The sequence below is a fragment of the Trachemys scripta genome, chromosome 7 (assembly GCF_013100865.1).
Source record: "Trachemys scripta elegans isolate TJP31775 chromosome 7, CAS_Tse_1.0, whole genome shotgun sequence".
Lineage (NCBI taxonomy): Eukaryota > Metazoa > Chordata > Testudines > Emydidae > Trachemys > Trachemys scripta.
Window position 1 is genome coordinate 77276253 of NC_048304.1, and position 121990 is coordinate 77398242.

The 121990-nt window shown below is 42.4% G+C and overlaps 1 protein-coding gene across 3 annotated transcripts; it reads right to left on the reverse strand.

Annotated features, from left to right (window-relative positions):
• Window positions 1-28014: 28014 nt before the first annotated feature.
• On the reverse strand, window positions 28015-117519 carry CCDC6 (coiled-coil domain containing 6). Of its 3 annotated transcripts, none has more exons than XM_034775897.1 (10): window positions 117229-117519; window positions 77263-77412; window positions 59860-59988; window positions 52304-52407; window positions 47400-47560; window positions 41588-41744; window positions 39771-39871; window positions 35451-35575; window positions 35080-35128; window positions 30049-30219 (listed from the first exon to the last, which is right to left on the reverse strand). In XM_034775897.1, exons 1-10 carry the CDS (start codon window positions 117493-117495, stop codon window positions 30197-30199), a joined length of 1266 nt encoding a protein of 421 aa, XP_034631788.1. In that variant the 5' UTR covers window positions 117496-117519; the 3' UTR covers window positions 30049-30196. The 3 variants fall into 3 exon arrangements, with proteins under 3 accessions (XP_034631786.1, XP_034631788.1, XP_034631787.1); XM_034775896.1 differs by having other exon boundaries at window positions 30086-30219; window positions 35039-35128; XM_034775895.1 differs by lacking the exon at window positions 35080-35128 and having other exon boundaries at window positions 28015-30219; window positions 117229-117513.
• Window positions 117520-121990: the final 4471 nt, after the last annotated feature.

Sequence of the window (121990 nt, forward strand, 5' to 3'; positions counted from 1 at the left end):
GCGCCACTCCTCCTATTTGAGTGCTATTTACCAGCTGGAATCAGGCAGGAGAGCCAGCATCATGCAAACGACCCTCTCGCCACGTCACTGAGTGCTCCCTGGACCACGTGACCACAGTATAGAAACTTAGTTAAGCCGTTTCATTAAAGGATGGGTAGAAACTTAAATAGTAAGGACACTCAAAGTAAATTTTGCAAGAATCAGTCTCAGAACATTATTTCAAGGTTGTTTACCAGATAAATACAAATGACTGGCATAAGGCAATTAAAAAGCCCATACACTTGATGCTAGAGGAAAAAAAACAAGAATTAATCTGAAGTTGCAGTTCTGCTCAGTGACAAGAGACTCCTATGAAAGGGACTGAGAGAGCAGTTTAATCCATTCCTGGGGAAAAATGCTATCAAACCCTCACACTACAAATCTATGCTAGCTTGAGAAGGGCAAATTTGAGGCCAAACTCTTCCTGTTCCTTGTGTGATAACCATTCACTGATTAAACAGGATATCCTGGAGGTGTGAATTGAAATAGGATTTTTGAAAGTTGTGTTGTGCCAAGACCACACACTGCACTATTTTCTCAGAATATGAAAGTACTTGCTCAGTCTCCCGAACAGTTCTGGCTGTGACTGCTTACCTTAAATTAATTTAAGGAACATTTTCTTTTTCATTATTGTAATGTCCCCCAAAATAAAAATACACAGGAGTTTATTCAAATCTTGCTTTTTATTCTGTGAACTACTTTAACTGTGCATTTTATAAGAACCTACTGCAGTACTCCTAGTCACTCCTCTTCGCCTTGGCCTTCCATATCCTGCTTAAGCTTCTGAGCTTCTCTGTCACGATATTGCACAGCTTTGCCCCCATTTTCTGTTCTGCTCCAATTTCTTCCTTCACCCCCTTTTGTTCTACCCAAACTCCCCTCCTTGCTGGTACCTTTGTGTTCAATTCTTTAGACAAGTGCTCCGTCCCAAACAAACAAACACTTTCAAACAGATACCACTTAGGTTAGGAAGGCAAATAAACATACTACTCACAAGCTGGTTCTGATCTCCATGTACTAGGGAGGATTATTGCTTGCTAACTTTTTTACACTAAAATTATCAGTGATTTTCTACACCAATAACCCAGTTAGATAAGATGCAATGTCATTTTTCAGTGCAGGAATTAGAGCAGGAAGTAGAGCCAACCCTATAATCACACATTAACCCAGGCATATATTTATCAAAAAACACCCCCAAAAGAGTATGCAATACTAATTAAAACATACACAAATATCAGTGAAATAACCATTTCTAATTTCCTAGTCTCAGCATTTATTACCATTTTATTGCCAGAGGTCATATGCAAAATCCTTACCTCTCTCCAGAACTCTTTCATTGCAACACTGACTATTGCTCTCAGTGTATAAGAACTTTGAACTCAAGTTAACATATTGAGCTGTATTTACATATAACTTGCTGCTAACACACATTATTGGAAAATCCAAAATTTATACTTACTTAAAATGTTTTATGGACAAATAGTAATTTAGCAATTCACAGTCAGCTAATTTATGATGTAGTGTGTCTTCCATTTCATAGAGCCTAAATTATTCAGTCTTATTAGATTGAATGACATTACTTTCAGCTTTATTTGGCATTTAAAGAGCAACTTGATATTGCATATTACTTTCCATTTAAAATTATCATAATTCCCATCCCATTTGGAAACCCCAGGAAAAATAATGGTTCCACACCTAGAACTTTTACATTTTAGCTCTTCTCTTAGAGTAAAAACTGATGCATTAAAAAACCCATCTGGGTGGAATATGCACTCGATGATAAAAATGTGAGGTAGAATCTGTAAAAACTAGAGAACAGCCATGAATTTGAGATATAGGGATATATATATTTGAGTAGGGATATATTAGCGACCACCTAACCAGGATGGTGATAGTGACTGTGAAACGCTCAGGGAGATTAGAGAGGCTATAAAAATAAAAATAACGCAATAATAATGATGGATTTCAACTATCCCCATATTGACTGGGTGTATGTTACCTCAGGACAGGATGTAGACATGAAGTTTGTTGACACCTTAAATGACTGCTTCTTGGAGCAGCTAGTCCTGGAACCCATAAGAGGAGAAGCAATTCTTGATTTAGTCTTAAGTGGAGCACAAGATCTGGTCCAAGAGGTGAATATAGCTAGACCGCTTGGTAATAGTGACCATAATATAATTAAATTTAACATCCCTGTGGTGGGAAAACACCACAGCAGCCCAACACTGAAGCATTTAATTTCAGAAAGGGGGACTACACTAAAGTGAGAAAGTTAGTTAAACACAAATTAAAAGGTACAGTGCCAAAAGTGAAATCCCTGCAAGCTGCATGTAAACTTTTTAAAGACACCATAGTAGAGGCTCAACTTAAAAGTATACCCCAAATTAACAGCAAAATAAAAGAAGCAGTGAGAGTCAAAAAGGCATCCTTTAAAAAGTGGAAGTTAAATCCTAGTGAGGAAAATAGAAAGGAGCATAAACTCTGGCAAATGAAGTGTAAAAATATAAGTCAGAAGGTCAAAAAAGAATTTGAAGAACAGCTAGCCAAAGACTCAAAAAGTAATAGCAATTTTTTTTTAAGTACATCAGAAGCAGGAAGCCTACTAAACAACCCGTGGGGCACTGGATGATCTAGATGCTAAAGGAGCACTCAAGGACAATAAGGCTATTGCAGAGAAACTAAATGAATTCTTTACATCAGTTTTCATGGCTGAGGATGTGAGGGAGATTCCCAAACCTGAGCCATTCTTTTTAGGTGACAAATCTGAGGAACTGTCCCAGATTGAGGTGTCATTAGAGGAAATTTTGGTACAAATTGATAAACTAAACAGTAATACGTCACCAGGACCAGATGGTATTCACCCAAGAGTTCTGAAGGAACTCAAATGTGAAATTGCAGAATTAAAAACTGTAGTTTGTAACTTATCATTTAAATCAGCTTCTGTACCAAATGACTGGAGGATAGCTAATTTTTAAAAAGGGTTCCAGAAGTGATCCCAAAAATTACAGGCTGGTAAACCTGACTTCAGTACCAGGCAAACTGGTTCAAACTATAGTAAAGAACAAAACTGTCTGACACATAGATAAACATAATTTGTTCAGAAAGAGTCAACAAGGTTTTTGTAAAGGGAAATCATGCCACAATCTTTTAGAATTCTTTGAGGGGGGTCAACAAGCATATGGACAAGGGGGATCCAGTGGATACAGTATACTTAGATTTTCAGAACGCCTTTAACAAGGTCCCTCACCAAAGGTTCTTAAGCAAAGTAAGCTGTCATGGGATAAGATGGATTGGTAACTGGTTAAAAGATAGGAAACAAAGGGTAGGAATAAATGGTCAGTTTTCAGAATGGAGAGAGGTAAATAGTGCTGTCCCCCAGGGATCTGTACTGGAAAAAGGGGTAAACAGTGAGGTGGCAAAATTTGCAGATGATACAAAACTACTCAAGATAATTAAGTCCCAAGCAGACTGCAAAGAACTACAAAAGGATCTCTCAAAACTGAGTGACTGGGCAACAAAATGGCAGATGAAATTCAATGCAATGCAAATTCAATGCAAAATAATAATAAATAATAATAATAATAAGACACATTTCATCCAAAGATCAAGGTCTGGGTAAGGAAGGATGTAGTTGCATGAATGACTCCAGTTTTGTCTTATGAAACACAAGAGAGTCCTAGCAGGATGAATAATAGACTCGCTGAGTGAGATTCATCCCTGACATAAACCCACAAAAGTGAATGGGGATGAATTTGGCCAATTAAGAAGTGGTATAATTATGTAGGAGTCAATGATGAACTAATACATATACTATGACAATGGGCCATAATCCCTTTTTGGGCTGCAATAAACTAAATAAACAAAAATCATTATGTGACCTACCATAGCCAACAATCCTTTGAAGTCAGTGCTGGCACTATCCTTTAGTTTGTTCTCTTCTATGTCTTAGGCTTGGTCTACACTACCCCCCCCAATTCGAACTAAGGTACGCAACTTCAGCTACGTGAATAACGTAGCTGAAGTCGAAGTACCTTAGTTCGAACTTACCTTGGTCCACATGCGGCAGGCAGGCTCCCCCGTCGACTCCGCGGTACTCCTCTCGCCGAGCTGGAGTACCGCAGTCGACGGCAAGCACTTCCGGGTTCGACTTATCGCGTCCAGACTAGACGCGATAAGTCGAACCCAGAACTTCGATTTCCAGCCGTCGAACTAGCTGGTAAGTGTAGCCAAGGCCTCTGGTACAAGTCTTACACTCAAACTAAGAATTTACTTACCAGGAGACTTATGTATCTTATTTGGTAAAAATAAAACAAATGAAATAGTCATATAAAAATGGGCAGTATTTCTGGTAAAAGATTAATATTCAGAAACTGGAAGTTGACAAACACAAATAGTGCTGAAACTTGTGTCTAAAATGATCAGCCAAATTAAAAAAGGTTACGTAACCAAATAAATTGTAATAATTAAGTCTGTGTGTGCGTGTGTTGGAGTTAATTTTCTGTACAGGTATAGCTCATTTGTTTCTGTACAGTTTACACTTATATTTGAATTGATATATGATTACCGATTTATTTCTTAATATAGAAATCACTATTAAAAGGCTAAAGCAAAATAATCTGCTCTGCTGATCAATTGATCTAGCCTTCCAAAACTTTGTACATAATTCTGATCCAATGCCCTAAGCCTGATCTACACTACAAAGTTAGGTCAACACTTGCATCAACCTATTTATGGATGCGTCTCCAGCCAGTAGAAACATCCCATTATGGCGATACAATACAGCTACCTCCACAAACAGTATAGATCCCTGTTCATCCTACTTCGGTCAACATAGTGCAAGTGTATACACTGCACACTCTGTGTCAACACTAACAGTCTTCCAGCAACTGTCCCACAATACCTCATTCCCCTCACTGTTCACCATTTTAAATGCCACTGTCCAGGGAGGTCACAGAAACTAGAAGGCCTCCCACTTTGAAAAACCCACATATTTTTTGGCAGTCCTTTCCTAGTTGCCCACCTTGGCAAGTTTACCTTTGTTGTTTGTGTCCAACTGACCATGGCTCCACACGCACAGCTACTCGACATGCTTCTGCCCGGAGTGGAGAGGAGGTATTGGATCTCCTGGGCCTGCAGTGAGAACAGGCTATGCAAGCACAGCTACCGACCAGCTATAGGAGCATTGACATCTATCAGCAGATTGCATGGGGGATGTAGGCAAAGGGGTACAGCCGGGATCAGCAGCAGTGCTGTGTGAAAGTGACAGAACTTCACCAGGAATACCAGAAGGCAATGGACTGCATGCCATACTTAGCAATGGCCCTATGAACACCCCACAGACCATTGTGGATACCTCAGAAGAGACCAAGATGGACACCCTTGCTTTGAACAGCAAGAAGGAGCAGAATGGGGTGAGGGAGAGATGTGTGGCAGGGGACTCCAACCATGCCATGAACCAGGACCTGTTTGAAACTCAGCAAGAGTCTAGCCAGTCCCTCTAGGTGAGCGCAGATGAGTCCGTTGATGAAGGGGACAGGAGCTCGGGTAAGTGAGTGAATGGATTTTTCCTTGCAATGTTTTATTTGCTTCTCTTTCCTCTCTCCTCCCCTGCCTCTATTTAAAGTTGGTGCCTGGCCCATCCCCAAGTGAATAAAGCAAAAGTATTGACTTTTCATTAATTTGCTAGTATATTGTGAGAAAATAAAAACTTAGGAAGTAAATTTAAAATAAATTCTTGAACAGTACTGTGGCAGTCCAGTTACAAGGTCCACATTGATTTGGTGTCCTGTGTGGGGGAAGAGGCCGAACAAACATCGGTAGAGTTGGCATTTGTTTTTCATTTCCCTGTTGGGGTGGGAGTGGGGCTTGTGGAGCACTTTGTTTATGCACATAGGGATGTCTCTTTTGTCCTCCTGAGAGATCTTGATGAAATTTTTATGGAGATATTCTGCAATCCTCTCCTGAAGTTCTCTAGAGAGGGCAGTCTGATTTCTTCCTCCATGATAGGACATTTTCCCATGACACTGTGATGAGTTTGGCTGGCACCATTGCAGCAAACAGGCTAGTGACATATGGGCCTGGGCAGCTCCAGGACATCAATAGCAGCTATGTTCTCTGTGCCTTTGTGATTCTCAGGAGTAAGATAGCCAGTGATGCTTTGGCCAGTATAAAAAAGATTGCCAGTATTCACTGCCATTGCCCTGTACTTGTACCAATGGAATGGGAGCCAGAATTTTAGAGCTTCATGCAACACAGCCAGGTTCAGATTCCCCTTGAGACAACGAGTGAGGCTGTAGTGCGCACACAGCCCCACTGAAGTCGGTGGGGCTACCTGGGGAGGAAGATGTTTCCCAACCTGACTAATAACCTACGGCTGGATTCTGAGACTAATAGTATTTTGTTTGTTTTCATTTATTTTATTGATGGAAGAAGGACAAGTACAACACAAGGCAGAATTATACACTAAGCTGAATTTTCCATGTCTCACTTCATGTTTAAATAATGCAAATAAATGTATTCGTTTTACATTTCCCCTAGTTTGTTTCTGGTCATTATTCTGGTACATTCCAACCATTTTAGTTAATTATTCATAAAAACAAAACAATTTCTTGAATTATTTAAGCCAAAGTGCTGTATAAATGTGGTTTTTGAACATGAAGGGAGAAACTTTAAATCCACTTTCTCCTCCTACTTTGGCTTTGGGACAATAATCACAATTCTGAATGTCAAAGTTCAGAAGGTGAAATGCTGCAGCAGTTTATGCAGGTTCTTGCCTGGGCCTACTTGCTCTCTGCTAACACTGGAGACAACATCAACAGAGATTCGTGCTCTCTTCTTGTTTTTATTTTGTTTTGCTTCTGTACTTTTCTTTTTCCCCAAACAAAGGTAGAAGCAAGTCAAAACCAGTTTGCATATGAAATGTGCCTACTGAGAGCAGCAACCTATATCAGGCTTGTATCCCTATAGCGCTGACATTGGGCCACTGCTAAGTTAGATCTGAGCTGAGCTAATTTTCAAATATCCAGGTGCTCTGTAGTCTTTTTCTGACCCTTTAAAATTGGGTCCAGTGCAGTGGGAGCTTTGCCATTGACTTCAGTAGGCCAGGGTTTCACCTTTGGGTGTCCATGGAACATGTGATGGCAATAAAGACTGCATGACCTCAACCTGCAATCTTTACTCATGCAAGTTTTCATTACTCATGTATTATCCCCCCAGAAATGAATTTGCAGGATGGAGCCTTTAGCTATCAATCCTGCTCTCACTCATGTCAAAGGCAAAACTCCCAGATTTCAGCAAGAGCAGGATTCAGTGCATAGTTTGGAAAACAATATAAGTTATACAAAGCTAATGCACACCTTGGAAGAGTAGACAGAGCACTTTCTAAAGGGAAATTTAAAGAGAAGTGTTTAAAAACAAATTTTCATGTCTTTTCCAAATATGAAACAACGTGAAAATCCTTAATTATCTTTAGGAACAAACACCATTCAAATAGCCCATGATTAAACATTCAGGACAACAGTCGTAATAATCTTTGAGTTGCTTAATAGTTTGAGGAATGCAGTGAGTTTTAACAGATTTAATTCTTTAATATGTTGTCATGGCTAACACTTGTTTTGGAAAGAAAAAGAAAAAATCATTTAAATAAAACTGGTATGACAGTTCTAGCTCATTAAAATCTGCTGGAAAAAAAATCTCTGTACAAAACATAAGTGAATGGATGGTTTTAAAATTACACAGGAATACTTGTTCTGACAAGTAACATGAAAATATAAAACTCACTAAGAAGTTTGAAAACCTTGGTAATTCTAACTACTTGTCCAAGAAAGCTTGGAGTCCTAATTTAGAACAAAGAATACTTTGCATTTATGGTACATAATAATTTCCATCTGAGGATTTAAATGTACCATACACATTATGAACATTTTAATTATGGAAGCATCTCTCTGGCTCCTGAGTTAAGGTTGTGTTGAGTTTAAATACTCATAGAAGGTTTAAATTAATATATGAGGCTTCAGAATATCTCTATGAGGTAGGTATTATCCTTATCTTATAGATGGGGGACCTGAGGCATAGAATTATTTGCCCAAGGATGTAGAAATAAATATGTAGGCCACTCAAGGCTAAAAGAAGTTATGCACATTGTGCAGTAACTGGAGTTCTTGAGAAGTGTGTCCCTATGGGTGCTCCACTTCCGGGGTGCATGAGTGCCTTTGATTGTAGATTTTTGATACCAGTGCCCGTTTGGCCCACACATGCGCTCCAGATATCCTTGGGCCCCACCCAGAGGATATAGAGAGCGGAACAGGAAAACTGCATTTAGCTCCTTCCCTACTGCAAAGTCCCATGAAACTCTGAAACCAAAGGGAAGGTGGATGGGTAGTGGAGCACGCAATTCAAGCGCCCAGAGGGGGACACATCTCAAAGAACTCCAGTTACTGCACAAGTTGAGACTGACTGGAATTCTGAGACAGCAGATGGGAAATGGTCAGAAGCTACAATGCTGAACAGGAATGAAGATTAATCTGGTAAGGATACTAGACCTGCCTTGGCCAAGTTGGTGCAATTAGAATGACATAGGCTTTGTCTTGTTTGATCTTGTTCAATACCCTCAATCAATGGTGTCAAAGTATATGCACAGAGACCACCCCTCATCCAAGGAATGAGAAAGGCCAGTCTCCCAAAGATTGATAATTCAGACCATCGCTCAAACAGAATTTCTTGCACTCTCTGTTGTTGGCAATCAAAGATGTCCACTTTCAGAAACGCCCTGGTCAGCAAAATCTGTTTGAGGATTCAAGGGTCCAACTCCCAAAATCTAGGGAGAAATGTCTACTCACATTGTCGGCCCTGGTGCTCTTCTTGCCTGGAAGATTAGAGACTGAAATGTGAATGGCTATATACCAGTTCCATAGCTTTATTACTTCAACACCAAGAGAGGGGGATTTTACCCATCCCTGATGCTTTATGTAGAATATGTAGGCCATATTGTCTGTCATGACTTTGATTGAGTGGCCCTTAATTAAGGAAAGGAAGTTGATACAGGTGTAATTTTAGGAGGCTGATATGTAGGAGAGACTCTTAAGACAACCATTTGCTTTGAATGGTGTATGTCCCAAGGTGAGCTCCGAATCCCATGAGGGATGTGTCCAAAGTTACAGTAATGGTAGATGAAGTTTGGGTGAAATGAACTCCTACATGGACTTTGGAAGGGTTCTTCCGCCAACTGAGTGAGTCTAGCACCCAATGAAATACAGACATCAATTTGTCTAACCCATGCTTGTTTTGGATATAGACAGTTCTGAACCAACCCTGGAAGCAGCACAGATATAGCCTGGAGTGTTGTGTTACTATAGTACAAGGTGCCATATGACCAACCAGGTGGAGGCAATTTCTTGTCATCTAGGGGGTTATTTGAACCTTGTCAATAAGGCTTGTCAGTGTCATAAATCAGTCCACAGGGAAGTAAGCTCTGGATGTTATGGCATCCAGAGAAGCTCCTATAAAGTCCACCTGTTGAACCGGAGTTAGAATGGACTTTTTGATATTGCATTCAAATCCTAAGTTGCAGGATAGGGACATGGCTGTCTGTACTGCAGAGAGGACTTAGATGCATTACCTGCCCTTGACTAGCCAGTCATTGAGGCAAGGGAAGATGACTATTCCCCACAGATGAAGGTGAGTGGCTACTATGGCCAGGACTTTGGAAAATACTCTCGGTGCAGACAAGAGGCCAAAGGGGAGCACTTGATACTGGAAGTGATGCTGGCCATCTGTGAAATGAAGAAACCTCTTGTGAGAAGGGTGAATTGCAACATGAAAATGTGTCCTGAAAGTTGAGGGCCATAAACCAATCTCTGCCATCTAATGATGGAATTATAGTTGCAAGAATTACCATCCTGAATTTCTGTGATTTTATTAAGGTGTTTAGAAGTCTGAGAATTAATATTGGTCTCCATTCCCCATTCTTTTTTGGAGCCAGAAAACACTTAGAATAAAATCCCTTTCCTGTGCTGAACTGGAACGTGTTCTGTGGCTCCTAAGCATAGAAGGGAGATGTCTCCTGTCTCAGTAAACATTTGTGAGAAGAGTCCCTGAGGAAGGATGGGAAAGAGGGGTGGTGGGGTACAGAGGTAAAATGGATGGAATAACCCCATGATATAACCTCCAAAACCCATTTGTTGGATATAATTTGCTCCCATGCAGGTCAAAAATAGGAAAGGCAGTCTCCACAGGGAGGGAAGGAGGTTAGTTAAAGACTCCCAAGGTGGGGATATTATTGATTCTCAAACAGACCATAAAAATTGATGCTTTGTTGATGAGGAAGGTGGTAATAGTCGCAGCAGGAGGCCTCTTCTGATATCTTGACCTTTTCTTATGTGGATTGGCTGATCTACAAAAGCCAGAGAATTGGACCAGGCAGGACCTCTGTGCCATCTTCATTCTATTAAATTTTCTTTTGTTTGCAGGGATATATATATGCACACCAGGAGATCTGAAAGTGGCCCTTGAATCCTTTCAGGTGTCCAAGGATTCATCAATGGATTCCCTAAAATGTTCTAGTCCATAAAAAGGAATGTCTTCTTATGGTATTTTGGACCTTGGTAGGAAATCCCAACAGCTGCAGCCAAGGTGCTCGTGCATGATGACAGTAGTAGAGACTGAATGAGCTGCACTGTTGGTTGCATCTAGGGAAGCTTGCAATGAGGTGTTTGCTAAGAGCTAACCCTTGGTTCTGATGGCTTGAAACTGTTCCCAATGCTGCAGTGGAAGATGTTCTAAAAAGATGTTTAATTTGCTGTACCTGGTGTGATCATACTTTGCAATCAGAGCTTGATAATTTGCTTTTCTAAACTGCAGCATTGCCGAAGAGTAACTTTTATTACCAAAGAGGTTGAGGAAATCCTGGACTTTATCGTATGGCATAGATTAAGTATAGTGTTGTCTACCATTCACATTTATGGCCTCCACAGCTAAAGAGTTAGAATGAGACTAGAAATAAAAGCTCAGATTTTTTTGCGGGAATGTAGGCTCTCTTTTTTAATTGGCTCATTTACAGGTAAGTGGTGCAGTTGCATCTGCCAGATGGTTTTGGCAGCATCAAGTAAAGCCTCATTTATTAGAAGGCTATTCAACGAGAGGATGTCATGTGGAGTATATCCAAGAGCTTATGTTCTGACTCTTGGACCTCCTCCAATGAAACTGATTGCTGACTTGCTTCAGATTCATCAGGTTCTGAAACTGTTTAAAGTCATCGGCAGAAGAGAAGGGAGGAGGCATCACAGCCTCATCTGGAGATGAGGAGATAGTAGTTTGCAGTGTCATCTCCTGGTCCACACTTGCCTCTTGCTCGTCAAAGGACTCCTCATGAAGTTGGGGTTGTTGAGGAGGGAGAAGTGGAGCAGGAGAGTGCCTTTCACAATGATCCGTACAGGAATAGCTAGGAACCTCGAATATTGCTGATGGTAAGCTGCCCATGGGTCCCAATGTGGTCATTGTGGAGGACCACACGGCAGATGGGGAGGCATCCGGTGCTGCTTTAAACCAGTGAGAAGGAGCATGAGATTGTTTTGCCCTTGGAGCTTCTCTCTCAGTTAAGGTGCCTGGAAAGATGTCTCTCCATTGGTATGTAGGAGATCCCGGTACAGAGATTTGGAAATCTGAAGAAGGTCCTCAACATAGTCTAGTGGAAGAGCAGACACTGGAGACAAAGATAGTTGTCTGCCTGGTGCCAACAGTACTGGAGAACCATGGGATACCACAGAAAGATAAGACCTCAGAGACCTTGCTGATCTCAGTACTGATAGCCATTTAGTGTATCTATTAATATTGGAGATGCTGGCTCATCAAACACCAACAGGTCCTTGGAAAATTTAAACACCTATGATACTGGGTGACTATAGTATGTGGGGCTCCAGAGTAACCCATGTCAGTACCAAGGATGTTGATAGGTGATACTTTTCTAGCTGATGGTGTTGGTACCAAAGTTGCTAGTCAGAGGTACCAGGATTGCAGTCTGGGTCACCTGTTTGGGTACTGAGGTTGGTAATGAAAAGTCTGATAATGTTACAGACTTTTTTGAGGCAGAGTGTTTAGGATCGCTGCTGGAGCAGTCATGTTTGGATGGTACTGCAGACTATTTTGATACTGAGGTATTCACGGTACCATAGACCTTTGAGACGCTCAAGGTCTTTGACAAGCTCCTAGTAGTGGAGATGCCTGGAGCCTCAGTGGTACCTTTCTTGGGACATGAGGTCTCAGAAATGCTTGACCTGGGTAGTGACTGAGGCTTTTTTGAAGTATGCTCTCTCTGAGGAGATCCAGAAGCCTCTTCCTGGAGGCTTCTAACAAGGAGGGATAGCTCAGTGGTTTGAGTATTGGCCTGCTAAACCCAGGGTTGTGAGTTCAATCCTTGAGGGAACCATTTAGGGATCTGGGGCAAAAATCTGTCTGGGGATTGGTCCTGCTTTGAGCAGGGGGTTGGACTAGATGACCTCCTGAGGTCCCTTCCAACCCTGATGTTCTATGATTCTATCCTCTGTGATCTTATCTTGTGAAGACCTACGTACAGAGGTTGATGGGGTACTGTGCTCACTCAGATGCTGATGTCCAGGGGATATCTGGGCCTGGATCCAGGGCCGCCTGGGGTGGGGGGGGCAAGTGGGGCAATTTGCCCCGGGCCCCACAGGGGCCCCCACGAGAGTTTTTCGGGGCCCCTGGAGCGGGGTCTTTCACTCGCTCCGGAGGCCCCGGAGCTTCTTCCGCTCCGGGTCTTCGGCAGCAATTCGGCCGTGGAGGGTCCTTCCGCCGAAGACCCCAGGCCCCCTGAATTCTCTGGGCGGCCCTGCCTGGATCTGAGGTTGGTTGGAGGGAGGACTCCATCACAGGGAGCCTAAATTTAATCTCCCAGTTTTTACAAAATCAGTTTTGCAAATGTTACACTTAGCTGGGATATGGTGTCGCCCAGACAGCACATACACTGGGAACATTCATCATTAACCAGAAAAGCTTCCCAGCAGGTAAAGACAGCGCTTGAATCCTGGGGATCCTGGCGTACCAAGCTGACAATGACCCCCAAAGTGGGGGTCAGTACAGAGGGGAAAGGATGGGGGAGTGATGCAAAAACTAAATGGAACCCTCTGACATATAAATAAAGTAGAATTTTCAAAGAACCCAATAAGCTAAGCTAAAACTATAATTAAAACTTGAGGCTAAGCTCAGCAAAGCTGAAGAGGGCATGCTGGACGTTCCATCTCAAGTCATCGGGTGGTTGAGAAGGAACTGAGGGTGGTTTTCCCATGCAGCTCTATATCTCCTCAGTGTGCAGGATGTCTGGAGTTCATCCGTAGGCCGAACAGGCATTGTGACCAAAGGTCTCTGATCAAAGGTACATGCACACCTAAAGTGGAGCTCCCATAGGGACACCACTCAAAGAATAATCAAAACCTTTTTATGGCCATTCCTGTGCTTAACTCACAAAACAATACCTCCCCCTTTATTTGCATAAGGGTAAATTAAGCTAACTGTAAATTGTAATAATTTTGTTTATCCTTCCTATTGCCTTTCCTTTTATCACTTTCACTATTATGCATACATCTGAGTTTAGGGCCAGATACAGTACCCATTCAAGTTGATGGCAGCTTTTCTATTGACTTCAATAGGGGTTAGATTGAGTTCTTGGATTGTGAACTTTTGGGGGAAGGGAGTAGGGGTGAGATTGTATTCACCCATTAGGGAGTGTCTTCACTCAAATCTAGGTGTGATTGTATCTTGGCAAGGCATACCCATGCTAGTTTTAATCTAGCTGGTATGGTAACAAAAACATTGAAGACCTGGCTGCAAGGGCTTCAGCACAGGCAAGCAACCCAAGTACAAATCCACTGGGGACTCTGTATATTGTACTCGGGTTGCTAGCCCATGCTAGCTCACCATGTGTTCAAGACTACTGTTTCCCTTGCTAGCTAGATTAAAGCGAGATACATATGCCTACCTGTGGTGCAATCACACCTTCTCTTGAAGGGAAGACATTATCAGAGGTACAGCACAGAACTTGCAGCCCATGCGGATAAAGTACTAAGGTGGCTTTAAGGCCCCCAGAGTAATTAAGACAGTTGTGGGAGGAGCCACCCCAGAGCTGCCCTATGGGCCACAGTGATCCCCAGAATGTCTGCAGCACTGCATGCTGCTGACCCTCCCCATTTGAGCATGTCCTATCTGCCCCACTCTTGCCCCTAAGCCAGAGTTTATTAGGGAATCTTCTGAATGCAGCTTTACATGCTGTCTCCCATGGTGCCTGTGCTGGGAAAATCCTCCCACAACTAGATATGGGGCTTTTAGGGTCCCCTTTATGCTGCTCTGGCCCTTTCAACTGGTATAAAGGGACCAGAGTAGGGAGAAGTTCTCCTAGAAAAAACACCTCACATCTCTTCTATATCTGTAAAGAGAATTATATAGCTGAATTGCTATATAAGCAGTAAAGTTATCTCTAGACAATTTGATTTCCATTTAGGATTCTTAAAATGACTTTCCAAAAGCACTGACTGCTATAAACTGGTCAGTAAAGACAACAGTAAGGGTAACAGATTACTGGGAAATCTTTATAATCACAGGCTTTGTCTACACTGGATTTTTAGGTACTGTTGTAGCTGCCTGAATGCAAACTCTACCACTGCACCAATGTCAATCGTGGAATGTCAACTTATCCCAGTTTCAAACCATAGCTCAGCAAGTACACAATATTGTTTAGACATTTCACATAAACTTTTAACTGTTTGACCAAAATTATATGTATTAGCAGACATAGGAACATCACACCAACCTAGCACAAATGAGATAAACTCACAAATAACTTATTCTTTAGGCCCCTTTTATGCAGAAGCTATCAGTTCACTTATCCTGGACAGCTTTCAGTTTATACAACACAATTTGCTTTTGTTTAGTGTCCTTCTCATTCCAAAAGATAGTGAACTGGGTTGAAGTCTTACCTGAGCTGGTATGCCAGTTTTTATTAATACTTGATAGTTCTTATTTCTTCCAGAAATTAAAGCTTTTATAGCAGTTAAATACCATGAGTTCAGTGAAAAATCAACCTGGAATAAGAAAGATTTTTATTGGGAACAGAAACAGTTACTGGTCACAATATTTTTTGTTGCAAGTCTCCATCTCCTGGCAGGAGGATAGAATTGCCACTATTCACCACTGTTTTGCTGATAGCCAAGAGTGAGAATTCTTGAACTTCTGAGAGCTCTTGAACTCGCACTAATTGATCATGAAGTAACAGCCAGAGTAGCATCTGATCTGAAATTCCATCTCAATATCACAAAAGGCCACAGTTGTGGTTCTAGCACAGAAATTAGGTTGAGGGCAGAGGACTAATTTATAGCATTGATGTGGGAGAAAAACCAAAGGTTAAATTTGGGGGTGGAGAGAAAAAGTGGTAATGGTGGTACACTGCAAAGCTCTGTCCTCAAAAGTAAGTTCTGCCCATGTGAGCTGCCAATATAGGACAGCACTCAGTAATACATGCAGATGTTCAAAATATGAATATCATCTCTGAGCTCCACCAGGTCTTTGAGCATGGCTTGCCGTTGGTGGGGCTTAACTATGCCCATAGGCTCGATCAGGCTCCTTCCTAAGAGAAAAATGTGGTGGCATCTTCCAAATGCCTCCCATTGGTGGCACCAAATGGAAACATCACTCACAGTAAGTTGTGCAGATCTGCGATACCCTTCTCTTTTCTTATGTGAGAAATTAAATAGTTCAGAGTGGAAACATTTAAATCATTACCATTGGGCCTCTGAGATAACCCCTCACTAAAGTGAATGGAGCACTTTGTTGCAGGCTCTCTGCAGACTCAGTTCTGCATTGGTTACAGTTGGTTCACATTATTGAGGTTTTCTTCAAAACACATTTTGTTAAAAATGAAAGCTCAGATTTTGGAAAACAAGATAGCAGCTTTAAAAGAGGTACAGGTAGGCTGTATCAGTACATACTTGCTCAATTCAAGCTCTTGAGAAAATACCACAAGAAATACTGTTTTTGTGGTAAGCAACAGAGGGTCCTGTGGCACCTTTGAGACTAACAGAAGTATTGGGAGCATAAGCTTTCGTGGGCAAGAACCTCACTTCCAGAACCTCACTTCCAGAAAGTGAGGTTCTTACCCACGAAAGCTTATGCTCCCAATACTTCTGTTAGTCTCAAAGGTGCCACAGGACCCTCTGTTGCTTTTTACAGATTCAGACTAACATGGCTACAGATTCAGACTAACACGGCTACCCCTCTGTTTTTGTGGTGTTTCCCTTCACATTAGGCAATTAAGCCCCAGCCTTATGTTTCAGGCCCCCTGAATACTATCCACAAATGGCATTTCTTCCTCTTTGCTTCACACAGGAGATGAGGCAGGGACTAGATACACATCCTCACACTGCCCTTAAAAAAACTGGGGACAGTCATCTCCCTAGTTCAACTCATTGCCCATGTCAGGGGAGAGAGGAGTGGTAGTCAGTGCATGGGAAGATGAGGAGCAGTGCAGTTTGAGAGGGCAGCAGGCAGTAGTGCTGAAAAAAATTCCTGCTAAGGGACCCCATTACTCTCATTTCATTCCCAGCCTTGTTTCTCCCCCACCTCATTACTTATTTTTAGCATCTTCTGCACATTTCTTACACTGCTCATTTCCTCCCATCTCCTGCTCCTCTACTGCGACCCTTCTTCAGATGCCTGTTCCTGTTATAAAAAACTTAGGCCACTTAGTATGGGAACAGAAATAATGCCATGTGATTTAGGTAACCAATCACCGCAGCCTGAATATTCAAAGGAGAACACTACAGCAAACAAACAACTCAGTTTCACATATATACTCAATAAAAATGATTTGATAAATAAAGAATAAACTCAAATTGGTAAAAGTCATGTTGCAGAACTGTCCAGTAGAAAGTGAGACACAAAGTGGGTGAGGTAATCTCTTTTATTAGACCAACTTCTGTTGGTGAGAGACAAACTTTTGAGCTACACAGAGCTCTTCTTCGGGTCTGGTAAAGGTACTCAGTGTCACAGCTAAATACAAATTTGAACAGATAGTTTAGCATAAGTAGTTAGCACATATTCTAAGGGAACATTCAAAGTGAAGTGAAATACATGGAATATGGTTGTGAAAAAGGGCTTAATCTGACAAAAATAGTTTACAATCAAGTAGCTCTAGTTAGAATTATGTTGTATTGCACTTCATGCTTGATTGTCGGAGAAAGGATTTGAAAGGTGGATAATAATGGCCAGATACCAGAACCTTTGATGCTACAAAGAAAACAAGGAAACTGCCAAATTTTGAACTGCAGAAAGTGTTGTGACCACTTAAGTAACCATACAAGCAATATTTAGAGAATGGCTAAAAAGAAGCCTGGGCAAAAATATGCCATATGAGGAACTTTTTCATATTGCCTTCTTGTCCTCCAGAATGTAAGCTTTCGTTATTTAAAAGTAAGCCTCCAGCTCTTATGGTTTGTGCGATAAATTTGGTTCAGTTTCAAGGCTCACTGAAGCAGTGACATCTGCCTGTTTGCAAATCCTGAAGCAGCTGAGGGGTACACCCCATTCATTTCAATGAGTTTTAACTCAGATGACAATGAAAGTACTTTAAATGTCAAGATGTTAGAAACGAGAAAGCGAATCATGTCATGAAGATCTTACTCCTGAAGGCATCCTGTGCCAAAAAATTCAAAATTCGGCACACAGTATTTTAAAATTCTGCAAATTTTGTCAAATAAGTGTGGCAGCACCAGCATGACATTGGGGAGCATAGGCCACTGGCTGCACAGAGGTGGGAGATCACTGTGCAGTTTCCCCGGACAGACTCAGCGGTGAGGCTGCACCAACCCTGACACAGCACAAGGACTGGGCCTGCCCCAGAAACATCCCAAGGCCCTGCCCCTCCATGCCAGGTGCACCAGGTGTGGGCAGGCAGGCTCAGCCCAACAGGATCCAAGTGTGGAGGGGCTTAGTGTGGGGTGATCCAGGTGTGGGTTTAGAGGGGTCTGTGTGGGGCAATCTGAGTGGGGAATTGAGGTGCAGGGGTTTGTTGGGGGGGGGGGTGTGATGTTCTGGGTGCAACAGTAATGGGACTCTGCAGGGCGGTCCAGATGAAGATGACTGGAGCTCAGCAGGGGGTCTGGATCTAAAGTGGCTAGAGTTCAGCAGGGGGGTCTGGGTGTAGGAGGGGATAGAGCTCAGCAGAGGAGTCTGGGTGTGAGGGGGCTAGATGCTAGGAGTATTGGGCTTAGTGAGGTTGGGGATCCAGGTGCAGCTGGTTGAGGATCAGTTGGGTGGAGACCCAGGTGACTCATCGGGATGGTCCAGATGCAGGGGGTGTGGGGCTTGGAAGGGGGACTTCTGGGTGTGCGGGGAGCTCGGCTGGAGGGTCGGGGTATGAGGGGGTCTGGCTGCATAAGGGTTTGGCAGATGGGGGAGCAGCTCCCCATACAGTGATGCTCCCCCTGCAGCTGAGGAGCAAGGGGTTGGGGCAGGGAGGGGGAGAGGGAGGAGTTTGCAGAGCTTCCTGCAGCTTGGAGAGAAAGCTGGGGGTGGGTCTGACTCAGCGCTGGATGCTGTACAGGGGAAGAGGAAGTCCCGTCCTCCCCAGCCCAGCCGGACTAGCAGCTGAGCCTGGCACAGGGTAGGAGCCACCAACTGGATCTTCTCCAGTTCTGCCCCCTGCCCCACAGTGATTTATATGTCTGCCAGCTGCCCTGGGCACCCAAAACATACTGCTGGGGTGGGTTACATGACTGCTCTTGTGGCTTCCCTTTGCTTCCCTATCAAAAAGTCATTTTTCTACAGGGAAGCAAAGAAATCTGCGGGGGACATGAATTCTGTGCATGCACAGAATTCCCTCAGAAGTAAGATCTGCAGAGACTACTGTGAATGACCACGTACCCCCACAAGCAAGTAAGGCTTGAGAAAGTATCACCAGTTGCCCCCACCCCCAAACAGAAGCCATCTCAAAAAGGTTAGTACACACCTCTGGAACATAGCTGGACCTACAGGGGGGAGCCAACCCTAAAGTGTTCAAAGAGCATATATGATGAAATTTTCAGCATCTGCACAAAGTACTGCAAGTGGCATCTCATATGTACACAATTTGTTGATGGAACTTAGATTACCACTACCTCCCTCAAATGTGACTTCTGTGTGGAAATATTAGAGACAGCCCCCACTGGAACTGGAAACAGCAAGATGGACAACATTGTAAGCTAGGGTAGTCTCACTCTCTTATTTTTCTAATTCTTGTCTTCCCTTCCCCACTCCCGCATGGACAAAGATTAAGAGGTTGAGGGGACATTTCCAATACCAGGAGGCATAAAAAAAAGGAGTGTTTAGTGCAAGTCTAAATGAAGGCACAGATGAACTTGACTACACACATTACAGCCCAGCCCACCCCCCCCCGAGAATAAAAACACAAATCAATGATGCAGCTAATAATATGGGAAGGAAGAGAAAGTAAACCACTAAAGCCTTTCCCAAAGTGTATGAGATCTTGTACCTTTCCATTCGTGATTAGCAAGTTCCAGTCCATGTCAGGAAAAATAGTACTCAGTCACTGACCTGGTTTTTATCCAGCAAATCTGCGCTTAGTTTAACAAACCTTCATCTATCTAGGGACTTCTAAGCAGGCTAGCCCACAAACAGCCTCCCTCAGCTGGGGTTAGGGAGACACTGGGGTAATTCAACAAAGAGATCCCAGCCACCATGTGGTCTGGAAGCTCCATGTGGAGATGTCCATCTCCTCCAATACAATGGCCAAATCATTCAAGAACTCTTGACATTAGAACACTGAGGTGCAGAAAGGTTCATTGAGGTCTACTCCAATTCTGTCTGGCATTGAGGGAACCTGCAATATTTCTGCAGGGAGGATATGGCTCTAGATCTGCCTGGTGATACTTTCTCTCTCATTAGGAAGCTTGGATTCCATTCTCTGTGGAACAGTTACCATACTGAAGATAGACAGTCACAGACTTGCAGCCTGGATAGTTCAGGTTCCAGTACTAGCATACATAACTTGTCTGTTTAAATAAATGTTTATATAGCAAGAAAGCTTGCTCACTGCTAGATAGGACATGGTTTCCAAAGCTGATGTGGAAAGGCTGGTTAAAAAAAAAGGGGGGGGGTCACAGGGCAGCTTCTTTTATTATCAAAGATCCCAATGTCAGAAACATGAGTTTAAATCTGTCATGTATACGTAAAAAATAGACACGAATCCAAACAGTTTCTGAGAGGAAAGGATTATTTAACAGTAACTCTTACTCTTCGAATGTTTTGCCTCTACAGAGCCATGCTCTAGGAGGCTTGTGCCTATCCACAGAACCTCTCTCAGAGCAATAGGTGTCAGTGAAGGGACATGCATAATTCTCAAACCCAACATTCCACCCTGCCCTCTAAACATTTCCCCCTTCTTTTCTACCTTCAGAAACCCTATTTGGAGTGAGAATCCAAAGCAAAAAGAGAGGATCTTGATGCAGGCAATACATTCAGACCACAAATTACTGTAAGTAGGCCCCCCCCCTCCCCCGACATTGCTTCCATGTAGAGATTAGCTTTAGCAGTGGGCTAAGTACCCCTACTAGTTGAATAGTGACTGAAGTACTGTCTTCCCCCAACCAGCACCAATTCTTGATGCACTTGAAGCCCTCCAAATCTTCTAGGAGGGCACACTGCTGATACAAGACATTCAGGAGCAAGAACATCAGGTATTTCATAATAGGACTGGATGCATACTCTCATAGCCCTTGAGCTGGAGGCAAACACATTTAAATTTAAGGCCACGGTTTGTTCATCTTTCTAAATGACTTTGTTCTGTCCAAATAGTAGTTAATAGCTCTTGACATGTAGGTGTATAACCTCACATTTACACTCAATTTTTAGCCCCATGAACCAAAGCCATCTCCTGTGCCTTGGCAAGATGTGGAAGTAGATAGTTCAAAGGTTGAGAGCCCTGACCCAAATCCTCAAGGGGTTGAGAACAGGAATTATGCTCCATAGAGCAGGCATGCAAAAGTTGTTTATCCTTAGGTCCAAAACAAGACAGAGGCCACCATTTCTTCCCTGGTCAATTGTCCCCAAGACTCAAAGGTTAAAATAAATGGTTTCCCATGTCTCAAAGGGGTGGAGCAGTACAGGAAAAATTAGGAGCTGCAAGTTCCAAGACTCATCACATTCCTCTGATGCATCCTCTAACTTTGTACGGGTGCAGCAGCAATACCTATAGCTGAAGGGGCAGATCTTTGCTTTCTTTAGTAGGTATGGAAATATCTTCCAGGTTATTTCATGCTCTACTGGCAGACAGCTTCTGAAGAAGACTGCTGTAACTTACGTATGAAATCAAAATACAGATTTTCTGCTGACAACAGGTGATTCAAGCCCAAAAGAGCTGGCTGTGAACTTTGTGATTTTCATCCTTCTAACAGACCAGTCTTCCTTGGGTATCTTGGACACTACTTCTGGGGTGCTAGCCATGGCTGAAGCCATGTCGGGACACCATCTTGATTTCCATGAACGAATCCAGATATTTCTTTTTTGTCCTCAAGAATGTACTGAGGACAAGGAGGCAAAAAAGCAAAAACACTTGGAAATGTATAGGTAGCCTGATAATTGGCAGCCGCAAAACTCAGATCAGAGGCGCATAAACCTGTCTTCCTAAGATATCCAGTCATTTGAACTGCCCAGGGGTAAATTACATTTCCAGCTCCATATATCTTATTTGGAAAAAATACTAGAAAAATAATTTGAAGACCTTGTATAAGAAACTGGGTTTCCCTGTGACTGAAATAAGAGTCGGAGTGGATTCAGACCTCTTTAGGGAGCTGAAACATTCTTACCTGACATTAAGAATTATTCTCTCACTCATGGAGCTCTAGGATGTCAAAAAGCTTGTGCAGCTTCCTGGGCAAAGCTGCAAAGAGAAAGGACAGTTACCTGTTCCGTAACTGGCGTTCTTTGAGATGGGTTGCTCAGGTGTATTCCACAGTAGGTGTGCGTGCTCGCCACGTGCACCAGTGCCGGAAGTTTTTCCCTTAGCAGTACCCGTAGGGGGGAGCCCCGCTGTGACCACTGGAATGGCCCCTCTATATTGCGCTATAAGCGGTGCTGCACGCTCCCCCCCACCCTCAGTTCCTTCTTGCCAGTCAACTCCAACAGATGAGAAGGAGGGCAGGATGTGGAGTACACCTGAGCAACACATCTCGAAGAACGCCAGTTACGGAACAGGTAACTGTCCTTTCTTCTTTGAGTGATTGCTCATGTGTATTCCACAGTAGGTGACTCTAAGCTATACCTGATGGAGGTGGGTAGGAGTTTAAAGGTTACCAGGGCGGAGTACCGCCCTACCAAACCCGGCGTCATCCCGCGTTTGGGAGACGATCGCATAGTGCGAGGAGAAGGTGTGGACAGAGGACAAAGTAGCAGCTCTACAGATGTCCTGAATAGGGATATGAGCCACATACGCAGCCAATGAGGCCTGAGATCTCGTCGAATGAGCCTTCACTCTAAGAGGCAGGGAAACACCTGCCAGGTCGTAACACGCGCGTATGCACGAGGTGATCCAGCGGGAGATCCGCTGGGTGGAAACTGGTTGCCCCCTCATGCACTCAGCTGATGCCATGAAAAGGTGAGGGGATTTCCGGAATGGCCTGGTCCAGTCTAGGTAAAAAGCCAGCGCTCTACGCACATCTAGCATGTGTAGGTGTCCTTTCTCATTGGAGGAATGGGGCTTAGGACAGAGAACTGGCAGGAAAATGTCCTGGTCCATGTGAAAAGCCGAGACTACCTTCGGCAGAAAGGCTGGGTGCAGGCAGAGCTGTACCTTGTCCCTATGGAAGACCATATATGGGGGATCAGAGATCAGGGCCTTAAGCTCCAAGACCCAGTGGGCTGAGGTGATAGCCACCAGGAACGCCACTTTCCATGATAAGTGGGACCAGGAACATGTGGCCAAGGGTTCAAAGGGGGGGGGGCCGTGAGGTGGGAGAGCACTAGGTTCAGGTCCCAGAGCGGGACCGGGGATCTGGCGTAAGGGAATGCTCTATCCAGACCTTTCAAAAACCGGGAAGTCATGTGGAGGGCAAATACCGACTGACCAGACACCGGAGGGTGGAAAGCCGAAATTGCTGCTAAGTGTACCCTGACCAAGGCGGGCACCAGCCCTTGGGTTCTAAGGGACAGTAGGTAACTAAGGATGAGCTGGAGCGACACGGATGAGGGGGAAGAGCCCCTCTCCCTTGTCCACGTGGAGAAACGATACCATTTGGACAGGTAGGTTCATCGTGTGGATGGCTTCCTGCTCTCCAGCAGGACTTGCTTTACATCCTCAGAGCACCTCCCTTCCTCCTCGTCTAACCATAGAGCAGCCACGCTGTCAAGTGAAGTGCGCCCAGGTCGTGGTGGAGGAAAGATCCTCCATCCTGGGAGAGGAGATCCGGTCGGAGCGGCAGTCTGCGCGGAGGGGCCACTAGAAGTTGTAGGAGGGTCCCGTACCAATGTTGACGGGCCCAATCCAGCGCTATCAGGATAACCCTTGACCGTCTGTCTTCACTTTCTGTAGGACCTTGCCTATCAGGGTGGGAAGGCATAGAACAGGCAGCCTGACCATGGAATCAGGAACGCGTCCGATATCGCTCCTTCGCCCCCTCCCCCCTTGGAGCAGAACTGAGGGCAGAGGCGATTCTGGTTGGTGGCAAAAAGATCCACCTAGGGAGTGCCCCACTCTAGGAAGAGCTGCCTGGCAACCTCCCAATGGAGTGACCACTCATGCTCTTGGGAGAAAACCCTGCTCAGGCGATCGGCTTGCGTATTGCGCGTGCCGGGTAGGTGAAAGGCCCTCAAGGAGATGTTGTGGGCTATACAGAACTCCCACAGGGCTAGGGCTTCCTGGAACAAGGCTGAGGACCTCGTGCCCCCTTGCCTGTTGATGTAATAGATCGTGGTCGTATTATCCATGAAGACTCTGACCATCTTCCCCCGCAGATACCGGTGGAAGGCTATACAGGCTAGGCGCACCGCCCTGAGTTCCCTGACATTTATGTGCAGGGACAATTCCAAGGCCGACCGTCTGCCCTTGGTCTGAAAGCTCCCCACGTGGGCTCCCCACCCCAGGTCCAAGGTGTCTGACACCAGATGTATCAAGGAGAGGCCTCTTGGAAGGGGATCCCTTGCAACATATTGCTCGGGAGGGACCACCACTCCACTGCGGCCACCACCGCGGGTGGAAGTGTGACGACCTTGTCCAGGCCATCCCTGGCTTGGGAGTAGTGGGAGGCCAACCAAAATTGAAGGGGCCGCATCCCGAACCACCGAGGTGCATGCCACCATATGGCCTCAGAGTTGAAGACCATGACTGAAGCTATGAGACCTTTGAGCATCTCAAACCTGTCTCGGGGGAGAGAGGCCATGGCCACTACCGAGTCTAACAGCGCCCCTATGAAGTGTATGTGCTGAGCCGGGACTAACGTGGACTTGTCCTTGTTTATCACTAGACCTAGACTGTTGCAAGTGACTAGGTGGAATTCCACCTGGGCCTGTACCTGGGATCGAGACTTGCCCTTGAGCAACCAGTCGTCCAGGTAGGGGAAGATTTGCAGCCCGTTCCACCTGAGGTGGGCTGCCACCACTGCCATGCATTTGATAAAAACCCTGGGGGCCGTAGAAAGACCAAAGGGAAGGACTGTAAACTGGTATCAAGTATCAGAGGGATAGCCGTGTTAGTCTGAATCTGTAAAAAGCAACAGAGGGTCCTGTGGCACCTTGGATGTGAAAGTATGCATCCTGGAAGTCCAGGGCCATGAACCAATCCCCCGGGTCTAGGGACGGAACACTAGAGGACAAGGACACCATACAGAACTTGCAACGGACCAGAAACTGGTTGAGATACCGCAGGTCAAGGATGGGCCTGAGCCCACCTTTCGCCTTCAGGATCAGGAAATACCGGGGTTTGTCCCTCATTATTTCTGTAATGAAAAGTATAAATGCTTGCTGTAATTAGTTACCTGGGAGAGATCTGCTTAGCTCTCTCCTCTGCACAATTGTGAGAGTTAATAAAGCATCTGACTTGCTGTACCTAAACAAATAGTAAGAACTCTGTTTTTCTCCGACAGGTTAAAACCCCTTGCCCTGGAATTTCCAAGGTACCCTTTCCACCGCACCCAGGTTTAGAAGGAGGGCATGCTCTGGGTCTTCGGGGACCTCCCGGGACGGAGGATGGTGGGGAGGGGGGCGTCGGGTGGTACCGTTGGCTCAAACCCTGCGTCTGGGACCGGGTGCGGTTCCGGTGGCTCAGTGCCCGAGGACTGATCTTGGTGCCGAGACGTGGATGCCGAGTGGACCTGGAATGCCCCTGCCACGGAACGGGGTCTCACCGGTGCGGGCGCTTGGGGCCACGGTGCCCATTGGCACCACTGTCCTTGCAAGGGCGCCCCTTGCCACTGGCCCATATTGGGTCCTAGCAGAGCCACTTGCTCTTGAGGGGCAATGCGGCCCAGGGAGGGACGGCTGGGAGCCGAGGCTGACGTCACCAATGAACGCACAGTGCCGTACGAGCGGCTGGGCCAGTCCCGGCCATGTCAGCGCCGACCTCAGGATTTGGACCTCGACAACATGTATACGTCGGATGAACTGTCTCTGGCATCCCTCTGGCGACCATGGCTACGACCAATCGGTGACGGTCGGGATGCGCTCCGAGTATGCTGTCTGTCTTGGCGAACATTCAAATATGGGTGGCGGTGCTGGCGGTATTGAGAACTACTCCTATCACTCTGGCTGGAAGAGGAGCGTCGATACCTTCTATCACAGTGCCTGCGGCCCCTCCGGGCAGTGGAGGCCTCCAGAGACTCGCTCTCAGGTAACCCGGCCGGTGGAGTAGAGGTCTGTCGCGGGCTATGGGAAGGCCCCTCGGAACGGGCAGGCATCTCAGGCTCGGATCTGGCTGGAGATGGTTGGTGAGCATCCAGTGGCTGTTTCCCTCGGGACTGGGGGCCCGACTCGGGCGGTGTGCCTGGCACCGGCAGGACGAGGATGTGACGCGCTGCCAATGCTGCCTCCAGTGTCAACGGTATCCTTACCAGAGGAGAGGTATGCACGGACAGGACCAGACTACTCCGCTCAGCGTGAGTTGGAGGTCTAGGTCCCGATGGGGATCGTGGGCTGTCCAACTCGGGTCCAACATCACCCCTTGGCGCCGTTGGGTCTTCCCTTGCTTCTTAGCTGGGGAGCGGTGCCGACTGGTAGATGGGCCCTTGCTCCGCACCGAGGACACAATGCCAGGCACCAGGTCAGGTCAGTGCGCCGGTGCTGGGGCCAATGCCGACTCCATGAGTAGAGCTCGGAGACGGGTATCTCGTTCACACTTCGCCCGAGGCTTGAACGATTTGCAGATTTTGCAACGCTCACTTACGTGAGTCTCACCCAGACAGCGAAGACACTGAGAATGTGGATCACTTCTGGGCATGGAATTGCGACAGGAGTCACACGACTTGAAGCCTGGGGCACGGGGCATACCCCATGCCAGGCTAGAGAAACTATCTACGGTCAAAGAATCGTACCACTAAGGCTAGAGGCGCTACAACAAAGTTGGAGCACAAAGTTCCGACTACCTTCACTGGTGGCAAGAAGGAACTGAGGGTGGGGGGAGCACACAGCGCCCCCTATAGCGCTATATAGAGGCACCACTCCAAGGGTCGCAGCGGGGCTCCCCCACTACGGGTACTGCTAAGGGAAAAACTTCCGGCACCGGTGCACGTGGCAAGCATGCACACCTACTGTGGAATACGCATGAGCAATTACTCAAAGAAGAATCATCCTCTGCCCACCAAGTTTTGAAAGACCATAATGTCATTCAGAGAAGGGGAGGAAGCAGTCAACACAACCTTATCTAAGGATGAGGTGGAGGAGGTGCCCCTGAGAACTGTCCCACCTCCTCCTCCCAAGAGAGAGAATGATTTTATATAATTAAGAACTACTGATCCTGTAAACTCAGATGGAGCCAAAATACCTCCACAGAATAAATCCCCGGTGAGATGAACTCTAGAACTCTCCAAAGGAATATCAGAGTCTACTTAGATATTCCCATGCCTGAACCAGACTCCCCTAAGATTTAGCTGCCAAAGAATGGAATGGCACTTGCTTATCTGGGGGGGGGGGGGGAGAGAGGGGAGGGAAATAAAAAGAAGAGAATGGTTTGGTGATCATTCCTGCAATGGAAAGAGAGCAACTGGGGGATAGTTGAAGGGAGAGGGCTTTTTATACCCTTAACTGCTGAGCTTGAAGGAATTGTGCACACATCCTAAATACCAATTACTACTGAAAAGTGCTTCTGTGGCCTTCTGGTTAGGCATGAGTCCTATGGCAGAGTACTGTCCAAGGAATGTTATGACTAAGGGCTTGTCTACACTGGCACTTTACAGCGCTGCAACGTTCTTGCTCAGAGGTGTGAAAAAACACCCGCTGAGTGCTGCAAGTTTCAGCGCTGTAAAATGCCAGTGTAGACTGTGCACCAGCGCCAGGAGCCGCACTCCTAGTGCAGGCAGCTATTCCCCTTGTGGAGGTGTTCTTTTAATAGTGCTGAGAGAGCTCTCTCCCAGTGCTATGCCGCGACTACACAAGCCATGTTAAAGCGCTGCCGCAGCAGCACTTTAACATGACTAGTGAAGATGTGCCCTTAGAACAATCTATTCCCTCCAAACATGGCAGCATCTTGGGTTGTCTATTTCACCATGCTACACAACTAGTGGACATGCAGTGTGCGACTGGCAAATATCACCATTGTTGAAGATAAAAGCCCACCTGCATGTATACTGGATAAAATAAGAAACCAAGCATGTAAGGGACTCATGTCAAGTTGGCTCTTATTTTTAAGTGAATTTCTCTAGTCCACAGAAGTTTCTGTAGTAGCCTGGTAAATCCATAGCTGCAGAATCATGGAAGACTATAATTCACAAGCAAAACTGAAAATCCATTGATGTTTATTAGAAGGATGTGCACAAGTCTTTACGTTTGTTCAACCTTATTAGCTAAGTAAGGCCACTTCAGTGCCTTGTTACATTTTCAGTGTTTAGTATACATTTGTCAGTTCTTTGCTTTCAATTCGTAACAAATCCCACACTAATAAGGGAGAGTTCGCTATGTGAAATCTTATAACAATGCTCAAACCTTGCATTACAGAATTTCAATTTTAGACCAAGCTTCAAATTTAAAGTTATGCTGGGTTATTTTCATTTTTTTGAAGATATTAAAGCAACACTACCACACACCTCTTACTCTTTAGCCAGCTTTTACACTACCACTAGTACTAGCTTGCACTTATATAGCACCTTTTGCTATAGAGTCTCCAATAATATTGGTAATATTTGCCAGTCGCACACTATTTTAACTTGATATTTTGATTGCTATCATTGATTACCATTTTCACCCTGCAATTCTTACATAGTTGTTGAATGGCAAATATGAAAATGTATGTACAAGTGTTAGTAAATAACCAAATTTCTATATTTCCTTCTTAAGAACATGCTCAATGAAATGTTAGGTGTGTCAAAAAGCTTTTGTAAACAAATAAGGTATGTAATGGTCTGTTCTCATTAGACCAGATACATATTCTCAAATACACATTTTCTAATTATTTTTTCCATGGCCCACATATGCTAATATATGAGGTAAACCACTTAAAAATATCAATATTATATAAACCTAGCCAACAGGAACTTAAAAATAAAACTAGGTAAGATGCTAGTATCAAAGAAAAAAGTGACACTTTGTTCCACTGCAAAGTGAAACCAAACAATTTATTTGTGCTAAATGAATGGAAAGAATGTATTCAGAATACACTTCTTTATACATTGTACCGGCTTAGGCTGCTAAATAAGCATTCATTAGTGCCATGTTGTGCTACTTTCTCTGTACTCTGTTCTGTTTCTACCAAGCAATACAACATTTTTGGCTGTTATGCCAATATATTCCTATAATATTCATCTTATACCATATTCTCTAATAGTCTTTTGAACATTTAAAATAGTTGTTCAAACTTTGTTTTAGGGGAAATCACAATTAATATATTTCAACAAGAAAAAAAATCAGCTGTTCTCTACAATCACATTGCCTTCTGCAGCAGAAATCAAAGAGCACACTTAAATCAGCCACCAGTAACTTGTTGCAGGGCCACACTTATAGAAGTTCATTGTGACAGAACACACAGTATGGACAGCTTACAAGTTAACATAAATGATAAATCAGACAATCAAATTTTAAGGTCATGACTTGTACATTCCATATACTTTGACAAGTTAGATTCCCCACATTTAACTTCAGACCGCACCATACATTTGAGGTTTTTTTTTTGTTTTTTTTTTTTAAAAACAGGAAAAACTATGAATGTGTCATGTGTGCTGAAAACTGAACCTGTATTAAGCGTATTTATTAGGTGATACAATAAGAGTATAGTCTTGGGCACTGATTAACGTGTCTGACTTTCACTTTTGCACTAAAAGCTGTATCTTCAGATTACTGAAATGTAGTGCTGATTTACCGTATGCTTGGTAAACACTGTTAATATTTAGGAATTTATAATATAGCCCATCATGCCTGTAATTTTATGCAAATTGTCATGAAAAGAATATAAAAAGATATCCCTTTAATTTTACAAACCTAAAAGCCAGGAAAATGAAGCTTTGGAGCCAAGCAAAACGACATAATGCCGTGTTACCAAAGAGAGTAGCAAATGTTCCAGCCAGAGAATGGACATACATGTAGTTCAAGTAAACACTGATGGAAAATTTTGTTTAGTGTTGTAGACCCACAACACTGGCTGCATTTTTAGACAAAAGTTTACAACACAATTAACAGTGAAGCCTATATAACCTCAGTGCAAGTAAGTCAAATCCAAATATGCCAGGTAAGCCTTTGGCTTTTAGTAAACTGCTCCATGTTATGAGTCCAACTCTGAATACAGGCTGCTGAGCACATGCACTAAGGCTGAGAGGAGGGATGCACTGAATGCTGAAAAGTGGCTGACTGCGATGCTGTTGATTGGACTGTAGGCTGCACAGGTGGTGGTGGAGGTGGAGGAGGTGGCTGGACTGGGGTCTGCGTGTTTGGAGAAGGAGGAGGAGTGGGACGTTTAAATTTGTCAGGGCTGTTACTTCTTCGTGGTGAAGGCCTCTGCAGAACAAATATTGAAATTATGTTGAACATGTATACATTTCTAAGATGCTTTAGCTGATATCAAGAAGTCCTCTTACAGACACATTAACACATTGTTAAAAGGCAAAATTCAAAATACCAAATTAAATTGAAGGATTAAGTCCAAAATATTAAAAAGGATCACAATACAGATTTAGGTAAATAGTTATCAAGACAAATTCTGAATTTGACCTAACTTTAAAATGCACTAGCATAGCACACTGGAACCATTTTTGAGATCAAGAAAGTGCCCACTCCTCTAAGCCAGTTCAGGAAAAATAAAATAGAAATAGAATGTAGGACTGGAAGGGATCGCAATAGGTCATCTAGTCCAGTTCCCTGCACTGAGGCAGGATCAAGCATTATCTAGATCATCCCTGTCCCATGCCTGTGTAACCTGTTTTTAAAAAACCTCTGATGATGGAGATTCCACAACCTCCCTAGGTAATTTGTTCCAGTGCTTAACTACCCTGAAAGCTAGGAATTTTTTTCCCCAATGTCCAACCTAAGCCTCCCTTGCTGCAATTTAAGCCCATTGCTTCTTATCCTGGCCTCAGTGGTTAAGAACAATTTATCACCCTCCGCTTTGTAACAACCTTTTATGTAACTGAAGACTTATGTTCCCCCCTCAGTCTTCTCCTCTCCAGACTAAAGAAACCCAATTTTTTCTGTTCTTCCTCATAGGTCACATTTTCTAGTCCTTTAATCATTTTTGTTGCTCTGCTCTGGACTTTCTCCAACTTGTCCACATCTTTTCTGAAGTGTGGTTCCCAGAACTGGGTGTATTCTCCAGTTGAAGCCTGAGTGCTGAGTAGAGGGGAAGAATTACTTGCTTACAACACTTTTGCTAATACATCCCAGAATGATATTTGCTTTTTTTGCAACAGCATTACACTGTTGGCCCATGTTTAGCTTGTGATCCACTATAAACCCCTGATCCTTGTCTGCACTACTCCTGTCTAGACAATCTTTTCTCATATTGTATTTGTGCAATTGATTATTCCTTCCTAAGTGTAGCCCTGGAAACACTTAATGGCAAATAGGTACCTAGAAAAAAGAATAGAGGAAGACGCTCAGATACAATAACTATCTATGACTGAACAAAGCATAGCAGCAGGTGCTAATAAGCACAACTTAACATTATCAGCATGTGGAGTTAAAAAGTGCATACCTAAACTGGTATAGGAAAATTCCAAATGACTGTAAAAAGATCATAACTGAAAATGAAGTCATATGGCAGCACAAATCAAGCTGTTCTTTATGAGGCAAGCATTATAAAAATGATGAGTACATCCCTTTGGGCTCTTGCAAATAAACAGTGGCTAACACAACTGTCTCCAAAGAAACTGCAGATTTGTAATAGTCTTCAGCTCGCCCTTTTGCAAGTACAATAAAATGTGAAAATATTCTTCAAAGCAAGATCTGACGTCTACTATACTGATATTTTTTCGGAGTAGAGGAAGCACTATTGTAAAATTAGCAATATAAAAATGTAAGGGTACGTCTTCACTACCCGCCGGATCGCGGGTAGTAATCGATCTATCGGGGATCAATTTATCACGTCTCGTCTAGACACGATAAATCAATTCCCGAACGCGCTCCCTGTCGACTCTGGAACTCCACCAGAGCGAGAGGCGGAAGCGGAGTCGACAGGGGAGCTGCGGCCGTTGATCCCGCGCTGTGAGGACACGTGGTAAATCGATCTAAGACACGTCGACTTCAGCTACGCTATTCTCGTGCCTGAAGTTGCGTATCTTAGATCGACCCCCCCCCCCCCCAGTGTAGACCAGCCCTAAGACAAACCAAAATGTTCAAAATTGCAGCAGCTATGACCCAAATAGTAACAGTAACAATTGTATATTAAGTCAGATCTTTAAGAACTCCAAAACAGCCCTCCCCCTGACATAACCAAGCAAGAAAAGACAGCCACCCTTTGGGAAAGAAACCTGGAAACAATTCTACAACAGATATACAGCTTAACAACTTGATTGTTTATTAAGGAGGTTGCTTTTCCAACTGAAGTGCCTTTTAGGTAGGCATAAAATTCTCCAAATTAGAATTTGGCCAGGACACCAAGGACACCTACTTTGCAGTTTAAATGTATACAACAAATTAGACTGACACTATGTGAAAAAGGCCATAGGATTTCTGATAACTAATTGGTCTGGGCTTCTGCTTTGAAAGCACCTCTAGCATGAGTGAACCTCTAATACCATGGTGGAGCCTTGGTTCAGTACATGCTGAAGGCAAAGAGCTATGTGCCTATTAATCAACACCATTTCCTGCAGCATCCAGCTTTTTGTCTTGGAAGTCTTCCCTCCAAGTACTGACACAGCTTGATCCTGATTAGCTTATGGTATAAAGATAATAGTAATAAAAATTTAATACCTTTTTAAAAATCCATCTCTCTCAAAGTGGGCAGACATTATTATTCCCCATTTTTTCAGAGGCCTGAAGAGGTTATGCAACTAGCTCAGAGTCAGCTGCAGTGCTAGGAACAGAACCCAAGTTGACGCCTACTCTGGTACCCTATCCACTGGACCATGCTGCCTTCCCCTATGAGATCAGAGCTCCGTGTGGTATGGTTGTAGGCCTTAACGATTGTGGAATTAATATTAACAGTTAACCTACGAAAGTCCACATTTTAGCATATTCTACTGTACTCACACTCCAGCTAGATTTCTGTCATGAAAAATTTTTTTTATTAAAGGTTTGACAAATCTAATGCTATATTTGTGCCCTTCTATAAAAATCTACTGAAACAAGGTTTTGTATCAGACGAGCCTGGCATAAAGAAACACTTTACAGGAGATTGTTTGCATACTGTTGTACCGGTATCAAACAGGAAGCTCTATTCAATATATTTTTAATAAGTACATCAGCCACAAAGTATCTTGCCAAAGGTCTAAAGTTTCAGCTTTGTTTGCTTTATAAACTCAATGAGTATTTGGAAAAAAATAGGGCTGTTAAACTACTAAAATAATTAATCGTGATTAATTGCGCGATTAAAAAAGTACTTGTGATTTACCACACTGTTAAACAATAGAATACCATTTATTTAAATATTTTTGGATGTTTTCTACATTTTCAAATATACTGATTTCAATTACAACACAGAATACAAAGTGTACAGTAATCCCTAAATATTTTTATTACAAGTATTTGCACTGTAAAAAACAAAAGAAATAGTATTTTTCAACTCAACTAACATGAGTACTGTAGTGCAATCTCTATCATGAAAGTTGAATTTATAAAAGTAGAATTATGTACAAAAAAATAACTGCATTCAAAAATAAAACAATGTAAAATTTTAGATCCTGCAAGTTCACTGAGTCCTACTTCTTGTTCAGCCATTCGCTCAGACAAAAGTTTGTTTACATTTGCAGAAGATAATGCTACCCGCTTCTTGTTTACGTCACCTGAAAGTGAGAACAGCATGTCACTTTTGTAGCCAGCACTGCAAGGTATTTACGAGCCAGATGCGCTAAATATTCACATGTCCCTTCACGCTTCAACCACCATTCCAGAATACCTGCATCCATGCTGATGGTAGGTTCTGCTCGATAACAATCCAAAGCAGTGCGAACCGATGCATGTTCATTTTCATTATCAGATGTCACCAGCAGAAGGTTGACTTTCTTTTTTGGTGGTTCGGGTTCTGTAGTTTCTACATCAGAGTGTTGCTCTTTTAAGACTTCTGAAAGCAAGCTCCATACGTCGTCCCGCTCAGATTTTGGAAGGCACTTCAGATTCTTAAACCTTGGGTCAAGTGCTGTAGCTATCTTTCAAAATCTCACATTGGTACCTTCTTTGCGTTTTGTGAAATCTGCAGTGAAAATATTCTTAAAATGAACAACATGTGCTGGGTCATAATCCGAGACTTATAACAGGAAATATATGGCAGAATGTGGGTAAAAACGGAGCAGGGGACATACAATTGTCCCCCAAGGTGTTCAGTCATAAATTTAATAAACGCTTATTTTTTTAATGAGCGTCATCAGCATGGAAGCATGTCCTCTGGAATGGTGGCCGAAGCATGAAGGGGCATATGTTTAGCATATATGGCAAGTAAAGACGTTGCAATCCCTTTGTAAATACAAAAGTGCCAAGCAAATGCCTCACTTTCTGGTGACATCGTAAATAAGAAGAGGGCACATTATTTCCTGTAAATGTAAACAAACTTGTTTGTCTTAGCGATTGGCTGAACAAGAAATAGGACTGAGTGGATTTGTAGGCTCTGAAGTTTTACAATGTTTTGTTTCTGAGTGCAATCATGTACCAAAAAAAAAAAAAAAAAAAAAAAAAAACCACCCGCCCCACACACACATTTGTAAGTTGCACTTTCATGACAAAGAGATTGCACTATAGTACTTGTATGAGGTGAATTGAAAAATACCATTTATTTTATCATTTTTACAGTGCAAATATTTGTAAGCAAAAATAATATACACTTTGATTTCAATTACAACACAGAATACAATATATATGAAAAGGTAGAAAACATTCAAAATATTTAATAAATTTCAATTGGTATTCTATTATTTAACAATGCAATTAAAACTGCGATAAATTGCGATTAATTTTTTTATCACGATTAATTTTTTTTATTTAATTGCATGAGTTAACTGCGATTAATCGACAGTCCTAGACAAAACTTGATTAAGTTAAGTACATTAAATTCAATAGAAATAAAAAATGATTCCAGTTGAAAGATGTTGAGTAATGTCCTAACAAATGTTTAATATATTGCTATTCTCACTGGAAAACAAAAAAAAAAAAGTAAATAATAATTAGCTGCCTGTTACAGTGACACGGTGGTAGCATTATCTTGAAGAAAACCTGAGCTTGAAGCAACCTCAGATGACTCATCCATCAGATGTGGTGGAGACTAGGAGAAAAACGAAAGTAATGTATTTACTTCCTGCAACACTGGGTAGGTTAGAACATCACGTCTCACACCTTGCCTGCAGATCCATAGGGCGATACCTATTACTGTCTTTAAGGGGACAACATGTTCCACTCTTTCAGAAAGAAAAGATTTTCCACTAAGAATCAATTTCTCAAGGTAGAGAGGTAATCAGGACTGAAGAAGGCAACAGACATCTTAGAGCAAGGAAACAAAATCAAACATTTGCATTTTTAAAAATGGGTTAAAGACAAATAACTAACATTTTAATTCAAAAGAAAATTTACTAGTTTTTAATACTCACTGTAATTCCATGGGACGGTCCCATATGTTGCACATGAAGGCCTGGGGAGTTGTAATAAGACATTCCGGCTCTAGTCAGTGAAGTTGGTGGTGTAAAACCAACTGTGTGACTTGCATATGACAGACCTACAGTTATTAAAGCCAAAGGGACATTAACATTCCTACTGCAAATAATATTGAGTACTGCAAATAACAGTAAATACAAAGTTTATTTTAAAACAAAGACAAGGTTGAAAAACTGATAATTGTACAGTTAAGCTAGGAACCCAGAAAAAATATCCACTGCTTTGAAAAAAAGAATGTCATTACTTTTAATATTTTTCCTAAGGGTTTGCCTAGATTAGGAAAATATCCTGTGTTTGAAAACATCCAGTAACTCCTCGGTTAACGTTGTTACGTTGCTGATCTATTAGGGAACAAGCTCGTTGGGGAAGGTAGGGGGGCTTGGTAACAACTCCCCCCCCCCCCCCCAATCAGCTCCCCTAAATTTCCTGTTAAGGTACGTGGCTCCGCAGATATCCAGCAGCAGTTCAGCTGTCCCTCCCCCCACTGCCATGCTGCTCCTGCCCTGCGCTCTGCTTTGGAGCTGCTCCTGGGAGCCTCCTGCTTGCTAGGGGAGGGAGGGAGAGGGGTGCTCATATCAGGATGTCCCCTGCTCCTGCCCCCCACCCCCCGTTCTGTACTCCCTCTCCACAAAGCAGATGAGGGGGACAGGGCTCAAGTGACAGAAAGGAGGAAGCTTGCTGGAAGCTGTTGCTTCCTGTCAGAATTGGAGGATCTGCTTAAAAAGGCAACGTCCTTGAAGTGGGGTTAGTGTACTTAAAGGGGCAATGCACGTGTCTCTCTCTCTCACTCATGCATGCACCTGTGAAGCTATGTATGCGGTCAGGAGGAGGGAGTGGTGTGCTCCAGCTGGATAGCGTTGGATCAACATCATGTTCAGTTTTTGCAGGGAAGCGTTTGCAGCTATTGCCCTGCATCTATTGTGATTCCTCCCTCCTGCCTCAGTCCATGCTGCCTTGTAGAGTGTGAGGCTACATTAACAACCGTGTATTAAATCTTGAGGGCTCAGCTGAGTGCTAGTTCATCATTTAGCAGCAAGGCATTCCCTGGGAAATATCCCACCCTCTGACTCCACCACCTCAACCAAGCTTCACCACCATTCATTGCTGTGTACAATATTAAACTCTTTGTTTAAAATTGTTTAAAACTTATACTGTATATGTATATAAGGTCTTTTGTCTGGCAAAAAAAAAATTCCCTGGAACCTAACCCCACCTATTTACATTAATTCTTATGGGGAAATTGGATTTGCCTAACATCGTTTTGCATAAAATGGCATTTTTCAGGAACATAACTACAATGTTAAGTGAGAAGTTACTGTATTAAGTAACATGATTTAAAACCTGACTTTTCACCTAGTACAGATCGGGTAAGTCATGTTAAAGTGATTATCTTATGGTTGACTAACTGCTAATGTACTTTTAAATACGACTTGCCAGGCATACGCTAGATGTCAGTTAAAATACATTGGTTAACATTTCCCAAAGGTCTTGTTTTCCGAGTTTAAATAAACCCCAAGAAAATGGCTTTAAAGAAATTTTACTTCTAGCTAAATATTAGGTGTCTGATTTTCAAGAGCTTTGCACCTACACTAATGGAATTAATGGGAACTGCAGTTGCTCAGTGCTTCTGAAGTTCAGACCTTAAACCTTATGAAAACCGCACTTCTCAAAACAGAGATCTCCTGAAATCTTTAACTCGCCCTATTGCTTCCAGACAGATATATCTGTTGGATATGCAACAACTGTTCTCCTCTGTTTGGTATTAGAAGCCAACCACATTTTTTTTTCCCCCCAACGGGCATCTGACAAAAACTTTCAACTGTCCATTACATTTGTATAACAGCGTGAAGAATCCATTCAAACTGAAACAATTAAGTCTGTCTGAATTTAATAGGCTCCACATATCTTTGCCACTATCAACAGAATCCAGCACTACTGAGTATTACAGACCAGTATCTGGGTTTGTCCTTAGCTGACTATGTTTACTTTTGTACTAGTGTTCGATAAGAAAATTTGAAGAAAAAAAAATATCAAGCTTCAGGTAATCAGTAGAGCTGCACAGGTAAACCAGCATTATAATTATCTTGGCTGTCTTAACTAAGAGTGATTCTGATCTCTTACCAGTTGCACATCAGTGGCAACTCCAATAACTTCAACGGAATTACTCCTGATTAGATTAGTTTAAGTGATTTACAAGTAACAGTTGATTAAACTGTTTATATTTCCTGCTTAATATTCCATTTACTGATTTAACAGAATAAACCATTTGCATCTAACTTTTTTTTTTTTTTGTTAAGTATTCTTGTTGAGTACTAGCACAGTTCAGCTCCATTCTAAAACTAGTCTCCCTGGGTGACATTTCAGGCTGTATGTCCAAGAGGTGAAGTACAGAAGTCAGAAGGACGAGGGGCAAAGTTGGCTTTAAATCACCTCTGTGTCCTCTTGATTTTGGACTGCTTTGGGGACCAAATTTAAATTGCAGTGCGGCGTCCCACAGCCCTGACACAACTCAGCTTGCAAAGAGATCCTCAGAAGTCAGTCTGTGGAGAGAAATTCTCTCTCAGCTGGAGCTGGGGATTTCAAAGCTTCTGTACACCATTCTGGTCCTATTACCAGCATACTCACTCATTAAGTGTGATGGGCTAAGGTGCAAATCCATGAATTTATGGCATTAGATAGTTTCAAACTACTTTTCCGCAAATTCAATTACATCGTTTTCTAAAGGAAACACTCCAAGACATACAGATGTTTTATATGACCAGATATCTTTGGAGTTGGATACACTTGGTTTTGTGTCTTATTACAGTGCCTGTGACATGAAGTTCTCTCAACTGTTTGCTTCATCTCTCATTATATTTTAAGGTATTTCACACACCCTGAGTTGATTATGTCAGATTCCCCACCTCCTTAGTCCATTAAAAAATATGCTGCATATATTTTTCATGTGTGAAGCTTTAGAATATTAGAGTATTTTGAAATATTGGTTTAATATACAAGATGGGAAGGACACTAGGACAAGTGAATTATCAAAATGATAGTCTGGAGCATTTCTACATAAAACACACTTTACTAAACCAGGTAGCTCCACTGGAACTAAACACCAGTTAAAGGATTTTAGTTTTGTTTTATAGTTAACTTTACCATTGTTTTGCAACATTCTCTATTGCTGGGACACTTCCTGGTGGAGGGTAGGGACTCAAGGTCCCTTTGATAGGAGCAGTTAATAGAGTTATCAGTAGTGTCACAGTTCTGATGTGGGAATGATACACCAGGAAAGCAAATCTGCACCATCACTCTAAGGACCCAGCTTAGGTGAGAGAATAGTCAGAGACCTACTGCTGGTGAGAGAGTCTATGACAAGTCTGTCAGGTGCAGCAAGTGCTGCTATAGCCAATATGACTATGGCAGAGCAGTGGAGCTGAGCTATAGGAGCAAAGGGGTTTTGCTGCCAGGTCTTCAGAACAGCACCAAAAGGGACAGGTCAGAATAAGGGAAGTTTTGGTATGAGTAGCCTGGCCACTAGCGTTCCCTGGTGGCAGTAGCACCAGCATCCTCGCCCATCAACAGTCCCTGGGTAGGAACAACACACAACCGTGTCATGTGCAAGAAACATGTCTGATGCAGTCTGTTACACCTAAGAAAGTTCTTTGCTCCCACCCCCAAAACTCAGCCACTACAGAAGATTGTAACTACATTCCACAATGAAAGACATTAGATTATCATGAATGTGTGCACTTGTATGAGCGTGTGAAGCTGGTTGTTCCAGCATAATTATGCTCCTGTAATTGATTTTCAAAATCATAATATATATCAAATTATACACTAAGAAGTGAAACACCTGCAATTTTCTTGGTAATGTGTTTGAAACCACAGAGATGCAAGAAATCTGGACCATTAAGAATCAGAAAACAAGCCCAAAATCACATTGCAGAAGAGAATTTGTGTACTCACACTTTTAGAAAAATACATCTTCAGATGCTAACCACTTAATAATTGACCTTTAATGGACAATTATGATGTAGTCTGGACGTTCTTAAAAACATGCTGCATTATATCAAAATTTTCTCTAATCAAAATATGTAAAAATATTCAAGTACTTGAAAAAGTTTTAAAGCAAAATTACTCTTTCATTTGATTTACTTTTTTCCAGGTAAGCTTTAATAGGCAATTTAAGCAAATATAATACAATGGCACATTTTTATGTGATGCATACAAAAGTTTACCAGAAACTGGTTTATATATGGTTATATATTTACCAGGTGATATAGGTCTGCTAGAACTTGGTGAAGGTGTATACGGGATTGGACTGGACACAGTGCGAGGTCTTAATCCTTGTGCAGACATCTCATTAAAATATCTAACAGAAGAAGGTAAAGAACAATTAGATTAACTTTTTCAAATCCTGATATGTTTTAAATGATTTTCCGCAGCATTAATCTCACATTCTAAAATATACAGATCAGGTTAGCATAGAACCAGCCACTTTTGAATAGTTTGGTGCTGCCTGGGTTAACATTCACTTTTCACTTCTGAAGACTTGAGTTCAAATATGGGCTTAATTTGCAACTGAAAATGGCCTCATCTTAGTCAGCTACTTTGTCTTGTCTATGCAGTATCATCAATGGTGCAATAAAGTGTTTTACAGGAGAATGTAAATTTAGTCAACATTTTTGCATGTACCCTTTTCAGATTTTTGATACTATTAGTACTAAAATTAGTGAGCACTTAATTAAACAAAAGTGTAATTTTGAAATATTATATGTTTTTTGGCCAAACATTGGACAAAGAATTGCTAATATAAATTTGGATTTTGACCAACTAGAAGTGCTACAGTATTTAATATTTTCCATATAAAAATCACATCTAAGATGAACCCGCATGGCATATTTCTATTTAAACTGAGATATTAACCCATAAAACAGGGATAATGGAAAAGCAGATGCAAACAATTACAGACATTACTAGAGCATATGTTTAATTTAGGTTATCTTTTAGAAAAAGCTCATTGAATCACAACGGTGATACACTTTGTGCTACTGCTAGATGTTGCTTGCTGAATCCGTCTGAAAAAAAATGCAAATATTGCCTTTAATCTACTAACCTAGTCTTTGAAACAAAATATCTAATGTTTTGTTTTATTGTAAGTTATGTGGAAGTCATTCAGGTTAGTTATTTTTAATACCAGAATATACAAACTCCCTAAGAAGAACTTCTTTGAGGATTAGGAGAATTCCAATTTATAATGACCCTATTTCAGATGCCCTCATACAGCTAGTATAATGTGCAATAAAACTGTACCAATACTGGCATATGGTTGAGCCCAGTAAGAAACCAAAGTATTAGCCTTTGAAGGAAAGACATTTTAGGGCAAGCTTTAAAGTTCTGCCATGACATTATTATGCAAGACTGCAGTAAGATATCAACTATTTCTACTTAAGACACAAAACCGAGCCATCTGTAATGTCCATGCAAGCGATGCAACTTTTTTTTTTTTTTTTTTTAAATAGGAAAAAAACCCAGGATCTTGTAATTTTGATACCACACCCAGTACAGCAAGAACATCTCAATTAAGAGTTCTTAGGGTGGCTAATCCCACTTTTGGTATCTAATGTTGCATATATGGTCCTTTTAGGATTGGCAAAACACTAGAACTTACAACATTATACACCTTACAAATTACAATTTGCATAGGTTAAGGGTGCTGTAGGCTGTTCAACTCAGGCAAGCCCTTGCTTTTGTGAATTTACGTCCAGAACAAAGTTACCATGTGTCTCTCAAGTTTACATATATATATATTATTTAAATCTATATGCATATGCTGGTTGTAAAAGCCACTTCCAATCTTCAAGTATAACTATTCTCTTGCTCATGGTAAACCTAAACCAGCACTGCAAGAATTAAATCACACTCCTACAAAGGATATGCTTACAATATATTCTTTTGAAATTCTTTGCATTATTGTATATGAGTTCACTTTCAGAGTTGATATGTAGAAATATCAATATAAGACGTTGGGTGTTATTTTAGTATTTATTTATACAGAGGACAGATCTTAATGTTTGAGAACACAAACCTTTCGTCATCCATTTCTAAGCTGGATTCGCTTTCTGACAGTTGTCTGCATAAAGCTTCCCTTCGCTCCATCTCCCTCTGCAGTTTTCTTTGGAGCCTTAAATTCTCTTCTCTCATATGACGTTCCTCCTCTAAATATTGCGCCATCTTCTCTGAATCTGAAATTCCAAATTTGATAGCTCTTAAGCAACTCAGTTTAATGTATATGCAAGTATTTTGAATTTTACTTTCTTTACCCAAACATTTCAAATGCTGAAAGAGAGGCTAGATCAGGGAATTGTTAATTCAATAGTCTTTCATCTCTAAATCACTAGTTCAAAGACTGTTTTAAAGATGGCAGTGATCAAAATTAGTTACTAACCGATCACTACTTGGTGAAGTATGAAATTAAGCTTGCTTGGTCCCCCCCCCCCCCCTTTTTTTCCCTCTTAACTGAACAGATTTGAAAAATACTGCAAGCTTAAAAAAGTCATTAATAAAAATCAGACCTGTAGGAAGAAACAGACATTTGCCCTACTGTAAAATTGAAATTTCATATTTCATATTGACTTATATTCTATAAATGGAAGGATCTAAAATTTTAGAGCAAAGCTTATTTTCTTTTCCAATATTTAATCAATTTTTAAGATTTACTATATTCATTTTAATGTTTAGTTTAAAATGAGGATATTCAAAATTTGTAGAATACATATTTTTTAAAAACAGTGTACACTGATCAATCAAATATAATGACAGAAATAAGTGTAAAGGGTTTACTTCCCTAAAAACCACTACAAATTACTACTTCCCAGGAGGATTTTCCTTAAAATTATAGAGCAGGTGGAAGGGAAAGATCAGTACACAGCCATACTCTGGAGAAAACAAAACATTTGAACAACTTTTATTAAACTGCTGTTTTATGACATTTCCCAGCATGCCTTCAATTAAAGAGATTTTATCCTGGAGATTAACCAGCAGGATGTCTGTCAATATTAAAAGTCACCAAGTGAGTTAGTCTTTACTTCAAATAAATGCCCACTTACGTAAATGCAGCTAAGTTTATGTTTTTAAACTAAGTCAGCTAATATTAGTTAGGTGTGCTAGCATCACTGAATATTTTAAATGATTGAATAAAAATGAATGATCAAAGCTAAGTGCAAGATAGACTATAAACATATTTTTGGATGCTCTATTTTAGTAAGAAGGAACATCTGAGGAAGGCTTCCACTTTGTGGGTATGATACATCATATTTTGCATTGCCCTCTAATTTTAAGAGATGATCATGTTTACGGTGCACATCTTGATTCTTAAAATATCTGGATTTTTCAGCATTCATAATCATTACCTATGTTTAAGGCTCCTGACCAGCTTGGCCAGCTCCTGGGCCAGGAGTACCGGCCGCTGCTTGTGCAGTCTCGTGCCTCCCCACACCCCAGCAGCAGAAGTTTGGGTGTGCAGGCCTCAGGGCTAGGGATTACCGGGGGGAGGGAAGGGTGTCTCCCCGGAAGGGCGACAGGAACTCCCCTCCATCAGCTCCTAGATCCACGTGCTGCCTTCGCCCACAGGCACTGCCCCTGCAGTTCCCATTGGCTGCAGTTCCCAAACAATGGGAGCTGCAGAACTGGGGCATGGAGCGGAGCAGAGGCAGCAAACAGACCTAGGACAGAGGTGGGCAAACTACGGCCCGCGGGACTTCCTGCCTGGCCCCTGAGCTCCTGCTCCGGGGGGCTAGCACCCAGCCCTTCCCCTGCTGTTCCCTCTCCCTGCGGCCTCAGCTCGCTCTGCTGCCGGCACAATGCTCTGGGCGGCAGGGCTGTAAGCTCCTGGGGAAGCACAGCTGCAGGTGCTCTGTGCTGCGCGGTGGCGTGGCTGGCTCCAGCCGGGTGCCGTGGCGGCCTGTCCTGGTGCTTTGGGCAGTGCAGCTGTAGCGCCGCCAGCCACCGGTGGTCCAGGCAGCGTGGTAAGGGGGCAGAGGGGGGGGGGTTAGATAGAGGGCGGAGGGGTTCGGGGGAGTGGTCAGGGGGTGGAGGTGTGGATAGGGGTTGGGGCGGTCAGAAGGCAGGGAACAGGGGGGTTGAATGGGGCAGGAGCCTGGGGGGGGAGGAAGGGGGAGGAGGCTGTCAGGGGGCGAGTAGCAGGGGGGGTCGGATAGGGGACAGGGGCCGGGCCATGCCTGGCTGTTTGGGGAGGCACAGCCTCTGCTAACCGGCCCTCCGTACAATATTGGAAATCCGATGCGGCCCTCAGGCCAAAACAAGTTTGCCCGACCCTGAGCTAGGAGCTGGGGTCGCGGCTTCCCAGGAGCACAGTAGGGAGCCTGCCCCAGCCCCACCAACCCCCGCTCTCCCCAGGCTGCAACTGCCCCCCTCCCCCTGAGCACCCGCAGCACCCCCTCGGGCAGCACCCCCCACTCCCTTCCCAGCATCCGTGGCCTGAGGAGGACTGCAACAGGCGCCTCCTATTATTCCTGCTCCCTCTCCTGGATGAGTCCCAACTTGCGGGCCCAGAGTAGAAGCGGGAAGGGGGCTGAGGCTTGAATGGCTCTCTCTGGGGTGCAGGAGTGTGGATCCTCAAAGATCTCAGATTCACCCGCGAGTTTTTAAGACTGTGTAAGCTGGAGGCTGTATTTTCGGCAAACAAGCCCGCACAGTGAAAGGACAGGTCCTGAATGGTGTTCTGCTGGTATCCCCGACACCTGCAGCCACATGCTACATCTCATTATAATGGCAGTGGCCATAGTCCGAGCCGCTGAGTCTAACGCAGGCTAGAGGGAGGTTCTTCACACCATCCTGCACTCCTCTAGAAGTGCGAGTCAGCCAGGAGCAACTCCGGAAACTTTACCAATGCGCTCCAGGAATTGAAAGCACAGTGGCTGAGTACTGCTTGCTGGTTGGCAACTTGAAACTGGAGCCCTCCCAGTCGAGTAGATCTTCTGGCTGAAAAGGTCCAGCTTCTTAGCATCCCATGACTTTGGAGTGGGACCCAGCTGTCCCTGCCTCGCTTTATGATTTGCTGCACCAACTACTAGAGTCCCCGGCTGGAGGTGGGTGAATAGGTATTCATACCCCTTCTGCAGGACAAAGTACCTCCTCTCCACCCCTTTAGCAATGGGTGGTATCGAGGCCAGGGTCTGCCAGAGTACCTCAGTTGTGTTCTGGATAGTTCTTATCAGGGACAAGGCCATCTCAGATGGACCCTCCGGGGCAAGAATGTCCACCATCGGGTCCGAGTCCTCTGTGACTTTCTCCGCCTGGAGGTTTAGGTTTTGGGACACCCTCCTAAGAAGATTCTGGTGCGCCCTGGTGTCCGTCACCGGGAGGGTGGTGGTGGTGCCCGCCATCGCCTCGTCTGGCAACGAGGAGGAGGTCTGTGAGACCGGGTCTTCCTGACCCTCTGGCTCCCTAGAGGCTGAGTCGAGTGCGTCGGTCTGCCCCAGGACTGGAGGTGGCTCCAGTAGCACTGGTGGTGCTGGCTCGGATGCTGCGCCTGGGTGTGAAGTCCCAGGATCCTTGTCCCGTAGGAGGTCCTCCAGAGCCCTGTGACATCAATGTCACCGAGGGGGGAGCCTGGGTGAGGATGCCACTGATGCGGCCCCGCAGCCCTGTCCCTGAGCCTGATGATAGGCCCAAGAAATCCAAAAGGGCCACTGTACTGGGCCCTGACACTAGGCTGGCCAGGATACCATCTGTGCCAACGAGTCCAAGATTCTGTGGTGCCAGGATCGGTGTTGGGATCGTGAGCAGTACCGGCTGCGTCAGGAGACAGAAGACTCGGCCTCCTATTCGGAAAAGTACTCGGAGCCTGACCATGGGGGGAGCGGAACCCAACGGTGCCGGGGAGTGGTGCCGGGGCGATGGGAACGGTGCCGTAACATCATGGGCTTGCCTCAGTGGTGAACGATGGGTGGTGTCACCATCGGTGCCATGAATGGTGCCAGGGACAGTGTCACATGTTGCGCCGCCGCCGCCAGTGCTGCTGATGATGCCAGATTGTAAGGCGACATCTGGATTGGGGCTGGGGACTGTGCAGTCATGGTAATAAGGTCCCGGGCTGCCTCAAAGGTATCTGGCCTGGAGGGGAGATCAAGTTCTTCCTCCAATTCCTCCCGAATTAGGGAGTCCACCAGCACTGGATTTGATGGACCTCCAGTCGGGGCCCAGAGTCAGTGGTGCCAGCCCATAAGGTGTCCCGATGTGGGACGCACCCCGCTGGAATCCCCACGCGGCTTCTTGACGGGGAATGACCCCTGTCTGCCTTCTTCTTATGCGGCACCGGGGACTGTGAGTGGTGCCGCCTGCTAGAATTGGCTTTACGAGCTGAGGAGTGGCGCCAATGTTCCTTGGAGTAGTTCTTTCTTGGTACCAGGGCGTCCCTCCCTTGAGCGCTGTGCATTGATGCTGCCGGTGCCGTTTCCGGAGCTTCAAAAGATAGTCCCACTCCCTCTCAATCCTGAGTCTAAAGCTCCTGCAAATTGACCACTTGTCTGTATGATGACCTTCTCCCAGGTACTTAAGACAAACAGCATGCAGATCGCCTCTGGGCATAGGTTTCCCATACCTCTTGCACGACAAACCCCTGCGACTGAGGCATGCCCCGGTATCGGGGAAAACTAGCGGGGAGGACCCCACCCCCCAAATAAGCTTAGCTTACTATGAAACTACAAACTACTGTTACTACAACTCTATGAAACTATTTACAACTAAGAAAGGGGGGACCACTAGGTAGGCACTTGTGAATGCAAGAGACTGAGCTGCTCCAACGACCGTCACAGGCAGTCAGAAGGAACTGAGCAAGCGGTGGATCGGCAGGGACCTTTATACACTGCCATGAAGGCGCCACTCCAGGGGGCTCCACTGCCGACCCGACGGCTACTGTTAAGGAAAAAACCTTCCGACGATCATGCACGCGGCACGCGCACACCTATTGGCATGCACATAAACAATCACTTTAAGAAGAAGAACGTAGGTGTTTTTGAAAATTTTACTGTAAATCAAAGATACAATAAGGAAAGAAACAGCAAAATAATGAAGAGTGCTTCAAGTTTAATTAATCACCCTAGCATTTGCACATGAAGTACTCAGTATTAAAGGCCTTGTTTTCATTGTGAAGTTCGGTAAGTGAACTATAAGCTATAAGCTATATTGGAGAGTTTGGCAAGACTAACACTCCTTATCTTCTTTATGTGGCATTCAATACTAATATCCCAAACCTGTACACAAAGCCTCTGTCCAAGAGCACCCATCTGTCTGTAAAGAAGGCCATTATCTCTGCAAAACGTTATTGCTCCAAAAACTGGGTAGCAATATTCCAGTTAGTCTGCCAAGACTAGCACACGGTGGGAGGGAGATGACCGTCAATCCAATTACCAAAAGAAATTATATACCAATGGAGACTGTGCGCCTTACTCTAGCTACTAGAGTCAACATCTTACACAAAGGTACAGGTAACACTTCTCACTCAGAGCTTATGCCACAGCATGGTGTTGGAGCAGCTGTGTTGCTGGAATTCCTATCTTTCAAATGAAATGCAAGGTACAGGACTGACTATTCGTGGTAAAAGATTAAATAACATTTTCCACAACAGTAAAGAATTTAAGCACAATGGCCTAGTCAAACTTCAATCTGAATATTAAGTTTTGTCATCTACCTTTAAATTTTAAATGGATGAGAACAGTAAGTGAAGAGTATCTTCACTGCTCTCAAGGTTGGTGCAGTTTAAACAGCTAATACATTTCAGCACCAATTAAACTAAAAATATGTAGGAATTCCTTTAGGTATACTTTAGTAAATTGTTAGCTACAGATTCCATTTATAGCGAAAGAGAGTTTACTTACGTTGTAACTGTGCAGCTCTTAGTTGTTTCTTTAACCTCTCTACTTCATTCTTTAAAAATCTGATATGTCGCATCATATTTTCTGGGGAATCTATTTCCATTGATATGTCTCGGGGTGATGGTGGAGCAGAAACTGGTTGGTCTAACTTCTCCTGCAAAATTCTGTATTAAAAATAATTTAGATGTTATTGTATTTCTGAAAGATAGATGCATATACTTTGAAGCAGTAACATTTTAATAGGTATACATTGCTCCAATTATGTTTTAACAGTATACTTAAGTTTTATTAATGAAGGTAAAGTTTATTTTGTCAAATGCCAAGTGTTAGATCTTTCGAAATTTAAGTGTTCAGATGCTGATACTGTCAAAGTGTTTCTAACAGTAAATGCACACTATTTTGAAAATGAATAGTTTTTGTACACCTCAGTGAAATAACTTCATGAAAGCCTCAACTATACCCACTATATGCCCAAATTTCAAGAAGTATTTCATTTAAATAACTGTCAAAATAGAGTTAAAAGGGAAACAATTTACAGGGGCAGAAACAAGCTATAAACAAGCTATATTTATAGCCTTGTTCCATTATTCATTTAACTACTGTGGATTTATATTAATCCCTCCTAATTCTCTTAAGTAACTTCTCAGCAAATTCAAGTCCAACTCTTGTGGTACATTTATATTTGTGCTATTTGATAAAGAACTCGTTCCTCAAAGATAGAGATCAGAGCAGAGCAACATTCATAAAGTGTACATTAACACATTTTTCCTGCACTACTGATCTATATATACATATATATATATATATATATATATATATATATATATATATATATATACATATACATATATACATATATACATATACCGTATTTTCCGGCGTATAAGACGACTGGGCGTATAAGACGACCCCCAACTTTTCCAGTTAAAATATAGAGTTTGGGATATACTCGCCGTATAAGACTACCCCTCTTCCAACGCACACCAAAAAAAAAATTAAAAAAACATCAGATTTGATTTCAATATGGTAATTTTAATTCAAATGCTTATGACATGCAGGTACTTAGCAGGAAAACTGTCACTTATAAACATAAGGCTGTTTGTCATCAAACATGTAAACATAAAACAGTGCAAGTGGATTAAACTTTTCCTAATTCACTCTAAAGCTGAAAGGAAGGATAAGACAATAAACCCATGGGAGCTGCCATGCTGTTTGTTTTCTAAGCTGTCAACCAAACTGGAACTGATGATGATAGGAGGAAGATAACAAACAAGAGAGAGAGAGCAAGTGCCGGGCAAGTCCCTGGCGAGTTAGCAACGCCCATCATAACTGCAAGCTACGGTATTTTTACAGGTTTTGCTGGCGTGACAGTTTCCCTTTAAAAGCCTTCAAAATCCTCCTGTTCGTCATCTGATATCATAAGTACATCAATGACATCTTGTGATACATTTGTAAGGCAGTCATCGTATGGATCGAATTCCGTATCAGATGGTGTGGTCTCAGCTTCGGCTTCCTCTTCATCTTGCCACAAGTAGTCGTCCTCCATACCATCTAATGAATTTGGTATGCCACACTTCTTGAAAGACTTGATTACTGTTTCTGCATCAATATCATTCCAGGCTTTTATGACAAACTTGCACAAAACATCCAACTGTGGAGCACGCATGTTTCCTCCTTTTGTGAATGACTTTTCGCCGCTAACCATCCATTCATTCCACTGTTCTTGAATGCGATCTTTAAATGGCTTGTTTAGGCACACATCCAGTGGCTGTACCAACGATGTCAATCCTGCAGGAATAACTGCCGCATCTGTGTTTAGTCTTGCAAGCATTTGCTTGGTGCTGGGAGTTAAATGAGCCCTGAACATATCCCACACCAGTAGACTACATTTTTTAACAAGTGCACCTGGTCGCCTGCTCCATACATTATCAAGCCATAGCTTTACCCCTTCTTCATCCATCCAGCCTTTTTCATTCACATGTACAAAACAACCAACAGGGAACTTGAATTTCGGCATTGTTTTTCTTTTAAAAATAATCATTGGTCTCAGTTTGGTGCCATCAGCTGTGCATCCTAGTACCACTGTAAAACTGGACTTCTCATGTCCTGTTGTTTTAATTAAAATTGTTTTTTCACCTTTTTGATGGACAGTTTTATTTCCAACCATATCAAAATTCATTGGAGTTTCATCCATATTTCCAATACTACTTAACGCATAGCCATGTTTAGTGCGCTGTTGTATTAAGTATCGATGGAAACTATTTACTTTGCTATCAAGATCTGCAGGTAATTTTGGGGCAATTTTCATCTTTTGCCTCAGTACCATATTATGCCTTCCCATGAATCTAGTACACCAGGATACAGTGGCCTTAAATCTGTTGCTGTGATCTGGGTTAGATTTGGCCCACTGAAGTGCAAACAAATGTATTTTATTTCGTGTCACTACGTAACTGTTTTGGCGATGCTCATTCACCATGTCTGCTACATGTTTTTCGAGTTCTGGCCAATGTGGAGTGCCTCTTCTTAATGCACACTTACCCCTTGGCATACTCTTTAATTCTTTTTCATTTGCTTTCCAGTCCCGAACCATCTTTTCTGTTACTCCATATTGTCTTGCAGCAGCGCAGTTATTATGTTCCATGGCAAAGTTTACAACTTTAAGTTTGAAACTGGCTTCATATTTCTTTCTTCTTGCTGGTGGAGCCATGATGGGGTTTTGACTGTTGGACATTTGTATACTGTACTGTATGTACTGGTGCTATACTGTATGAACAGGTACAGATACCGGTGCTGTACTGTATGTGGTACCCAGTATACAACAACCAGCCAGTCACGGCAAGCGATGTACCTTACCGGCGATTGGCTGGTTGTTGTATACAAAGTCTGCTTGGATTGGTCAGCTCTCCCTGCCTGCCCAGCCCTCCCTGTCTCCAAGACTATCAGAGCGGTAGCGCAAACACGCCTCTTTCACCCGTCTGGCCTGCCCTTGTATCCTATTACCTCCTTCTCTGCCTCTCAGATCTCGCACTTGCGCGCCTGTGCCACTTCACTGCAGTCCTCAGGAGCGAGATCTGAGAGGCAGAGAAGGAGGTACGGTAATAGGATACAAGGGCGGGCCAAACGGGTGAAAGAGACGTGTTTTTCTGGGCACAGCGCCGCTCTATCTCTTTTTTCCATACCCCGGGCGTCCCGGACGCCTGCAGCTTGCTCTGCCCTTCACTTACACCTTCCCGGTGAGGCGCCCCCTCACCTCGTCATCGGGCGGGGATGCGGCCGCGGCCGTTTTTAAGCTCCCCCCACCATATGCGGCGACCGCAGATTCTCCAGTCCGGCTCAGAAGTTTCAGCACCCGCCCTATAAGACGACACCCGGCGTATAAGACGACCCCCGACTTTTGAGAAGATTTTCCTGGGTTAAAAAGTAGTCTTATACGCCAGAAAATACAGTATATATATATATACATATACATACACACACATTCACTGTGTTGTTGAATAAAAGTAAACTAGACACAGCTTCCAAAATAGATATTCTATTTAGTATCTCTGCACAGAAAAGTATTTCACATCATATTTCTATAGCTAGGGTTTCAAATTTCAGGAAGCCTAAATTTAAATGCCCAGAATCTGTCTTAATTATTAGGGTTTCAGGCACAATTTGTTTTTCGTATAAAGTGAGCTCTGCAATAGAATGATGTGCTACATAAAGGTTCTTGAAGTGAAGGGAGGGAGGAATCTGTCAGCATGAAAATATGAAATTGTTCTCTATTAGACACATACTGGGCAAAGTCAAACAGGAAACTGTGCAGCTGAAGATGAACGATGAACACAGGTACATGACAGCATGAGCCTTAGGTAGGGGCTCATTCTTCATAGAGCTTTTGACACTGGTATGAGAGAGATGGTTTTTTAAAGCATCACTTCATTTCCCATTAAGCGGGCTACCATTCAACACAGAACTACAAGGACAAATGTAAACTACTTTTAATGGTATTTTTTAAACCCTGGGCTTATTCATTATTACTTGTATTGCAGAACTTCCCAGAGGCCCAATCAGGAGCCTCATTGAGATGGATGCTGTACAGCTGTATAACAGAAGAGACCCTGGCCCAAAGAGCTTATAAACTTACGTCCTTTTTTGATTTTCTATGATGTATTATGATTTTTTTTTTTTAAATCATGAAAATATCAGGAATGTCAAACCTGAATGTCCCTAGTTTTGCTGAAGAACCTCTGGGAGGTTTCAAGGATATTTAATGTGAGCTGTAACACCCTTACAGCATGGAAAGATTGTATAACATTATTTTAAGATAGCCTTAGGTTAAAGATTCGTCACTGAAATTAAAAAGCTGTTAAAAGACAAAAACAAAGTTTAAAAAAATATGATGAAAAATATCTTCTCCCAAATTGCTCAGTTCTCTCTTCATTCTTGTGACGTCACAATTTCACTAGTCCTTAAGTCAGTCCTCCAGGCTACAAAGGGACTCACTTTCTTATGGGATAAACAAGCAGAAAAGAAAAGAAAAGAAAAGAAAAGAAAAGAAAAGAAAAGAAAAGAAAAACACACTTTCAAGACTTCTTTATACACGATAAAGCAGCAAAGAAAGGGTACAAGCCCAATTGTTTTCTTTGCAGGTCACCTTTTAAAATAGCATTAAAACTAGCCTGCCAGCAAATAGTAAATGAGCAAGTTTGCAAGTTTCTCCCTAGTTTCCCAGTTCCCTTGTTTCTTGTACTACTTGGTTTTAGCATATTTAAGCAGCCAAGTATGTAATACATTGTATCACGTAAACAAGTAACTTTTGAAATATTGTAAATTCTGTGCCTTTGGCAGATCAAACAAGCCTCTTGCAATGAATTAAGTATTAAAAGGTGTATCTATAATAATGAACACATGACAAGACAAACCGTTTCTCTGCTTCAAGTTTATCCATCCTCTTCCAGAGACGATTCACTAGTGCTTCTTGTTCTTGTTCCAATGTATTTTCAAGGTCAATCTTCTCTCGTCTTAGCTGAGGAAGAAAATTGTTTGGTGAAAGAGATGGGAATTGACTTTACTGTTTAAGATTTTTATTCTGGAAAGTTTAATGTTCAGCCTATTGCTAAATTTGGGGGGGAAACTGTAGATTCATTAAAACAAATAGTAGAATAGTGTCAAAGTAAATGGAGATCATGGAACCACATGAATACAGGTACATAAACTGCCTTTGGTGTACATTGCCTTTTCTCCCTACACAGACCCCTTCTAAACAGAACCTCTCATTCGCAGGTTTGGGTTGCTGTGATGCCATATCTGGTCATCAAGCTGCAGTGTGGCCAGCAAGTGAAAGGATAGGTCCTAGCAGAGACACCACTCATTGCATGCGTCACAGTAATTTACATTGACAATGTATTCACATGTCTATATATATATAATTATTCTTATGGGTAATTTTAAAAAAAATTTAAAGTGGAGAAATAAACAACAAAATTTGACACTACAGAGGTTTATGTTTGTTTGACATGAGAGGCAAGTTGTGTGCATCACAGGTAAACGCAGCGAGCAATGAAGAAAAGTGGTCTCTCTATTTTTAGATAACCATGTTATAGAACCAAATTCTAAAGCCAGAAGAAACAAGGGTTCATAGAGCTTCTCAGTTATCCAATGGCTATTAAAAGACTAGTAACCATTACTGATTCAAGTATAAACTACCAGAAAATAGGAAAAAAAACGGCACATTAAAATATCCCAAAAGAAGCTGGACAGTAGTCAGTTCTGGGTGAGAATGCTTTGCTAGTTCAAGATGTACAGTTGTAACTGTGAAGACATCAAAGTTCAGAAGCTCTGAAGATAAAAGTAACAATAATTAAATGTACTTAGGCTAAAAGGGTTTAATACTTTGCCCTTCTAGACCACTTTCCATCTGTCGATCTCAAACCAACCAGATACTACCACCACACCTAATGGGGAAATAAATTTTCTCATTTTACAAATGGGAAAACTGAGGAACAGAGATTATGATTTGCTCACAGCCATTCTGCTTATTTATGGCTGAGTCAGAAATTAAATCCAGATCTCCTGAATCTCAGACCTGTGCTTTAGCCCTTACATACAGAGCACCCTTCCTCTAAGACAAGTGAATTGTGACTATTAATAAATTAATCCAGATACCAAAGCAAAATTAGATATTGAAGTGCTTCATGAAACAGTTTACCTTCCAAATATGAGTTTTTGGTTCATGTACAAGTTTTTTCATCAAAACTGAGTAAAAAATTAGTTACTGCAAATGAAAATTGCAGTATTTTGCACTCAAATCATGACTTTTTTTAAAAAATGACAATAAATCTCTATCATCAATTAAAGGAAGTAAAAAAACTGAAGGAAGAACTAATAAGCCTTTCCTTTGCACTTGTGTGACAGAATCTTTAATCCAGACAGTTATTTTTTAATTTAAAAAAAGCGCTTTTGAATTGAGATTCTAGATTAATAGTTAAGGAAATTTATACTTAATACAACCAAAAGTCAAGTCCAGAAGCAGTATGTTGCAGTAAACACTCAAGGCTGACTCTAGCAGAAGCTGGAGAGATATAAAGATAAAGTGTTTAGCACGCTGCTCTTTAGCCAATTCATCTCACCAGTGCTTGGAAGAGTACAGGACATTCTGAGAATTCACTCCTCCCTACCCTCAAAACTACCACCACACACATTTTTACTACACCATGAAGGTACATAGAGGGAAGTTTAGATTGGACATTAGGAAAAACTTCCCAACTGTCAGGGTGGTTAAGCACCGGAATAAATTGCCTAAGGAGATTGCTGAATCTCCATCATGGGAGATTTTTAAGATGAGGTTAGACAAACACCTGTCAGGGATGGTCTAGATAATACTTAATTCTGCCATGCGTACAGGGGAGCGGACCAGATGACCTTTCGAGGTCCCTTCCAATCCTATGATTCTATGATTACCTGATGATAGGGGATGACTACAGATCAGCTGTTGTAGTACAGTGGTCTCTGCATCACTTAATTCATACAATTCAGATTACATTAATCACATCTGAACTCTTCTTTTAATCATTTTTACATTACAGGTACAATCTAGCACAACTCAAAAAAGCTTACGTGAGAAAAACGAAGTAATACAAATTTTCTTCAGTCAATCAACAATTGCCAACAAACTCAGATTCCATCAGACACTAAAAATAAATTAGCATTGCATCATGCCCTGAAGATCAAGAGACGGGCTCTGATGGACTCCCAAGTGGAGTGAACTCCAGAAGCGAGGGTCCTCAACCATGGAAGTCCCACTGCCACTACTGCACGTGCAGCAGCACAAATTTTTCAAATATAGATACGGAAAGCAAATATCTCCTTACAGATCTTAAATGCTGTAATGGGATGTACATAAGAACAGCCATACTGGGTCAGACCAAAGGTCCACCTAGCCCAGTATCCTGTCTTTTGACACTGGCCAACGTCAGGTGCCCCAAAGGGAATGAACAGAACAGGTAATCATCAAGTGGTCCATGCCCTGGCAAACAGAGGTTAGGGACACCATCCCTGCTGATCCTGGCTAATAGCCATTGATGGACCTATCCTCTATGAACTTATCTAGTTCTTTTTTGAACCCTGTTATAGTCTTGGCCAGTCAGTATCTACATAATGAGTTTGGCAGGGACATTTTAAACTAAGGGCAAGGGGCTGTGGCTACCCGGTTAAGATTGTACACTACCCTCAGATTAATAGGAAAATTCCCACTGATGTCAATGGAAATTTGCATAGACACAGATGATAGAATGTGGTCCTTAGGCTCTCAAACTTAGTTATATTCAGCATTCTATAATGGGAAAATGGTATTTTTAGGACCACAATAATTTCTGCATTTTGTTTTTCTTCACCATCCATCCTCCTTTCTTTAGTTTTCAACCTATATCCCCCTCAAAACTCCATATTTGTGCATATTGTTCTTTCTTTTCTATGCTTTTTCCTTTGTCTCAGGACTTGAACTTATTGTTCCCCCAGCATCTCAACTCTACCTCTGGGCTTCATCCATCCCCTTTCTACTTCACACCTTACCATATTGCTGGCCCCAAAGAGTAACCTTCCTTCTTAAGCATCAAAACCTGTTCTCTCTTCTTTCAAGAACTACAGGCTAAAGGGGTGGTTGTAGCACCAGATTCTACTGTTAGCTAAAGTCCTACTTATCTTCCCAACTGCATCTCTTCTAGCTGCCCTCTGCTTTGCTCATTAGGGAAGCAGCTGAAAGAAGAAACAGTAAGAGGTCACAACCAGTACTGCAATCACAACAGCAGACTATAGCACTTGGATGGCAAACTGACAGCCACCTCATCCTGTATCACTGCATCAACAATGGAGAAGCACATTACAGTTCATTTTAGCTAAAATATCCAGCTAATGAAATTGCCAGAGTTTCAAATTGTGCTGTTATGCTTTAGGGTGTGATGTCTGAACCAGAGTTAAAATCTCTCAGATCTATTGTTTCCAGCTATCTGCCTTAAGACAAAGAACTACATCAGGTAAAATTCAGAAACACAAGGGAAAACAAAAATGAACTGCAGAAACAACTGTCAGAGTGGATTATCCCTGGAGTGGGTTGCCCTGGCCTACTGGCTTTGATACCTGTGCCACAAACAGAGCACGCTATAGTACTCAAATCTGGAAGCAATGAAGGCATGAATGATCACTGGAAGTTCTGCACTAGAGAGAATTTAGTCACGTGCAATAGAAGATACTGTGGGTCACTGATACTATCTGAGAATCTATGACAGTGTTGGATCCCGTAGAACCTCAACACTGCAAGCAATGTAGACTCTGATGTTAACACATTGTCTCCACAATAGTTTGAAACCATTCCTTAAAATCATGCTTCCTCCTCCTCAAGCATAACATCAACATCAAGGCAGTCTTATTCAAATATTCAGTCTGCCACACCTATGTAACTCTGGGGAAATCATTCTCTCTCTCTGCCTTAAAATCTCCATTTGTATAATATTTCCCCTTTCTTTCCTTTTGACTGTTTCTTACCACATGCATATACAGGTTGTAGCACAATGGGGTCACAATCTCAATTAGGGTCTCTAGGCATTAACATAATAGTAATAGATGAGTTAAGTATTGTTGCAACTCATCTCCTTAACTTAAAAAAAAAAAAAAAAAAAAAGAGGGAAGAAAGTGAATATGCACTGTAGGGGGTTTAAAGGAACTTGGGATTTATTTTACCATACTGAAAAGAGAAAATTATATAAACAAAACTTTAACACACCAAACTCACAGAAGCAAGGAAATTCAAAGGCAATTGGCCATCTATCTTTGACTCAAAACTTTGCACAGACATAAAATTAGTGCATTATGCCAGGTACCTAAGTAAAGAAAACTGGAGGACAGCACAGTAAGAACACAGCCCTTTTAGCTTTTAACCAAGCTGTCGGCCCAAGATACACAGTAACATCACAAATGCTAATGAATTTACAGAGACAAGGTAAGTGAAGTAATGCCTTTTACTGAACCAACGTCTGTTGGCAAGAGAGACTAGCTTTTAGGTTTACAAAGAGTTCTATTTCAGGACCTGAGGAAGAGTTCTGTGTAAGCTTCAAAGCTTGTCTCTCTCAGCAACAAACATTAGCCCAATACTACACATTACCTCACCCACCTTGTCTCTCCAACATGCTGGGACCAACACAGCTCCAACACACAAGAAATGTACAGACACTATTTTTCAAAGGTTGTAAAACAGCATAATATTTCAAAGGTTGATATTTCAAAGGTCGTAAAACAGCATAATATTTCAGTTCAGTTTGTCTGCACTTTAGTTCTAAGTGGCCGCCACCACCACCTTGTGGCTAAGAGAGTTACTTCAGTTTAAAGTTTGTTTTCAGATTTTGATTGTCGTGATTTTGTCAGTTACTACATCAGCCTAATTTTCTATTTCTCAGATCCTTCAATAAATCCACATTGAAGTATAATCCACATTTAACAGAATAATGTTTAGTATATATAGTATTTGACATGTTCAAAGTGCAAAATAAACTAGGGGGGATAAAATCATGGTTAAAATAATTAAAATCAATGTTTAAATTAAAAAATACTTATTTAAATTCGATTTTTTAATTACATGAGAATTCTTTACTTTCATCCCATTTTATAATGCTCTGTTTCTAAAGTAGATGTGTGATACTTTCGTTAGTTTTCCAGTTACTAGTAGAAAAAAACACATCCATGTAAAATCTGGAATTCTACTAGTCTCGCATTTAAAATGCTCTTCTATGCTGAAAAAGCCAAGTCTAGGGCCTTGTATTGTGAGAAGACCACAAATTCAAACAACTTGATTAGCAAATAGCCTCTAATATATTTTCAGCCAACATTCCCTTCCAATATGCTCAATTTCCATAAATCAAGAAAGCTGAAATCCTCTGGCCAGGCTATGCTTCATCAGGGTTTGCCTTGTGAAGTCAATGGGACATGTGCTTATAAGTCACTAGGTGCTTTTGAAAATCCCACAATTAGGTGCCTAAATATGGGTTGGAAAAGTCTGGCCTATCTTTATAAAAAGTTCACAGTAATTTTGTTAATATACTGAAAGTAGAAATAACTTTTCAGTGTGAAGCTTTTCATTTTAAAGTGACAGCTTTATTCCACAAGAAGTTTAATAAGAACAGTTTAGCTCCCAAATGATGCAATGTCCATGCTTAATTTTAAACAGAGTAGTCCCACTGAAGTACAGTAAATGTGAATCAAGTATACCTGCTTAAGTAGTTGCAAGATCAGGACTTCAATTTCCCGTATTTTAATTTTTGCCTCTAGCAGTGTTGTAAAATTCAAAAGATACCCTATCCGTAAAAGTATTTTTAAAAGTTTATAATTTAATTCATTAAAGTTTTCATCTAAAATTGTGACAGCACACATTTTCCAATTAGTTTTACAGAGCCTCAATTTAAATCAATTACAAAAAATCAAATGATTTAAAAATCACTCCAACCCAACATTACAGAGAACTCCCAAATCATTTGAAATCTTTTCAATAATATATAATAAAATCCCATAAACTTGATTACTAAAAATCAAAGTGATAATTCTCTATTTAGTCTATTTATGTTTTGCATTTTGGGTATAATTTCTCCCACTTTGTTGACAGTTTCATTTCCTAGTATCATGCATGAGGATAATGATATGCCTGCCGTTGCTCTGGGGGTCCTCACGTCCAAGCCACTTTGGGAGTGTAGAGTTTTTCAGTCTACTTCCCTGAATCCTTGCACAAAGCCAGGATGAAGCAGGAGTTTCTCCTACTATACTGAACTATTCCCTATGTGAAGCAGAGACTCCATTTTCCCTATCCATGGGCCATCATGTGTCAAGTGGGGATAGCATATCCATTGTTAGAGACAGTGTCTAATATGTGGTGAAGAGCAGCAGCTCGCACCAGCTCCATTACCAGTCTGCATATGAGCCTAGAGGCTAAATGCTAGACACAGTATTAGCACCTCTAGGTGAGAGTGCTGGCAGAGAGAAGATGATTTTATTGTCATTTATATAGTCTACATTTCAATATTAATTTTGTTATTGCTGTTTTTCTTTTTTCTAAAGTTACTTTTTCTAATGTTTCCTTCTAGGATACAGCGATAGGATCATCCAGGTCTGGAGGGAAGACACTCCTCCTTTCCAATGTGGCCCCTCAGATGTGTATCACTCCTACAGGATGGGAAATAAGCAGGGCCATAAAGTGGATGCTGGAGCATTATGTTGAGGTAAGTGGATTTGGAAATATGGGGGCAACTTTCAAACAAATGATTTTTTGTTCTATGTGGTCTTTCAGTTGCATTAAGTGTGGGAGATACTGCTGAGGCAGTGGACAGACTGATGTGCAAACTTCTCCAATATAAGAACATACACTGAGGGGACAGATGTGGTGTTTGAAATGTGGCTGCTGAACAACAAACATGCATCTGTTTTTAAGGTAAAACCATGTGGGACTAAGCTATGTTTTACTCAATTGTTATTTTATCATTTTGTGCTCTTCCTTGCTTCATTGTAAACACCTGTGTACCGTTTCAAGTACTTGTATGTGGGTACAGGTGAGCTAATATGTTATAATAGTGGTGGCAACACCAGTATTTCTCAATGAACAAAAGGAGAACGTACTTTACAAACCTTGTAACAGCCCTGTGAAGCACTATTATACAAATAGGCAGTCTGAAGCATAAGATTAAATAATTTACCATAATCGTCACAAAATAAACCTACCAGCTATTTCCTTTGAATATTCCTGATAACATTTTTTCCTATCCCAAAACAGTAAAAACCTGAACAATGACCTCGAACTAAATTACAGATTTTAAGAAATGGGTCAAATTTGGAGCCTAAAACATTTATGTATTTTTAAATCACTTTTCCCCCCAGTGAAAAAAATCTGAACAGAAGTTGTTCTCTGGGATAAACACTTTATTTCAAAGAACAGGAAATAGTTTACCTGCTCCAAAGTCAGCTGCTTAGAAATAGTATCGTTTTCCAGTTTTTTAATTTTCTTCATCAGCTTGTTCACTTGAAACTCCTGTTCCTGCTCTAAATGCTGCTCCAGTTCAGCCTTCTCATGCTGTAGCTAAAAATTCAAGATACATATGAAAATATTTCAGTGCATAATTATAAAAGACTACAAAGCAGATTACACAGGACTATAAGCAACACCACACTTATTCTTTCTGGATATTAAAGTCTTCTCTACTGGCTGTATTCAACTCTCATTAGAAGATTTGAAAATACACACCACACTTTTTAAGATCAACATTTTAAATTATGCTTAATATATAAAACAGATGAAAATAGCTTAAATTTCCAAACATTTAGCAAAGACAAAAAACTTCTCTCTTGCATTAATCCCATCAAATGGGGTCAGCTCTTGGAATCCTCTCCATCCAAAGTGCTCTGTTCAGTGCCATGTCCTCTATCTCACCACGTCTTTCTTTATGACATCCCACAAATTCTTGAGTCAGACTCTTTTTCCTTCAATCTTGATCTGTTGGACTCTTACTCACATAGCTGTCAGGACGGTACTTGACATGACCAAACCATTTGAGCCCGCACTCCATTTTTTTTTGTTTATGGATGTTACCGGTACTTTGAACATGTCTAAGGCCTGAGCTACACTAACGGGGGAGTTTGAACTAAGATACACAACTTCAGTTACGCTGTTCACATAGCTGAAGTCGAAGTATCTTAGTTCGACTTACCTGGCCGTCCTCACGGCGGCGAGTCGACCGCTGCGGCTCCCCCATCGACTCCGCTTACTCCTCCTGCCGAGGTGGAGTGCAGGCGCCGATTCGGGGATCAATTTATCGCATCTAGACGAGACGCGATAAATCGATCCCCGATACATCGAATACTACCCGCCAATCCGGTGGGTAGTATAGACGTACCCTAACACACACATTCCTTCTGAGGTCTTTCTTGCTTATCCCATTCATCCACCTCAACATTCACATTTCTCTGGAACAGATCATTCAGTCATGTTTCTTTGTTGCCCACATTAAGCATCATATACTAAAACTGGATGGACTATTCTTTTATAGACTCTCAATCTTACTGGTATCTTCTTGTCACATACTACACCACTTCTCTTTCCATTTGAGCCATGCATTTATTATCCTAGCTCTAATTTCATCCTACATTTCCCCAGATTCTGGAACGCAGATACCTGAAACTTTGCCTTTTCGATACTGTCTGCCCATCTAGTTTCAAGGATAATTCTTCATTGTTCACATTATTAAAATTACATACCACCTACTCTTTTTCCTATACTTATTTTGAGGCCAGGTCTGTCCAACACATCTCCCCTTTTTCCAGATCCTTTTCTAGAGCATCTTTCTCCTCACTGCATAGAACAATATCATCTGCAAACAGCATGCACCAAGATGGCTCTTTCACTATGTTCCTTGTGAGGGTATCCGGATGAGGATCAACAAGAAAAGGCTCAATGCTGATGCCTGAGGTACTCAGACCTTTTCCAATAGTTTGCCTGTTTCACCACTAAAAGTTGTGACTATTGACATCGCACCTACATACATGGCTTGAACAAGCAGCACGAATATTTAATTTTTTCCCTCATTCACCACCAGATCTCTCTTAAAATGCATGCAGTTCAAATATTACAAGTTGTATGAAAACTGAGAAATGCCGTTATGTAGCATAACGTTAAAACAGAGTTAACTTTCTAAGAAAAAAACCAATTTGTAATTTCAGTATTGAAAGTATACCATTCCCTTATACCGTATACCTTTGTAGACCAGAATTTAAATCCTGCCTCTGACGGTCACATCTTCATGCTCACCTTAAATACCCACCCTACATCACTCCCAAAAATATGGTATGACTAGAATTTTCAGAAGAGAGAATTAAGACTGTAACATGAGGGACCAGAGCAATAACAGAAACGCACATAAACCTTGCACAGCAGTGCCTAGCTCAAGGTAATGCAAGTTTTTCACTTTTATCAATTTAAAATTCACTCTAATTAAAAAAAAATGGACTCATTCTCTCATGAAAATTAATACCAAAGCCAGCTGCTGATAATCAGGTTAACTTTTAGTTAGTGAATTAATAACTGTATGAAGAAGTACATGACCAAAAAGTCTTAGGCCAGGTCTACAATGAAATGTTATATTGGCATAATTACTTTAATCAGGATGTGAAAATAAACCCACATCCTTGACCAATGTAGCGCTGCTGACATGGCTGCATCTACACCGTGGGTTATGTCAATGGAAGAGGGCGTCCATGAATATAGCCAACTTCATTTGGGGAGGTGATGTTCCTACACCAACAGAAAACCCTTCTGTTGATATAAAGTGAGTCTACACTACACTGATGCTTAATGTCAAGTATGTGATTAGGGACCGTTAACATCAGCAGCAAATCAGACAAATAAAATCATAAAGGTTGTTCAAAAACTAACCTAATCAATGACATGAACCAGAAACATTTATTATTTAATCAAGTTTAGCTGCAGCTGCATAATCTGGCTCATCACGTCATGGTTGCTTAATGCTTGGGTGTGGAATCTGCATCAGAGGAAATGATGAGGCTCACTCACTTATGCTGTACCTATTGTAGGACCCATTAAATCCGATCTTAGCAGCGTGAGCACACTGCAGCCAAAGCACAAGGTTGTGCTGATCAGAACTCCAATGGCTCCATCTGATTTTCGGCAAAGCCAACAGCGCTCCAGCCACAGGAATGCTTTCTTTTCTACTTGACTCAAATGTATGAAGCACATCAGAAAGCTGAGTACCTGAGAAGCACAGAAGAAAGCATTGCCCATGTGAGAAAAAATGGTAAGGACTTGCCATGCTGGGTTCTGCAGGATTCTGACCTCTTTGGTGGACTCCAAAGCAACTGCCTGGGGCTCTTCTCCTCTTTGTTCTTTTGATTCCACAAGACAAAGTATGGCAGAAAACTAGTGGTGGTACTCTCCCAGACACCAAACTCTCATGAGATGTGAGCTGTCACCCTCAGATTGTGCAGATCATCCCTCTCCTTTCTTACTTGATTTGATTAGCAGTGAAATAGTTAATAATGCTGACATTTCAATCTCACTTTCCCCCAATAACAGCTGTAGGCTGGCATGGCTAAATCTCTCACTGACATAAAGAAAACATCCACTTAAGTAAACAGTGCATTAAGGGAGGGGTGGAGTATTTTCAGACAGACACTGTGCTTTTAATTATATGTGCTGCACTTAGGTTTTAGTGATGGTTGCTTATAAATACATAGACAGCTGTGATTTGAAGAGGAGGGTAAAAAATATGCACTTGGTAACTGGAAATGTCAGCTACATAACATTGTCTCAAAGATGAAAATACTAAGTGGTGTAGGAAATGGGCGTTTTAAAAAGGCAGCAAGGTAAAAAGATGGACAGGCTTGGGATAAATTTAAGACTGCAAACAATTTATACGGCCAGACTGCTAAAAAGAAAGCTGTGCAGTGACAGAAAGCATCAGAAATGCTCCCAAAAGACAGTAGCAAATACAAAATTGATGTACGTGTAAATAAAAAGTAGTCGACTGTTAACGCCTTTGGTTTGTGTATTACCCTTGGCTGATGATTCAGGGCAAAATTAATTTTTGCTCTTTATTGTGATCCTGGTATCTTATGAGTTTCTTGAATTCAAATGCATTTTCCATTCAAATGCATATTTACATTTGACTCTTGTGGAAATAATTAGTCTTATTTCCTACTGATGCAGTTTCAAATAGACTACAAAAATCTAGATTTTATTCAGTTTGTCTAGTGTCTTCAACCACAGATATAATCTATTTGGATTTTAAAAAGATATTTCTGAAACTGAGAAGCTACATAGGCTTTGTTCCCAGATGTCATCAGGTAAATGATACCCATTCTGTATGCAATGAATTATTTCATTTGCATCTTGGAGTTAATATGACTTTTGAATGGGGTCAGCAGCTTGTTTTTACAAGATATATTATTTTCAAAAGGACTGTCAAGAAGAAGAGTCAGATATCAAATCTATTTTTATTCCCCACTTAGTTTGCCCGAATACACAAATTATGCCTATTCACTTGATGGTGTCCCCTTTAACATTATCCACAAGTCTCAGACTCATAGACTCTAAGGTCAGAAGGGACCATTATGATCATCTAGTCTGACCTCCCGCATGATGCGGGCCACAAAAGCTGACCCACCCACTCCTGGAAGAATTCTCTCCCTTGCCTCAGCTGTTGAAGTCCCCAAATCATGATTTAAAGACTTCAAATTGCTGAGAATCCTCCAGCAAGCGCCCCCTACCCCACGCTGCGGAGGAAGGCGAAAAACCTCCAGGGCCTCTGCCAATCTACCCTGGAGGAAAATTCCTTCCCGACCCCAAATATGGTGATCAGCTGAACCCCGAGCATGCGGGCAAGATTCTCTAGCCAGATCCTCTGGAAAAAGTTCTCTGTAGTAACTTAATATCCCATCATTGACCATTGTTACTAATTACCAGCGATGGCACGTTATTGACTAAAATCACTTTATCCCATCAAACCATCCCCTCCATAAACTTATCTAGCTTAATCTTAAAGCCAGAGAGATCTTTCGCCCCCACTGTTTCCCTCGGAAGGCTGTTCCAAAACTTCACCCCTCTGATGGTTAGAAACCTTCGTCTAATTTCAAGCCTAAACTTCCCGATGGCCAGTTTATATCCATTTGTTCTCGTGTCTACATTAGTACTGAGATGAAATAATTCCTCTCCCTCCCTGGTATTTATCCCTCTGATATATTTAAAGAGAGCAATCATATCCCCCCTCAGCCTTCTTTTGGTTAAGGTAAACAAACCGAGCTCCTCGAGTCTCCTTTCATACGACAGATTTTCCATTCCTCGGATCATCCTAGTGGCCCTTCTTTGTACCCATTCCAGTTTGATTTCATCCTTTTTAAACATGGGAGACCAGAACTGCACACAGTACTCCAAATGAGGTCTCACCAGTGCCTTGTATAACAGAACCAGCACCTCCCTATCCCTACTAGAAATACCTCGCCTAATGCAGCCCAAGACCGCATTAGCTTTTTTCACGGCCACGTCACATTGCCGAATCATAGTCATCCTGCAATCAACCAGGACTCCGAGGTCCTTCTCCTCTTCCGTTACTTCCAACTGATGCGTCCCCAGCTAATAACTAAAATTCTTGTTAGTCATCCCTAAATGCATAACCTTACACTTTTCTCACTATTAAATTTCATCCTATTACTATTACTCCAGTTTACAAGGTCATTCAAATCTTCCTGCAGGATATCCCGATCATTCTCCGAATTGGCAATACCTCCCAACTTTGTGTCATCCGCAAACTTTATCAGCCCACTCCTTCATTTGGTTCCGAGGTCAGTAATGAATAGATTAAATAAAATCGGACCCAAAACCGAACCTTGAGAAACTCCACTGGTAACCTCCCTCCAACCTGACAGTTCACCTTTGAGTACGACCCGCTGCAGTCTCCCCTTTAACCAGTTCTTTATCCATCTCTGGATTTTCATATCGATCCCCATCTTTTCCAATTTAACCAATAATTCCTCATGCGATACTGTATCAAATGCTTTACTGAAATCGAGGTATATTAGATCCACCACATTTCCTTTATCTAAAAAAACTGTCACTTTCTCAAAGAAGTAGATCAGGTTGGTTTGACATGATCTACCTTTTGTAAAACCGTGTTGTAATTTGTCCCAATTGGCATTGACCTCAAGGTCCTTAACTGCTTTCTCCTTCAAAAATTTTTCCAAGACCTTGCATATTACAGATGTTAAACTAACAGGCCTGTAGTTATCCGGGTCACTTTTTCCCCCCCTTCTTGAAAATAGGAACCACATTAGCTATTCTCCAGTCAAATGGTACCACCCCCGAGTTTACAGATTCATTAAAAATTATCGCTAACGGGCTTGCAATTTCTCGCGCCAGTTCCTTTAATATTCTCGGATGAAGATCATCCGGTCCGCCTGATTTAGTCCCGTTAAGCTGTTCGAGTTTGGCTTCTACCTCGGATACGGTAATGTTAAAGGAGTGGGGGTTATTCCCATCCGTCTCGCTTCCACTATTCCTCAGCCCTTCATTAGCCTCATTAAATACCGATGCAAAATATTCCTTTAGATATTGTGCCATGCCTAGATTATCCTTAATCTCCACTCCATCTACAGTCTTAAGCGGTCCCACTTCTTCTTTCTTTGTTTTCTTCCTATTTATATGGCTATAAAAGCTATTGGTTTTAATTCCCCTTGCAAGGTCCAACTCTACACGGCTTTTGGCTTCTCTCACTCCATCTCTACATGCTCTGACCTCAATAAGGTAGGTTTCTTTGCTGATCCCTCCCATCTTCCACTCCCTGTACGCCTTCTGTTTTTTCTTAATGACCCCTCTGAGACACTTGCTCATCCAGCTCGGTCTAAATCTCCTGCCTACGAACCGTTTTCCCTTTCTCGGGATACAGGACTCCGACAGCTCCTGCAACTTCAACTTGAAATAATACCAGGCGCCTTCCGCCTTTAAATCCCTAAATACGTTAGTCCAATCCACTTCCCTAACTAGTCCCCTTAATTTATTAAAGTTAACCCTTTTGAAATTGTAAACCTTAGTCTCATCATGTGAGATACACCAAACTTAGAACAACTAGCAAATAGTACAATATTGGTAAAGGATACTGACAAAGCAGAATCTCACTAATTTTTAAATGTAGAGAGTCAAAAGGATAAATGAGTTTGTAAGTAAAAAAAACTAAATTATCCCTTTGGGCAACCTGTTACATGCAAGCTTAATTTTCAAAATTTTCAAAATATATTCCATGAAATCTCAAAAGGTGTAACAAGTGAATGCAAGGAAAAACTTGCAATAACAAATCTTATTCCAAGCATATCTAATGGAATCATCATAATTCTCAAATGAGTAGTTAATTTTAACAGAGTCCTATGACAGGTTTCAAAGTAGCAGCCATGTTAGTCTGTATCCGCAAAAAGAACAGGAGTACTTGTGGCACCTTAGAGACTAACAAATTTCATGGGCTGCAGCTCACTTCTTCAGATGCATAGTGTTCCATCTGAAGAAGTGAGCTGCAGCCCACGAAAGCTTATGCTGAAATAAATTTGTTAGTCTCTAAGGTGCCACAAGTACTCCTGTTCTTTTTCCTGAATCCTATGTTTCCAAACTTTTCAAAGACTTAGCTTGTCAGCAGAACCCGATCAAATAAAAGTCATAAATACAAGACATTTAATTTAAAACAAGGGCTGTAAAAATAGTTATTAGTGAGGTGGGTTGTGTCACTAAAATCCTTTTTTTCAGATAATGGAGGATGTCGTATATACTCGATCATAAGTCAGTTCGTTTATAAGCCGACCCCCCCCCCCAAGATGCATAAGTAAAAATGGAAAATTTTTATGACCCATTCATAAGCTGACCCTATAATTCAGGGATCAGCAAACTTTGGCAGTTTGTTTACCTCGAGCGTCCACAGGCATGGAGGTAAACCTAAGAAAACAAAGTGTCCCGGCCCACCAGCTGCTTACCCTGACGGGCCGGGACAGCAACTGGTGGGGAATTTTTTTTTGGGGGGGGGGGGGGAGAGGGAGGAAAAGAAGGGGGAGAAGCTGGGGGAGTAACCCGTGTGACCACCCCTCACATGACCTCACCCCTAGCCCAGGACCCCCACACTCTCCCCATCCCATTCCTTCCCACCTTAGCTGTGGCGGGCCACGGGAAGATGTCTCTGGCCTGGCTGCAGCCTGCTCTGGCGGGCAGGGCCAAGTGTCATGGCCGCAGCGTGCTCCAGTAGCTGGGCCGGGCGGCCGCAGCGTGCTCCAGCGGGCCGGGCGGCCGCCTCTTCCCTTCTAGCTCTGCTGCCTCTCCTTGCCCCCTCTGTTAGGGGGTGGGAGGGCTGTGTCCCACCTTTCCCAAGCCAACCCCCTTCTCTGATGTTTTCCTTTTTTACTAAAAAAAAAAAATTCAGCTTATGAACCAGTATATACCCCGTACTTCATTCCAAGATGTCTGCTGAGGTGGTATTTTATCTCATTGTGCATATGCAGCATTTTGCCCAGCAGAACCAAATGCTGTGTTGCATAAAGCTAATTGAACACAGTGCTTCTACAAGCCCAATAAATAAGCATACAAGTTTTACTAAAGGCTATCAACCATTTTAAAACATACATTAGCAAACCGTGCTATGCCATACTACAGCAGAAAGCATGGTCTAAGAAGGATAGGCATCCTTGGTAAATTATCTGCTTCTCTTATTACAAGTGCAAGTGTGTATATATTTACAAGCAAGCAAGCAAGCAAGCAATAAAAATGTTTCAAAATCAATTTTATAACAGTTGAAAAATTAATGCAATTTTATTGTGTTTTATAACTGCAATGAATAATAGCAGCTGAACTGGGAAATTCTTATGAAACTACTAATGGGAGAGCCGTAGTTCGTGCTTTGGTAGTCAGCTGTCACATTTAAAAAGTAGTAGAAACATTCTAGGAGCTCTTTCCAGATGCCACTCAATGCAGTGTGTAAGTCCCTTCCAATGTGAAAAACAAAGATTCAACAATGCAACAGTTCAGGTAACATGAAAAAAAAAAAAATCACTCTGCCAACTGTTCGGCAATTGCATAATGTGGCGGCAATTTTTTCTTGGCAGCAGAATGTTGATAGCTTGAAAAAATAAGAGGCCAAGAATTCTACCTGGGTTAGCAGAATATATCACAAGGCCTCCCTGTGACATCTAAAATTCTTTCACGTACATCAGTTTATCTTATATTTCTCAATTAACCAAAACTGCTTGGGAACACCTTAGCTTTAATTTGAGAAAGTTCAACTCCAGGTCAGCTCAATGTTGCGATCAGAGCTCCTATCATTTCAGATTAGGATGGGCGCCCAAGTTCAGGTGTTTATTCCCAAACAGAGAGAGGAGACTCTCTTTATGGACTTAATTGGAAGTCTGACAGCCTCCAATGGAAGTCCCATCCAAAATAGGATCATTGTCTGAGACAGGAAGGATTCTGTCTGAAGCACAGAAGCCCCATATGGAAGAGGAAAGATGCCAGTTCACTATTTAGGGGTCTTTTTTTCCTATTTATATATCTTCTCATGACAACACCTCTCAGCCACGTATGCAGTATCCCTGAACAATTACACGTGACCTTTGCTCCCTTACCTCGCTCTGGAGATTGCAGCAAGCCTAGCCTACTACACTTCATGTAGTAGGAAACTTAAAGATGCTCTCAATCCAGAGATGGTGCAGTGTAGCTTAAAATAACATGTCCTATTTTTAAGTGTAATAGGCAATGAAGTTAATGACAGCTGGAAACCTGCCTATCAAAATTAACTAAACAAAATTCACTGTTTGTGAACATGATTGGTATTAGTTTTTCTTATATGGAAAATAGGTTGGCTTCAGTGGGAGTTGCTTGCTGCCCACCACTTTTGAATATCAGACATTGAGGAACCTAATTATGAATTCTGTAGGTTCCTATTTTTGAAAATCTTGGGCTATGACAATGCAACATTATGGTTGCACAATTCAAATAAAGATGGAAGTTACTTACCATAAAACTGGAGGTTCTTCGAGACGTGTGGTCCCTATCTGCATTCCACACATGGGATACACATGCGCATCATGCTCCTGCATCTGGAATGTTTTGTAAGCAATGTCCATTGGCCCACACATGCGTGTAGCTCTCCTTATACTCCAAACGGAGGGCATAAAAGGTCTCTCCAGTTTCCCATTCTTAGTGCAGTTCAAACAATTCACAGCTGAAGGGACAGAGGATGGGTAGTGGAATACAGATAAGGACTACACATCTTGAAGAACCTCCAGTTACAGCTAAGTAACCTCCATTTCCTCTGAGTGATTATTGTTATGTGTATTCAACACTTGGGAGATTCACAAGCAATAATCAGACAGGAGGTGGGTGCACAGATGCAGAAGTGATAGCTGACTGTAGTACTGCTGTCCTCAGAGCTGTATCCACAGTTGATGACTAGACCAGAGGGTAATGTCTCAAGAAGGTATGCAAAGAGCTCCAAGTACTGTGCTACATATCACTAGGAGTGCTATGTCCCTCAGCAATATAGCTGCAGTAATTTGCCCGCTGGTGGAATGAGCCCTCACTTTCTCCAGAGTGGGAACATGAGCTAATTGGTAACAAAGGGTAATACAACCTGAAATCCATTCTGCATCAATGTAGCTTGACCCCTCAAGACTGCTCTGCTATGGAAACATAGTTAAGGAGTCTTCCTTACATCCTTCATTCTTTACAGATAAAAAGCCAAAGCCCTTTGGATGACTTTAGAATGCAAACATCTCTCTTCATCTGAAGCATGTGGGGTTTTGGAAAAATACTGGTACGTGGATTTTCTGACTCCTATAAAACTAGGAAACTACTTTAGAAACAAATCTAAGATAGGTTTGTACAGACACCCCCCAGGTTATGCAAGACCCGACTTACGCAAAAAGTTCCATAAGACATAAATAAAATTTTTGAGTTGTGGAAAATATTGCATAGCGTACGGAAACGCAAAGTACTGTAGTGCAGTGTGCGGAGGAATACAGCAGTAGCATCTCCTACAAGGGAAGGCTTTGTGCTCTCACAGCCTCTCAGTCTCGTGTTATTTCAGTGATACTGTATTTCTGTTATTTCACCCTATTATTTCATTCAAATCATGCCTGGAAAGTGACCAAGTGATAGCAAGAGTGTAGGACCAGTTTGTAAGCGAAAGAAGATTGATTTAGAACAGAAAATGAAAATAGTGAAAAAGTATGAAAGTGGACAACGCCTGTCTCATTTACTCGTGAACTTGATTTGGCTACCTCAACAGTGAAAAGTATTTTGAATGATAGTGCACGCATAAAAGAGCATGTGAAAGGCTTTGCTCCTTTAAAAATCACAGTTCTTGAAAGTGAACAGAGGCATTGACAAAACGCTAGCCTGTTATAGACAGATATATGAAGAGAAGAAAAAGATCACTATCCAGTCATCTCTCAATAAGTTTGTAAGGAAGGTTGAAAGGTCTGCAACGTCCATATCTCCACAAAAGGCAAGTTCTGACTGATGACCAAGGTCCTATATTGACCTGATATATGAGAACACTCATGGCCTGAAATCTCTTTAGAGGTAGATACACTCTTGCTATAGTTGAGTCCACTGTCACAACTATAAAATTTAGGAATCTTGTGGGAAGCAATGTGGACTTTTCATGAATGATGCAGCCATCCATGGAAGGCAGAAAGCTGAGCAGGGCACTGGTTGCTCACTGGACTTCCTTGTAGGAACTGCCCGTCAGAAGCCAGTCGCTGAGATAAAGGAAGACTAAATCCCTGTCTTCTCATCCAAGCTGCCACTACTGAAAAAACCTTCATAAAGACCCTGGGTGCTATAGCTAGGCCAAAGGAAAGGACTCTGAATTGGTAATACTCGTAATCAAAGAGGAACCTAAGGAAACTGCTGTGGGCTCGGTGGATATCTTAAAATATGCATCTTTCATACTGAGAGCCATGAATTATGTGTCTTCCTCTAACGGGGGAATTATTAATACCAAGGATATCATGTGGAATTTTACTTTTTGAATGAACCTGTTCAGCTGTCTCAGATCAAGAACTGGTTTCCATTTCCCATTCTTCTTTGGGAATCAAGAAGTAAGGGGAACAGAATCTCTTCACTTGATGTTGAGATAGAACCTTCTCTATGGCTTACCTTAGGAGAGCTTGTAGAATCTCCTCATGAAAGTGGTCCCTGAAAAGCAACTGGGAAAGGGGGGATTTGTGGAGAGGAGGTACCAGAAACTCATTCAGATAACTGCCATGAATAATCTCTAATACTCAATTGTCTGTAGTTAGGACCCTCCAGTTTTTGGCAAATAGGGTAAGGGGGGCTCCCAATGTCAGAGGAGGGGAATAAAGGGACATTAATAAAGGATACAGGTCTCAACAGTCCCATAAAAAGAAACTCTTCATCTGAGAGTTAGAGTATGACGTGCGGGTGGATGTTGCAGAGGTTGGGTTCCTATGTCTATAAGCCCTCAGTCTCTTGCATGGTGACTCCTGAGGATGGTGGTGGTAAAACTGCTAAGGAGGGCCCTTTACCCCATCTATGGTGTTTTCTCTTAGGAGAAGTATAAATACCCAGCGAGCTAAGCGTTGGACTTGAGACTTTGAGGGAGTGCAGAGATTCACCTGCCTTCTTATGGAACAGGTTAACAATATCAAAGGTCAGATCTTGGATGGTACTCCCGCACCTTGCTAGGAAAACCTGAGGATTGTGACCACGAGTCTCTCCTTATAACAATGACTATAGCCATCCTCCTTGCCACGTGCCTTATCTACCACATTCACCACAGCTGGGAAGGAAGTTTTGACCACCAATCTGCCCTCTCCACTAAGGCCCTCAAACTGGGTTCTAGCCTCACATTAAAAAAATGTATTATAACTAGTATCAACATATTTGGTCAAGAGGGCCTGATAATTTGAGATTCTGAACTGGAGGCAGGGGAAGAAAAGACCTTTCTTCTGAAAAGGTCAAGTTGCTTCTGTCCCTTATCAGAAGGAGTAGCCTTTGGGTGTTGTTGCTTGCACCACACCAAAGAGTTAGGCAGTGGGAACAGAATGTGGATGGAACAAAATAGCGTGTCTCAGCCCTCTTAGGGGCGGAAGCACAAGAATAAGCATGCCAAGCCATCTTTGCTGGATCCATGATGGCCTTGTTGATGGGGAGGGCCACTCAACTGGGACTGGAAGGCTGCAGAATGTCTAGTAAACTGTGCTTAGGCTCCTGGACTTCCTCAAGCTGAAGCTGTAGCTCTGCAGCCACCCTTTGCATGAGCTCTTGATATTGTTTAAAGTCGTCTGGTGGAGATGGAGAAGACGGGGTAACCACCTCATCCAGTGAAAATGATGAGATCACTCATGGATCCAGCTCACCTTCCCCTTCTGAATATTTCAACAAGTCCAGTTGTGAGTACCTGGGCAATGTCAAACAGGACTCCTACACTGATCCTGGGTGTCTAGGGTTGGGCTTCCATGGTCCTCAATATTGCCAGTAGGATGAATCAATTGGTGGAGGAGGATCCCGTGGCAAAGGGTACCACCCATCTTTTGACCAACTGTATTTGGTTGGAGGCTGGAACTCTGATCTCCTGTCCCGTGCCACCTCTGTCCAATGCTGCAAAGGCTCCTGGGGAGCCTCAAACTCATCTGAAAAGAAAGCCGGATCCCTTATATCCAGTGGAACTGACAGTACCGATGATTGTGCCCCAAGGTTGGCAGGTGGGATGAAAGAACAACTCTGCCACACCAGGTTAGCGTCAGCCATCCCGGAATAGAGACTGTCAACAGGAGGGATGAATACTGATGGGGGGAGCAAATATGTTCTCCGAGACGTTCTAGGAGATTCCAACTCAGACCATGTGGCAGCATGAAGGAACTGGAGAGAACTTTTATGCCTTTGGTTTGCTTCGGTGCACGTGTGGGATAACAGACACTGCTTACAAAAAATTCCAGACACAGGCACATGGCGTGCATGCCTATCCCACGTGTGGTATATCCATAGGGACCATCACTTGAAGAAGCAAGAATTGCAAATGTTAAGTTGCTATAAAAGTGTTCTCTTGATCATATTCCAGATATGCACTTCTATTCCCATTTATTCTATTAAATGGAGTATTTGCTTTACTGTACCATATTCTCTTCTCAGAAACAGCCACTTATACATATGAACGGAAACGTCCCCTTTCAAAAATAGAGATAGATCAGAGCCATCAGTAACTGACATGCTTTCAGCCAAATAATGATCTGCAAACCTCATCAACTTTAAAATTAACCTGAATTCATAACTACCTAAGAAAATTATATACAATCAGTGTATATTTTAGTACCAACTGCCTAAGTCCAAGATCACCATAGAAAAAGGGCAGGGCAAGATATTTCAAAGAGGAGAAATTTATAATTCTGTAGTGTAAGCTCTTCAGGACAGGGACCAGTTTCATGTTGTGCCTTAAACACTGATCAGCATATTACTGGTGGTTGGGGAAATGTGTTCCTGCACTTTTGTTTGCTCATTCCAGGGTATGTCTGGTAGTTTAGTAGTACATCGAGGATATAATCAAGCCATGACCTGTTCTGGTGGATAGGTTTATACTAGACGTACAACTAGACATACAAATAAAGGGTTTTTTTGTTTGTTTGTTTTTTGTTTTTTTGTTTAGGTTAAGCATTAGTGCTTTAAAACAGCAAAAAAGTTTCCAAGAAGTATTGCGGGAGAACAAAAAGTACAAAAACACAATCATTTGTGAAAGTAGGGAGGGAAGAACAAACAAGTGCTTCACATACTTCCTCTATTGAAGCATGTGCTTTTTCAGCATGAAGAATGCAGTGCATCCAGAATTATGTACCACGATACTTATGGCTAGGTACGTTTTTTGTGATACAGCTAGATCTACGTCTTGCACTATACCACGAAAAAGATTATTTTTTCCTCTTTACATTGTGGTTGGTTGGCCAGAAACAATAAATGGGACATCTGGTGGTATTTGTTCTTCATAGGCACAATTTTATCACCATCAACATCAAGGATAGAATAAATTCTCTCTTTCAGGTCAATTGAGTTGGTGCTAGTGGAAGTGGAAGATAACACCCTGACTTTGACTGAAATATTCATGGGAGCTTTAGGACATAGAATCATAGGGCTGGAAGGGACCTCGAGAGGTCATCTAGTCCAGTCTCCCGCACTCATGGCAGGACTAAGTATTATCTAGTCATTAATCTTTTTGGAAAACTACATTACTATTTTTCAGTGAATAAGACAGTAAGCTATAAAATCTTTTGAGCTGACTTTATGGCCATCAGGAATTAATCTAGATTGTCAAAAACTAGAGTGAAACTAATCTCATTGGACTGAATGGGAGTTGGGGAGAGAGGTCTCTGCAAACTAAAATTCAGACTTGAGGCTGAGTACTGGTAAATACATTGTAGTCAGAATTTTACCCTTTGGGACCTAAATTCTATAACCAAATTAGTTACCAAAGGGGGCACATGGTGTCAGGTTATGTTTTTTTATTTTGTTTTTTGTTTTGCTTTTTTAAACAATATTGCCCACCATTTGATTTCAGGGAGCTCCAGCCAGAGAACATTCCCAACACTTTGGCTAGCAGAAAGGCAGTGTAGGCACGGTCTACATCAGCTCTATTCCCTCTTATGACTGACCTACTGGGGGAATCCCTAGCCAAGGTTTGGCCAGTTTCTAGTTCCACTAGTCACCAGAGCAGCACAAAGAAACAAGAGAACTCAGTCCTAAGCATTCTAGCTTAGGTTGTGAAGTTTACATTTGGTTCACCTTTGAAAGGTTAGTCATTGCAGTTTTGTTTTACTGACTCTGCTAGCGATTTGAGCTGCTCCTGCTCTTCCTTTTGCTAAGCAGTAGCAGAAGAAAATGGACAAGAATAGTGTTTTCCCTCTGATGCTGCTAGTCAAAGCTATGAGTAATAGGCAAGGCAGTGGAGCAGTTTCTTTGAATCTCTGGGTAGTCTGTTAGTCCTCTGACTCAGATGCCCAACATGTTTTTCAATATCTGCAGGAGATCAGTCCGTCCCAAGGAAACTGACTAACAATAATGAGGGTATATCTTTAATGGCTTGCTCCTTTTGAATTAAGTTCCCGATTTTGCTAAACTTCACTTTGGGACAGAATCTTTTCCCCCATTCCAGTGTCTTTCAGGACTCCCAGATGAAAGAAACTGAAGGTGCATGACTGCTCTTTTTGTAGTATATTACCAAATCATGGTTTGCTAGAACACTGACTATATTTAGTTAACTCTTCTGACTTTCTGGAGCATGTAAATATGTTCAGTTTCTGACAGTTGTAGACAGGAAGTTTATTTTAATTTCTGTAATATGCACCTGTCACAATCGGTAAGTCTATATAACACATACACTTTTAAAACAGTCCCTGTCCTTCCTGACAGAGGGCCTGGGATACCGATAGAGCAGCTGAACGCTAAGAAACAGAAAGACAAAATTTTTACTTACAAATAAAATAGAGAGATAAATTACATTTGGTGCAGAAATTTGGTTGCTAAGGAAATTATGGAGTCCATGTGCATTAAGAGATTACATGGGTTTGAAGCCACTTCAGCCAATTAAATCAAGTTGCATTTTTCACTTAAGCTATTTTGTATGAGGTTTTATTTTGCTGCAGATGGTGGTGGGTTTGGTTCAAGGCATCTCAGTTTTATATTAGAAATTTAAGTACTCTATTGAGTGAAATAAATGCACTAGCCCATCATGCTGTTTTCCAGAGCTACTGCACTAAAGATGTTCCAGTGTGTTTTACTATAAGGAAAATTACATATTACTCTGACAAGAAGAGACTACTTAATACCCCTCCTTCCATTCCCACTAAAAATGCTACTATATTGTTCATAGAAAACGATAATTCTGAGGGTTTATATTTGTGAATTAGACTAAATTAGTATAAAACAGTGGGAGGAAATAGTATGACCACAAAACATAGAGAACCTTAACTCCTGACATTTATGTTAATCAATGAGGTAAGGTACAACCAATAAGTGGCAGTCACCCATTAATTATCCCATCTCTCAATACCGAAGGTGCCAGAGGAGATTAGCCATAGTATAGTTTACAACAATATATTCCTCACTATCCTATAGAATTAAATATGCCTTAAGGTTACAGTTATAGAATGTTAAAAATGCTTAGAATATGCAGAAATAAGATTCTTTAATAATACACTATTAAACTTCATTTAAAGTTGCGTTAATGAAATACTAGTAAAGTACATGTTATACGTGTTAATAGAAGAAGAGGCCATAAATTACTAAAAATATCAAATTAACATATTTAAAAAAATGTCAAATTAAAATATTTAAAAAAAAAACTCCTGGCCAAGTTTCAAGTGCTGCTACCCATCTTAACATAAGCACTCTATCTGGGTCACATATGCACAGTTAATTTAAAATCAAATACTGTAAATAAGATTCTTCACTTGTCTTAATAACAAAAGCTTAGAGTATTAGAACTCAAAGAATTTTTAAAATCCAATTTACTTTTCTATCTCAGTACGGAGAATGAAAATCAACATAATTGCTTCACTTTCAATCAAGTTTTCAGTCTACAAAACCTGAGTTTCAAATTGTTTTTTTTTTTTTTTAAACACCTTTCTATTGAGATTTTAAAAAAAGAAAGGAGATTTTTTTTTTCCTCTACAAGCGTTAGTTTTGAGCTATAGGTAAGCTAACCACATCCCTTTTACTGAAAATATGGTAACAAGAACAAAGTTTAAACTCGCCTCTTTAAGCTTGTCCTTTGGGTCTGTGAGGAGGAATACAAGCTGAGAAACCAATTACCTGCATCAGTTTCCTTGAGAGTTCATTAGTGAGAAATTCTTCTTCCTTTTCATAGTTTACTGCAAGTGTCTCTTTCTCCTTCTGCAAAGCTTGAATCTTCTTAAATAGAGTATTACTGATGAACTCCTCTTCCTGTTCTGCCCTTGCTTGCTGTGAAAAGAGACATTGCAAAAAATTGGAAGTTTCCATATTGAAAGCTACAACTATTTCTCTTTGCTCTTAGAGTACTGTAAAAAAAATAAATACGGTAATCCTTTTCATCTGTCACCTGGACCTCAAAAGTACTGTATACAGCTAAGTAAACCCCATTACTTTAATTGAAACTCTGCCTGCATAGCGCCATATGTTCCTTTCTTTGTTTCCTTTGTATCAAGTTTGGATCCGAGCATTTTTTCTTGGATCACATTAGGAAATGTCCATCCTACAACTGGCAACAATTAAACTTTAAAAGAAAAAGGAAAAAAAAAAAAGACACCCCTCTTCCCACACACACACTATTGGTTGGGGGTGACTATCACCCCAACCTTTCAGCTTTTCTCCTTCACAGATAGACTTTTTCAACCTTTACTACAGACAAGGTGTTTTTTTTTTTTTAATTCATCAAATCATCCAGCAGTACTCCCTTCTCCATAGAGTTCCAGAGGACAGAGGTTGACTGCCACTTATTTCTCCATTCAAGGAACTCTCTCTCCAGGAGAGCATCCTTAAATTTATCAGAAGGAAAATGAAGCAGCATTCACACTCAGTCTCTCCTTGGAGGTTAGGTACTGTTCCACAGGAGATCAGCCCCTCCAACTCCTCCATCTTCTGGGTCCTTCCTGCAGAGTTTAGATCCTCCTAACTCTTTTTGTATCTCAGAAGTTCTGCAGAAACATTACAACCTGCTTGATGCATACTTTCGAAGCCCACATAGGCTACACAGACTATTACATAGATGCAAACTCAAGCTCATAGCTAAATAGTGCAACAGCAAAGCTCACGCCTCCAAAAATAGATCACGCCTAACTAAAACCAACAGAATAAAACAAATTAAGAATTATAGGCCAACCTTTTTTTAGGAAATGAGTCAATACAGTGTTAAAAAGTTATGAAAAAGTTTAAAATCCTATTTTTTTGAACTCTAATATCCTTGTCCATTTTGCCCCAAACTTATAAAACAAACAAACAAACATCCACCCTGGACTAACATGCAGCATGTAAAGATTTAGGCAGATCAGTTGGCAGGGGTGAAAAGAGATGGTTAAAAATCCAAAAACCAGAATTGTAACAGGGTGTTAGTCTAAAACTTAACTGCACCTCTGTAACAAAAATCCTTCAGGCAAAACTAACAGTACACAACATACATTGTAAGTTCAGTAAACTTGCAACAGAAAGCTTCTCAGAACGCTTAATACAATAATATGTCAGTCCTATCTATATGAAGGAAAGCCATATTCCCCAAAGCAACTATTTTATTAGGAAACAGCTGCTATAGTTACAATCTGCAATGAAATTTGTTCAGAGAATCCTCAAACTTCTTTCAAATGCACAGGACTCTCACCATAGAAAACATAACACCCTGGCAAAGCAGTCTTGTGCAACTGAAATACTCAGGTTTCATCTGCAGTGTCACAGATGTGCTATATTCAAACAAGGTCCAGTGCCCCTATCATTAGTAATAATGTAAGGATGTGTCTGAGTGTCACATCAGGAAATTACAAACCCCATGTATAAAGGTCAGCAAGCTCTTGGACAAATGCTACATTAAGTTGTTAGCTTTCATCCAGAAGATGTCTAACATGAGAGACCTGATATTTGAATAAAATAATAACAATTGTCAAAAGAAGCTTTAAAAGGGAATTTAAATAGGCAGGTATTCACAACCTTAAATCTATTACCGGGACACAATGAAGTTCAGGATAGAGAACAAATACATACATTAAAGTCAAACGGTTAGAGTCTATTGGCTTTGAGTCCTTCACAGCACAAACTAGTTCTTAAACCCATTCCCTTCACTGCCAGTAACACACATCATTACTGTTGGTGTTTGCTTTTCAATGCTGAAAAGACATTAAAAAGGCCATCCTATACTGTCTGCCTTTAAAAGGTCTAAAATTAAACAAAACCTAGTACTTTGTTCTGAATAAGAGACCAGATAATTAAGTGACTGACACACTTAAGTAAAAGTACTAACAGTAAAAGTTTAACTGATATAATAGTTAATCTTAACACAAGGAATGCAGATCTATGTTACTTGAGAATTTGAGTTTAACACATGCCAACTATGAAAACAGGTAAATATGGTATTGTTACTAGAACATGCTACGAAAGGATGCCAGCCCCCCGCTGCCATACTTTCTAACCCCATGCATTCTCTTTCTTATAGAAAACCTCCCTTGTCTGTTGACTTGGCCCAAAGTAATACCTGATTTACTTGGTTGTTTTAAAGTATTCATTTATCTGATGTTGGTTTCCATTAATTGCTTTAATGTTGTCTAAAATACTGGACGAAACCCTGAATGCTACTGTATTTTCACCACCAGCATTCAAGCTTAAACACTCATTCCATAATCAAATTTCTCTTGCAGACTGCAGTAATGAGTCTTAATACTTTGTACACTGGGCCTCAGGTCTAAGCCCGGTCTTTTTGCAGTGTGGACACAGCTCAGGCCTGAGTCCCCAGATTCATGTCTGGATATTCTGCCAACACTGTGAAGAACTTCAAAAAGATCTCACAAAACTAAGTGATAGAGCAACAAAACAGCAAATGAAATTTAATGTGGATAAATGTAAAGTGATGCACATTGCAAAAAATAATCCCAACTATACATACAATGTGATGGGGACTAATTTAGCTACAACTAATCAGGAAAGATCTTGGAGTCATCATGGATAGCTGTCTGAAGATGTCCACGCAGTGTGCAGCGGTAGTCAAAAAAACAAACAGGATGTTAGGAATCATTAAAAATGGGATTGAGAATAAGACAGAGAATATTTTATTGCCCTTATATAAATCCATGGTACGCCCACATCTTGAATACTGCATACAGATGTGGTCTCCTCATCTCAAAAAAGATATACTGGCATTAGAAAAAGTTTAGAAAAGGGCAACTAAAATGATTAGGGGTTTGGAATGGGTCCCATATGAGGAGAGATTAAAGAGGCTAGGACTTTTCAGCTTGGAAAAGAGGAGACTAAGGGGGAATATGATAGAGGTATATAAAATCATGAGTGGTGTGGAGAAAGTGAATAAGGAAAAGTTATTTATTTGTTCCCATAATATAGGAACTAGAGGCCACCAAATGAAATTAATGGGCAGCAGGTTTAAAACAAATAAAAGGAAGTTCTTCTTTACACAGCGCACAGTCAACCCATGGAACTCCTTGCCTGAGGAGGTTGTGAAGGCTAGGACTATAACAGGGTTTAAAAGAGAACTAGATAAATTCATGGAGGTTAAGTCCATTAATGGTTATTAGCCAGGATGGGTAAGGAATGGTATCCCTAGCCTCTGTTTGTCAGAGGGTGGTAATGGACGGCAGAGAGAGATCACTTGATCATTACCTATTAGGTTCACTACCTCTGGGGCACCTGGCATTGGCCACTGTCGGTAGACAGGCTACTGGGCTGGATGGACCTTTGGTCTGACCCAGTATGGCCGTTCTTATGTTCTTACTATCCCACAATCCCCATGCGCCAATGTTTCTCAGCCTTTCTATCCCAAAAGTACCCACTCGATTCCCAGGAACTGGAAACAACATCCTTCTTTCCCACACTTATTGCTAGACTGAAAACACAGTTAAGCAGTTTCTGTATTACTCAAAGCCCTACTCCCAGCACGCTGCTAGCTGGCCACAGGAATAGAGTCATTCTCTCTCTAGATTAATTTTGTATAGGTGCAGGTTTTCTTGATCCAGGTTATCTGGTAGGATAGAAACACCTTGAAAGTCTTTGAGCTGTCATTAAAAAAGTGGAAATGGAGACTAATGAAGCACCAACAGCTCTCTGGCTGACGAAACTAATAATAGGCCAAAATTACCATTTACCAATGCTGCTTCTCTCCTGATCTTTTGTAGCATTCTGGTGCGTAGAGGAAAAGCGAGGGAAGGCATACGAGTCCCTTTGTCCACCTTTGCAACAAGACATCTGTTGCTTGAGCTCTGTGATTCCTCCAGCAAGAGGATAAGACTGAAACCTTGTGATTCAGATAAGAGGCAAACAGATGATGTCTGAGAGACTAAATTTCTTTACCAGGAGATGAAACACCTCCGGGTGTAGGTCCCATTGTGAATGATCTAATTTTTCCCTAATTTTCAGCCAGTCAGCCATACCATTCAGTTTTGCCTTGGTTGTGAAGGGAGAAAATTGACTGTAGATTCTCCTTTGCCCAAGTCTTCAGGAGGCAAGCTTCTCCATGAAGGACTGTAGACCTTGCTCCCTTTGCCTGTGAATGTATGACATTGTTGAGGTGTTGTCTGTCTTGCTAAACACATGAGGTAAATCTAGATATGGAAGCAGAGCCTTGAGATCATACCAAAGTGTCCTGAGCTCTCTGAGAGGTTGACGGTTTGGATATAATTTCTCTGCTTCTCCTGCCTTTCCCACAATAAGCAACTTTATAAAGGACAGTGACTCTTCCCACACAGAGACTTGGAATATGCCAGACTATTAACTGACTTTCACAAAACTGTGGCTCTGCTTCATCCTTATTGTTTTGGTGGTACAGTCCATGACTGACTCTGGATGAGGCTTGGATAAGGAGGTCACCCAAGAAGAGGTAGACTTGCCTAAGAGCTGATATTAACACTACTTTCACTTTTGTAAACACTAGCAGAGCTGTTGCTAAACCAAAGGGTTAGGACCTGCATTGGTAAAAGCGATGAGAGCAAAGCTTAGGAAATATCTGAGACCTTGGCTACACTTGCGAGTTACAGTGTTTAAAGCCGCCCCCCAGCACTGTAACTCACTCCCCGTCAACACTGGCAAGGCATTTGCAGCGCTGTATCTCCATGGTTACAGCGCTGCATGTACTCCACCTCTCCGAGAGGAACAGCAAGTATTGCACTGCCGCTGCAGCGCCAGTGTGGCCACCCAATGTGCTGTGAATGGCCCCCAGAATTACTCGGCAGTATCCCACAATGCCTGTTCTAGCCACTCTGGTCATCAGTTCAAACTCTACTGCCCTGGCCTCAGGTAACTAACCATGTGACCGACCCTTTACATTCCCCGGGAATTTTAAAAATCCCCTTCCTGTTAGCACTCCACGCCATGCCGGGCTGATCAATCAGCGAATCTTTCCAGATGACCATGCCTCCACGCGCCAAGCGAGCCCCAGCATGGAGCAATGGCGAGTTGCTGGACTTCATCAGTGTTTGGGGGGAGGAAGCTGTACAGTCCCAGCTGCGCTCCAGCAGTAGGAATTACAATACCTACGGGAAGGTATCAAAGAACATGATGGAAAGGGGCCATGATCGGGTTGCCCTGCAGTGCAGGACTAAAGTGAAGGAGCTGCGGAGTGCCTACCGCAAAGCCCGTGACGCAAACGGCCGCTCGGGTGCTCCCCCCGCGACCTGCCGATTCTACAAAAAGCTGGATGCAATACTTGGGGTTAACCCCACCTCCACTCAGAGCACCACCATGGACACTTCAGAGCCGGGGGGGGGGGGAAAGAAGAAGAGGAAAACGGGCCGGATGGAGACACCCCGGAATCCCGGGAGCCATGCAGCCAGGAGCTCTTCTCGAGCCAGGAGGAAGGGAAGGTAGCCAGTCGCAGCGGCCAGTACTTGGTGGAGGACAAACAGAAGAGCAGGTTCCCGCTAAGCGTTCTTTGTTTTTTTTCGGGAAGGAATTTTTTTGGTGCGGGCTCTTTGGGAGAGGAGGGTTAGGCATGCATACCTAGATGCGGAATAGTGCATTGATGTGGTTTATCACATCGTGGTAATCAGCCTCGGTAATCTCCTCGAATGTCTCATCCAGAACATGTGCAATGTGCTTGCGCAGGTTTATTGGGAGAGCCACCGTGGTCCTTGTCCCAGCCAGGCTAATGTGTCCGCGCCACTGTGCCGCGAGGGGCGGGACACCATTGCTGCACACAGGCAAGCTGCATATACGCCAGGGCGGAAGCTGCATTGCAGTAGAAGACCCTCCCTTGATTCCCAGGTTACCCTCAGCAGCGAGATATCGTCCAGGACGAACTCCTGTGAAAAATGTTGGGACAGTGTTCAGTGCAGGTGCCCCCTGAAGCTGTTGGCTCTCCCCAAGGCACAGAAACCCAGAGGGCAGTGCAGCCCTGAAACAATCAGTCCCCCTTACTCACCATTTTGAGGCTCCCATGTGATGTGTGTGCTCTGTTTCGGATGGGAAAATTATGCTATTGTGTAGACCCTGTGTGTTTTCTACTCCTTAAGTGCGGGGGGAATCATTACTCTGTCTGGTATAAACAACGCTGCCTCTGTTAAATGTTGCATTTTGCCTATACAGCTGCATCAACCTTGAGACCTCAGCCATCCCTCTTATCGCCTGCTCAGAGACTGCAAAGACTCAGGAAGAGACCGCGAAAAAACAAAGATGACATGCTGCAAGGAGTGATGCAGCAATCTATTAAAGAGAATGAGAAAGCACAGGACTGGAGAGAGAGAGAGAGAGCAGGAACCGCCAGGAAAATGCAGCGCACTGGCGGCAAAGCACCGTGCACCGGCAGCAAAGCACTGATAGGCTCATAAGCATCCTGGAGCGCCAAGCAGACACTATCCAGGAGCTGGCAGCCATGCAGAAAAAGGAACAGTACCGCAAACGCAAACGCCACCCCTCCCTACAGCCCTTGTCCCAAAACTCTTTCCGTTGTACCCCACTGTCACCTCCAACCCATTTTCCCCAACCTCTGTGTTCTTCATGCCACCCTCTGCCTCCAACACCAGTATCTTCACCACCCAGCCCTGAAAACCATGACCCTTACCCTCTGCACTCAACCTCCATCACCATGCAGTATAGCTGTCCTGAAGTGCAGCACTCACGGCACAGCACACCAGACAGGACATACGTGAATCTGTGATTGTACTGTTCCCCACTCCACCCCCTTGTTTCTTTTCAATAAATGGATTCTTTGGCTTTGAAAACATTCTTTATTATTGCATAAAGTAAAAGACTTCTTAGCCCAGGAAATAAACAGGCACTGCAAGTCTGCTAAGCAGACACTGATTCCTAAAGATTGGAACTACTGCACTTCACTCCCGTGCAGGGCACCAGATATCACTGCTGGTTTTCAGCCTCAAATTGCTCCCTCAAGGCATCTCTAATCCTTGCAGCCCCGCACTGGGCCCCTGTAATAACCCTGCTCTCTGGCTGTGCAAATTCAGCCTCCAGGTGTTGAACCTCAGAGGTCCATGCCTGAGTGAAGCTTTCACCCTTCCCTTCACAAATATTATAGAGGGCACAGAACACGGATATAACCGCGGGGATGCTGTTTTCGGCCAAGTCCAGATTCCCATACAGAGATCGCCAGCGGCCCTTTAAATGGCCAAAGGCACACTCCACAGTCATTCGGCACCGGCTCAGCCTGTAGTTGAACCGTTCCTTGCTGCTGTCAAGGCTCCCTGTGTAGGGTTTCATGAGCCACGGCATTAACGGGTAAGCGGGATCTCCAAGGATCACAATGGGCATTTCAACTTCCCCTACCGTGATCTTCCGCTCTGGGAAAAAAGTCCCGGCCTGAATCTTCCTGAACAGCCAAGTGGTCCGAAAGATGCGTGCGTCATGCACCTTTCCGGGCCAGCCTGTGTTAATGTCAATGAAACGCCCACGGTGATCCACAAGCGCCTGGAGAACCATAGAGAAATACCCCTTCCACTTAACGTACTCAGATCCTAGGTGACGTGGTGCCAGAATAGGAATGTGCATCCCATCTATCGCCCAACCACAGTTGGGGAACCCCATTTGTGCAAAGCCATCCACTATTTCTTGCATGTTACCCAGAGTCACGGTTCTTCTGAGTAGGATGCGATTAATGGCCTTGCAAACTTGCATCAACACAATTCCAACAGTCGACTTTCCCACTCCAAACTGGTCTGCGACCGACCGGTAGCTGTCCGGAGTTGCCAGCTTCCAGATTGCAATAGCCACCCGCTTCTCCACTGGCAGGGCAGCTCTCAACCTCGTGTCCTTGCACCGCAGGGTGGGGGCGAGCTCCTCACACAGTCCCATGAAAGTGGCTTTTCTCATCCGAAAGTTCTGCAGCCACTGCTCGTCATCCCAGACTTTCATGACGATGTGATTTCACCACTCGGTGTTTGTTTCCTGAGCCCAAAAGCGGCGTTCCACGGTGCTGAGCATGTCCATGAATGCCACAAGCAATTTCATGTCGTACGCGTTACACGGCTCAATAGCATCGTCAGACTCCTCACCCTCACTTTGGATCTCAAGGAATAGTTCGACAGCCAAATGTGACGTGCTGGCGAGACTCGTCAGCATACGCCTCAGCAGTTCGGACTCCATTTCCCGCAGACAGATCGCGTTGCACAGAAACCGTTGAAAGATGGCGCCAAAGGTGGACGGAAACAAAGGGATTTCTGGGATGCGAAGCAATACATCACGGGGCATTGGGACAGGACCCAGAATCCCCCGCACCCATGCCCCCTTCCCACAACCCATGGCGCCAGAATGGGAAAAGGTGCTCTGTGGGATAGCTGCCCATAATGCACCGCTCCCAATAGCGCTGCAATTGCCGCAAATGTGGCCACGACAGTGCACTGGGCAGCAGTCAGTGTGCACAGACTGCAGCGCTTTCCCTACTCAGCTGCACGAAGTCAGGTTTAACTCACAGTGCTGTATATCTGCAAGTGTAGCCAAGCCCTGAGGCACTGTCCTGAGATAGGCACTCTTCACATCCATTATGGCATGCAGTCCCCTGTGCTGATGGAAGCTAGTGGGCATTTTAAGGTCTCCATCATGAATTTTTTTTTGTAATGGATCTGTTGAGATATTTGATGCTGAGTGTACTTTGTAGCCTTCTGTCACTTCACTTCCTCCCCCTCCCCCCCGAGCATCTGAACAATACAGAATAAGACCTTATTTCCTCTGAAGAGGGACAGCTTCAATGGCTCTCATTTGTAGGAAATCTAGGATGACAGTGTGCCTGCCCTGATTCCTCCTCTTCATCAAGCAGGAGCCCTTAGTCTGTGAGATTTTTTTTTTAAAAATAGGTTGAGAGAGTCTATACTTGCAGTACTGTCCCACCCAATCTGGCACAGCTTGTGGAAACATGTGGGAGATGCTTATGGTGTCGGATGACAGTTTTCTTTTATTTACTCTTGTTGGCCTGATGCTCCCAATAGTTTTCCTGCCCAAAGGAGGAAGCTAAAATTATGCCTGCCTGGACTTGGCTACCTGTGTAGGGCCTATAGTGGAATGTTTCTCTTTCAGATAAAAGTTTTCCCAGTTAGAAACATGTCCTTTACCACCAGGGAAAAAGGCACACTTATTTTTGGTAGTGACACCAGCATAAATTCTGATTGGTCACATCAAGGAACCTTCTGGCCATACAGAATGGAGGCCGGGGACGTGTAGTATGCAAAGAAAGAAATTGTTTGCCAAGAAGCCACGCACTGCCTGCCAGTTCTTCCACATCTGGACTGCTAACCTGGTCCCTCTTATTATTCCACAGCCATCTAGGGGAAGGTGGTGGAAGTGGTAGTGAGGCATGGCAACATGTAACAGAAGCTGGGAACAATAACCAGGACATTAGGACCTGGAAACCCACAGTGACAGGTGGGAATGACAGCCCAATAGTTAAGACATGGCAACCTGCAACGGCATCTGAGGATGACAGCCCGATATTTTCCCAGTCTTTTAGATGTGGCACAAAAATCTCTCTCCTTCTATTACACACTCACAGGGTGCACGAGAAGGGATATATAGCTATAGCTTGTTTAAGGGATCTGGAATCTTCATAACTCTAGTCCACAACATGCAGTATACATCTCCTGAGTATCTATTCTCTGTGGTTTGTTTTTGTTTGCTTGTTGTTGGCCTCCCTCCCCCGAACGGGAAATGTCTTTGGGGGATTCTATGTATGCATGGCTATGGCATGGTCTTTTCTACATTGATTTGCCATGCTGCACTCTGTGAGGGTGGGCAGGGAAAGTACTGATGGATTATTCACTGTGCTGCACTTCATGAAGGTGGGCAGGGAAAAGCTGCTCCTAACTTGACACCAAAGAGTACCACTGCCAGACGTTCGACACCAGATGAATTAGCTTTTTAATTTTGGCTTTTAATTCAGACATGATTTTAGCAGCTGACATTTATGTTTTATGCTATTTGAAAGCATGGTGTCGATCTTCAGACTGTATATGCTTGCAGTATTAGTCTCTAACTCCAATGGGTCTCAAGATCAGTGTTGGCATCAGGTTTGGGAAAGCCTTATATGGCGTAACATGTCAAAACTGAAGTTCCGAAGGAATGCAATAGATGAAGGAAAAGACATGGCAATGTGCAATGGTATCAAAAAATAGGCAATGGACCCAAACAAAACTGACTGTAATAAAAAGGTTGACCAATAAACAAAGTGACAGATTTAGATTATGTATGTAACTAGGGATTAATATTACTGCAGGAATATTAAAAAAAAGTTTACATTGTACTTTGCATTTGTTTGCACAGACTATGAGCTCTCTGGGGCAGGCACTGTTTCCATCATTTGTATGATGCACAGTGGTGCCCTGATCTCCATGAAGAAATAAAAGAGCTAGAACAATGAAAGTTATAAATGCTTTAAGAGATCAAGAGGTACCAATATGAGCAACTGGCTTCATATGAAGTGATGATTTTGTTTGTTTTAAGTCAAGATTACTAGCCCACATCAGACCACAAAATTTCACATGGTGTGATAAATCAGCTTAAGAGTTAAATAAAAAAATCTCAAGTTCAGAGAAGTTCTGTTTTCCCTAAGACAAACATGCTAACTTTAAAAGGTGGTATGACAGAGTATCTGCCAAGGGTATAACACTGATAAATTCTGAGTAGCTCAGAACTAAAGTGAATCTACCTTCTTAGGATTTCTATGCATACCTACAGGTTAGATCCTTCCTAGACAATTACTGAAGGAGAAATTCCATCTATTACTACTCTATAATTCATAGATAGGAATATATCCTAAATTCCACACCCCGAGAGTTTAAAATTGTTCATAAGGATCATCAATGGTAGAAAACACTTGAACACTTCTCTGAAGGCTCTATCTGCAACAATTACTCCTGGGGGAATTCTGTGTCACTGCACATGCACAGAATTCATGGCCCCTGCAGATTTCTTTGCTTCCCCGCAGAAAAATGACTTCTGACAGGGAAGCGGCAAGAGCGGTCATGGCCCCCTCCACAGCAGTGCAGGCAGATCGATTTGGGTACCCAGAGCAGCCAGTACAGAAACAAATCACCATTGGGGGGAAGAAATGAGAGGGAAGAGGGGAAGCTGGGCAGTCGTGCATGTGAGAGAGAGACAGACACACTGTTCCTCTCACTTGCTATTGTGGCACAGAGTGGAGAGGCAAAGCTTTGTGGTGTTTCTGAAGAGGTAGGTGTGGGGCAGGCTCTGTCTCCTCAGGCAGAGTAGAATGTAGCAGCCTGCCTGCTTAGTGAATTGTTCCCATTGTTCTTGGTGAATTCCCCAGGACTATAAAACACGTGTAAAAATTTTAAGACTCCTTCACATTGCCAGAGTTCTGTAAAGGAGCCTTATTGTAAAGGACAGTATGGCCTTATAAATGCTTATGGTGCTTTAGTGATTAGAACTAAATTTTTGGACTGAAAAAATTTCCTATCAAAATGTGCTCCATGAACTGTTTGCTACTGGCCTTTTTGGAGATGATCTGTAGCAAGCATAAATTGTAAGTTTGAGTCCCCAGCCCTCACTTGCTCTTCAGTTGCCTATGATACAACACTGAACATATGGCTGCATATATTTGTTGACTTAGTAACTAAAAGTAAAGGATCAATACTAGCTACATTACCGTTAGAGTGGGTTTGATGACTTCCTCCAATGTTCCCCACTCCTATTCTCCATCCACTGTACTGTAGTATTAACATTTAAAATGCCGTGTGTGTAGGAGGAGGGGTGACAAGAAAAATCATAGGAGAAAAGAAAAAATTGGAGGTGGGAGGAGTAATACAGAGAAAAGTAGCAGAAGTCTGACTGAAAAAATAATTTTTATAAAAATTAAGTGTACTCTTTGATTATTCTTCAAATTTCAGACCACAATCCTGGTGACCAATAAGTCACTATATTCACACTCTGTTCATAACACAAAAATCCTTGACTAGAAATACAGCCATTCGACTCAATCCATCAGAACAGCCTATCTGGCTATTGCAGTTAGATTCAGAAAAACAATTTGTCAACAAAATCCTTCTCCCTTCAGTAATCATCAAACACCTAAACTGGCTATTCCCCAACCTTTCTCATTTTGAAGTTTGACATTGCTCAGGCTGACTATGAAGCAATAAAACTCATATCGAATGAGCATTTTCAGACTCCAGTAACAAATTTACTGTAAAGCAGGTTCTTCACCACATGAGTGAATGAACATCAGCTGCAGAAAAAAATTAAAGGAGCCCACATTCTGAAGTTTATTGTGGGGCTCTTCCCTATCCAATAGGCCTATTATTAATTATGTCAGCCAGGGAGAGCAGTTGATGCTTCATTAGTCTCCATCCCCACTTTTTTTAATTACAACTCAAAGAATTTCAAGGTGTTTCTACCCTACCAGATAACCTGGATCAGAAAACCTGCACCTATACAAAATTAATCTAGAGGGAGAATGTCTATATGGTTTCTTGTACAGCTGCAGGTAAGAACAAGATGACTGCAGCTCATCTGCATGAGTTTTCAATTTACTCTCAACTTCACAGTTTTCGTATGCAAAACTACTGAAGGTATTTGTTTTAAGGCCTGGTCTATACTTCAGTTAGGTCGACATAAGGCAGCTTACTTCGACCTAACTATGTCAGTGTCTACACTAGAATGGTTCTCCCCCTGATGTAAGTCGCCCACTACATTGACTTAACTCCACCTCTGCAAAAGGTGTAGCACTAAGGTCTATGTAGTTAGGGTGACGCAGTGTACTTACATCGTCTGTTGGCTGACAGTCTGGAGCCACACTGCCGGGGCTGACAGCCTGATGGTCCGCTGCCACCTCCCAGTGAGAGATTGGGGGGGTTAGGGAGAGAGCCCAAGCCTGGCTGTCACTTGGGCTCAGGCTCTCCTCCCATCCGCCAATCCATCACCAGGAGGCAGCAACAGGGCTCCAAGCTGTCCTTCCCCCAAACCCTCACCCGAAGACGGCAGCAGGGCTCTGGGCTGGCAGCACTCCAGGCTGTCAGCCCCAGCAGCGAGGTTATCAGCAGTAGCCCCTATTCCTCCCGCCCCAGGGATCACAGCAGGAGAGTAGGCCAGGGCAGAATTTCACCTCAAGGAGCCTACCAACATTGAAATTGACATTCTTGTCAGTTTCACAGCTGCTATAATATCAAATTTAGTCTCCAGGCTCCAACCGTCATCGCCAGAGCCCGGAAGTTCCAGCTGTGAGCCCTGCATGGGGATGACAGCCGTTGGGGGGTGGGGTGAATCCAGCTGTGAGCCCCATGCAGGCTTACAGCCAGAGCTGGAAAGGAAATGTGAAATAATAGCAGCCGTGAAACTGACAAGAATGTCAATTTCACTGCTGGTAGGCTCCCTGCTGTGAAACTGAGCCCAGTGCCTGGCTCACAGTTGGGGCTGTAAGCCCTGAGTGGGCTCCAGCTGTGAGTCATGCACAGATGTCAGTACCCCATCTGTCTGTGGCCCACAATGCCCCATTTCCATCAGCACAAACGCTCTTGGTGAGGACGTACAGCACCAACGGAAGGAAGATAGCGTGGCCACCACCAGCCAATTTAACTACTGAGGTGGCTGTAGGTTCACTTAACTTAAGTCAACCTAATTTTGTAGTGTAGACAAGCCCTTAGTAAATAAACTTTCAGAGCAAGTTTATCTTTTGGCTGAATGAGACAGCGTTTTAGAGAAAACACAATATTTTGGAACTTGTAACACTCAGAAGGATGCAGTAAGCTTTCTCTAAATGCAAAGCTCACTTGCTGTTGGTTATTAAACATCTTTATAAGATTCATATATGACAATAGAATAAGCCTTGTTATTTTTTGAGCGGATCTACTCTAAATTGCATGGTAATCATCCACTTACATTTACTATGCCTTGTACAAGAAGTTAATTACCGTATAGACTCATTCATAAGCCGAATTATTTTAGTAAAAAAGGAAAGCATCAGAGAAGGAGGCCGGCTTATGAACTGGTATAGAGAGGGAAAGGTGGGACACAGCCCCTCCCCCCAACAGAAGGGGCAAGGAGAGGCAGCACAGCCAGCAGAGACAGAAGGGAAGAGGCGGGGCCAGAGTCTCTCCGCTTCTGGCCATGCTGCTCTCCCCACAGCCTCCGAAGCAGCTGCAGCTCCGGGGCTGGCAGGCTGTGGCTGCACTGCCCGGCCTGCTGTAGCAACTCCGGCCAGGCCAGAGACATCCTCCGCTGGCCCACCCCAGCTAAGGTGGGAAGGGATGGGATGCGGAGAGGGTGGGGGTCTGGGGCTAGGGGTAGTAGGGTCATTTGGGGAGTGGTCACAATGGTTACTCCCCTGACTCCCAGCTTCCCCCCACCCACCCCCAAAATTTCCCCACCAGTTACCCCGGCCCATCAAGGTAAGGAACTGGCGGGTCAGGACACTTTGTTTACTTAGGTTTACCTCCGTGCCTGTGGACGCTCGAGGTAAACAAACCGTCTCGGACCGCCAGCAGCTTATCCTGATGGCCCAGGAGCCAAACTTGCCAGCCCCTGAATTATAGGGTCGGCTTATGAATGGGTCATAAAAAATGTTCCATTTTTACTTATCCATCTTGGGGGGGTTGGCTTATAAATGAACCGGCTTATAATCGAGTATATACGGTACTTAAACATGAATTTTCCCAAGCAGAACCAAGAGAATCCTCAAGACTGAACTAGGCTAGTATGCATTTCCCTGTCAATTACACTGCTCTACAGCCAAAATGCTTCTGAAATAAATGTAGTCAAATTTTACTAATTCTGGGTCACTGAGAACGAAAATGATGCTTAAAATTGTTGATTGGCTCTAGCTTTCAAGATATGCTACTGGGTCAGTATATACGACCCTTGACTTGCGAATGGCGGAGGATAAGTGAGTAATAAAGGGAAGGGATCTCAATTTAAACCAGAAATGACTAAAATACATCTTTGACTGGATCTATGAATAAATCTATGACTGGGTTTGGACAGTACTTGCTTTTTAGGCAAAACAATGAATGATGCAATCTGAAGCTGGTATTGCGTCATACATGATATGAATTGCATCATGTTATTCCTAGAAGTCATGGATGATGCAATCATAACAAAGCTTACATCACTCTGCTGAACAAATTGCCCTATATCAGCTCTAGAAATCATATAGTGTCGTGCTCTCTTATTTGTCAGTGTTTGATTTTGCAAAGTGACACATTTTTGTTTAGCCAAAAGTGAGCAGAGATGCCTCGTACTTGTGTGAACAGTGCAGATAACTTCTGCTATGTTTGTGGTGAAGTGACTTTTGCATCACAAAAGCGTAGTATAACCACTATGGTTAAGAAAGCCTATCACCTTTATTTTGGCTGCAAAATTGGAGATCAGGACAAGAGGTGGGCCCCATACATATGCTGCAACACTTGTGCAACAAATCTTCGCCACTGGTTGAACAGGAAAAGGAAATCTATGCCTTTTGCAGTGCCAATGATTTGGAGAGAGCCAACAGATCATACCAGCAATTGTTACTTCTGCATGGTGCCTCCAGTTGGGAAAGGTGTGTCAAAGAAGAAAAAGTGGACTGTGCATTATCCAAACATTCCATCAGCTATACGCCCAGTACCCCACGGAGAAGGACTGCCGGTTCCTGATGCACCAGAATCATTCTCACTTGAGTCAGACGAGGAAGAGGATGAAACTTCTGGTCCTGAACCATCAATGTCACAGGACCCACATTTTCTCCCATCCTCCTCCTCTGAACCACACCTCATAACACAAGGTGAACTGAATGACCTTGTCAGGGATTTGGAACTACCCAAGAGTAAGGCAGAGCTGTTGGGCTCCAGACTACAGCAGTGGAATCTCCTGGCAGTTGATGTTAGGGTTTCCATGTTCCGTGACCGTCAAAAGGATCTTGTCCCATTCTTCTTCATGGAAGGTGATCTTGTAGCCTGCAACAACATCGATGGTGTGATGGCAGCCCTCAACATCGTTCACGATCCAGATGAGTGGAGACTGTTCATTGATTCATCGAAGATGAGTCTTAAAGCTCTTTTACTGCATAATGGCAATGTTTTGCCATCAATTCCAGTTGGTCATGCAGTCCATATGAAGGAAACCTATGACAACATGAAATAACTTTTGAGGTGCATAAACTATGACCAACATCAGCGGCAGCTTTGTGGCGATTTGAAGGTTGTTGCTCTCTTGCTTGGTCTGCAGACTGGATACACAAAGTACTGCTGTTTTCTCTGCAAATGGGATAGTTGTGCAAGAGATTCCCACTACATCAAGAAGATTGGCCACTCCGACAGTCATTGGAGCCTGGGAGTAAAAGTGTTCAGTATCCACCACTTGTTGAATCAAGGAAGATTTTGTTACCACCCTTACACATCAAGGTGGGTCTGATGAAGAACCTTGTCAAGGCCATTGACAAAACACAAGCAGCTTTCAAGTACCTACATGGAAAATTTCCAAGGTTAAGTGAAGCTAAGATAAAGGAAGGTGTCTTTGGTGGTCCTCAGATTCGTGAACTTCTTCGAGATGATGCATTTGACCATGCGCTGCATGGCAAGGAAAAGACGGCATGGAAAACCTTCCAGTCAGTTGGCAATAAATTTTCTTGGAAACAACAAGGCAGACAACTACAGGTTGTTGGTGGAAAACCTCCTCAAGGCATACAAAAGCCTTAGTTACTTGTCACTAAAGATACATTTTTTTGCACACTCATCTAGATTTTTTTCCACCGAACTGCGGAGTAAAACTCTACTATCTACACAATATACATAGACATAAAATGTAAAAACTTAAATATCTTAGAAACAGTAGCCAATCAGTTGTTTTAATTGTCATATTTGAATTCAGCACATCAAAATACATAATAAATAGCATGAAGCAGACGACGTCTCAAAAATTGTAGACCAGTGCTATAAAGTCAGAACTGTTGGACTAGAGGGATCCAGAGGGTACACAACAAGGTAAAATATTAACTGATTTCTACTGTTCAGACAAGCAGAAGAAAATTTTAAGTACTGGTAATTCTCCGTTATCCAGAAAGGTAGGATGTGAGAATAAAGAGATTCCATTGCAGTTCTGAGGTGGGCAGTTAGAATGAGAGAACTAAAAAGAGGAACAAAAAAGAGGCAACAGCCAAATGATGAAAAGTTACAAGGAAGCAAGTTAAAAGGAACAAGAGAACAAATAAAAGGATGAGAGTGAGAACAGGAAAGAAAAATAAGAGGTAGAACCATGAGGGGAAAAAAGCAAAATCAGAAAGTATCAGAAAGAAGAGTCAGACTGAAAAGATAAATAAGTGACCTACTGCTGGTTATATCTCATTACATTTAGAACTTGCTTTCTAATTTGACTTTTGTGTGTTTTTAAAAACATTTATCTAATGATAAATTCCTCCATTCAGAATAATAATTAGCCAGTTCTAATTAAATGGCACACAGGTTCAGGGAGCAATACTACAGGTAATGAGGTATTTATGCAATAGCATTGGTATTTGATGTTGTAGTCAAAACTACTTCAACAGCAGTCAGTATCCAGGACATTCAATCCTACTTTCAGATATTTCTGAAATCTACATTTGAGGAAGTACTTATTAAATGTCCCACAGCAAACTGTTTTCATAAATGTAAACTTTTTTAGTGTTTTGAAACTCTAAACAACTATTCAGTGCTAACATAGAACTAATTTTGTTTTTGGTGACAAAGATTTTATTCCACTTTCGATTTGTGAAAAAAAGTTATAAAATTAAGATTGCCAAGATTTTGTTCTTGCCTGTATACCTTACAAGTAGTGACACGGAAATAAGTCAATAAAAACAAAAATCAGCATTTATTTAGTTCACTAAAAGTTTTAATCTAAAATTACATCAACACAATTTTTCAAGTCACTTTTACAAAGCCTCAACCTATTTTAAATACATTTTATTTAAAAAATCAAGTAATGAAAAAGATCCCTGCAGCCTCACTGTGTATACTATCACAAAGAAAGAATTTTACATCATTATAGAGCCAGAGATTTTAAAAACAGTCAAATGCAACATTTAGACAATAAAAAAATAGTAACCAAAAATAAACCCAAAGCCTATTGTCAATAGGTTTTCATTTAGAACTTCAAACCCTGAGGTTTACGGATAATATAGCATGTGACCACGCAATTAAAAACTGTACTGTAATGAATATTTACAATGGAGCCAAAATAAGGTTGTATAGGAAACCTGTCCTTATTTCTGAATGCTTGACTTTGTACCTTTAGGTCCTTTTAATACTTTTTTTGTGTAATTTTCTAGGATTTAAAAAAAGCAAATTGAGAAAACAAATTCAATTGTGTAGAACCATACAGATTTCCAGATGGTTCTTCATCAGGTTAGACTCTCTAATCTATAGCACAAACCCCTGCAACTTGAGCGAATACAACAACTGATTGCTGTAGAAGGCTGTCATCCTCTATATGGGCCAAATTCTAGAGCAGGGGTAGGCAAACCACGGCCTCCGGCCCTCCAGCCAGTGTAATCCGGCCCTTGAGCTCCTGCTGGGGAGTGCGGTCTGGGGCTTGCCCTGCTCCCGCACTCCAGCGGAGACCGGGGTCGGAGGCCGCTCCACACACACGTGCCGAGGCTCCCAGAAGCAGCATGTTCCCCCTCCGGCTCCTACACTCAGGGGCACCCAGGGGTCTGCGCGCACTGCTACCCCAACAGTGAACTGCGGCAAATGGGAGCTACAGGGGCGTTGCCTGCGGACTGGGCAACACGCAGAACTACCTGGCCACACCTCCCCATAGGAGCTGGAGGGGGGGACATGCCGCTGCTTCCAGGAGTTATTTCAGGTAAGTTCTGCCCGGAGCCTGCACTCCTGATCACTTCCTGTGCCCCAGCCCTCATCCCTCTCCATCTCTGCCCGGAGCCTGTACTCTCCAACCCCCTGCCCCAGCACGGAGCCCCCTCCTGCACCCTGAACTCCTTGGTCCCAGCCTGGAGCACCCTCCTACACCCAAATCCTTCATTCCCAGCCCCACCCCAGAGCCTGCACTTCCAGCCAGAGTCCTCCCTCCACCCCACACCCCAACCCCCTGCCCCAGCTCGGAGCCCCATACTGTACCCTGAACGCCTCATTTCTGGCCCCACCCCAGAGCCCACATCCCCAGCCAGAGCCCTCACCCCCTCCTGCACCCCAACCTTAATTTCAGGAGCATTCATGGCCCACCATACAATTTCCATACCCAGATGTGGCCCTTGGACCAAAAAGTTTGCCCACCTCTGCTCTAAAGGGAGATGAGGCACACATTTTGCCAATGGGTTTCAAAGCCATTTGACAGTGTCCGTAGCTTTAAAAAATTTAAACCAGCCTTAGAAAATTCTACTTGACCAAAATGAATATATTAAATTTTAACAGATGAATAAAATATTTTTTATCATTTATACCATGGTAAAGGGTAGATGAGTAGAATATGGTCCTGGGACAGTACATGTTTGACATTTTATAAGGTTAGTTTGAAATGTCTGATAAGGAATATCCACTATTCAAATAAGGGTTTAAATAATGATTTATGCTATTGCCAAAAGTAAACATTCTTTCAATGCATCAGACATCAGATGGAAGATTTACTTTCACTGCTGCAGAGTTCTTAAAAACATACACCATGTGTCCTTTAAAGTACATTATATTTGAGTACACAAAAATGTAACCTGTTGAATATAACAATACCTAGATATTTCTTACAACAGCCTTTGATGATAAAGACCTTGGATGATGATGTAAGAAATTAGTAGATACAGTTGTACATAACAAGAATTTATGAGTAACTTGTGTGATTTTATATGTGTGATTTTATATGGTTCAATGAAGCAACTACCTTACTGGATAGTCTAAGTTTGTTTGATGTGGAAACTCAACTGGACAACAGCACATCTTTAAAAATCCATTGTTTAAAATACTGAATTAGAAGTTCTAACCATTTCCCTCTGTACTAATTCTTTGCCCATTATCAATTCAAGAGCGTAACAAAAAGCTTTTGCAACTCAAAGTAACACTGGTATTTTTCTGTGTTACTTGTAAAGTTTTAGAACAGCAGCTTTTTGGTTTACTGCTGTTTGTGCACAGAGCTAATCTTGTCAAAGCACTGTGAACAGTCAATATAATCAATATATGCTAAGCAAGCAGAGAGCATAAGCACATAAAACATTGGTTTTGTTCAGATACTACATAAGGATCTGTATTTATAGCTAGCTTATGACAGATTTAAACAAAGTGTTTAAAATCCAGAGATGTTCCCTATTAGATTATCAGTTTTAAGGTCAGTCAAATGTTCTGCCTAAAGTAGTACAGCTTTCAGGGCATGAAATACAAAGGGAGAAAGAGGGGAAGGACAAAGCTACCTTCCACTGTGGCATGCAATATTTAAAAAAAAAATCAGGATTGCCATACTCAGTGCAGTCACAACTATTCTTCATTTATAATTCTTTGTTTTTAATATTATAATTGTTCTAATTCAATATTTTAAATAATAACATTACAAAAAATCAGGTTGTTTGGATACTTGCTTGTCAACCAATAAGTGGTAACTCTGCTTGAACCTTATTAGCAATGTTCTTGTCTGCCACCACCTTCACCGTCAAACTTAGCTCTCCGGCACATAAACCTGAGTTATGCAACAAAATAGGATGTGAAATGTATAAAAAGTTTGTTAGCCTAAAAGCTACACTTGCTTTTACTTTAGTCTTCCTTTTCTTTTCCTTTTCACTGATAGACCACTACTATTTCTTTTCCACACAACAGACCATCCCTCTTCTTCCACCCGTTCCACCATATTACATTAGCAGCAACTTCACTCCACAGTCTGTGGTGCACTCAGGAAGAAGTTATAAATAAAAATATGCGGGGGGGGAGAGAGACACTCTAGTCAGAAAGTTAAATAACCTCTTGGGTGGTTATATTACTGAAATAGATGTTCTGCTCACAGAATATATGCTTTTGATACTAACAGGAATGTACAGTCTTGTCCAAAATTTACCCATGTCTGCTCAAAGCCCAGCCAACAGCAAACCTTTGTTAAATGTAACTATTCTGCCTTCCACAACTGTTTTTTTTGTTCAAAGACACGTATGTGCAAAAACAAAGCACAGAGAAAATTTCTTAAAGACCTTCTTGAACAGTCTTTAGAAAAAATCCTAATTCGGTTTATTTAAATCATGTAGGTTTCAGAGTAACAGCCGTGTTAGTCTGTATCCGCAAAAAGAAGAACAGGAGTACTTGTGGCACCTTAGAGACTAACAAATTTATTAGAGCATAAGCTTTCGTGGACTACAGCCCACAATTTGTTAGTCTCTAAGGTGCCACAAGTACTCCTGTTCTTCTTTAAATCATGTAGATTATTTAAAGAATTTTGGCATAATATAGAAGTGTGTTTCTGTTTTCCGTCAAGGTCAGCTTTATACTTCATTAGAGTATACAAAAGAAGTCAAGGTATCATCTTGTTATTTTACTATAAAGACTTCTCTAGGTAGAAGGTGTCATAGTTACAGGATTAGCTGTGCCTCTGTTCTCTAAATGGGATCACTGATTGCACCCCCTCAGGTATCAGGACTTGTGCTTTTACCACAATTATCCAGACCAGGACCTGGACTACAGTACCCTGTGTATCCACTGTTTTTACCCTGCAGGTGTGATACCTGTGATTCTTCTCTTTGGGAGTCTGACCAGTGGTGTATATAGTGACCCCTTTCCAGGTGGAGCCAGCTAGACTTGTTTGCTACACTTCCAGAAATCACGTCTTCTGATGCTAGCCTTGATGTTGGTTCTCTCTGAAGCAGGAACAATAGTCACAAATTTGAACAAGTATTTTCTGCAGCTACTGGCAAAGCATTGCTGAAAAAGCACACATTTTTAAAAATGCTACTTTATCTCCTCTTTTGCAGTCTTCAAGTTGAAAAATGATAAGAAATGTTGATCCAACTGGGCTGCAAAAATCTTGTCCCCATGTTTCACTGTATGAGGAGGAAATCAGACTGAAAAAAGAAGTGAACCCCACAGAGCATGAATTTTTTTTTTTAATGTTATTGGTTTTTATCTTATCTAATTCATTAAAAACCATATACAGTCCTTCTATAGAAGGCCATACCACAACACTGGGTGAATGCTATTTATTCATGTAGCAGGAGTTTTAGATATCATGTTGTGTGTGCCTCATTATTAATAACTACATTAAATAAAGAATCCCAGGAAGTCTTTAACTATGCAGCAATAAACAGGAACACTAAATATCAGGACAGTTTTATAGAATAAATAAATCTTGCAAATATTTCCAAATGTATTGAGAAGGAGAGGATTTGGGAGGAGGATAATGTAGGATTTAAGCATGCACCCTAACATGAAGCAATCTTCTTCTCTCTTTTATGGGCTGCTCCTCACCTTCTATAGATAGCATATATATCTTTTTACTATCGCCTTATTTCTGGTTTCTATCAGTGCCTCCCTGCTCCTCACATACTGTTTCTATATTGCTTCACCTCATCTTTGTTTCAGTCCCTCTCACTGAGGTTTGCCCTTTTCCTTGGGAGCTGTTTGGAAGATCCCTTCTCCCCATATACCCTGTCACCCATTTTACTTCCTTCTCTTACAAGGCCCCGCTTCACACTGATCACCCCTTTAGCTAAGGAGAACTTCATGTCTTCAACCAGCGAGAAGGGTCTGACTAAAGAAGAGAACACAACATGAGATGCTCCTAAACCCTACAAGCTGAGAGGGCAAAAGGCCAAACGAATATTCTCTACCTTAATAGAACGGAACTGCATTCCTCTTTTTGGTCTCCTTTCTCTTTACAGCCTACATTTGTTTCTCTTCCCTCTATCCTATTTGTTTAGTCTGCTATTCCCTCTCTGTAGTCCAATTTGTGCATTTTGCTCTACCCTGTTTTCTCTCCTTTCTCCTACACCTTCAACTGGGTTTTTGGTCTTCCTCCCTTAAAAGTGTACGTGTATGTCTGCTCTTGAATTTAGCATTCCCCCAGCAAAATCAAAGAATGTCCTGCAGTGCCACTTCACTCTATGCATATTGGTGCTCTTCCAGTTTCTCCCTGAAATTCCCCTCTATTGTACTCTGTATAATTCAGAGTGAAATTAAAATAATTCAGTGGCATCATCTTGCAGTCTGCAGTGCACAGAACATAACAGAATGGCAGGGGGAGCAAAAGAACTGGGTAGCAAGCGCTAATTGAACAAGGTGGCAGAGAGAGAAAAAAGGACCCTGCTTGACCTTTAAAAAGTGAACAGAAAGTTTTTCAACACAAGAGAATGAACCAAGCAAACATCATGCTTTTGCATAAACTTGGTCAATGTGTAGCAACAGTCATCTTCCCTCCCCAATGTGCATTACCATGTCCCTGTAACAGGGGTGGGCAAACTTTTTGGCCTGTGGGCCACATCGGGGTTCCAAAACTGTATGGAGGACTGGGTAGGGGTCTGTGACTCCCCAAACAGCCTGGCCCCCAATCTCTATCTGCCCCCTCCCACTTCTTGCCCCCAGACTGCCCCCCTCATAACTCTTGACCACCCCCTCTCGGGACCTCCCACCCCTAGCCACCCCTCCCCCCCCCCGGGGACCCCACCTCCTATCTTATACCCCCTGCTCCCTGTCCCCTGACTGCCCCAACCCCTATCCACACCCCCGCCCCCTGACAGGCCCCCCAGGACTCCCACGCCTATCCAACCGACCCCTGTCCCGCCCTCTGGGACCCCCTGCCCCTTATCCAACCCCCTCTCCTCCCAGCCCCCTTACCATGCTGCTCAGAGCAACAGGACTGGCAGCCACGCCACCTGGCCAGAGCCAGCAACGCTGCCCCGCCGCCCAGAGCGCTGGCAGCACGGCGAACTGAGGTTGCCGGGGGGGAGGAAACAGGAGGAGAGGGGCCGGGGACTAGCCTCCCTAGCCGGGAGCTCAAGGGCCAGGCAGGATGGTCCCACGGGCCGGATGTGGCCCGCAGGCCGTAGTTTGCCCACCTCTGATCTATACCCATATTGCATAGTTACAATTACTTCATTTGCAGTGCAACGTTCAATTTATGCCCTACTGATGAACATAAGCCTTGCCTTTGCCTGCATCTGCTCCTAGATCTCATGAAAATAAAGAGTTTAATAATGGCTAAAGTGGGGTAAGGGTGATGGATGAAAGAGCAGACAATGGAAAGTTGTATGTTTGCAAAGGATTGTTTTGCTTACCATGCAGGTCTCCCCCAAACCAAAGCACAAATCTCTCCGCCAACAAGGGGGACAGATGCCAGCCGCACCTTTTGAAATGAGCACTAAATTTCAAACCCCATTATAATGGAGACCACAACTTCAAACCACAACTAAGCATGAAAATGAAGATACAGACAGACCCTTTCCGAGATGAGAGTGGGCAGTGCATCCATTAAATGGAGCACATTTCACATTTACAAAACCCCTAAAGTTTAGTATTAAACCAACAAATGTTCTACCTGCTCCAGAAAGGAAAACACATGGCACCTTTCTAGCAAGAACTAGAACAGGGGTAGGCAACCTATGGCACGCGTGCCAAAGGCGGCACGTGAGCTGATTTTCAGTGGCACTCATACTGCCCAGGTCCTGGCCACCAGTCTGGGGGGCTCTGCATTTTAATTTAATTTTAAATGAAGCTTCTTAAACATTTTAAAAACCTTATTTATTTTACATACAACAATAGTTTAGTTATATATTATAGACTTATAGAAAGAGACCTTCTAAAAACGTTAATGTATTACTGGCACGTGAAACCTTAAATTAGAGTGAATAAATGAAAACTTGGCACACCACTTCTGAAAGGTTGCCGACCCCTGAACTAGAACATGCTTCCCTGGATAACTGTAAACGTGGTTTTTATGCTCAGCAGCGAAAGATTCAAATAGATTAAAAGGCAAACAATGTGGGAACACAAAGTTAAGTTAGCCCAGGTATAGCTTGTGCCCTTCCAGAACACTAAGTTTAGCAAAACCCAAGCTTCTGAAAACCTGGAAACACAGACTTAAAGATGTATGGATGTTTACCTTAAGTCTGGCCCTGAGCTGGCTATAGCCACTGGGAATTATCTGCATGTATGCCAGCTGCATTCACTGTGTTAAGTGTAGCTGTCCTGAATAATAGAGGAGTAAATTGGAGCAGCTTGAAAGAGCTGCGATTATAATATGAGAAGATCTGGGTCTGAGTCCCCCATGTGCATTATCAAAGGAAAAAGGTGCACGTGTCCCATAAGGTTCCAGTCTACATCATTTCAGTACAGAATTGTGTAGGTTAGGTCAGCGACAGGACACTTGCAACAGGTATTGTCAGTAGTGAGGTGAGATATGAGAGTAGTCTGTGGATATAATGATGGGTAGGGAAAAAAACATAGGTTTAGTGGCTGCAAGTGTGAAGGGGCTGTTAATTTCACAAGTGTGGTAGGCTCAGTGTTTGAGAGCAGGGCAAACACAGGGAGCCCCAGTCCATTAAAGCAAACAGGGAGAATGGGAGCGTGTATGTGTTATGGACATATGAGGACATCACTCAAAAAGGGAAGATTTAAGGTTACATGGGCATCTACTTTAACTCTATTTCCTCGTTTTCAGAAGTTTGAGTATTCATTAATTCAATGTTCTGGAAGTCTGTTATCGCTGGGCAACTTTAACTCTACATTAATGAATTTCTTTTTCCCATTTCATTTCCTGATTTTTTAAACAAAGATAAATGTTTGCGGATAGGAGTTAGTAGTCAATTAGAAGGCTGTAGTTCTCACCTAGGTTTGCAGCTGATTTGATTATTACCTAGCCACAGTAGCATAAGAACTAGCTTTTATAAAGTTACTTCTGGGGGAATTTTGCGCTATTGCACATGCACATAATTAATGAGCCATGCATATTTTTAATTTTTTGTGCGGCAAAAAAGCTTCTGCTGAAATGTTGCTGCAGTTCTGCCTTTTGCTCACCAGAGGGCTCTGTGGTGCAAGAATAGCAGCAGCTCCCAGCAGAAAAAAGCTTCTGCAGTTCCACCTTTTTCCCCAGAGGATGCTGTGGCAACAGAACAAAGCAGCAGCATCCAGCCAGCTAGGGAAGAGAAAGAGCCTGCCTTCTTCCCAGTGCCTGTCAGGCTAGGTCAGGAGCTTTGGAGAGACACACAGTGTGGGGTGCGGGGGGAGTCACATGAGCTCATAAGGGCTAGCGGGGGAAGACAGCCTGGGGCAGGGACTGGATGGGAGTGGAGGCACAGGGCCATGGGTGGTGGTGGGGGAGGTGCAGGGACACATGGTGATGGGTGTGTGTGCAGAGCTACATAGGGACAGAGGGTGGCTGGGTAGAGGCACAGACACATGGGGATGGGGGAGGGGGTACAGAGCCACAAAGGGACAGGGGAGTGGCCGGTGGGGGTACAGACGCATGGGGACGGGGGAGGGGGTACAGAGACACAAAGGGACGGGGGAGGGGGAGCAGGGCGACATGGGGATGGGGGGAATGGGTGTCTGAGTGCGGGGTCACATGTGGACAGGGGATGCAAGGACACATGGGGCGCAGAAACACGTGGGGACAGGGGCAGATGTGCCTGACTGAATGCGAGAGGCTAGGGGTCAGCCATGGTCTGCATGGGAAAAGCTCCCTAACAATCCCTCTCCTCCTCCCTAAAAAACCTGTTCCATACTTTTCCCACCTATACCCAACAAACCTCAAAGTTCACACTCCAGGCTCCTTCCCAGCAATTTACTTCCCTCTCCCTCAGCATCTCCATTATCCCTGACTCCCCCAAGCCTTTGCACTGCTTCTGAAGGGTGCGGGAAATACGGTTCTGTATTGTAGTTTAAATGAATTATTACTCAGAGTTCTGTATTCATATGCCTAGTAAGCAATCTACTTGTTAAAAAACATTTCCTGAATCTTTTTTGTTGTCTGTATTGTTAGACATACTTGCTGACACGTATTTTGTAATAAATGACCAAAAATAACAGAAACTGGTGTGATTATACTGTATTATTTTGACAAATAAAATATGCAGAATTTTAAAATATAGTGTGCAAAATTTTTAAATTTTTGGCACATAATTCCCCCAGGAATAATACAGTGTTTTTCATCAATAGACTTCAAAGGTTCTGAGGTGGCTTTGTTTTTCTGGGGTTGTCTGAGCCCCTCTCCCCGCCTGCATTCCCATTTAAGAATCTGCCACTCTACTGGGTAGCTGGCTTGGAGCATGCACCACGAACACACTGCTGAGACTGGAGTGAGGAGCTGCAAATGGGTATGCTTGACATATCAGAACTCTTCAGCACTGGGGAAGAGAGAAAGGAATGCCTATGACATGAATGGAGCAGCTCATGTCTCAGAGCTACTGCTTCAGCTGGCATTTATCTTCATTGGATATTCTCTTTCAGCTGAGAATATCTCACTGAAACTGATGGGCCACTTCACACTTCTCTGAGCCTAGTGTGTTACTGTGGAGCTTCCATTCTCACTCTGATTTTTTCAGTAGCAGAGCAAAAGGTCTGCTATCATTAAGGTTAAAACCAACTTTCTCTTTAAAGATCGACTGTTCTAAGTGTCTTAAAACCATATGTTTAATCAGATTCTCTTTAAATTTGGTGTGTCCAATGGGGTATGATCTGTGATCCAAATTTGGGGCCATTTGCATAGGCAACGATTTCTGCTCGTGCCAGTGCGTACTCGACCCTCCCCTCTACCTCCAGCCCCGCCCCCATTCCAACCCCTTCCCCACAGTCTCCACCCCCTCCCTGCCCCTATTCCAACTCCTTCCCCAAATCCGCACTCTGGCCCCGCCTCCTCCCCTGAGCACACCACATTCCCGCTCCTCCCCCCTCCTTCCCGGAGCTTGCTATGCTGCCAAACAGCAGCAGCAAGCGCTGGGAGGTAGGCGGAGGTGCGGGGACGTGGCACACTAAGGGGAGGAGGCAGAGGTGAGGGGGGCACGGGGGACAGCTTGGCTGCCGCTGGGTGCACTAATTTTTCCCCATGGGTGCTCCAGCTCCGAAGCACCCACAGAGTCGGCGCCTATGGCCATTTGACCAGACCTTCAGAGATACAGCCCCCAGGAAAAAATTAAAAAAAAAAAAAAAGCCTTTCACTAAGTTCACAGATACTAGCAACTCTGTTTGAGACCCACCCTGAGCAGCAGTCTGACTATAAATATTTGGGAAAAATCTGCCTTTGTCAAGGTGGGGTTTTTGAGGAGTGAGAGTACAACGGAATATTAAGAAGGCACTAAAACTGTTTTGAAAAGAAAATAATTTACTTATGAATGCTCACAGGAAGGGGAGCATGATTAGGGATGCAAGGTAGGTGGTAATAGGGGAAGAAGGGTTTGGGTATGTAGTGAGGGATGAGGTATTATGGGGAGTGGGATAAATGGGAATGATTGGAGGGGCTCATCTGAGAGTGAGGGGTGAGATTAGGGGAAGTGGGAGGGATAGCAGAGGGATTTGGGGGATCAGTGGTACGGGGTCTGTTATCCCTGAATTTTACTCTTGTGTGTGTTCTGGGATCTGTGGGAGTCCTGCCCCTTTGAAGGGGCCTGAGCCTCTCTTCTTGCCTGCCATGTGTTTTGGGACTTGGGGGACCCTGCTGCTCTTGGGGTGTCTGAGCCATCTAAAATCCAGAAAATAAATAGTAAAGATATACATATCCCAAGTGTAGGATTGATGAGGAGACACAGGCGCCTGCTTCCTCTGGGCCCCAGGCCCTGCTCCCACCCAACCTCTTCCCCCAAGCTCCCACACCTGCCCTTCCCATCCCCACTCCGTCCTGCCTCTTCCTGCCCCCACTTCACCCCTCCCCCCAAGGTCCCACCCCCACACCGCCTTTTCCCACCAAGTTCCACCCCATCTCTGCTCCTGCCCCTCCCTCCCAGCACCTCCTGCACGCTACGTAACAGCTGATTGAGCGGGTGAGAGGCGCTGGGAGGGAGGGGGGAGCTGAATGCCAGTGGATGCTGAGCACCCACTAATTTTTTTCTGTGGGTGCTCCAGCCCAGAGCACCCACTGAGTCAGTGCCTATGGAAGGAGGCTGACCAGAGTATGTGGGGGAGAGGCTCAGATTGGAAAGGGGGAGGACTGGGTAGACCTGGGGCATGGCTGGAGAAGCCTGTCTGAAGCAGGGGCAGGATTCCCAGCTAGGGGTGGGTATTTCCCCCCCAAAATAAAAATCCCCCTTTGACAGAGGTAGATTAGAGCAATTTGCCTGCTTCCACCCCTTCCTAATTTCTGCCATGGGTTGGATCTGAACTCACAATGCCTGGGGTGGTACTCAGAATCACACTCTTGAAGTCACTCAGGGCCTCTAATATAGAGAGAGTTAGCCCTTGTCTGCCCTAAGAAATTAGGTCAGTATAATTATATTGATCAGGGGTGTGGAAGGAAAAAAAAAAAAAAAAAAAAAACCAATCTAACCCCTGGTGTAGGCAACACTATTCTCCCACCAACCTAGCTACCACCTATAAGGGAAGTGGACTACCTAAGCCATAGTGCCTTCACTGAAGTACCACTGTGCCGCCACAGCATTTTAAGTATAGACACAAGCCCTTAGACACAAACACGCATGGCATGCATGCAAGATGACAACAGAGCAGCAACAACTGCATTAGGGCAGTCAGCTTCTCACAACTCAGACATGGAGGTAACTGGGCTAACTTAAACATAGGGTGTGTCTACACTTAAACCGCTGCAGCAGAGCAGCTCCACTGTAGCACTTCAATGTAAACACTACTTACATCAATGGGAGGGCTTCTCCCATTGGCGTACGTAAACCACCTCCCCAAGAGGCAGTAGCTAGATTGATGGAAGGATTCTGTCAACCTAGCACCATCTACACCAGCAGTTAGACTGGCATAGCTACATCTCACAGGGATGTGGATTTTTCACAACCCTGAGAGACATAGCTCTGCCAATGTAAGTTCACAGTGTAGACATGCCCATACAAAAGCTACAAGGAAAGATTAAAGGTTATGTATAGAGAAATGTGCATGCAGACCTCGCCTGATTTATTTCACCCTTTGCTCTGCATGTTGTGTACCTATGAGTGAATGAATGAATGAATCATGTTTATTTTGAAGACGCTGGTTTTGAGTCACTTTAACAACCCAGCTCCTCAGACGGATGAGGCATACAGGTGCCAAACCGAGATGGGCCTGTTGCATTCACATGGTTGGGAAACCGGGCGAGCTGCAACCCAGAGATCCAGTCAGAACAGCAGGGCTGTGTGGTTCACCCAGAGTGGCAGACATGAAACCAGGTCAACTATGTGGTATGCTTGAGAGAGACTAAAACAGTTCTAAGGCTCAATTTGCCTTGTAACCTGGACACCAAATACTAGAAACTACAGAAGAACAGAGTAATAGAAAAAATTAATCTAACTCAATCCCAATATTTTTGAATGATATGAAACTCCAAAACATCTGCATTAAAGTCCCAGTGCATACAACATGTTTTCCCTAATCCAAACAAAAGAAATTCCCCTCAATTCAATGCAAAAGAGCTACTTGGATATAGCAATGCAAAGTACCATACTGATAATCCCACCAAGATTGAAGATGTAGAGGTTTAAATGCTTTTTGATTTGTAATCATTTGAATTAAATTCTATATACAACAGAAATTTTTCAAAATTATATCTGATGAAGTTATTTTCACTATAAGTCAAGATGCTGGTGAGGAAATAATAGCAAAATATTTTCTTCCAGTATTTCTTATAAATATCTAGTATACAAACTGTCAATATTCTAACAGAAACACTGTTACAGTTCTTGAAGCCACCAGGCTTTTCTATTTTATTTCTATAATATAGTCAAACAGTAAAGTGTTATCACAACATCTTGAAAGTGTCTTCCTCTGGAAACTTAATGCACTAAAGGCTAGTCAGCACTACTGAATGTAAACAGACCATGCATGCACCCTTTTCTGCCATCTGTGAAAGTTGGCCAACCATGCAGGTAACTATTACTCTTACCACAGCAACCTAAAGGCCAAAAAGTTGACAGAGTTCACTATTAAGTTTCCTTTTTTCCTTTGGATACTTCTACCTAGGATTCAAGTTCTGTAGACACTTCTTAAACAGAGGCAATTTTTTAAAAAGAACAAATTAAACCTCTCTTGCATATTTATCCATTTTTTCTGAAAGATTTGACGGACTAGCCAGTTCTATCATGCCTGATAATTTACTGCTCCTTAATGATACAGTTTGATCCCTGACTCTCAAAAGTGGGTATTGATAAAATGGGCATTTTCATAAAATGAACAGGTTTTGCTGATTACTTGTGCTAAAGTTTTGCTTTAGCTTTTGCATTATCTTAGTAATTTCACACTCAAGTTTCCCCAAATATATTTTTCACCAATTCACCCCACTCTGCAAATATATTCAAGACTTTGTCATATCTCTAGACATACTACCATTTGAGCCACAATGCAGACAGATAAAAAAAATGTTCCAAAAAAAGACTGCCTACTGAGCCCTAATGATTGGAACTGTGAACAGTCTATCCTACAGCCAGCAGGAGCCAAACAGAACAAAATAGTGGTCCAACCCATTTTCACACAAACCATATTAAAATATTTGGGCTTACAGGTACATCTCAGAATTCTTTAATTTTGTATGTGTAACATTCATTTTGAAATGAAAATTCAATGAACAGCTTAAGCCTGGCACAGAGGGCTCCAAATATTATCCATTTAAAAAAAGAAAAAGAATAGCCAGTCTCTAAATTTTTTCCCACTTTAGGCTTCATTCTCCACTTGTTCACCTCCAGACACTGACCACTGTCTTCCTTCCTTTGTACCTCCCCCACCCCACTCTACTCACCACTCCTTAAACACCCCCTTTGGATTTTTCCTACCTAGTTCTTCCTTCCCTCCCAAATCTTCATGCATTTAATGTGTACTGCAAAGGTTTGTTTGTTTGTTTTTGTTTTTAAACCCTGATGTTTAAGAGACTCTAGAAGAGAAAAAAAAGTATATTAACTGCATATTTTGCGCTGTATTTATAGTAAACTGAAATATTCATTAACTTTGCTAACTTTAACTATTAGGGCTGAAAGTTTATATATATATATATATATATATATATATATATATATATATATATATAAAGTTTCAGCAAGAACAGTTTGAGCATGAGGTTGGAGGAAAATAAGTTGTTTTGCTGATGCCAACTGTTCTGTGGGGAAACTGCAGCATCTCTGTAGTGCCTTTTGCTTTACCCATGAAAATCCATCCAAATTTTCCTAACTTATGAGCCACTGAAAATTTGAACACACTCGGCAGAGGTTTGTTATAGAGGCTGGCAGCAAATTTCTCCAAACTTTGTGTCTACTGAGCACCTTCCATCCCAGTGCTGAGCAGGGAGTTTTCCTTCAACTGCTCCTCCCAGCTGCTGTGAGCAACAGTAGCACTGGGCCCTAGAACTGAGAACAAGGAAACTCGATCGCCTCCATTCTCCATGCTCCCCCTATTGGCATCCGGACAACATAGAGGAAGCAGTCAAACTCAAATACAGAGGTATGAAGAGCAGAGAAACAACAAGGTAGGAAGGTAAAGAATCAGAGGGAAAGAAGAATCTAACCACTAAAACACACGCCACTCCAGAACCTGAAATAGAATCCAGGATTCCTGAGTCCTAACACTCCTCTGTCAGCAAATACCTGTAAAACCCACTGGCTAAGAATGTGTCTCATCTCCTTCAAATGACAGGCCCACACAGTATAACTGCCTACTACTAGTTACTCCATTAGCTCATGCAGCAGAGGTCTGTGCTGTGGATCTGACTGTTCCAAACCCATTACTGAAATGTTTGGGCTTTTTCATTTTACCGGTTTTTAACAAGCTAGGAAGTGACATTTATACAAGCTATGTCAAAATAATGTTAAGGTTGCAATCTCAAGCACTCAAAAGTTAGGAAATGCCAGAATTAAAGTTGCCTATAAGGTATCTTATCTAACAAATTTTATAAAATTATTATAGTAAAAAAAAAAAAAAAAAAAGTGAAAAATACAGACCTAATGCTGTAAACACTTAAGCAGGTACATAACTTTACTCACATGAATAGTCCCATTGAAGTCAATGGGACTACCAGTCATACTTAAAGTTAAGCAAGTGCATAAACAGTTGCAGAATTAGGAACTAAAATTATTTTTATCATCATCATTGTGACATGCAGTCTGCGTCACTATAAAACAAAATTATTGTAGTGTTAATGAAAAGTTTAGGCTTCCAATACAGTAACAAAGTTACTGTAAACATTTTATACCCAGCCCAAAATTTACAAAAACAGAAATCCATATTAGGCACTTAAGGGTAGGAATTTCAAAAGCACTTAATGCATCCAATGAAGTAGGCTGTAGCCAACGAAAGCTTATGCTCATATAAATTTGTTAGTCTCTAAGGTGCCACAAGTACTCCTGTTCTTTTTAAAAGCACGTAACTGACTAAGAAGCACAAGTCCCATTAACTTTACAAGGCAAACCCTGTCTGGAAATGCTTTCACATGGCTACTTGCCCCCACTTTCTTGTCTTATATAAGTTTAAGCTATAGAAGGTGATGTTGACTGCAAATATAGCACAATTATTTGCTTATCACTTTTTTAGTTGGTGTTGGTCTCACAGTAAGGAAGTTAATGAGGCCCTTGGCATGTCTTTTTAAGTTTGAAACTTCTTAGTAGAAAAAAGTTATGTAAAATTGTACCAATTAGAAAACTAAAAAAAAAAGTTCCAATACAATCATTTAAAAAATGTAACACTATAAAATGTAAAAACACAATCTGATTTCATTTTTTAAAAGTTTAAATAAAAAAATTCATGATCTAAATAAAAAAAATCAGATTTTTAAAAGAGTTATTTTTATCTACCCTGGTACCAGGCACCCAACGTACTGAATAAGGCAAGGATCTTGTGGAAAAAATGGTATGTATTGATGTAGTAAAAGACTATCATAATGCATATGAACAAGGGAGCGAAATTAAGGTTAAGCAACTTACTTCTGGAATTTCTTAGTGATTGACTTTGTAACACTGTAACCATAACATTCTCCTAATGTAATGTTTTCGTATGTAATCTGATAATACTTCACATCTGTACGGTGCTTTGTTTTTAAAGCACAGCTCAAACTTCAATCATCCCAACAACAGCCTTCAATGTGGTTACACAAGAGTGAGGGCATAATTTCAAGATGGGGCAGCTGCACAAGTATAAGTTATTCTCTATTTGGCGTGCAATCATTGGTGACAATAAGGAAGAAAATACTTAGTGCCCAAACTTAATTTGCAGGCCTGACAGTCAAATAAATCTTTGTATTGACATATTTTACCAAATTTGATATGGAATTAGTAAACACGCAAACATAAAATCTTGATGCCTTTTCCCCCCAGACTGACTATTCCATGTAGAAACACACTTTAATACAGGCTTTTTGCACAACATATCCATTTTCAAATTCACCCCTCTGCCACCAAGAAGTTCACGCACACACACCCAAAAAAAAAAAAAAAAAAAAAAGGAGCGAGCGCGCCTTTGCTACACTGCAGCAAGCTTTTAAACAATTTCAAAAGCTGTTTGCATTCATGCTGAATTCAGTGATAATGGGGCACACAGACAAAGACTAACAAAAGCCAGCCTTATTAGGGAGGGGGAAATAAGGGTTTGCCAAAAAGAAAACAAAAGGAGAACGTTGGCAACATTTAAAGGTGAAAGAGCACAGAGTACTAAGTAACTGCAATACAATTTTAAAGTGTCTGCAGTGCTAACACAGTGGAGTACAAATAAGTGTGTGTTGCAAGGGTCCTTGATAAGAAACAACATAATGGAAAGATTCACATTCATCTATATACTTTTGTGTTCATTTAAAACAATTTCATCTTGGTACTTTATCTGTACACAAATGGACATTCTCCTCCTCAGCTCATCTTTGCCCTGTGATGAAATCAAAGCTGATTTGTAACATCACAGTCATTTCTATAATAGGAAATAAACATGTTACATACATTTACAACTTCTCTGCAAGACCAACAAAGAACTTGGGTTGAGTTGTGAGGGAGTAAATACAAAAAGCTATATAGTATTAGTAAAAGGTAGAGTAAATGACAAGCAAAGAAGAACAACTGTTTTCCCCTACACACCTCCCCAACTAAACATTTATTTACACTTACCCTCTATCAGCTCTCACTTAAACCTTTCCAAAGGCAGAGAAAAGTGGTCTCCAACCATTTTTATATTGGAGTAATTGGACAATATTTGGAGTGCAAAGGTGTTTAGATTAATGATGGTTTAAAGTCCTGACAAGTTATAAATAGAGCCCTACCAAATTCAAGGTCCATTTTGGTCAATTTCATGGTCACGGGATTTTAAAAGTAGTAAATTTAATTATTTCTGATATTTAAATCTGAAATTTCACAGTGTTGTAACTGAAGGAGTCCTAGCTCAAAAGCGGGTTGTGGAAGGGTTGTAAGGTTATTGTGGGGGGGAGGGGGAGGTCACAGTATTGCTACCATTACTTCTGTGATGCCTTCAGAGCTGGGAGCCTTGGCCAGCAGTCGCCACTCTCTGAAGGCAGCAGCGCAGAAGTAAGGGTGGCATAGCAGGGTATTGCTACCCTTACTTCTGCACTGCTTCTGGTGGGGTGCTGCCTTCAGAGCAGGGTGCCTTGCCAGCAGCCACTGCTCTACGGCCACCCAGCTCTGAAGGCAGTGCAGAAGTAAGGGTGGCAATACCATGATCCCACCCCTAGAATAACCAAGCAACACCTCCTACAGCCCTCTTTTGGGTCAGGACCCCACTGTGAGAAATGCTGGTCTCCCCCGTGAAATCTGTATAGTATAGGGTAAAACAATACAAAAGACTTGATTTCATAGGGGAAACCAGATTTCACGGTCCGTGACATTTTTCATGGCTATGAATTTGGTAGAGCCCTAGTTATAAAGTTATGTTTTCTGTTGATCCAAGACACTGATACAATATTTTATTTAAAAAAAAAATACATTAACTGACATCTTGCATGTCAACTTTAATACTGATAGGCTGAAAATGTCAAAAGAGCAAGAAGTTGACTTTAGAAAGGGTAAATGGCCTATAATTCTAGTTCTGTTGCACTGCCATACGTTACAAATATATACTTCTATATGACAGAGAAATTGTGAACAGTCCTCCAGGGCCATCACTCTCTCCTTGCTGATTTTATTTTCCTAATCATCTCTTTTCTATACTTCAGCAACTATTTCAGACAAGTGACTGCACTCCAGTTCTCCCCTTTGTGCTCATCAATACGTCACCTCATTCTATTTTCAGAATTCTAAACTGTCGTGCATTACTGACTGAACCACTTATAAGAGCTAACTGTACAGAGATCCTTCTGAAGATGTTAGATTTTCTGGTGTGCCCACAGGTTGCCATAGATATGTTGTACTTCTTTTCTCTATTCTTCTGAGATATTTTAAAATAAATTGCACTACTGGATTTTAGATTTGAACAAAAATAGCACCTGTTTATACGTTAACATCTGATTAATAGTGAATGCATTCAGTCCCCAAAGAAAACCCCAGACTACAAGTTTTGGAAATGAGTTCAAAAATCTAATGGTTCTCTTTAGAAATTACACACAAACAAGTATATTTTTGAAACCATGCTGAGTATATCATCTCACTGTAAATGGCAAAAAGGAAGTCTCTGATAAGATCCCTTTCTGGGCCAGAAGATATACTACATTATTTAATTTAATAAAAACATGGCATATGCCTCTTGTAAAATAATAACAGAACTGTGCATTTCCCTGATTAGTCAAGGATGACAAATATAGCACCAAAATACTACTGTATTATATTTCATGCACTTTTCCTGCAGACATCCTGCTGGACATTCAAATGGCTATTAGGTTTCTCTTGATGAGTTCCAGATTCCTTTTCTTAGCCACCAAATCTAACAGTCTATATACTCATACCACCAATAGTAAGAAGTAAAGTGGGTAGCCAAGTTATTGCTAATATATTTGTAATAAAACTACGAATTTGCTAGGCCAGAGACAGATAAAAGATCAGAAAGGACAGTTACGAGCATTTGCACTCTAAGAGACTCATCCTGCATATCAATGTGTCTATTCACTTAAGTAATGTGTGCAGAGCCGAGACCAAATTTCAATGCATACAAGTACGTAGGGTTATTTATAATACCACAGAATGTTGCACATGATTATAAAACAATATGCTTGCATATTAGTTGTGATAATGAAATTCTAACTACCATCACAACCACTATTCACCTAAAAGCACCTGAACTCTAAAACAATGGTAAACTAGAACAGCTGCATGTTAATCATATTTACATATTTATTTTACTCGGGATTACCTAATCCCATAATTCATGATGCAGATAGAGTTCTAATTATCCTCCTAAGTGTTCATAAATCAATGGCCCTTCCTCACATAGGTTAAGGCAATGTGTTTCTCAAAGTTTTAAAATGACAAAGTTTACAATAACTGTGTCCTTTTATCTAGGGCAGAGGTCAGCAGATTTCAGAAGTGGTGTGCCGAGTCTTCATTTATTCACTCTAATTTAAGGTTTCGCGTGCCAGTAATACATTTCAACGTTTTTAGAAGGTCTCTTTCTATAAATCTAGAATATAATATAAACTATTGTTGTATGTAAAGTAAAGAAAGTTTTTAAAATGTTTAAGAAGCTTCATTTAAAATTAAATTAAAATGCAGAGCCCCCCGGACTGGTGGCCAGGACCCGGGCAGTATGAATGCCACTGAAAATCAGCTCACGTGCCGCCTTCGGCACGTGTGCCATAGGTTGCCTACCCCTGATAAGGGCATTTACACTTTTTAATACTATGTTTCTACATCTGCAATAATGATGCTAAACAGTCTTATTTTAAAGACTATTTTTACAAATCAACTTTTCAGTACTAATTTAAATGAGTTTCCATCCAATCTATTCATGTAAAATGGGGCGTGTGCTAAATATACAACTAAAATACTGTTATGGTAACCTGCATATTTTCTTACCACTTGTCTTCTCAGATGAGGAGTGTGAATTGAACATGTACTGAGTGTATCCATAAATTATGTATCCTTAAATGAACTGTCCTCCATCCCATTCAACACCATTCTTTACTATGGGTGACTTTATGGAATGTCTATATTCTCTCTACACAAATCCCAATACCCTTACTTCCCTTAAAATATTCATCTATTTTAATAAATTTGCATATTGATGATCAATTATCAAATAAAGCCATATAGATTAGAAACCATCTATTAGCACAGAAGTAAGCAACTGTACTTCATTAGCCATGGTGAGGAAATCAGCATGTTTTCTCACTGAGTTGCAAATTTTAGGCCCCCTCCAGAGGACTCTTACACTGGCAGATCCAATGGCAGGATCAGGGCCGTAACCAAGTGCAGTAAGTATTTACAATACTTTAGAAGCACTGTAAAACAAAAGGCAGAAAGTATAGAATCTTAAAGGAATCTGATTATAGCTCATTCTCTACTCTAGTTTTCATACAGTAAGGAATAATAAAATAGGAAAATATTTTAAATAAACTAATTCATATGGCACCTATTTTGAAAGACTTAGCCTGAGTTAAATTTTTTTGCAAGCATTTGAGAAAGAGAGAAAGAAGAAAAATGTTCCATTTATGCAAGAATACATTAAGACTTAGACAGCTCTGAATGTGTTATGATTAGATCCATTTTACTTGAAGGGTTTGGCAGGAGGAAACTTGTTTGAGCTGCACAGCATCAAACCCTGCTATTAAAACCCGGTATTTTAAACCCAGTTATGTGCCAACAGACTCAGGTATTGTGGTAGTTCCCTGAGGCCCTTATCAGCATACAGGATGTTAAAACTTTACTAAACTATTTCCAATTAAGCCAAAGATCTAGAGACCCAACCCAAACAAACTGCAGCACCTCCAATCCTTTTAACCCAGCTGCCAGACAAGGTGCTCTAAACGTTTACGCCTACGTGAGCCCCTTCCCCCCCCTTAGCCACCTTTCTACAAGGAGGTAGCAAGCAGCAGGAAAACAGCAGCGAAAACCTGTCAGGTAAGCGCCTGACCTCCTCCATCTGTTGTCATCACAGTGTGGGGTGCAGACACGGTGCCCCCCACCGCCAGGCTCCTGGGCAGAACCCTTCCTAGTGCAAAGCGCTGGGAGTTTCCGAGGTCACTGGGTTCTCCCCCAGACACTTCCCACCGCAGAACATGTGTCGCTTTCCCGTCACCAGCTTATGAATTGTTCCAGCACCTTCTTTCTGGTAATTACACCCCCACCACCACGGCGGAGAGCGCCTCAGGACCCCGCGCCATTGGCATGGCGGGCAAAGCCACCCACCGAACGAGGGGATGCCCAGGGGTCTCCTCCCACACACCAAGCCAAACCACCGGGGGAACCCAGCAACCCCACCGCAAGTCGCCCAAGAACCGGGGACCTTCCCCCGTTCCCAGCGGGCAGGTCCCCCCTTCAAAGCGACGCGGGAAACCCGCCCAGCCCAGCGCCGCCTCTCAGCCAGGCACCTCCAGCGGCGCCTGGTAGCCGGGCGCCTCCCTCCCGGGCTGGCGGGGGCAGGCACGGCCCTACCCAACCCACCGCGCCGCAGCCCCCTCTCCGAGCCGGGCTGCCCGGCAGCCCCGCCCCGCTGCCCTGGCACTCACGATGGTGACGCTGGCCTTGCGCAGGTCGCGGTTCTCCTCCTGCAGCGCTTTGCACTTCAGCTTGTAGGTCTCCAGCTCGATCTTCAGCACCTTGTTCTCCTGCTGCAGCGAGGCCAGCCGGTTCGTCAGCTCCTCCAGCCGGAACGGCGAGATCACGATGCCGCCCGCCTTGCCGCCCCCCGCGCCGGGGCCCGCCGCACAGCCCGCCGGCGCCACGCCGCTGCCCCCCGCGCCGTCTGTGTCGCTCTCGCTGGCGCTGTCCGCCATCGCCGCGGCCGCCGCCTCCCACCCAGCCGCTGCCTGCCTGCCTGCGAAGGGAAGAGGGGAGGGGGCGGGGTCGGCCGAGACGCACCGCCTGGGCTGGGCAGCAGGGCGCAGGCTCCGAGCCGCGCTCGCCGGCAAAGCGGGGAGCTGCCCGCTGCACTGCCAGCCCACAGCGACACCGCCCGCGGCCCGGCGCTACTGCAGCCGCCCCCGAGAGCGGCGCTGCGCGGCCAGGGCAGCGGGGAGCGCCCCGCCCCTGCCGGGGCGCACTTCTCCCTCCTCAGTCCATGCGGTTAATTCCCGCAACCAGACCTCCCCCGCAGCCTCTCGCCCCAAACCACCGCCCAGAAATCCCCGCAGCCTGCCCAGCTGCTGCGAGTCCTCTGTCCCCCCCCGCCCCGACTCCTGCACCCCTCCTCCAACCTCACCCTAGCCCTCCCTCCCCTCTCCTCCAGTCGCCCCCAGTGTCCCACGGTGGCGGCTCGCCCAGGGACCCACACGTCATTAGCGGAAAGGGGGCTACTAACAAAGAATCCTGCTGGGTACCCCAGGGCACACGTGGCTAGGACAGTGACTCCCTGTTCTCGCCAACAAAACTCAGCCAGTCAGATACCCCTCCAGGGGGAGCAGCCGTGCCCGCGCTGCAAACATTACCTCATTTTAAAACTCCTATGGAGAGTGGAGGAAAAGTGTATTTGCATTATTCAGCCCTCGACCTCCCATCCCCATTGCGTGTAATTTGCCGCACACCTATGGCGTTCCATGAATAATACCCCTCCCAACACCCTGGCGTGCTGTGTTGTCAAGCTTTGCTATCAAAAACAACAAGGAGTCTGGTGGCACCTTAAAGACTAACAGATTTATTTGGGCATAAGCTTTCGTGGGTAAAAACCTCACTTCTTCGGATGCTATCATTATTATTACCTCTAATAAACACCATGTCTGTTTATGGAACTGTATAAAAGGTAACACGAGTATATAGAAAATGTTGATCCAGGGATTTCCCCATGGTAAGAGAATTTGAAGATTTAACTTGTGTCCATTAATTATTGTAAATTTCTCATCTGATGGCAGGCTATGGCAATTTCTGCTCTTTCCTCTCTGGCAGCATTATGTAGTTTTTCTTATTGATAATAATGTCAAACTGTTTATGCCAAACGTTAGGTTTTAAAAAAAAAGTTGCAAACATATTTTTCAGAACATTAATATTTTAATGTAATTAACAAAATAATCAATGTAGAGTTTTTCTCCCTTGTTCTTGATGTGAAGTGCTTTATTTATGATACTTCGAGGACATTTTTCTTGTACGTTTCTTGTGTTTGGGGCATTAGAATAGAATTGTTTTCCCTACTAGTAGATACTAAGGATTGAGATTAATAAACACTGGGTTGCAATATCTTCTCTCACCTTGGTTATATTATTCCTCTCTGGAGTCTGATCCTGCATTAAGAAACCTGCAACCACGCATGACCCACCGACTTCATTGAGGCTCTGCATGGGTGTAGGATTCCACCCACATGGTTCTCAGTACAGGATAGGGGCTGCAGTTTTTAGTGTGTGTGTGTGTGTCACACTTTTTAAACATCTAGGACACAGGAAATCAGTGGGGCTCCACACAGACTCAGTGGTCCATCCATGTTGAACAAGTTGAAAGACCATGGCCTATGTGTAACATTTGTTTGTAGAACTTCAGGTGATGAGTTTCATTCCTGCCAGCGTAGTTAATAGTTACAGTCAAGCTCCAGCCTTAATTTCCTTTAGTGGAATGAATGGTGGAACTGCACTGCTAATTTTAACAGTAGTTTACTAGTGTGTTGTATTTATCCAGTAGAGTTTTTTTTTAAAAAGGCCCAAAGATTTTTTTTCTTGTAAACCGGTCTGAAATTCCTTTATATTCCCTTTATGAGGTCCATCCATGTATGACGAAGTAGACTCAGAGCTAAAATGGAGCAGAACAATAAAAAATTAAACAGATTTAAACAAAACACATTCCCTTGCTCCCATCCTTTCCAGTAACAAAATTCCTAGCAAATTGAATGTGTGCTTTGTTTTGTTATTTTTTGCATTTATACCCCAGCATTCTAGACTGAGCCTCCTGGTATTAGGACCTGAGGCTGCTAGGGTAGCAACATGGTATTAAGAACTGGGTTCACAAAAGACTAAGGCCAAAATTTACAAACTTGAGTACTTAAATTTTAGCACCCCTATTTCTGTTGAGGTACCAGAATAAGAGTGACTTCATCTTTAGAGCTTTTAAGTACTCCAGCTCCTCTTGACTCCTCACATCCGTAAGTACTACTCAATGTGAAGAACAGTGGCCAAATCAGATTCTGAGTAAGGATAGAACCCAGTGTTGTTCGTGATACTGGCAGTGGGGGAGGAGGGGCAGGGAGCATTTTAATAGAGTGCAAAAAAGTTCATCCTGCCTTACTACTGATTTAATAATCTCTCAATGAATGGTAATGCTTTTAAAGTGAGCACTTTGACATACTTTAAAAATATGTAATGAAACAGCTGATGCCCAAACTTTAGGATTTGTGTAAAAAAGAGAAACAAATTACTAATGATGGCTTCAATCCTGCATAGTGGAGACTGCTGTGCCCACACAGAGCAAGGAGCTTCATGCAGGAGTAGCAGTCATCCTGTGCACGATCACAATGAAGGATTGGAGGAGCCCTAATGTTTTACAAAACATTAATATTTACCTGTAATTAAAGCAAGCAATGATTTGTGTGTGTATATTCCTCTGCAGCGCTATGAATCCAAATGCAACAGAACTGTGTTACTGCATGAAAACCAGAAAATGATACAATGAAAAAAAATACAGTGAAACTTAGTCTAATTTGACTGTTCACAAAACCTAAACAAACATAATAGATAGTGAAAATGAGATTTTTACAGTTTCTTTCAGTTATAATAATTTAAGGTGGTAATAAGAATCTGATGCTCTTCTATGTTGCATCAATTTTATGCCTAAGTAGTTCCATTGCTTTCACTTGAATAACACCAGTGTAAAGCTGCTTTAGCAGAATGGAGAATCAGGGCTATTATTTTCATTTTGACTATCTCATTAAATGATTGTATTATTGTTAAAGCAAAATGAAACCTTGTTCACACAGCCTCACATTGGGTTTCCCATGCTGCCAGTGAACAAAAATGATGTAACTTTTCAGCAAGCTGGCTGCTTCCTATAGGCTGCTCAGAAATATGAACTGCAATTTAGAAACATTTTATCAAATACATTTCTGCATGGTGAGAAGTGCTTGTTAACCTATGAATTTTCAAGCTACTACGAGTCTCAAAATGGGTGAAACTTTCCTTTTATCTAAATCATCTAAATAATGATATGGCAAATTATAGGAAATATTGATTTTCTTAAGCTAAGCATGTCTGTAATATCTTTCTTGTCCGGTGTAAATTCTTATCTGGGTCGGATAGCAGTAGCCAAGCATCTCATTACATTGGATTGGGATTCTGGAAAACCAGTGGTCTAAGTGATGTGAAAGAGTAGGCTAACTAGAAATAACACCATGTGGAAACATATATAACAGCATTCCTTCCACTTTATTCATCCTACAGAGGATCTGGCTTGCCTATATATACATTCACACTGCCCTTTATCACATTATATCCGTTGGTTTCCACACACTGCTTTACTGCAGCATGGACATTCTTTCTTGGCAGGACATGAAGCAGGTTGGCTTACTCTCGCTGGCTCTCACCAACTGCTTTGAAAGGGAACCTTGCTGCATAGAGTCAGCATTTTTTCAGTTGCCTGACTCCCTTAAAGGGGCCTGCAAGGCTTCCGGAGAATAAATGTTCATCAGGAATTAGGAAAAAATAGGTGTTCTGATAAATCATACAAATATTGAAGAATAGTGCAGTGCATATGTTTGAAGAAGTTTGGAAAGATGCTCACATCATTTTCTTCTTTGCTGATGCAAATGAGATCAAATTTACAGTTTTTTTTCTACTGTTTTTTATTGTTATTTCAAGGAAAGTGTGTCTAATTTTCAGCTTCCTGAAAAATGATTTGAGTGAAACCAAACGTTGTCACAACAGGGCTCTGAATATGAATTTACATTACTGAAATAGAAACCCATTATAAAATCCACAGTATTATAAAAATACTTATAATTTATTAAAAAGCAACAGAGGGTCCTGTGGCACCTTTGAGACTAACAGAAGTACTGGGAGCATAAGCTTTCGTGGGTAAGAACCTCACTTCTTCACTTGCATCTGAAGAAGTGAGGTTCTTACCCACAAAAGCTTATGCTCCCAGTACTTCTGTTAGTCTCAAAGGTGCCACAGGACCCTCTGTTGCTTTTTAATAAATTATAAGTATTTTTATAATACTGTGGATTTTATAATGGGTTTCTATTTCAGTAATGTAAATTCATATTCAGAGCCCTGTTGTGACAACGTTTGGTTTCACTCAAATCATTTTTCAGGAAGCTGAAAATTAGACACACTTTCCTTGAAATAACAATAAAAAACA

Coding starts and splice junctions, on each gene's coding strand:
- CCDC6 (XM_034775895.1), bottom strand. CDS start 117,495: ATGGCGGACAGCGCCAGCGAGAGCGACACAGACGGCGCGGGGGGCAGC. Junction 59,989..77,262: donor TCTCAAGGAAACTGATGCAG/GTAATTGGTTTC, acceptor TTGAATTTTTAG/CTACAGCATGAGAAGGCTGA. Junction 39,872..41,587: donor TTAGAAATGGATGACGAAAG/GTTTGTGTTCTC, acceptor TTCTTCTGTTAG/ATATTTTAATGAGATGTCTG.